The sequence below is a fragment of the Juglans regia genome, chromosome 1 (genome assembly GCF_001411555.2).
Source record: "Juglans regia cultivar Chandler chromosome 1, Walnut 2.0, whole genome shotgun sequence".
NCBI lineage: Eukaryota > Viridiplantae > Streptophyta > Magnoliopsida > Fagales > Juglandaceae > Juglans > Juglans regia.
Window position 1 is genome coordinate 33254221 of NC_049901.1, and position 142709 is coordinate 33396929.

The window sequence follows — 142709 nt, forward strand, 5'->3', positions numbered from 1 at the left end:
ATCTTTTGTGACCAACAAGGCTGCTTACCAAATTTGTGACAAAAATTGACACCAAGCCTTAGATTATTTTCATAGAATGGATTTTGCTTATCAAGGACATCACCCTCCTTCACAATTTTTTGCTATGACTGCCAATACTAACATCAAACCAAAAGAACAAACATGACTCATTGACAGTAGAGCTAATCAACACATCATAGATGATATGGAAAATCTCATGATCAGTTAACTTTATGAAGGTGGAGAATAAAATCACAATTGGGAATGGGTCTAGTCTGTCCATTACTACAGTAGTTCTTCCTTTCTAACACCATGTGGGAAACCCTTAATTGGAAAGAGACTTAGGATTGAACATAAGACAGGCCGTAAGGACGTGCAGACCATGTCTTGCCACTCTATCTTTGTCATCTTGAAATGGTAGGTTCGAGACTAAAGGACTCCTATTCAATCAAATTCGGAATCAGAATGACACTTGATGGACCTGTGTTGTAAAAGGCTTCAGGCAAAAACCAAAATCTCATTTTTTAGATCGTAACCACCTGAGAGCCCTTGTAGTTAGATTCTTTGAAGAAAGCAAGTGACTTCAAAGGAGACAAAGAAAGGAGCAACGCAACTACGCCATAATTCTAAGGCACTGAGGTAGGTTAGCTTTTAAAATAGTGTCGAGAAATGAGGGGTAAATGTTGTGTGAGGATGTTATGGAATTTTGGAATATGCATACTCCGTAACCTCCTTCTTATGATCATTAAATAATAAATATTTTTGGCATTATATTTACAAACATTTTTACTTCATGTTTTTTAAGGTTTAAATGCATTTATTTTCAGTGCTATCTCTGTGTGAATAATCATATCGTGTGTCGATCATCATGGAATAGGACAGAAAATTCTCCAAGCCATTCTTTTGATACATCGCCACTAGTTTCATATAGGTAGAGAGAGTCCTTGTAAATGATTGGAGTGGGATGGTATCTTGTTGGCCTTACTTGTTAGATGGGATGAAGAATCTCCTAGGCATATCACATGTTGGTGTTTTCAAGATGATTGGCCGGGTAGACGTTCCTTGATACAACATGTATATCTCTGTGTGTGAGAGTCGACCTATGTTGGGGACAGGAGAGTTGACTTGCACCATATTGGTCGGGTGGGAGAGATTCTATGTTGGCCCATCAGGCAACGAATGTCTGTGTGATGAACATCTATGCGATAACTGTGAACTACTATGTGATTGGTGCTACGAATTTTATGTGCTAGAGAAGAGGGTGATTCCTTGACTCGGCGATGTGTACAATTATATTAATATATATATATATATGTATTTAATTTTGTATAGAGGTTAATTCCTCAGAGAGTGATTCCTCGACATGCTTGTATAGACATGTTTTAATCAAAGGGTGATTCTTCGCCATATTTACGAATACATGTGTTTTTGTTTAAGATGGTGATTCTTCGCCATGCACTAATACATGTGTTCACTCATTTTATACATGAAAATCTTCATTGCATATTTACGAGCATTGTTTCTCATTAGCAGTCTTGTCATAGTTGCCTAACTTGCCATTGGTTTCGGTATCGTCACCTATCTATGGTTTTGGTATTTGAACAATAGATCTAGATGCATAAATAAACCCAGGAGTGATACCCGAGGAGGAAGAGCCAACCCAGCCAGAGCAATAGGCGAGTAGGCTTGTTTTCTGTTGTTGGAGTTGTCTATCTATGGAAGTTGTAATTGTAAATAGTAGTCAGGTGACCAAATGTGTTCGATCGACCTTATTTGGGGTGTACGAATAAAAAAGCTGGATATATGTGTAATTATTTGAGGAATGAAGTGGTATGTGGATATTGTAGAAATACATTTATTAGTTTTATTAAAATTTTGGTACTATAATGTTTAGCCTTTAGACTAAACATTTACTTTTTCGCTGTGAACCATAAATTGTTTCCTTACACATGCACTTTCTAGCGAATGATGCACGCCTAACTTGATTCAAACCTTGGGTGTTGTTGTATGGCTGGTACCCTTGGCACCACAGATCTTTTACCGAGGGACGGGGCACCACACAATGCATTTTTGCATAGCACTCTAAAGAAGAAGTCTTTATGGAGCAACAACCTGGATCCACAGATACTTGGTTTCTAGGCTTTGTTTTGTTTGTCACCTCAATGAGGTCATTTACGACCTCAAATTGGCTCCTAGAGCCTAGCTTACCAAGTTTTCTTATTGTCTTCTACATTTTGATTTCACATAATCAAAGGTAGACTACTCTTTATTCACCTTTCATCAAGATGATATTTGCGTCTAGATACTTATCTATATGGATGACATCCTCATCACAGGGACTCATCCTTAATTTATTTCTTGGCTCATTTGGTCTCTGCAAGCCAACTTTGCTCTCAAAGATCTTGGGTTGTCTCTAATTCTTGGGAATCCAAGTAGCACAAAATTCCTCTGGTCTTTATTTGTCTCAATCCAAGTACATCCTTGACCATCTATATTGGTCTAAAATGCTTGGTGCTAAGCGATGCTCCACCCTCATAGAAGTCAAATTGTCTCAAACTCAAGGTGATCCTTGTGATGATCCTACTCTATATAGACAGGTGGTTGCTGTATTACAGTATTGCATGCTTTCATTTGTTGTTAATCAACTATATCAATTTATGCATGCTCCTCTTACCACACATTGGACAGCTACCAAGCGTGTACTATGCTATCTCAATGATAGTTTACAACATGGACTTTTCTTTGGACTTGGGTCTTTGTAGCTTAAATGATTTTTGTGATGTTGACTGGCTGGAAGTATAGATGATCGATGTTCTACTATAGGTTATGCAGTGTTTCTTGGCCCTTGTTTGGTGTCATGGAGTGTCAAGAAGCAATCTGTAGTCTCTCGGACTAGCAATGAATCCGAGTACAGATCGATGGTCATTCTCACTAGTGTTGAGCTATATTGGCTTTGCAAGTTGCTGCGTGACCTCTATGTTCATTGTCTTCTGCTCCTACCCTTTGGAGAGACAATGTACGAGCTCTTTCCCTTGCCCCTAATCCTATTTTTCATGCTCGCACAAGACATACAATGGTGGACTATCATTTCATGAGGAAAAAGGTCACTCGGTATGACATTTTGGATCAATCACAACTCAACTCAATCTCAGCCAGCCGACATCTTCATCAAGTCTCTAACTTATGCGCAATTCTTTCTACTTCGTGACAAGCCCCCAGCATCAGTCAAGATTCCAGCCTCAAGTTCAATACAAACAACAGCCCATAATCCTCGAGATTTGAATGTTGAAGGTCATCAGCGCAATGTCAAAGACACAAATCATGGATCCTGTAAATAACTGTGTAATAGAAACTCTTTATAATCTGTAAATGTTCTGATTATCGAATACAATTATTTCTTTATCAGAGTGCACGTAAATGTAATGATCTGTAATGGATGCTAAACATCGTAGCCACACCATGACCGCATTCCATCTAAGAAGCAAGAGGATGACAAATTTATGGTCCTTCGTATCCGATATAGCTCATAAACATGGTACAATTTCTTCTTGTTGGGAGTCCAGTTCGAATTTGGGTGGCAACATTTGCTGAAATTAGCATCAAATTAGATGGAAAGGTATCAGATTCGTCTGATATGCAGTCTCTCTGGTGGAGTGGGCCCTTGTAGTTGTGATCCCCACAAATTAATTGCTGCAACCCTGCAGAAGTGCACATGTTCTGCTTCAGAGACTTTAAATAATGCATTTGAAATGGAAAGGCCAAGGTCACAAAAAGCCACCACGTAGTCCATCCAATAATTTAAAGCGAAGGGCCCCTTGGGCCTTACTCATTCGCAATGTTCTAACTATTGTAAAGTTTAAATTTTGATTAAAATTTAAAATTTTTAAAAAGAGTAATTTACGTTAGACTAGTTATTTTAAAATTAAAATAATAATATTATATTATATTTTAATATTTTTTATATTTTAAAAATATATTTTATATATTAATTAATAATTTAATTTTTATTTAAAATTATTATTTCTTACGGATTTGTTGGGAATAATTATAGAGTAAAATAATAGTTTGGAGATAAACAATAACTAATCAAATTTAGAGAAAGATGTGGGCAGGTTTGGGGGGTGGGATGAGACACAAAATTTTCATCTCATCTCATCTCATCATTACACATTTTTCAATTCCTTATACAAAATAGAATAAACAATTCAACTTTTAAATCTCAATTCAACTTTTTTAAATCTCAACACAATAATAATACTAAAATATAATATTTTAAACATTAAAATAAAATATAAAATTTTCATCTCACCTTTTAAACTTATCCATAGATTTACTGTAACTCAAAAGTGGGATTTTAAATTTTTGCCTAGTACAATGCAATCTGCTTTTGAGTTACTTATACAAATTTTGACTAACCACTAGGTCAATACCAGTGCTTTTAGTACAGTTTCACTTACTTTTGGAATCTCACATTAATCCAATCAAACTCACCCAGCTAAAGTTAAAAAGTTTAGATATATTGTGTATCATTACAAAAGTAATTCTTTCATTTAAATTTTATATTTATAATTTTTTTAAATAAAAAAATAATAGTACCTTCTGTAACTCCAAAAGCCATTTCTTAAAAAACTAATGGCTAATTATAATGGGAGATGGTCGGGCAACATGCATCTAACCATCGCGGCGAAGAAAGTTAGTTTTACTGTTTACAGAGTTCATATCTTATCTTTGGTAGCAAATTCGAAAATCGAAATACTTCGGCCAAGTCGTGTCATTGAACGCAAAACTAGATGCACAGAAAGTCATCCATTCCGCAAGTCAAAATTTTTAATTTTTTTTATTTGATGGGTCGTTAAACAAATTATTTATAAGATATATAATTTTTTTTTTTTGTGAACAAAAGGGTATATAAAATAGCGTGAATGATTCCATTTGAAGTTTCAAGGGTTAGGTTGAAAACTTATCCAACCAAGATTTGATAGTTTTGTTTTGTAGAGTAGTTGCCATATATGATATATAGGGGCAATCGGGGTGATTAGCTGGTCCCCAGCATTCAATGAATTGCCCTGATCCATATCTTTCTTACTGGTCTCCATGGCTCTACCTATAATATGCGGTGCATTTAGTTGCGGTTTCGATATAGAGTTAAAATTGAGTTGATTTTAGATAAAAATTAAAAATTAAATAAAATATTATTAAATTATTATTATTATTTTAAAATTTAAAAAAAATAAAATAAAATGATTCTTATATCTAAAGGGGACCTTACTCTATTCACTTTGTTACCATAGCTAATTTATTCCCCAAAACCAGTCCACCTAAGAGTAAACTCTTTCAGTTTTTAGAAAAAAAAGACTAAATTCTTTTGTCGAAATGCGGTGATGTTAATTTAAATTGAGAAATGATATTAGAAGTTATAAATGCGTAAGTCCTACGATTGTTTTTTTTAAAAATAAATAAATATAAAATTTATATAATAAATTAATTTTTAATAATAATTTTTTTTTTTTTTTTTTATAAAGAGTATGCATCGCTTACCTCATCTAAATTGATAGATGATGAATAATACTTAACCAAAGTAAGGATCGGGTGGCGGAGGCCCAATAGCGACAGATCTATCTTCATTCATCATAGGATAAAAGCCATAAGAATTTATGACAAATAGCTTAAGAATTTTAAAGAGAGAGAGAGAGAGAGGAGGAATCCCATCCTTTCGTGGATGAATATACTGGATGTGGAATTTTCGGATAGAGGCTTTTTAGGAGAGATTCTGCACAGTACAGTACGTAGAGGCATGCCCATAATGGGTGATTACCTGATTAGATTGATCAACTCAACCATCATGCAATGCAATAAGCTGTCTTTTTTTTTTTTTTTGAGTTTGAAGAGGAAATTTCGAACTTCAAATCTCAATTTTGAAGAGGTAAAAATTATGTGCCACAAACTTTTGACAATAAACTGTATCTTTTAACTCCTATATATATATTTGTATTAAAAAATAGCCACATTAAAAACTAAAATGGTAATCAAGTAATAACCGACAATTATATGACCAAACTTAAAATATTTTTAGTCCCCACTTCATGCACAGACACCCCTATTAAACCAACAACCACCAGCTGCATCCAGTACTCCCACACTCTCACTCCCCTAACATCCCTTTGGCTTTCAGATCTACAGACACTCAAAAAACAGTGTCACACACTCTCACAAATGGGAATGGCTTCCCCATTCTCAATCCTTGGTACTACTCTCCTACTACTCTTCCTCTCCTTCTCCGCCGCCGCAATAAAAGCCCAAGACGATATCGTTCGCTCATCGTGCGTCCACGCCAGCTACCCCAAACTCTGTCTCCAAACGCTCTCTACCTGCTCGGACCACGCCTGCAAGACCCCTCGCGATCTCGCCCAAGCCGCCGTCAAGGTCAGCCTCTCCCGGGCCCGCCGACTCTCCAGCTACCTCGCCCAAGTCCCCACCACCGGCGCCAACAAGAGACAGCAAGCGGCCCTGCGCGACTGCGCGGAGCAGATATCGGACACGGTGGACGACCTGAGCAAGACGCTGAGCGAGCTGAAGCACCTGGGTCGACGCGGCGAGGAGTTCCAGTGGCAGATGAGCAACGCGCAGACTTGGGTGAGTGCGGCCTTGACGAATGAGGATACTTGTCTCGATGGGATTCCGTATGTTGATGACAAAAAGATCAAATCGGACGTGAGGCGTAAGATCAAGAATGTGGCTAAGGTTACGAGTAACGCCCTGTACATGATCAATCGTCTCGACGAGAGTCGTAGTCGTCGGGATCCATGATCACGATGAACAGTACTCCTCATTAATCATGCATGTGATCTGTTCGATCCCATTTATCATATCTGTGCAACTTCCTTAGTTTCAGTTTTTTTTCTTTTTGAGTCTACCTATATAATAGTGTCAGTGTATTATTGTGACGTTACTACCAAAGTAAATGTAATGCTATAGTAATATTTTTCTTCCATAACATGCCAGATTACCTTCATTTTCCTCCAAAAATTAAAGTTAAATCTATGTTTTAGCTGCAAACAGATTTTACAAAATTAAATTTATCAATTTACATGACTTATAATACATTAGATTGTAAAGTCTCTTTTATCGTAAAATAAATCTAACATATTATATGAAATTATGTCAGTTTATAAATTTACTTTTATGCAATTTCTTTGTAATTGTAGTACTTCTCTTAAACAATGAAAAATGTTTAATTAGCTACAAAGATAAACACAAAAATTTGCCATTTATAAATTATCATGATTCATGGAAATCACTGGTTGGCAGGTTTGGGGCACAAAATAAAATATAAAATTCTCATCTCATCTCATCATTATATCTTTTTCAAATCTCTATATAAAATATAATAAACAATTTAATTTTTTCAAATTTCAATACATATTTTTTAAATTTTAAAATGATAATAATAATATTAAAATATAATATTTTAAACTTTAAAATAAAATATATAATTTTCATATCACCCAAAAACTTGGTGGAGTAGGACCATCACAAGTCACAACCTTCGTCATTCCATAATGGTCGGCCAATTCCTGAAACCATAAGGTCTTTTACTTGTTGGGGCCTTCGGAGATGGGCAAATATCAAGACTGCCGACAGTGCTTGCTAAGGCGACAAAATGGCCCCAGTAGTCACCTCTATTCAGGAACTTCATAAGGAGGGGCAATAAATTAATTTTTTTTTTTAATAAAAAGTCCTTTGAGAATTAAATCTTAATTCATTATATATTGAAATTTTGGAGGGTTTTCGAAAAGAGCTTACCTGGCTCGGCCCTTGTGTCCATTGTCACGGAGATTTGTCAATTAATAAATATTTCTATGTAAATTATAAAGAGGAATGCTTTAATTACAAAATATTTTTTAAAAATAAATTTATAAACTAACCTAATTTGATGTTGTATATTAAATTGTAAAATTAATTTTTATTATAAAATAAATCTAATGTACTATCAAATAAATATATATCAATTTATAAATTTATTTTTATAAAATCTCTTTATGACTGTAGTACTTCTCATTTTTAAATATTTTTTTGGGTAGCATCAGCTTAGAATAATTTTGTAATTTGCACTAGGAAAGGGCACATTTGCTGTCGAACGTTTTAAAGGGCGCATTTGTTGCCTCATAAGAGAAAGATGAGTGTTAATTTAAACTTCGCAAGGTATTATAATATTGTTATTTAGAACCAATTTAGATATTGATTTGATTTAAGATTAATTGAGTTATTTAGAAATAGTAATGAGTTAAAATAGTAGATTGAATTTTGTGAGACTTACCTAAGATGAGTTTAAATATGTTTAGATGTTAAAATAAGTTTAGATGTATTTATAAAAAGTTAAAAAAAATTATCGGTCACATATGTAAACATATATTAAGTTGAAAAAAGTTATGAATCTCGCGTATAAAGAGATTTTGAATTAAGGTGAGTTTAGTGATTTGAGAGTTGAGTATCTGTATGTAAAACTCAGATTAAAATTAAACTGAACTAAATTGATCTTAGTTCAATCAAAGTTTCAAGCGGCCTTAGACTTTCAATTTTATTATTTTATTCTCTGAGATTAAGATTTTTAACAATTTTGTTCCCTTAACAAATATAATGAAGGTATTGGCATAGCATGCCACGTGTATAACAAATTAAATATACAAATAATTTTAAAAAAACTAAAAAATAATTGCAAAAGGCCTACAGATTTAAGAAAATATTAAAAAAAAAAACTCAAAATATAAAAATAAAAGTAAAGTTAAAAGTATTTAGAAACAGAAAATGAAAACACATATTAGAAAAAATTAAAGAAATGTATGAAAAAGCCATGACATATACATAATAAAAGCATAAAAAAAATTAACCAAAACACAGAGTATTTTGAAAAACAATAAATTAAAAATTAGAAAAATGAAAAGTTTGTTTTTATTTTCTTTTGTTCTCAATTTGCGGAAATCCTTAGTTTTATAAATATGTATCTCATGAATTTTTTATTTTGTTGTTTTGCTCTTTTTGCCTTATTATATGTTTTTATTAGCACATGCTGTTTTTTATTTCAATTTTTTCTTTTTCTTTTTTTGTCAAATTTATGTTCTTGTTTTCAATATTTAGGTATTTTTGCTGTCTATCAGGAACAATGTTTTTCGTTTTGAATATTTTCCATTTTCAAATTATGTAGGCTTTTAATTTTTAATTTTTTTTATATTTTTTAAACTATTTGATTTCTTATTCGATGTGACAGACTGACAGTCCACGTGGGACATATAACGTGACCACTAAAGTTCTAAACTGAGAGGGACAGTCCAGGAGCACGCATTGGTTGCGTGAAGTTTTATATATCTGTTTTTGATTTTTGATTTTTATCTTATTAAATATATTGTATAGAACTGCTAAATAGAATAACATCGTCTTGCTATATCTTCCTGATCTTCAAAAAGTGCGAGTCGTGCGAGAGCCGAAACGGGAAATTATTGTGAGCTCAATGGAGTTTGAACTTTTTTTTAAATAATATCTCTCGTTTAAAAAGTTCAAGACCACCTCCTATCATTATAGTCAAATTTTAAAATAGTACCTCCATCATAAATTATTAGTTCTTCTCTCGTCACATCTAACAAAAGAAGGACAAGGACATGTATCATATTATCTACCTATAACATTTGACTTTGTTAAAAAGAGTTCTTCTACGGATCAATTTTGAACGTCATTGTTCACAATTGATTCGTAGCACACTTGAGTTGCTTTTTTCTTTTTTTCTTTTTTTTTTCCTTTCTCTAAATGCTCGTTTTACCCAAAGAGCAGTGCTACATCTCCCGAGACTTACAGGATTCCTTTGAAGGTGGGGTTCGTCATGCCCCCTCCTATCGAAGGCGCGGTAGACTCCGAGGGTTACGACACCAAGATTGCGATGTACCCTGCCATGTTTCCCTGTGGCCTCAGGCTGCCCTTCTATCGGCTGGTGCAAGAAGTATTGGCCTTCTTCGAGCTAGCGCCCTATTAGCTCCCTCCCAGTGCGTGGAGGATTTTTGTTTCATGCTGCGTTATTTGGTCTCAGCTTTAAATGAGGTTGGGTCTGACTACCCTAATCTCATAGCGCGCGAGTTCTTCCTCACCCACAACATTTTGAGAAAAGGTTGGCACATCTATGGCTTCCAGCCAGTCCAGGAGTTGGTTCGGCTGGAGGTGCGGCATACCATTGTGAAGGGGTGGAGTTGCCGGTTCTTCTTTCTGTCGAGCGATGGATGGGAGTTTCCTGTCGAGCAGATCATTCAGTGCCCATTCCCCCTTTTTGCCAAATGGGGAGCCGTGGATGGGGACAAGGGTCGTCATCCTAGCCTGACCTCGGAGGAGGCACTCAGGCTCGAGGTTGTTTGAGCTTAGGTGAAGGCGCATCCGGAAGACGTTTCTTCAGAGGCTCTGCTGACTGGGGATAGCCTTCATCAATATTTGACTCCCCCGACCAGTTTGCACTCCGAACTAGGCTTCCAAACAAGGAAGGTCACGTCGCGAGCCCACAATCGCTCCCCCAGTCCGCCGATGGAGGGGAAAGGAAAGAAGCACAGGAGGATTTCCCCCGTTAGATCTGACTCTGACAAAGTTCTCATTCCTCATGGGGGTCCTTATGCAATGGCGCTCATCATCTGGCCCAATCCATCGGCGCCCAAGAAGATGGCGAAGATAGTGGATTTTCCTCACTCTGTGCCGCCAGTTCAAGGAGTTATTGCCGAAACCGTTCCCATGGTCGAGGTCATTTCCTCCGATGATGTCAAAGTGGCGGAGACTGTCGTCTTGGCCGAGGAAGTGATGGTGGGCGCTCCTTTGCCTGGACTAGGGGGAAGGCGAAGACGTTGTCGATGAGGTTCTCGCAAACTTTTGATCAACAGCTTGGCGAGCCACGCCGACCACATCCGCAAGATGGATGGCAGACTCAAGAGGCTATTTACTAGGGTAAGATCTTCACTTACAAACCCACTAGACTCTTTGTTTGTTTCCTTTCTTGATCTTGATTCGAACTTTTGTGGCAGGGCTAGAGCATCTGGCGGCTTTCATTGTGGACTGCCGAGAGGAGGTGGTGAGTGAGAACCAGGCACTTCGTTCACTCGCGTAGTTGGCCTTAGACTGTGCAGCGAATGAGGGGAAGAAGAAAGGAGAAAGAAGAGGCAGAGGAGGCCTTCACTGACTTGTCGAGATCCCAGGGCGAGGTTGGCACTTTTTGCCTCAAGGTCGCGCTTGCTTTCGAAGTGAGGGAGGTGCTACAACAATCTTTTGACAACTGTTAGTGGGAGCTTCAGAGGCTGCAGGCTAAAAACTTGGAACTACGCAAGCGACAAGGCTCTAACGATCGGTGGTACAAGTGGTTGTCAAGGGAGTATGAGAAGGTTTCCCTATCTCTGACGGACAAGAAAAAAGCCCTGGAGGACGAGAGAAAATGGAGGAAGGATTTGGAGGCTGACCAAGCTTTGGCTAGGCTGGTCTTGGAGGCTTGTGATGCTACCATCCATAGTCTGCGGGAGGAGTTGTCATATGTCTGTGGTGTTCGGGATGACGCGTGGAACCTCGGTTATACCAACGACTTAGAGCAGATGAAGACTCACGTTCTTATCAATCCTCGATGCGACCTAAGAGTCCTGTGTGTGGGGGAGCTTCCTCCGCATACGGAGTCCATGGAGCTGGCCGTTCTCCTGGGGAAGGGTCTAATTTCGAGCGCCCTCGGTGGTAGCCCCGTTGGGAACGATCCTGCCCCCTGAAGGTGGACTCTCATTGGCCACAAGCCGCACGGCTTTTCCAAATGGATCTTCTTGCTCTTATCTGGTGTTGGGGCCTCAAACCTCATCTTCAGCCTCTCTTTCTCGCCCTTTAGCTTATTGAGCTCTCATCTTCAGCTTCTCCTTCTGGCCGTTTTGCTTATTGAGCTCGTTTTCGAGGCCATTCCTGCTTGTTTTCTTCACCTCCTCCAGCAGTTCTTCATGCCCATTCTCGAGTGGCGAGTGGTTCCTAGCAGCATTTTGGTGGTTGTTGTCACCGTATGATTCAATTAGTTGCCTCATTACATCCCTATTATTTTTTTAGAGGTAACCTCGGGTGTTATCGGCATGTCATAGTGATGGGATCTCTATCTGCCACTTCTACTGGAATATAATCTGATCAGGCTTGATTGTGATGACCTGCCTTACGTTGTATCTTGCTCCTTGTTGCTCTATGGCTTTATGTTGTAACTTGTTCTTTGTAACTTTGCGACTTTATGTTGTAACTTGTTCTTTCTAACTCTACGACTTTATGTTGTAACTAGTTCTTTTTAACTTTGCGGCTTTATATTGTAACTTATGATGATTAATGATATCACCTTATATTTTGCTATGCACGGCTGTTTGTCTTTGCGCATCTTCCTTCTTTTTTTTTTCTTTTGTCTTCTTCTTTTTTTCTTTTTACCGGCTCAAGGGTACTGTCATAGGAAATTATGGGCTCGGCATTGGGAGGGGGGTGTTGTTGTTGTACAGGCCGATTAGTTGCCCTGCTGGAAATTATGGCCCGACGACCCCGCTGGCCTACAGCTTTTCTGCCCATGTCGCTTTCATCTGACTTTATTAAGTATTTGTTCTCTCGAGATTTTCTGCGGCTTTCTTTGTCGAGGCTGATGTCTCTTTGCCTTTTTCTTATGCCGATTATCTCCTTTCACTGTCCGTATTTTGAACGTGCTTTAACTCGCCTAGTCCTTTCGTTCTTCCATTTTGTGTTGTTGTGCCTTACTTTGACATGTAGTGGGGGAATTCCAGCTGCCTCCTCGAGGGAGAGACTGGGTAGCATTTTTCTAACCTGCCTTTGTGCCCCTCTTGTGTAGCGTCATGGCCGCAAAGTTGGATATGAGTAGGACGGGCTGCTCTTTGCTGCAGTGATGGCGGAGATCTATTCTTCTGGTAATCGTGGGGCTGATCTCGCTCTCCACCACGGGGAGACAAGGCGGCCTTGGACTTGGCTCGTTTCCTCTGTCCGCGGGGAGGTAAGTTGTTCACGCAGTTTGGAATGGGACCTGTCCTTCTTCGTTAACATTTTGTATTTAATCCTTGGTCGGAAAATAAGGATTCTATCATTTTTTATCACTAAGGGCAAGAGTCGATTTTGCAAATGTCATATTGTGCTTGTCCTTTTTTGCCATGTTGCTGATGTCCTCTTTGTCGACATCCTAGTTGCATATATCCGTATTTTTCGATGCAGTAATTAAGCGGTCAATAGACTCGGCCTACACTCCGTCAGGGGGAAGTCGGAATGCCTCGTGCCAAAGCAGCCTCTTTGTTCCCCAGGGAGGTAGTTCGGACAACAGTGTGGCTGGTCCGCTCCTTCACCAAGGTGGGGGTCGGGGTAAGTATTTGAGCAACCTCAGGGCTGGACCCCCTCACCTTTGCAGGAGGGACAAGGCGACCTTTAGCTCAACCCGTCCCTTTTTTCCTCACGAAAGGTAGGTTGTTCTGGTAGTTTGTATCTGGACCCACTCCCGTCTGTTAACATTGCAAGAAAGGGTAAGTTTGGGTCAGGCTGGTGCTGATCCCACACTTCGTCGTAGTGGAGGCTGGGGTAAGTTATTTAGGTAGCTGTGAGGTTGGTCCCGCTCTTCACTATGGGAGGGACCAGGCAACCATTCAACCTACCTTTCCGACTGGTACAACGCAGGGAGGTAACTTGTTCGGGCAGTCTGTACCCGTATGTTGACGTTCACGAGAAAGGTAAATTTTCATCTTCAAGTAGCTGAGGACTACCCGCACTCCATCGGGAAAGGGTTAGAATGTCTCAAGCCAAACCACCCCTTTGCCCCCCCCAAAGAGGTAATTCGGACAACAATGTGACTAGCTCGCTCCTTCACCGCGATGGGGGTTGGGGTAAGCATTCGGGTAGCCATGGGGCTGAACCTGCTCTTCTTTGCGGGAGGGATAGGGCATCTTTTGGCTCGACCCATCCCGTTGACACGGCATGGAAGGGTAATTTCTAGTCAGGTCGGTGTTGCTCCACACTTTGTCATAGCAGAGGCAAGGATAAGTTATTCAGATAGCTGTGGGGCTGGTTTGGCTCTCCGCTACGGGAGGGACAAGGCAACCTTTAAGCCAACATTTCCCTCTGGTATCCCACAAGGAGGTAAGTCTTTCGGGCAATCTACTACTAGACTCACTCCCGCATGTTGACGCTTACGAGGAAGGTAAGTCTTTTTCCTTCGGATAACTGAGGACTGACCCGCACTCTGCTGCTGGAGGGATAAGGCAACCTTTAGGCCAACATTTTCCTCTGGTGCCCCGCAGGGGAGGTAATTCAAATAATAATGTGGCTCGTCCAATCCTTCACCGCGATAGAAGTCGGGGTAAGTTATTTGAGCCGCCGAGGGGGCTGGTCCTGCTCTCCTAGACAAGGAGGTTGAGTCGCCTGCTCACCTATCATTCTTCGTGAGGAAGTAGGTTGTTCATGCGGTTTGGGACTAGACCCGCTCCCGCCTGTTGACATCGCAGGGAATGGTAAGTTTGGGCTAGATTGGTATTGATCTCACACTCCATCATAGAAGAGGTCGGGATAAGTAGTTCGGGTAGCTATGGGGTTGATTTCGCTCTCCACCGCAGGAGGGACAAAGCAACATTTAGGCCTATATTTCCCTATGGTATCCTGTAGGGAGGTAAGTCGTTCAGGCAGTCTATTACTGAACCCACTCTCGTCTGTTGATCTCACGATGAAGGTAAGTTTTTATCTTCAGAAGGCCTCGGGTCGACCCGCACTCCTCCGTGAGAGGGGTAGAGCAACCTTAGGCATTACACTCACCCATTTCACCTTGCAGGGAGGTAAGTTGCTGATGGAGATTTCATTAATTTCGCTGATGGAGACTACGTTCATTTTGTTGATGGAGAGTTCATTGGTGGAGATTACGTTATGTCCTTGAAATTTGCCATTGAAATACAACTCTTCTTTTATTGGGGCATGTAGCGTGCGCATGGAAATATAAATTTTCAATAATTGAGTTAGCTTAGCATTAAAATTTTCGTAGATGTTCGGCATTCCAGAGGTGTGGCAGCTCGTTTCCTTCAGTGTCTCGGAGCCGATAGGAGCCTGTGTGGTTGGTGGCGGTGACCAAGTACGGGCCTTCCCATTCGGGACCTAGCTTTCCCTCATCCCGCGTTGTTGTTCATGTCTCTTTGAGTATGAGATCTCTGACCCTAAATGTCCTCAGGCGCACCCGCCTATTGAAGCATTGCTTGGCCCTTCTTTTACAGGCCGCTGTTCTGATCTCGGCCTCAAATCTGACTTCTTCTAATAAATCAAGCTTTTCCTCTAGCCGCCTATCATTGGATTCTTGCTTGAAGTGCTGAACTTTGTCGGTGGAGATTGCGATCTCTACTAACGGCATCGCCTCGTGGCCGTAAGTGAGAGTAAAAGGGGTTTATCCAGATGGTGTTTTCCTTGTGACCTAGTCGAGTCACAAGACAGCGGGGAGTTCTTCTGCCCATGCCCCATTTTCTATCGTCAAGCTGCTTCTTGAGCATTCCCATCAATGTTTTGTTGGTCGCCTCCTCTTGCCAGTTAGACTGGGGGTGCCTTGTGGGTGAGTACCGAAACTCAATCCCCAAATCCCAAGACCAATTACTACAGTGATCTTAATCAATTGTCTCCTGTTATCGGATATGATAGTATGCAGGATGCCAAATCTGCAAACCACCATCTTCCATAGGAATCGCATGATGTTGTTTGTCATGATGGTTGGTAAGGCCTTGGCCTCGACCTCGACCCACTTGGTGAAGTAATCCACAGCTACTATCACAAATTTTACTCTGCCTTTATCAGGGAAAATGGGCCGACTAGGTTGATTCCCCACTGGGCGAAAGGCCAAGGAGACGTGAATTACGTTAACTCTTTCGATGGGCAATGGGTCACCTTGGCATATTCTTGGCACTTATGGAATTTCCGTGGATATTTCTTGGAATCTCGCAGGGCTCGGGACCAGTAATACCCCACCCTCATTACTTTCCACGCCAGCGCCTTTCCTCCTGAGTGACTGCCACAGGTTCCTTCATATATTTCTGCCAACACGTATTGCGCTTCTTCCGGGGAGATACACCTCAAAAGAGGCACCGAGTGGCTCCTTTGATACAGAATTACCTCGATTAGAGTGTAGTGCATTGTTTCTAATCTTCCTAGCCTCATGTCTGTTTTCGGCCACCTCATTGGTTTCCAAGTACTTGAGTATGTCCTCCACCCAGCCTGGGGCTCCGAGTAGTATTCTCATTACCTTGATCCCTATAGCATGTACTTCCATGGTCCGGATCACTGTTTGGTCCGGCAAGAGGGAATCCTCCTGTCTGGACACCGCAATTGCCAGCTTGTCTGCTTTCTAATTTTCTACCATCGGAAGTTGTTGAATCTGGAAGTATTTGAAATGGGGGTGCTCGACTTCCACTAGTGCTAAGTACTTTTTCAACTTTTCGCTTTTTACAGCAAACTTCCCTAGCACTTGATTAACCTCTACTTTGGTGGCGCCTAGAGACTTGAGCACCACTAGCCCTGAAAACAGCCCTTCATACTCTGCCTCGTTGTTAGTCATTTTGAACGCCAATTTGATGGCATAATTATACTCCTCTCCCTCGAGTGTTTCGATGTGCATTCTCATTCTCCCTTCAGCCCGGCAAGATGAGCTGTCAACAAATACTTGCCAGGACTTCACGGAAGGTGCATCATCATTCTCTGTCAGAAAACTGGTAAACTCAACAATGAAGTCTGCCAGCACACAACCTTGACAATGTTCCATGGTGCATAGTCGATGTCAAATTCACTCAGCTCTACTGCCCAGTAAATGAGCCGGCCTAAGGTGTTCGGACGTTGCAATACCTTTTTCATGGGGGTTTCCATGAGGACCCTTACTGGGTGAGCTTGGAAGTACGGGCACAGCTTGCGTGTGGTTACTACTAGGGCAAAGGTGAACTATTCCATGTAGGGGTATCTAGCTTTGGCCCCTCGATACGCTCAGCTAGTATAGTAGACCGGCCTCTGGACTTCATTCTCTTCATGCACCAATGCTGAGAAGGCAGCCTGGGGGGAGACTGTCAAGTACAAGGTCAACATCTCTCCACACCGAGGTTGGCTGAGGAGCGGTGGGCTCGTGAGGCACTTCTTGAGAGTTTCGAACGCTAGGTTGCACTCGTTGTCACATACTTGCACCTTTCGCAGGACCCAAAAGAAAGGCAGGCACTTGTCGATGAATTTTGATACGAATCTGTTGAGAACTGCCACTCGCTCAGTTGGCCTTTGCACCTCGTTTATGTTTTGGGGTGGGGCCATGTTAAGGATGGCCTCCACTTTCTCGTGGTTGGCTTCAATTCTGCATTCTGATACCATGAATCCTAAGAACTTCCCTGATCCGACACGAAAGGCACATTTTGCCGAGTTTAGCTTCATTTGGTACTACCTTAGTATCACAAAAGTCTCCATCAAGTTGTTCAGGTGCTATTCCGGGCTCCCACTCTTAACTAATAGGTCGTCAACGTAGACCTCCATGTTTCTTTCTATTTGATTTTTGAACATACGATTGACCAGCCGCTGATAGGTGGCACTTGCGTTCTTAAGCCCAAAAGGCATCGTCGTGTTACAGTATAAGTCTCGATCAGTGATGAATGAAGTCTTTTCTTCGTCTTCGGGGTTCAAACGAATCTGGTTATACCCAGAATAGGCATCCATAAAGCTGAGCATACGATGACCCGCCATGGAGTTAACAATCATGGCAATGTGGGGAAGTAGGATGATATCTTACAGACAGGCTTTATTGAGATCAATGAAGACAATCCCACAGAAGGCGCCACTATTAATGTTGTGTTTTGTATTCCTTTGAGCCAAGTTCTGGCAACTCAGGTTTTCAGAACTTGGGCTTGCAAAAGATAGGAAAAAAGGCAACTGGGAGAGGGCGGCTTGAGGTTGGGGATTCTTCGATGCCAAAGTCAGTAAATTCTCTTGGAAGTTTGTAAATAAGTGAGAGAGTCTAGGGATCAGAGAGTCTTTTCTAGTACTTGATACTTATTATTTATACCATGAATCTTGAGGGAACAGAAATTGTTTGTCCCTATGGAGTTCGTGCCCTTCATACTGTTCCTTCTATCAGAGTCTCCTTTAATGAGGTATGGCTCTGCGACGATACCATTAATGTGTGAACTATTCTATGAGGGGGTATCTAGCTCTGGCCCCCCGATATGCTCAGCTTGTATAGCATACCAGCCTCTAAACTTCAATCTATTCGTGCACCAATGCTGAGGAGGCAACCTAGAGGGAGATTGCCAGGTACAGGGTCAATGTCTCCCCACACCGGGGTTGGCTGAGGAGCGGTGGGCTCGTGAGGCACTTCTTCATAGCTACGAACGCTAGGTCACACTCGATGTCCCATACTTGCACCTTTCGCAGGACCCAAAAGAAAGGCAGGCACTTGTCGATGAATTTTGATACGAATCTATTGAGAACTGCCACTCACCCAGCTAGCCTTTGCACCTTGTTTATGTTTTGGGGTGGGGCCATGTTGAGGATGGCCTCCACTTTCTCGGGGTTGGCTTTGATTCCGCATTCGGATACCATAATCCTAAGAACTTCTCTGATCCGACACCAAAGGCACATTTTGCCGAGTTCAACTTCATTTGGTACTGCCTTAGTATCGCGAAAGTCTCCCTCAAGTTGTTCAGGTGTTGTTCTGGGCTCCCACTCTTAACCAATAGGTCATCCACGTTGACCTCCATGTTTCTTCCTATTTGATTTTTGAACATATGATTGACCAGCAGTTGGTAGGTGGCACTTGCGTTCTTAGGCCCAAAAGGCATCATCGTGTTACAGTACAAGCCTCGATCAGTGATGAATGAAGTTTTCTCTTTGTCTTCAGGGTTCATACGAATCTGGTTATACCCAAAATAGACATCCATGAAGCTAAGCATACGATAACCCGCCATGGAGTTGACAATCAAGTCGATGCGGGGAAGTGAGAAGCTATCTTTCGGGCAGGCTTTGTTGAGGTCAGTGAAGTCGACGCACATTCTCCATTTGCCATTCGGCTTTTTTACAAGCACCATGTCGGACAGCTATTTTGGGTAGTGGGCTTCTCGAACGAATCCAGCAGCTAGCAAGCGGTCCACTTACTCAACAATGGCGACGCTCTTTTCTGTACTGACGCTTCGGCGCTTCTACCTCACTCATTTGGCCTTTGGGTCTACACTAAGGTTGTGCTATATGATTTCGGGGGCTATTCCGGGCATGTTCTCATGGCTCCAGGCAAATACATCTTTGTGCTTAATGAGGAGTTGTTGCATGGTGCTCCGTGCCTTAGATGTCATTTCGCTGCCAATCCTTGCCACAGCTTCTGGTTGATCCGAGTTGAGTGGGACAAGCTCCATTGGCTCGTTTGGTTTCGTCTTTCTGAGCCTCTACTCATCTGGGACCTCATTTTCGGCCGGCACACAGTTGGGACATAGTGGCGAGGTGCAATCATCCACCGCTGGGCACACCTCGCCTACCCCACCATTCGTAGGTATTTCTTCACGGATGTGTGCCCATCTTTCTTCTGTGACGTCCTCTTCAATCCTAGGAATTTAGTTCTTTCGATGGTCAACTTCCATGTTCACCGGCACTACTAGTGAGCTTTTGAGTTGTCTAGAATGGGTTGCCGCAGGCATGCAAAGTACACGTAAGATCTAGAATGATCCCACAGAAGGCGCCACTATTAACGCCGTGTTTCGCACTCCTTTGGGCCAAGTTCTGGCAATTCATGTCTTTAGAACTTGGGCCTGCAAAAGATAGGAAAGAAGGCAACTAGAGAGGGCAGCCTTGAGGCCGAAGAGTCTTCGATGCCAAAGTTAGTAAATTCTCTTGGAAGTTTGTAAATAAGTGAGAGAGTCTAGGGATCAGAGAGTCTTTTCTCGTACCAGATACTTACTATTTATACCATGAATCTTGGGGGAACAGAAATTGTTTGTCCCTAAGGAGTCCATGCCCTTCATACTGTCCCTTCTGTCTGAGTCCTTTAATGATGTGTGGCTTTGCGACGACACCATTAATGTGACGTGTAGCTCAAGTAGTGATGTCATTAATGCAACGTGGTTCTCTGGCATTGCTTTTATCATTTGTGATTTGTCGATGTTCCCATATCAAAGGATCGAGGGTTCTCTGTATTTCTCACTATGTTTCGTAAAATTTCTCATGTCCAAAGCGTGGTTGGTGATGTCAGGCAAGTCTGTCCCGTCAGCCACTTTATCCCTTTCCCTTGTAGGCACCTTGCTTTATGGGTGGTCTTGGGACCCTGTGACCAAGCATTGGGCCGAGGCCCATTGGGCTTTGCGAAGTGGGGAAAATCCCCTTACAATCAATTTTTATTATTTTTACTATTCAAATAAGTTTTTGGAAGAAAACTTGTTGGTCTAGGAAGTGAGGCAATGTCGTAAGGGAAGTTAGTTTTCAAAGTCAAATTAGTTTTCAGAAGCACTTTCACTTCATTGTGAAGGAACATCGTTAAAGGGAAAGTGGTCACCCTCAGGGGCGAGCACCATGCGAGGCAAACCAGTCACGCTCAGGGCAAGTACCATTGAGACTAAAAGTGTTCGCTATCCAAACGAGCACAACTAGAGGCAAAGTGCTCACATTCAAGGCGAGCACTATGGAGAGAAAAAGTGATCGCCACTGAAGCAAGTACAATGAGAGGCAAATTGCTTAGCTCCCAAGCGAGCATGAGGGAGAACAAAAGTGCTCACCACCCAAGGAGCACAATAGGAGGCAAAGTGACCACATCCCAGGCAAACACTACAGAGAGCAAAAGTACTTGCACCCCATGCGAGCATCATAGAGAGTAAAAATGTTTGTCACCTTGGCAAGCAAAATAGCTTGTCACCCTAGCGAGCACCCTGGATGTAGCAAAAAGCTCCTCACCTTGGCGAGCACTGTGAAGGTGCATGAAAATAGCAACCTCAACTCGTGGAAAAGGAAAGTGCTCACCCTCGAGGCGAGCATCATGGAGAGTCCCAGGCAAGTTTTGCGGGAGCAAAAGTGCTTACTACCTTGGTGAGCACCAAAGCAGGCAAAGTGCTTATCACCTCGGCTAACACCGTGAAAAAGCATGAAGCTTCATCACCTCAGCGAGCATTATGGAAAGGGAAAGTGCATGCTTCCATTCAGCATCACGCAAAGAAAAAGTGCTTGCCACCAAGACTAGCACCATGGGAACAAAAGTGCTTGCCCATTGGAGGCAAAATTCTCCACACCCCAATGAGCACCCTGGATCAAGCAAAATGTTCCTCACCCTACTGAGCATCATTTTAGGATCGGATCAACTTGGAGCCCTATCCGCAACCTGCAAAAAACCTAATTACCCTCCCATCAACTTTAAATACTTTTTTATGAGACCCGACTGCTATTTCTTTCTTCTCTCTTTCTTCTTCTTCTTTTCTATCTGGTCGTGCGTCCATGGAGCACCAACAATGCGCCAAAAAAAAATGATATTTTCAAAATACAAACTAAAATTAAATTACATAGCGAGTATAGAAAGCTCAATCATGAGTTACATCGATACATACGGACCAACAGTTTTCAAGCTTACCCTAGCATAGTTAATTTATAAGTTACACTAATAATATACATCAATATACATTAATATCACAGACCAATGGCTCTCAAGCTTATATTGTGTTAACATAACATTAGATAGTTTAAAGCTTTTGAAATACACACAGACCCGTGCGGTCAAAACACCCAAAAGCCACCCGGCCAGCCCAGCTCACACACAAACACACAACAGCATGTAACACTGCTTCCTATAGATCACTAAGGATGCCACGTACTTTTGTAATTAAAGACAGGCAAGAAAACATCTCTTTATTTCATGGAAAGTTTTCTTAAATCAACAAAGTCTTAAAATAAATACGTACTCGGAGTTCTTAATGCGGAAGATAAACTCATAAAAATCAAACTAAGGACACATAGATCTAAGTAGTAATAGCTAGGCTGTTCTGTCTAAGCTTAGCCCGCCTACTCATCCTAGTCATCTTCTTCACTAATTATTTGGTTAAAAATATAAAATAAAATAAGTCAAAAACTCAATAAGAAGTATATCATACCTTAATAAACATAACATTCTTCAAAAAATAAGCATGATATTGATATAAAATCATAAACATTCATCCTTATGCTCATGATATGCAAACTTATAAAACGTTATTTCCATTTTCTTATAATCTTAATTGGTAAACACATACTAACTCTCTGTGTTACGTTGTGCATCGATTGGTCCCGCTACCTTTGACCACAAGGAGAACTGCTAAATATGTCATAAATATCTTATGGGCCACCCATAATTTACATTGGTATTATACATCCCTATGACCATCTTATATCTTATCAATCTTAGACTTATCTTATGATTAATAACATATGCGGTATGAGATGCATGATTCACGTACTTAACATATATGGCTAGCATAAAATAATAAAAATATAATATGACCACATGGTATGATGAATATTGGTAGGCTTTACGTAACTAATCAGCATGTTCTACGCATTTAACATCACACTTGGTACATAAAAATGAGCTTTCAAAGAAATGACTTCAACTACTATAATAATTTAATAGACTAGTTTACGATATTTCTAAGTGTATGGTCAAGCTACTTCAACTACTATAACTATAATAGAATTTCATTGTTTAAACATGCACTAAATATTAGTAAAATTTGAGATTTCGTCAAAATCTGTCGTATGTAAAGTATTACAATTTACAACTACGTTAAATTTACTACAGCTACATTAGAAACAAGGACAAATAAGTTATTTAAGTTTAAACAAAAGCAAGGGCACATAGGTAAATCAGCTTTTAAAGCAAGGTCACTAAAGTTGGCCTCCAAACCCTTTTTTTATCTGATTTCTAGTATTGTGTTTAATTACTTGATTAAATCACTTCTACATGCTATTAATTCCTCAAATTAATGTTATGACCTCATTAATCAACCCTTTAAACTTTCAAAATTTTATTAGGTCAAGAAAATTTGAATTTGGGTTTGATAACATTTCAAATCCTAACCAAACTCTCTTTAAACCCCAAATGAAGCCCACTTGTTTAAGGCACATTAAGGCTCACGAATTTTGGCCACCTTAGCAACGCTTCTTGAGGAAGTTTCAACCCACCCTTGGTAGACCAATCTCTGCCCATGACAGTCCCAAATAGTCACTTGATGTGAGAGGAAAATGCCACCTCACCACAACCTTTCTCTTGGAAGTTTCTTTGGCTAAAAACCACTCAATATTTGCACCCCTTTGTGACCTAATCACCATCCACCAAGGTGTCACTCAAGCCCATACTTTTCTCAAAAGTGTATTCGGCGTGCAAGTCATATTTTCACTCACTTCACCCTTTTTCATTTCCGTTCTTGGAGAGAACACTTAGAAGCTCTCTCGGGCAGTTGTCGGAGCTTTTTTGTGTGCCATTTTTGAAACCCTTGTAAGTATTTTCAAATGATGGTTCCTCATGAAAGTTGTTCTCCTTTGATTCTAGTTTTCAAGAGTATCTTGTTTGTTTGATTTCATGGTCATTGGATTGGTCAAAATTTATTTTAACCATAAAAAGGTCAATCTTGGCGATAATTTGGATAGTGTGTTGTATTTTAGGATTTTTTACCAAAGTAATGGACGGATCTTGGTCCAAACCTTTTATAGACTATTTTTAACATGTTTATATAAATGTTTGGAGATTAGTTGTATGATTAATGCTTTTAATAAAGGTTTTCTTAGATCTAGAAACTTAAGAGACTAGAAGAAGAAAAACAATTTATGTTTTAAGACATTTTGGATCTTTTGTGGTTTAATCTTACTCCAATGGTTTTGATATTTTTACTTGATGATCCTAAACCTTTTATCTACATGTTAAGATATTTTTTTGAAGAATTTATGTGTTTATTTGTGAATATATGATTTTTATGCAAGAGAATACTTGGTTAGGTCAAAAGTTTGATGATTTTGGCTAAATCCATGTTTAGGTTTATTTTTAGCCATATGGTTTTAAGTTTAATGCTTGGGTATACTTTAGGACACACTTGTAAACCATATGATGTTTTTAGTTTGTCATTTTTATCATGATATGTCTCAGATCAAGAGATTTGATCAAAACCAAAGTTGAGAAAAATTATGTTTTTGTCTAAGTGTTGGAGCTGAGTACTTCAAGTGAGATTTTGTGATTTTTGATGACTTTTATATGGATTCAAAGCATGTTAGTTCTTAGGGATGTGTTATGAGCATGTTAGAAGAAAGTTTTGAGTTTTTTGAAGTTCTTGAATATGTTTTGAAAAATATCAAAACCTTGAGATTCAAGGGTTTGTATTTTAGTTAAAAAGTTTGGATATTTTTACTAAAAAATTTTGTGATTAGGTGAAGTAGATTTTTGTTGGATATTTTAAGCTTAAGATAGAATAATCTTTCTTGCAATATTTTGGTCTAATCATGAGTTTTGAATTTTGAATAAATTGCGACAAAAATAAGGAGATATGGCTTTTGGAAGTTTCGGTCTTATGATGTTTTTCATTGTCGTATTTAGTTTTAATTTGTTCTAAGTTGATATTTGAGTTTAGAACAAAATTTTCATGAATAATGTAAATTTTGGTGATTTTTGAAGTTAGGATGTGAAATACTTAAGTTAGAGGTAAAATTGTCATGTTTCCACATGTAGAGGTTATGATTGTAATTTTATTCTAAGTTAACATTTTTCATGTTAGTAAGTTATTAGTGATAAAGTTACTAACATTTAGAACTTCTACTTACAGTTTCTCATGTTTCATATGTTTTCTTGTAAAATGCGACGATTACTATAAATTAGCTTCTAACTTATTGTCATATTACTGTGTATGTATGTTGGTAAAGGAACCATGGTTTATGTACTTATGTTATCATATATGCCATGCAATGCCATATCACTATATATTTATCTGTTACACAATATATTCTATCATGCAATATATATCTATTACACGTTATACCATGTCACAAAATTTTTATCTATTTCACGTTATGCCATGTTACTATATGTTTATTTGTTTCATGTTATGTCATGTCACGAAATATTTGTCTGTGATATGTTATGTTATGTCACAAAATATTTGTCTATTTCATGTTATGCCATGTCATGAAATATTTATCTGTTACATGTTATGTCATATCATAAAATATTTGTTTGTTTCATGTTATGTCATGTCATTCATCTCACGTACATGTCACGTTACGTTATATCAGGTCATCTGTCCTTTTGCTTCATATCACATCATGTCTCGAGTACAAAGTGTGTCTCAAAAATAATATTTTCACACTAGTCAATTCAATTTCAAGTTTCAGTTTCATGTCAGTTTCATGCAATGTTATTTTACGTTCAATTCAAGTTCATGTTATTAGTTAATTTATACTACGGTCAAGGAATATACGATCTCTCTAGTACTGCAGTCAAGGCATATGTGTTGCCTGGTACTACGGTGAAGGAGTCTAATCTGCCATAATACAAAAGAATACTCATGGTGAATGTGTAGGAGCTACCTGAGTGCTCCATTTTTTTAATCAGAATGCCTAATTTCAATTACATGAGCTAGCATTTCAAGTTCAGTTCAATTCATGTTCAGTCTAAGTTTAGTTCAAGTTCAATTTCACGTCCAACTTTATTTCATGTTTAGTTCACGTCAGTTTAGTTCTTCTCATGTCAACTCAAGTCATGTCAATATATGTCTTGTTAAATGTCAAGTCACATCAAGTTTATTTATGATCATGTATGCATTCATGCTTTTACTGTCATGCATGCATCTTTAACCTGTATGTTAAGTTATATGTTAACTTGCTGAGATTTGTAATCAAATCTCATGTGGTAGTCTCAACTACTATTCTCCCCGAAATGGCAAATGATGTCTTAGGATCTGGAAAACCCACGCATGAGAGATTGAATGAGATCGAATAGAATATACAGCAGATAAAGAGTTGATGGAGCCTAACCCCCCCCCCAATTTTCTGGACGTTAGTTTGGGTATCATAGTTGAGCTACGTGAACGACTTAACAAATTAGTACAATAGCTTTTATTTCCTTATTGTAGTTATGGAGTGCTATCTCCAATACTCTTTATGTTACAGACCTGTTGGACAAGTATTGTAACCTTTTAGATACTTGTTATCACGTGACTTTTATAAAGCATGTTTATGTTTTGGGATATATTACTTTTGGTACATAGTATTGTTAAAAGAAAAAAAAATTTACCCGCTGCTAATATTGCATATTACTATATGCATGCTAGGTGCATTGCATCCTTAATTGTCATAAACGAGAGCAGGTAACCTTCTGTTACACGTCCCAACGCTTCAAATTCCATCAAATCCCAAGCGAAATTTGGGGGGCATCACAGTACATGTGTAGTTTAGTTGGTTATATTTATTGGACAAATTTGGTATGAGTGATGTATTTATGGAAGAAGGGTAATGAGAATTTTGTAGTTGAGTTGAATGGATGTAAATGTTGTGATAAGCCATGAAGTTGAATGCTATGTGCTCGAAAGATGACCTCAAGGGGTCACAAGTTATGGCTTTTAAATTAAGAAAAGGTTAATAAAGGAATGTATGGAGAATGATATGGTTAATTGGATTGGTTTAAGTGAAGGAGGTTTCAGTAAAGAATCAATTGAATGTTAAGACCATGCAGAAGAGAAGGCGCTAAATGTTGCGAGTATTTTTATTATATATATGCAAGTTTTTTAAGTTTAAGTCGCGTATGTAAATGAAAAGGAAATGATGTAAGGCTATGTATGCTTGTAGGTTGCCATGTGACATGCACATAACTGGACTGCATGAAATGAAAATGACATAGAGTCCAGGTAAGTATCATATTCATACCCTTCTAGAGTTTCCAAAATGATATGAGAATGAGAATGAAATGTTTCTTTTCATGAATGAAATGATGTGCTTTTATGAGAAATATGTTCTTTTTATGCAATGGAAGAAAATGAAATATTTGCTTAGAAAAGAAAATCTTTTAGAAATAAAATTATGTTTTATGAAATAATGTTAAGGTATTAATGCTTTGAGGTATATGTATGTAGTGGTCTTTCTTTGACAACCCATGTTTGTTCATCTCTATGATAAATACATGCATGATGAAATGAATATTATATGTAGTACTTAATGTCTTTATGTTCCATGAAATGAAAATGTCTATGCTCTATATTATGAAATGATGTGTTATAAAATGAAAGGACTGAAAGTGAGGTTGTGCAATTCCTCCATAACTCCAAGTCCGACCGACCACCCGTTTCAATTTTGACTCTGACGAAGTCGGAGAGTTGGAGTTCAGAGTCGGAGTTCATGTTGGAAAAATGGTCGAAGTCGGAGCTTATGTAGGCTTCAAACTTTGAATTATGAACATTTAAAAAAAAATTACAAAACGACATCGTTTTGCTTCGAATAAAAATACAGTGAAATGGAATTACATGAAACGACGTCATTCCATTTAAAGCGAAGTCTTTTAAGCTTGCTATTGGGTCCAAAATGACCCCACCCCTCCCCCCTTCCCTTCTCCATGAATGGCATCTTGCCACCCGCCTAGCCCCACCCTGAAAATCCTTCTCCGTCGTGACTTCCTTCTCTACCAAATGTACTCTTTGCCCTTCTCTATTTTATTTATTCATTTGATTAGATACTAACTACAAAAGCCCTAGGGTTTGAGAGTTTGCTTGATTTTTAATTTTTTTAGTGTTTGAAGATTTGGGGAAAGTTTAGGCTTTTAGTTATTCGTTGCATGGATTGTTGTTTCATTTAACTTATTTGTGTAATGGGTATTCCATATTCAGCTGCTCGGCAGAGTTGTTGGTGGCATGTTGAATTTATTTGATTTTACTTATTTGTGTTTTATATGGTGAATTTATGTTAGCAACTGGGTGCTTTGAAATTTATATGCGTAGTACTAGTATATGCATATATGCTCTGATCTGAACCTCTTTGTTTTGATGGTTGGCTCGAGCAAAACTCATCCCAAGAACTCGCTTGAGTCTTGCTCGATAGGTCGCTCAAGCGATCACCAGATAAAGAATTCGCTCAAGGCGCACTTGACATGTCTCTCAAGCAAATAACCTAAAAAGTTGCCACAATAGGGTTTTCTTACTCCGTGTGTGTGTGTGTGTATATATATATATATATATATATCATTTTTTGGTAACATAATGAAGCAGATTGAATGTGAGAGTGAGAAATAGCATTTTGGAGTGTTCTTGGAAAGGAGAAAACTTCAAAAGTAAGTAGCAGTCATCCTTTTATGTAAACATGTTTTCTATGTAATCATCATTTTTATGTAAACAAGTTTTCCATGTGATCTTCCTTTTATTAGTGATACGCGGCCCTAAAAGTTATTTGCACTTAAAATATTTTACTTTAGCTAACTCTTGGAGAGTAAATAAAGGGATAGTCCAATGAGAGATGTGTGAATACAAGAAACATAGAAAACTTGATGAATGGTTTTTTCCTTATACGCACTTGAAACTATTTTGCACTTAAAATATTTGCATTTATTACAGTGTTACACTTCATTCAATCATTTTTATGCGTCAATTATGTTTATAAATTATATCTCAATGATCTCATTGGCTTGGTAAGTTGTTGTTTTTGTTTTGAAGTGGATATAGATATAGATGCTACATCTACTCCAAAAGAATGTACTAATGTGGATGCTTCAGTGCCTACACTAACGATAGGAACATTGTAACACCCCACTTCTTTACCCCATTAGGTTAACTCTCAGGTTAACCCTAGATTTTAGAAAAATAGCTCACTTACTTAGAAGAATATTGACTTTCGTTAGGGAAACATAGTTCGATTTCTTTCTTCAAGCTTTGATTCGAATTTTCCTTCTTTAATCATCCATTTCTAGCATTCATTAGCCGTACTTGCATTTTTATTGAGCTTTAGTACATGTAATTTTGTTTGGTGACATGTCAAACCCTAAAACCGTTTCATTTGGCAACCATGTGTACTTTGTGTGCAGTGGACCAAAATACCCTTAACTTGATATTTTTCTTCAAATTCTATTTCAATCCCATGATTTATCTGTGAAAATTGCCTTGCGGTTGATTTTGGAAAATTAAAAACCCTAGTCGAAACCTTAAATATTTTTAATACCAATTTTATCCTTGGGAATTTTGGCCAACCTCTTTTATTTTATTTATTTTTATTATTTTCTGTTAATTGTTTTATTTTTGGTCACCTCTCAACTGCCCAATCACCACCATTGCACCACCTTAGATGTATTTGAGTGTGCCTTGCATAGCCACTAGAAACCAAAGGAGTAAGACAAGAGAATAAGACAAAATTGCTAACTCTTATAGAAAACCCTAACCGCCGGTCATTAAGGGCTTAAACCCTAGCATTAATTACACTACATTTTCTCTCTCCACCACTCACACGACAACTCTCTCTCTCTCTCTTCCCCTTTGGTTGATTCTCTTACAACCTAGACATCATCATGCTAACCTACATGGAGGAGCTAAGCTTGAGAGACATCATGAGCCACCACCCAATGAGGAAGCACCCAAGCCCAACGCTACCTTCATCTCCATGGCTATATAAACCTCCCTTCACCTCACTTCTTCCTCACTTCACTTCACTTCACTTCCTCTCTTTGAAAAGTTTCATGGGCTCCAATCTTCGTGAGTATTCCCTCGCTTGATCTTAGTTTCCTTATTAAAGGCATTTTTTGAGTAAATTAGCTATGTCATGATTAATTATGGTACAGTTTGATCATAGGATTATTTATGGAGGTTTAGATTAAGATGAGAAACATGACATAACTAGTTTTAAGTTCTACCTTATTTTGATCATCAAAGCATGCATGGTTTGACTTTTAATCATACTTCATTTGAGGAAATTAGGTTATTTTACTTAGGTTTGAAATGTGAGTATTTAGAAAGCCTTCTGATTGGGATAAGAAGAATGCATGATAATTAGCATGTCATAGGTGATATGATGATATCATGCATCATTAAGGTTCAGTTAGCATTTGAGGATTTCATTAGTCATAAGTGTTGGGATGAACTTACTCAAACTGAGGATTTAAGTATGTCCTTGAGGATTCTAGTGAGCATGTTCCTTGGAGGTTTCGCCTTGCATGCATTCGTAAGGATCATTAATGAGTTCACTTAGGTATCAACTAGAATGCATGTCATGCATTTCATGAGGTAGGTTATGGATTATTAGATAACATGCATCAATTAGACATCTAAGGGCATTTTTATAATTTCCCTTTTCATGTCACTATTTACTTTCCTTAAGTTAGTTAGTTTCTAACATCAATTCCGCTTTGGAGCAGTCATGACTGGTTTTGCCTTTAGATCAGCAGCCAATAAAGTATTGACCCTTCAATAATATACATTGTAACACAATGAAGATGACTACATCAGAAAACCTAAAATACCCTACATCTTTCCTTTTCTTTTGCTACCCTTTACTATCTCCCATCACCGCCTAATCATTCCCACGCTAGGAGCCTGATGCCACAACCACAGCCATTACAAAGATTTTCCCTTCCTCAGTTCTCATTTTATAACTTAGAAGCTACAGGAGGAGAGAGAGAGAGAGAATGGGATCAGAGAGAGAAACTAGAAAACCCATTTGGGCCATTTCCTTTCATTTTCACACATTACACACACACACACACACACACACTCTCTCTCTCTCTCTCTCTCTCTCTAATTCACACGGGGAGACCTCTCCATTGAATGTTTTCTAAGCTCCATTACTAAGAAATGTCTGCTCTCTCTCTTTCTCTAGCTCTCTTTCTCTATGCGAATGCGTTTCATTTCTTGTTTGTAATTTTCATAGCTGAAATGTGATGGTTCTAATTGCATAAGAGTTCCCTGAATTTCCTACTTGTGTTCATTTTTTGTTTCTTTTCTGCAATTCTACCATTTCTTCTCCAAGAGAATACTTGCTGAGAAAACTAGAGGAAATGCAAGAAAGAAACACAAAAACCATCTGGATTTTATATTATATTTTTTTGTAAATGAATGATGAAATTCTCCCATGGCAACTTTGCTAAGAAGTTTTGGTGAAGGAGACCGTTTTTGAAATGTTTCTGTTGCCTATTGTTTGGTTGCGAGAGAGACGACTCGAAACTGAAGGTGAGGAACTGAAGGTGACGAAATAATTTTGATGAGGGTGACAGAGAGAGACCCACCCTGGTGAGGAACTGAAGGAAGTTTGCTTCAGGCGAAAGAGACGAGAGTTTGCTTTACTTCTGTGCGTTGCATCCCATTATAGTGAAATGAGTGGGCTACGTGGTCGGCGCCTATTGGAGGCTGTTTTCATCCCAAAATTAGATGTACTGGTCAAAAGATTTTCCCTTCTAACATAGCATAATTTATTTCACAGCTAGTATTTCGCTTACAGCTCCAGTAGTCTATAAGTTAGCCTCTAACTTACACCTTGATCAATTATTTATGATTTATTGATAAATTTCATTTATATAATTGTCATTTTAGCATGAACTGTCATATCGTTTTTTACATTCAAGTATCATTTTTGTGTTACTCATATGCATTTCATGAAAATCATTCTTTTTCATAAATCTTTACATGAAAGTTATTTTATCACTATCCCAAAGACTAGAATGAGGAAGTATCCTAGTGAAACTTCTCTGTTCACTTTGGAGTGATTAAATATAGTGGTAACCCCTTTATCGACGAAGAACAGTCAACAAATTTCGAATGGGTTCTTTTTAAAGAACGTCGAAGGGAAGTCATACGTTACGACACCTAATGCTGATGAGTGTACATGTTATGATTTTTACGATGTTATGTTATGTTATAATACCAATGCATTGAGAACGAATCTATAGACAATGTAGTTTCAACGTAAGTTGTACAAGAGTTACCAACAGATACTCACAATGCATATAGAAAACTGTGACGATACCATATGTTACGTTAATTCCATGATTTTATAATAAAAGACTAAGTTTTTATGACGAAAGTGAAATTATGTTATCTATAAGAAAATGTGCATCAAAAATATATTTTCTTGATAAATCTGAATGGGAGACAAATACAATTTTTCTGCATTTACATGCATTTCATATTTATCATTCTTCATACATAGTCTACCTTTGTGCACGTTGGTTATCTAACTTACTGAGATTTCAAGTAAATCTTACCATTTGTGGACTCACTATCATTTCACTTGAAATAATAGAAGTTATAGATGCAAACAGACCCAATGGACCAGTGGATCAAGAGGATTGAGGAGGAACCAGACGTCGGCAGGAGACTTGATTTGATTATGATATTTCTAGGTCTAACCCTTTGTGCTATAGAACGCATGAAGCAATTGGTTTAGATCTTTTTAGAGAACTTGATATTTTGTACTAAGATTAAGCTACCTAATGTTTTGAAACTTTTGGTTCAATCAATATTATTGGGATGATTTAGTTATTCTAGCATAAGTTCATTATCACCCTTATTTTCTGCTACAATTATTGCATACTACTAATTACATTTCTAGGATGCATTGCATATTAGCTATTAGATACGGGAGTATGTACCCTTGTGTTGCATGTCTCAATGCTCTAAGTCTCCGTTACATCCTAAGCGAAAGTTGGAGGCATCACAGACGTCCACCCTAGACCCACATCTGCAACTACTTCTTGTGGAAGTAGTCTAGTACCTGAAGGTCACGAACCAATTGAATCAGAAGAAGTGGAGTATGGTGACGGTCGAGCACCATGATCTAATAAGATAAGGTTGTGGACAAAGGACCATTTTATCAAAATTGAGGGTGATCATGACAACCTGCAAGTAAGGTGCCACCATTGTAGGGATTGTTTTGGTTGTCACTCGAAGAAGCAAGGGACGACAGTTTTGATAGCACATTTAAATGGTTGTGGTATAAGATACATGAAAGGTAGGTGGCTAAAGATCAAAGGAAACTAATTATGAAACAATGACCGCCACTGATGGTACGACCAATAAAAAACTATCAATCCCTCATTTTAGTGAAAATAAATCCAAGGAGTTGCTAATAGCCATGATTATAACGGATGAGATGTCTTTTCTCACTATTAAGGGAAAAGGGCTTTGCAAATTTATAGCTAATCTTGAGCCCCAATTTCTCATTCCTTCATAGTATAAGGTGATGAGACATTGTTTGAATATGCATGCAATTGAGAAGGCTTGCATGAAGGATATGTTTATCAGCACTAGGCAAGTAGTTTCTTTTACGATTGATACATGGACGTCAATTCAGAACCTGAGTTTTTATGTGTATCATAGCCCACTTCATTGACAGTGAGTGGATGTTGCATAAGTGAATATTGGGGCTTGAGCGGATTCAAGATCACAAAGGTTCATTTATTAGTAAGGAATTAGATGATTGTATGACCGAGTGAGGAATTAAAAAATTTCTTACCATCACAGTTGACAATGCCAATGCCAATGCCAATGAGAGTGCAATTGAGTGGTTGAAGCAAAATTGTATAGTCTCAGAAAATACAATTCGTTACCACGAGCTTATACATGTTAGATGTTGTGCTCACATTATCAATTTCATAGTCAATGAGGGTATGAAGGAAGTTAATGACTCAGTTATTAGGGTTCACAATATTGTCAAGTACATAAAGTCTTCCCCCAAAGGCTTGACAAGTTTAAATTGTATGTCAAGCAACTAAAAATTCTCTCGTATCTGCTCAAGAGCTCAAGCTGCAGACACCGTGAAGCCCTACCGCCCCACTTCGTTGTAATATCCGGCCCGTTAGAAGCCCAAGACCCACTTAAGGCCCAGCGCATATACCCCTTAAACCCTCACCTCCTCTCCAGCGCCCCCCTTCCTCACCCGCCCGGGACTTCTTTTTCTTCTCTGCAAACAAACAAGCAGCCCCACGGCTCTCTCTTCTGCGATTTCTGTTTCCGTTGGATGCAACACGCCGCCGGCGCTCCTCGTCGGTCGGTTTCTTCTCTCGCTCCTTCGGCGTCTTGCTTTCCCTCGGTCTCTCTCTCCTCTCCCTGTTTCGTATTGCAGTCTTCGTGGCTGCTGACCTCCGTCACTTGCTTCCGTCGCCGTTTGGCACGACGCCACCGTGCACCGCGCCTCGTCTACGCGGCACCCCGTCTCGCTTTCCGTTACTTCACTCTCCCTCACTCCGATTGATTAGTTGGTGCCTTTTCCTCTTTGTTTTACAGGTGTGGACTACCGAATTAAAAGAGAATTTGGTCCCCGAACTCTCATTTTCCAGTGGTCTAAAACCCTTGCTACACGAGCTGTTGAGAGTTAGGGTTTTCTGCAACCTCTACAACAATGGAAGGCATGGACGAAATTGAGGATCCCACGTTTTTCCTTGAAGAAACCAATGACGACTTGTGCTTTTCGATCCTCTCTCGCTTCAGCAACTCCACCAAAGAGGACCATCAGCACATCTGCTCAGTCATAGGCGCCATGTCGCAAGAGCTCAAGGACCAGAACCTTCCTTCCAGCCCAGTAGCGTACTTCGGGGCCGCGTGCTCCTCCCTTGACCGCCTCGCCTTGGAGCTTGATCCACCCGCTTACGTTGTCAACGCCCTCCTCACAATCCTCCACCTGGTTCTTCCTCGGATACCCCCTGCCATTCGTAAAAAGAAGGCTGATTTCTTGTCCGAACTATTGGTGCGGGTTCTTCGGTCTCCGTTGTTGTCTGTCGGAGCCGTGATATCTGGATTGAAATGCACTTCTCATTTGTTGAACAACCGAGATGCTATCAATTGGTCTGACATTTGTCACTTGTATGGCGTTCTTTTGGGTTTCCTCACGGATTCCCGTCCCAAGGTAAGTCATAGTCGTAATGAACCACTTCGTATTAGGATATATTCAATATTGATATTGACATCATCAACCACTCAGTCCGGTGGAAACTTAATTAAGATGTTCATGTGCAATTCGGTGAGTTTCAAATGTTGGCTTTTGAAGGACATAGAAGCTATAATAATTAAAAAGCAGCAATTCGTGGTGTATGATAGAATGTAATTGCTTATATGGCGCCATTATATTCACCAAATAACAAGAAGCAGTACGAATTGCTTTTGATGATGTGTCAAATTTAATTTAAGGTAGAGCCTTTAGGATTACTCACTGTTTTTAAACAAAATATCTAGAAAGACAAGAGCTTCAAACTCTGTATTAGTTTTATCTATTATGTAAGCTATGAGGTTTAACCCATGAAGCTGTGTGTAAATTTTGATTCTTAACCAAAAAAAAAAATTGATTCTGAACAACAGGTGAGAAGGCAATCACACGTGTGTCTTCGAGACACCTTATCAAGATTTCAAGAAACATCAGTGCTAGCACCTGCATGTGAAGGGATTACAAAGATATTTGAAAAATCTCTTCTATTGGCTGGTGGATCAAATGTGAATGCCACTGAAGGACCCAAGGGAGCTCAAGAGGTCCTTTATATTTTGGATGCTTTGAAGGAGTGCCTTCCTCTTATGTCAATTAAGTACACAACAAGCATCCTCAAATACTACAAAAGTTTACTGGAGCTGCACCAACCCCCCGTCACAAGGCGGATAACAGATAGTTTGTATTTACTTTGTCTTGTCCCAGCTTTAGCTGTTTCTCCCGAGGCATTGCTTGATTTGTTAGACTCAATATCTCTATCCGTCTCCACTAATGAGACATCTGCTGATTCAATGACATTTGCTGCACGCTTGCTTGATGTTGGAATGTGTAAAATGTATTCCCTTAATAGGCAACTATGTGTAACAAAGCTACCTGTTGTATTCAACGCACTCAAAGGTCTGCTTTCCTTTTTACATTTAATTCTGTATACACTTCTTAGATTACATTTAATAATTATATCTGTTGAGTTAAGATCTGAACGAAAGTGAAAGTGTTAATATTTCCATCTTTGGCATTGGCAGATATTTTGGCATCTGAACATGAGGAGGCTGTATATGCAGCCACAAATGCAATGAAGAATGTGACGAGTGCTTGCATTGATGAAAGCTTGATCAAGCTGGGTGTGGACCAGATTTTGACGAATGCAAACAATGATGCTAGGCGGTCTGGCCCTACCATCATTGAAAAAGTATGTGCAACTATTGAAAGCTTGCTTGGTTATCACTATGCTGCTGTCTGGGACATGTCATTTCAAGTTGTCTCTACGATGTTTGACAAATTAGGTATTCCCATTGTTATCTGACTTCTTTTGTTGTAGTATTAAATCTGCTATTTGATATCCAGTTGTTTTTAACTGACACATTGCATGTATAGAAAGATCAAGCAATCTGATGCTGTATAGGGATGTATCCCTCATTCTTTCATTAGATTGTTTGAGAAACTTTGTAGTGCTCATTGATCTGCTAGTATGGTCTGTTAATTTCATATATCTGATTCTATATTTATAATATTACCATAATTTTGATCATACAGGGCATCATTCTTCTTATTTTTTGAAGGAGGTCCTTAGCAACTTGGCTGACATGCAGAAGTTGCCTGATGAAGATTTTCCTTTCAGAAAGCAGGTATTTATTTTTCTAATCATAAATATGAATGTACAATTCATTCTAATGATATCATTATATCAAAATATTTGAAATGAAGATTTGTTAGAACTCGTTATAGTATGATTAACAATCCATTCCTTTCTGAAGTTGTGGGTTTCCTCCCTCATTTGGTTTATCTTTGCTTGATCTCTATACTCTTTGGGGAGGACTATGAGAATGTCCTATATCTCCACATCCTTGTGTTAACAGATCTGCAAGTCTTAGGTTTACCGCATCATTCAGAATCATTTTTCCAAGATTGCATAAATTAAAATGGTAATTAAGCAAATGAAAGCTGTTGCTTGTTTTTCAATCATTGGACATTCAAAAACAGGGGTGGTTCAGACATCAGACCCGAACACTATTGGATGAAGGGTGGGCTTTCTGTTGCGTCATCTTAATGTTAATTGCAGCAGTGCTTAGGGGACCTTTTCTAATTGTTTAACAAGTAAAATTTCAAGGAGAAGAGCTCATATAGTGGGAGGCACAACAGGAATACACTCTAGTTTATTGGCTGTATACTTGGGCGGGAGAGAATAGGACATTCTAGAATTTCTTTTGGACTGGCAACACATAGGTAGTGGGGCTGCAATTTTAGTTGGGGGCTGAAAAGGGGCAGTACTAAGTGGGGATTGTGGCTGGGGTGAAATAATAGGGTTTGGTGTTCTTTTGTAAGAAAAATTTAGGATTTTCTTGGGCTACATCAAGGCTGACGAATGTAGGGTTTTTTAGCTCCTCTAAAGACTGGGTTTCTTTAGAAAAGTATTTTGGATAAGCTCTTGGAGCCCGACAATAAGTTTTTAAAAAGAATTCCTATAATTTAGGATTTATTCCTAAAAAAGGGCTGGCAGCAAATGGCATTCGTAGGAATTGATTTTCCCTATGATAAACTTTTAAACAACTTCTAACTCTTCTAGGAATAATCTGGCAGCATAGTTTTCAGAAGAGGATTCCCAAATTTTAGGCTTTGTCACTAGTAAGTTGACATATATTAGGTGGAAATTGAATTGATATTATGCATCTTTTGCAAAGATATTGTGGAATGCACCCAGTTTGTCTAGTAGTTTTGAACTTTGCACCATGGACTAACATTTTGATTCTCCAATTTGCAGCTGCATGAATGCCTTGGAACAGCTCTTGGTGCATTAGGACCTGAAATGTTCTTGGGCCTTGTACCTCTTAATTTGGAAGCTGAAGATCTGTCTAAGGCAAATGTTTGGCTCTTTCCAATTCTGAAGCAGTATACTGTTGGTGCCCGTCTAAGATTCTTTACAGAGTCAGTTTTGGGTATGATTGGACTGATGAAACAGAAATCTCAAAAGGTGTGAAGCCTTTCGTACCAATTAGATCAGTATCTTTCTCTCTTCAATTGGAATTTACTAAGTATTCTCACTTTTGGCAGCTTGAACTTCAAGGACGGGTTTTTTCATCTAGGAGTGCAAATGCACTCATGTACTCTTTGTGGTCCTTACTGCCTTCATTTTGCAACTATCCTTTGGATACTGCTGACAGTTTCAAACATCTAAAGAAAGCTTTATGGGATGCACTTAATGAAGAACCCGATACTCGTGGAATAATATGCACCAGTTTGCAGATACTTATTCAACAGAATAAGAAAATTTCAGAGGAAAAAAGTGAGATGCCTAATACTGAAGAAGGTATGGCCAGACAACGAGCACTGGCCCATTATACCCTACAGATTGCAGCAGATAATTTACATGCGCTTAAGTCATCTGCACGTGAGGCCTTAACCATTTTGTCAAACGTTCTCATGCAATCTACAAAAGATGATGGTGGTTCTTTGCAGGTACTCAAATCATTATCCATTGAAAATGCTGTTTCCATGCACCTTGATTACTTATTTTTAATTTTTCCATTAAAAATTATATATATGCGTATATATTGTAATATCTTAGATTGTGTATGGGAGGTGGTGAATGGGTCAATTTTTTGAAGGAAGAAAATCTTGCCCTTTATAATGATTCAAAAGTGCTCCAATTGTAACTTGTCTATTTTTTTGGAGTCTAAGCCAAGATGTGGCTTGGACTTGGGTCTTTATTGGAGGTCCAACTAAAGTTTATATATCAGCTTTCTGGTGTTAAAAACAAGAAAAAAATGGTTTATTTATCAGCTTTCTTTCCAATCCCAGAAAATGGGAGGCAGTCTTCCTGAAGATCACTAGTTGGATTGTGACACACATCATGCCGACTGAAACCTTTCTTCAAGTAGCGTTCTTCACTTGAGAAAAGTCAATGGCAATGTTGTAGCTTGTAGTATTTTATAGTTTAAGCATTGTATAATAATGTATTTTGTTCCTTGCAGTCCACAATTGGTGAATTTGCTTCCATATCAGATAGGGAAGTAGTGTCAAGATTCTTTTTGAGTACAGTGCAGAAGCTTTTGAAGGTCACTCAAGAGGCTGGCAAACCAGGAAATTCAAGAACTTCTAATTCTATACCTACGAACCCTCTAGCAAACGATAGTTCTCCATCACTTTTGAGGTGTTCTTTTTCCTTCCGTTTTTTTGTTATATTTCTACAAGTTGGTTACACTCATGACAGCTCTTGGTCATATGAATCATTTTTAACGATATTGTTAAGTCGGGCTTTATGCATGATATGATAACTTTTTGGTTTGTTGCAATATTTGACAGAGGAATTATTTTTTCATCTTAAACTGCAGGGCACGGTTTTTTGATTTGGCAGTTTCACTTTTGCCTGGTTTGAATGCTAAAGAGATTGATGTTTTATTTCTTGCAATAAAGCCTGCATTGAAGGTTTGTAAATGGTTCTTTATAGTATTGTGATTTACCTTTGCTATCTATGGAGGAAACTCCTAAAAGTAGAAGCTTGTGTTACCACGTTAACGTTTGAACTGCAGGATGCTGATGGTCTGATACAAAAGAAGGCATACAAAGTTCTTTCAGTTATTCTGAGGGTATGCTTTTGTAATGGCAGAAGCTTTTAAGTTATACATTTCACATCAGTCATTACTTATAAAAAAAAAAAAAAAACAATTCACATCAGTCATTGCATAGTCCAGATAATTTATGGCCATTCTACCTTTAATGTGGCGGTTTAGAGAATGGGAAGAACGCTGGTTAATTGATACAAATTGGTTGGTTTACCTTGCCAAAGTCTTAGTAATGGCAGGATTCATCCTAGACATCAGCATTTAGATTTTGTTTTCTGAATTATTCATCATATCTCTCCTATTCATAGAGTAGCCATAACAATTAGGACATCTTTTAGCCACATCAAAATTGAAGTTGTCTGACCAGTTTCTCTCTTTGCTGTGGATTTGTGTGGCCAGAATTGTGATGGGTTTCTCATATCAAACCTCGAGGAATTGCTTGGGTTAATGATTGATGTGCTGCCTTCATGCCATTTTTCTGCCAAACGCCACAGACTTGATTGCTTGTACTTTCTAACAGTCCACGTTCCCAAGGTAGCTGAAGAGGAAATGGCTCTAATTTGTTTTTTGAACTTAAAATCCCCTCCTCAATTGAGTCTAGGGTCTAACTTGAGTATATAATTTAATTTGCTTAGGTTTCTGTTCGTTGTTTCAAACTTGATTACAGAACTTAATCTTGACCAACAATCCTTCTGCTTACAGGATGATTCAAACCAGAGGCAACACATCATTGGCTCCTTCCTAACAGAAATAATACTTGCGCTTAAAGAGGTATTGTGTTATTTGCTTGAACATTTGCTTAACAATTGGCTGATTGAACTTATAAAAAAAAAAAAACAATTGGCTGATTGATTGATTATTTCTGTTGGTTTATTTTATCTTACCTATCCAAAAAAAGAAGAAATAAGTTCATTTTTTAGTAGTCTTTCTCTGTTGTCTGTCTAGGATATTGGTCGTCACTGCTTATGTAAAAAATTTCATTGATTAAAAGAAAAATTAATATAATCTTCTGCTATTCAAAATATCTTGATTGATGAACTGGTGGACATGTTGCTTGCATTGTTTGCATTCTATGTATTACTTGTGTCAGTTGAGGAGTTGCAGTAGATTAATCGTGGCTCTGGTAATGGTGGTGATGATGGTCCGTTGGTGTTCAGCCGCATCTACAAAAGCATACATTTGTTTGAAAAAAAAAAGGCATAACTTGTGTTGGCCTGACATACTCTCTCTCTCTCTCTCTCTGTCCCACATAACGACTTCTCAACTTGCTGCTTTGTATATACTGATCTGTCTTCTATCATTATTCTTCTTGCAGGCAAATAAGAAAACAAGAAATAGAGCATATGAAATTCTTGTTCAAATTGGCCATGCTTGTGGAGATGAAGAGAAAGGCGGAAATAGAGAAAACTTGTATCAATTTTTTAGCATGGTACTACTTATTATCCAAAACAATTAGCATGATACTAATGGATCTGTGTTCAAGGTTTTTGTTACCAAATTGATCAAAGCGTGGACTCTTTTATGGAAGTTTTGGATACATTTTAGGAACGCAAACAGTTTTCATATGGACCCTTCTTTCTTTTGAATGCTTTTGACTAAACTGTCATTTTATATTAATTTTACATCGTGAATCTTTAAATTTTTATAAATGACCATGTGCTTCTCTTGAAATATGTGAAGTTATTCATGATTTCAGGTGGCGGGAGGACTGGCCAGCGAGACCCCTCACATGGTCAGTGCTGCAGTCAAAGGCTTAGCTCGCTTGGCTTATGAGTTTTCTGATCTAGTTTCTACTGCTTGCGGTTTACTTCCATCCACTTTTCTCCTCCTTCGGAGAAAGAATAAAGAAATAATCAAGGTTCCCACCCACAACACCCAGTTTGAGTTGTTTACTTAAATATATTCTAGTTGTTGGTTCTTGTGAACTACTAAACACGTCATTTCTCTCTCTCCCTCTCTCTCTGACCTTATTTTAACACCTTCTTTACCTCTTAAATGCAGGCTAATTTAGGTTTGTTGAAGGTGTTGGTGACGAAATCACAACCTGAAGGTCTGCAAATGCACTTGGGGAGCATGGTGGAAGGATTGTTCAAGTGGCAAGATAACACCAAAAACCACTTCAAAGCTAAGGTTGGTTAATCAGCATTTTTCTCTCTTGGAACTGCTGTGGTAAGCGGCTGAGTTTATATAATGATTGTTCCAAATTCACTTTGGTCAATTTTGAGTCATATCCAGGTTAAGCATCTCCTTGAAATTCTTGTCAAGAAGTGCGGTCTGGAAGCGGTGAAGGCTGTGATGCCTGAGGAACACATGAAACTCCTTACTAATATACGGAAGGTCTGTTAAAAGTCATCATATGGAAGAATAAAAACTTTAGTGGGTGTCATTTTTACTTGGTTCATCATTGTCAAACACAGATCAATGAACGAAAAGAGAGAAACCTAAGGGCTAAATCAGAAGCAAGATCTCAACTGTCAAAAGCAACTACTTCCAGGTATTAATCTCTTGTAATAAAATATCAAGAAAGGTATATACATATATACAGCTTATACCTAGGATGTACATGCATGTAATTATGTAGCTGCCAGCAGATAGAGATACTGTGCGGTGTGCAGAGCAAAAAGTTCTGTGGGCGAGATGTAAGCAGTGGGGTTTCTGGCTCCATGTTAGTACCACATAGTTTCCAAGTACTGACAAGCTGATCACTACTAAACAATGTGAGCTATCGAAGTAGTTGATGGCCATTGTTGCTGTAAGAGTGTCAATAAAATTCAAAGGCACACATAGGAATGAATCCGTCTGTAGGTAATTATTTCACCTGTACATGGGCATTTTCCTAATTATTTATTTTTATCTTTTCAGGCTAAGCAGATGGAATCACACAAAAATATTTTCTGATTTTGGTGATGATGAAACTGAAGAAAGTGATGCTGAGAATATGGAAGCCATGACAATATCTGGTCAACAGCGCAAGGGTTCCTCACAGCTGAAGTCCAAAGCATCATTACGGTCAGTGTTGCACATTTGAGTCTGCTTATTCTGGTTGTTGGTGTTAGATCAGCCATTACAGAATCATACCATTTTAGGTGATATTGGATGAAAACATTTTGGGAAGTTTTTTATGAATAGTGAAGAAATGAAGTTGAGATGATGTTTTTATGGGTTTTTGTGAAAAAAGAGCTGGTCAAGGTGGCAACAAAGCCACCTAGGGCCACTCAAATCAGCCACCCACGGGGGTCCTGTGGTGGCCATTGTAATCAGAGTTTTTTTTTTTTTTAATTTATGTTTATATTTATAATGTTATTCTTAATTGAATAAGTGGAAAAATGTTAAGATGAGGAGTGAAAACAAAAATTGAGTGAGACGTTTTTTAATTTTGTATGTTTGAGAGGGAAATTGGGAAAAAGAACTGAACTGTAGAGTGAAAATCACTCGAGTGTTTTGTTGCCGAACATGCACTTAATCTTGGGCTCTAGAAATTTGCACGTCTTCCGACAAAGTTTGTTGGATTGTTCTAGGCTGTGAGAAGAATTGTGTTTGTTGGTGATTCTTTAAAGATCTGACAATTGACACACAAGAAATTTGCATATGTGATACTTCCGAAGTGAAGTTTGTTGGATCATTCTAGGCTTGTGAGAAGAATTGCGTTTGTTGGTGATTCTTTTTATATCCATTCTCTCTCTCTCTCTCCCCGCCAAAAAATGCCATCAGGATTTCCTGGCCTGCAAGGCAGTATCCTGTCCTAATATAGTAATTGCTTCATTAAACACTGTCAATGAATTTTATTGATTTTTGCTCCACAAGGAACAAGCCATTACTGATCATTTTTTTTATTCTCTCCAGCTCCAGGAGTAGAGCAGCTATGAACTTGCCTGAGCACCTATTTGATCAATTCGAAGATGAGCCACTTGACTTGCTTGATAGGCGGAAAACAATCTCAGCTCTTCGATCTTCTAAGCATGTCAAGCGGACACTAGATTCAGATGAACCAGAACTGGACTCTGAAGGGCGCTTGATTATTCGTGAGGGAGAAAACTCAAAGGAGACACCCTCTGACCCTGATTTGGATGCAAAGAGTGAAGCAGGTAGTCACATGTCATTGAACTCAAGGAGAAACCAGAAGCGTAGGAAAACATCTGTGTCCGGTTGGGCTTACACGGGTAGTGAGTATACCAGCAAGAAGGCAGGTGGGGATGTGAAGAGAAAAGATAAGCTTGAACCATATGCATATTGGCCGCTTGATCGCAAAATGATGAGCCGTAGACCTGAGCATCGGGCTGCTGCAAGGAAAGGGATGGCAAGTGTGGTGAAGATGACAAAAAAACTTGAAGGCAAGAGTGCCTCGAGTCTACTCTCCAGTAAGGGCCTGAAGTTTAAAAGGAGTCAAAAGAAAAAGGGCAGCAAGAAATAAAACTGGTGAAAACCATACTCATTGTTTAATTACTTCACCTTTGGCACGTGCCCCTCTCAAAATTTTTGAGTTTTTTTTTTTTTTTTTGAATTCTACTTTTAATTTGCGGTAATGCATTTTTGTTCTACATGTAATAACAATGTGAATGGAAATATGCTCGTGATTGAAATGTTACAGTTTTGCTTGCACTTGTTTTGCTGTTAATTAGTCAGTGGTGATGGGTTTCTGTATAATGTTTCTGGTATCAGTTAAACAGTGGGAATACCGAAGTAAACTTAATTGGGCAACACGATCGTGGGCCAAGGGGTTTACTTATTTGTCTTGGGCTTGGCTTTGCGCTAGATCATGAATAAAATCAGGCCCGATAAAAGTGTTTGGGTTTGCGCTTTTGCCATGTGTTTGATTGCCCAAACTGGCTGATTCGGTTGAACCAAATTAGAAAGTTGACGATAAGAGCATTTGCTTTATTAAAAGTCCAGCCAATATAAATTTTGCATATAAATATATATATATATATATATATATATATCTTTTTATTACTTAAAAGCGCCTATATCTATTACTATTTATTACTTTTATCAACAGTAATAAATAGTAAATAAAATTTTTTTTTTCTTCGCATGGTTTTTTCGTATATCTTATTATTGTTGATGTTACTGTTTATAAACATTAATTATGAACAGTAAATAGGTCTTTTTTTTTCACATGTTTGTTTTATTTTTCTGTTTCCTTTTGGGTTTGTCCGTGTGAATGCCAATATGCGACATAATACCACAATCGTGTGTGAGGAATGAGAGGGAGAAAGGAAAAGTAAGGAAAAATATTGATTTTTGGGTTTTAAATTCCAACTATTCATCTTTAATCTTCAAATTTAATCTAACGGTAAAAGTTTAAATATTGATTTAAGCTAACATAAAATAGTTAATTAAAATATAAATATTCTATCATACACTTAAAATTAACTTCAATTTATAAAATACTAATTTTTCATCATTAAATAAATGATAAAATTCTACTATATATTTTTAAGAGAAAAAAACTATCTAATTAATTTGAATTTTTAATATAATTTAAATTTCATAATAAATGATGAACATAAATAAATAATAATTTTATTCTTATACATTAGACTATTTTAATATTCGAAATTACACTTTATTTTTTTCTTCAATTTGACAGATATGGCAAACGTGCTTTTTTTTATCAATTAGAAAATCTTACGCCATACAGGATTTTACACAAGTACCACTAATTTCAAAGTAACCAAGCACATTCTAGAGATCAGCGCATTCGCTGAATCAAATAAATAGCACAAACAGAAAAATAATAATAAAATATGAACAAATTAATTACTGTCGTCTAGCCGATCTGACGCTTCTGTCCTTGCCGACCTTACTATACTAGAATGCTAACTAACCTTTTAGCCGATCTGACGCTTCTGTCCTTATATTTAAAAGTGTGTATCGTCTGATGAATAGTAAGATGAACAGTAATGAATAATGATAAACAATATTCTTTTTTTATGCTTCCCTTCTTCGTCAATCTCTACATCCTCACAGCAATCCTCTTCACAAAATCACCACAAAATATCACAAAAGTTATTAAAAAATACCACAACAGATCACAAAATCACCTCATACAATATCTTAATTGAATTATATGTAATGATCAATAAACTGATAGACCCATTTCGGGAGAGGGAGTTGCGAGGAGACGAGGGCTGCCATGAGGGCTTCGACGGTAGCTTGGGTCCATGGGGGTGGTCGTCGAAGGAAGAGGAGCTCGATGGTGGTGGTGCAGTGGCGCAACCGTTGAGACTCATTTCGAGTTGCTCGCGTGCGGCGAAGGGAGGAGCTGCCAAGGGGCTTCGACGGTGGGATTTGCTCGCCGGCGTGAGGGGAAGCCGGTGACGAGGTCGGTGACACCCACGGTGGCGCACGGCTGCTTGAGGGAGGAGATCGGGTGAGAGAGAGAAGTCGTGGCTGAGCGGAATGAGAGAGAGGGAGAAAGAGAAAATGAGGGAAAAAGAAATTTTTTGGGATTTAAATCTAACCCTTCATCATAACTTTCCAAATTTGATTAATGGTGAAAATTTAAATACTGATTTAAATTAATTTAAAATAGATAATTAACATATAAATATCAAATCAAAAATAAATTATCAAATTTAATTTATAAAATACTAATCTTCCATCATTAAATAAATAAAGAAATTTTGTTAAATATTTTTAAAAAAGTAAAACCATATAAATAATTAAAGCTTTAACATAATTTAAATATGATAATATTCTTAATTAACTAAAGAGAACTACTACAGCTACCAAAAAAGTAGTCCGAAAATGTGTATTTCACTTTTTTATTTTTATTTTTATTTTTTTCATGTATTTTTTTAATCATCATAAACATTTTAAAAAATAATAAAAAATTCACAACATCATTAAAAAACACTTCCTTAATCACTAGGTAAAAAAAAAAAGGGGGGGGTGAGAAAAGGAGAAAGAGAAAGCGAGATGAAAATGAAACTTTTTAGGATTTAAATCTAACCCTTAATCATAACTCTCTAAATTTGATCAAATGGTAAAAATTTAAATACTAATTTAAATTAATTTAAAATAGATAATTAACATATAAATATCATATCATAAATAAATTATCAAATTTAATTTATAAAATACTAATATTTCATCATTAAATAAATGATGAAATTTTGTTAAATATTTTTAAAAAAGTATAACTATATAAATAATTAGAGTTTTAACATAATTTAAATATGATAATATTCTTAATTAACTAAAGAGAATTGCTACAACTAACGAAAAAGTAACCCGAAAATATGTCCTAAATGTGTATTTCACTTTTTTATTTTTCTTTTCTTTTTTTTCATGTATTTTTTTAATCATCATAAACATTTTTAAAATAAATAAATAATTCACAAAATCATTAAAAAAACATTTCTTCAATCACTAGATAAAAAAAAATTAAGCAAACATCCCTTAGGCGTTACCTATTGCTAGTAATATATATCGATAAAAGCGTCTGCATTGGAGTGCTATAACTCCTCAGCTCAAGATTTGACTGCATGATTGTAGCTTGCACACATTGTTTCGAAGAATTGTTGACTACGTGATAGTAGTCTTCACCGTGGATGAGCTTGAAGATAAAAATTATTAATTAACATATTATTAGTGTAATTGTAAAATATTTTTTTTATAAATTATTATATTATATTATTATTTTGATGAATTTAATGACTAATCTAATGTGGGATTATGGCTCCAAAGGGAACTTATGGAAAACATGTATTTTTATCAAATTTTGGAGATGGCTTTGATGAAGCCAATACCAATACTCTAAGAAATAGAAGCGATACAGTTACAAAAAGAGTTCATAAAAATAAATCTACAAATTGATATGATTTCATATGATACATTATATTTATTTTTTAATAAAAATAACTTTACAATCTATCAAACTACATCAAACTATGTCTATTTGTGAATTTCCTAATGTGAAATTTATTTGTGGTTAAAATATTTCTTTTGAAAAAAGCATGTTGTGGGTGTACTTCTTTGATGAGTGCACGCGCAATGGTAAACAAAAACTAATACATTTTGTGGGTAAACAAAAAAACTCAAACATTTTCATTTAATCATTATCCTAACACAAAAATTAATACATCTCTTGTAAACTTCAAAACAAAACACAAAAATCAATGCAACCTTTACAAACTTCAAAACAAAAATAGTATAAAAAAAATCATATTCAAACAATTTTTTTAATTTTATAATATTTTTATTCAATTTTTTCTCTGATTTTCCAAAATCTAATAAAATATTTCTACTCAAACCATTACTATTTACAAAATCCTAAGATACTCCAAGTGTTTAAACATGCCCCAACAAAATTTAAATAAGAAAACGTATAATTTTTGTCTATATCTTTTATTCCTTGTAATTTAACCTTACTCTTCTCCTTGACCTTAATTCTGAATGAAATAGTGTTTTCCATTGAAGAGAGAAGGAAAACTATAATTTTTTACAACCTTAAAAGAGCTTTAAACACACCTTCAAGTTGATGAAGATATTTGTATTTTTCTTTCTTGAATTATGTTTTATAGTGTTTCTTGTTATACCCCCAACAAAAAAATTAATTCCTATCTCCGCCATTATACACCACCAAGTTTAAACTTGTATAATAATATATATAGTTAAATGACTAATCTTATGCAAAATATTTGTAGATTTATATCCATGACATATAATGTATGAACTTTGCACATATACTTAACATATATTTAGAAATTTGTAACATATATAATTTTCGGAGTAGGAGCAATCTTTCATTAAATTATCATGAATTTGATTATGTAAATTTATAATGATTTGAAATGTCATATCATAAAGAGTAATGTTGGGTTCCCGCCCAGCAGTAACTGCTGGGCGTGCCGTCTAAGCAAAATTTATCTATTTTATTTTTTTCATTTTTCCTTGTCACATTTTTTTAACATTTTAAATATTTGAAATTTATATATATATATATATATATATATATCTATACACTAATAGTCGCTTTCTTAATTAGTAAGTAAAAAAATTTTAAACAAAAATTTAAAAAAAAATTAAATATATGAACGGTCAAAATAAGATGACAAAATGAGATGACATACTAACATTATTCTATTATAAATATTAAGACAATTTGAAATTTTAGAAGTACACAAATCTTCGTTCTCTTACATATACAATATTGTCTTCTTTTCTCTATAATCTAAGGTAACAATCTTTCTGTGAATCATTCAAGTACACAACTAGTTATGAATATAATCATTAATTTATGTATAATAGACTACATAAAGATATTAACAAAAATCTTAATTTTATTTGTTGGAATTTGTAAATAATGCTAAGATAGAATATAAATCATTTATGTTTTTTAAATCAAGTAATTTGTGAACGAATTTAAACTAGTTTGAGAAATAAATGAAAGAAAATATATTTGCAACTATGATTTGTGCAACGCCACGTAATCGCTTTGAAAAAAGTGAATAAAATATGAGATCCATATGAAAAAAAAATAATAATTTTTTTAATAATAGACCCCACTTTTTTTTAAAGTGATTAGGCGACATTTACGTACTTTACAATTGTATATAGAATTACTATAAATGAAATGGCCGTGAACATGAAAATGTAGACCCGGTCACAAGTTTGAAATGCGAAGGCTTGAACACCCACAACTTGCTTGACCTCGAATTATTTTATTTCTTACGGTTCAAGGACTAAAAGAAAAAAAAGGATAGAAATTTGAGAATTTGGAAGGAAATGAACTACAGCATTGCATGACTAGAATGGAATATTTTGCATTCGCTTGTGTAGAACAGACGAGGTTAATCAACTGCCAACTCAAAAATTCATTACAAATGACCATAAAAATAAATTAGGTGAGCCATTTGCTTGTACATACAAAAGGATTAAAAAAAAAAAAAACCTTTTAGCAAGGCTAGTATTGCGCAGTGTAACGGTGGTTCAATGCCGGTTATCTTATCAAGTATGTCAAGCCCTACTTTGGCTAGTTTTACCATGAAAGAAAAACAGAACTTATAAGAAAAACGAAAGCAAGAGTATTGCATGATACTCTTACCAGATCGGCCATCCCGAAGCTCTCTCCATCTCCATCTCCATCCAAAGGGCCATCTTACCAGATGTCCAACCAATTTGATTGCATGAGGCCATGCGAGCAACCAAATAGAAGATCAGATACAAGGTAGACTTCCTGAGGTACTCACCCAACTGCACAACGTAGCCAACCCATCAATACTTCCAATAAATCTGACTAACTACAGTTTCCATACCTTTGTTTCAGTTCCTAGCAGATCAAGGAAACACATGTAAAAGCTGCACAATACTTTTCTACGTCCTGATAATTTAACAAAACATTTTTCTTTTTTAAGTTATCATCCATACAAGTGTGTACTCAAACTAAATGTCAGCGGTGAGTGGCCTCTCCATTGTTATCATGTAGCAAAAAGAACAGGAAACTGTTTTGTATAATTTGAATCTGGCTTTATCTCTCTCACACGCATCCAAATTTCCACGGCATACAGATACGACATATACCTTGGAACCTACATACCTTCAGCATCATACAGCAAGGTGGGAGTAGCCCACCAGATCGTCACTTGTACGGGGCAAAAATGATAGATGAATTGTGACCACCAAACCCAAAGGAATTAGACAACACTGCTTTGATGTCCAGTCTCTCTTTCTGTGAGCCCACCAACATATTTGTGTTCTGAATTGAGATGTTTGCAACGTTAGATAATCTGATGTTTAAAGTTAAACCATTTTTTTATAGGTAAGTGTTTGAAGTTAAATCATCATGGTTAAGGAACCAACAACTTTATGGGAACATCTTGACATTAACAAAAATTGACAAAGGATGAAAAGGAACAAACCACGCCTTGGTCTGGGTTTTCCAGGTTGACATTTGGATGAACCCACCCTGTCCGTATCGCCTTATATGAAAAAACAGTAACATGTCAGCAACCACAGAACTGCAAATTGTTATGTATGCTTTTCATGAATTGAGACTATGCCTACCAATGGAAAAAGAAAAATAATTCAAATAGCCCTTTTCTGAATACTATCTGACACTCCATTACAAGATAAACTAGTTGTCGACCTGCACAATGGAATAATTTCTTGACCATTATACATTAGTCTCGTTTGGATACAAGAACCGTTTCATCTCATCTCATCTCATCTCATCATTACAACTTTTCCAAATTCTTATATAAAATATAATAAACAATTCAACTTTTTCAAATTTCAAAACAATAATAATATTAAAAAATAATATTCTAACAATATTTTATTCAACTTTCATCTCAACTCACTATCAAAACCACATCTAATTGTCTAAAATTTCAGTCGCAGAATCTAAACTACAAGAATATTCTAATAATCTTGATTAAGGGAAATTTTTATATCTCAATAAACATCAAAATTTATGTATCTCAAGAAATATCAAAATTAAACTTGTAAGCATACAAAGAGTTCAAAGTAGAATAGTTAAGTGGTGAGGAAGCCAAAGTGGTAAATAATGAAGAGTCAAGCCTGGTTTGGATAGCAAAGTCTTCATCTCATCTCATCTCATCTCATTCCATCTCAATATCCAAACACCACAAACACACCAACGCTTTTCAATTTCAAATCTTCAACTTTTTCATCTAATCATTACCTAATCATTACAATTTTTCCAAACTTCTAAACAAAATACAAAAAACAATTCAACTTTTTTAAATCCCAAAACAAAAATTATATTTAAAATTATATTTTAATAAAATTTTAACTTTCTAATATTTTTATTTAGCTTTTTCTCTCTCATTTCCCAAAACTCCATAAAACATATTAACTCAAACCATTTCACTACTATTGACAAACCATTTTACTACTATTCACAATTCGAACGAGGCCAATATCTATAATAAAATGAATAGAATTTTTTTACTTTTACTAGAAAAGTTTTTGTTTATAAGTAAAAATATTATATATATAAATCAATAGGAGTAACCAAGTACGCTAGACATATAGAAGAAAACACCTAGCCCATACAAGAGAGCCCCAATGACCTAAAAATCCCATGAAACCTACCCAAAATACACCAAGCCTGAATTGGATACACCTCCCCAACCCCAACCCCTTGTTTCCATAAAACTAATCCTCTACCCGAACATTCCACAACGAGATCGTCTTCACAATGCCCTCCCTTTATTCTTCCCTCGACTTGAGCTACCTCCCTTAGCATCGTAGTTGATTGAACATAGAAGACGCTTTAACTCCCTGCTTTTCTTAAAATGTGATTTGGTTTCAAGCGCGTGACTCGCCTCAATCGCAATGAGTAGAGCTTTAAATTGATCTTCATATTCTCCTTGTTCTCCATATGAAAGCCCCAGGATTTGTTGAAGTCTGTTAACTTTATTCAGAACCCAATCTGATGGTGAACCCGCTATACCGTTTAAAGGAGGGATAGAAACCAAAGGAACAACATTATCTCCAGCCACCGTACCCAACTGCACTCCCGATTCCAAACCTTCCCCCACATGAGGCACCAACAAGTCCATTGTTTTTGCCACCATTACAAGTTCCTCCCCTCCACCAACATTGCTTGACTTTGCACCACCCCCCAATGATCCTTGTCGTGTCACTTTGTCTGGCCCTATTGTTCCCTCCGTAACACAGGAAGGGAAAGCACTACCTTTTGTAACCCTGTTTGCATCTTCCAAAAGAGGTTTGACTGTTTCTTCCAAAATATTCGAGACCCTGGAGGGTCCCCCATCTTCAACTAAGGATGAACCCTGGACAGAAGTACCAACCCCATTTGCATATGGTAATTGAGGTCTTACAGCTCCCTCAGGAGGCATAGTGACACTGGCATGGACAAAGATGCCAGCGTCCAACGACCTTATCTATGACGGCGATGAAACGCCCTTTGCCGACACACTTGTGGCCTTCAAACCGAAGGATCTACCCCCCGCCCTCCCTCATCCATGCTCAGCCCACCGCCAAAACTCACGACTAAGTCCAGCCCCTTATCCACTTTCATCATCAGATCTCTTGCATACTCCATAACTCCCTTCAATTGAGCTTTGACATCCCACAAGACCCCCTCCACCTCTCCCAATGTCACCTGACGGCCTTTGTCTCCTACAAGTGCCTTTACTCTTTCCTTCTGCCGCTGAGCTGTTCTCGACCGGACTACCCGCCAATGACCTCAACACCACAGCCTACGAAGCACCTTTGACTGAGGAGGGCCTTCCCACTATTTTTCCAAACTCCCCAGTAACACTTCGAATGGACTGCAGAAAGCCTTTCCATCCAATGCCATTAGCGCCCTCCGGATTCACCAACAATCATTTCCTCCTTCCATTCCAAAATTCTGAGAGTTGTAGAAAGCTGCCCCTTGCATTAGCATGATGTTGAATGATAAAAATTCTATTACCCATCCTTAACTTTGTGAAGAAACCTTCATGACATATAAGTTCTAAACAATCCTCAATCCCCTTAGCCACCCACGAAGTTGTCATCCTCTCTAGACACATGAACTTAGCTATCATTTTGTTACGTTTAGAAATACGAAAATTATTTCTTCCCTCTTTAGTAAAAACAAAATTTTTTTATTCCACTTTCAACCACCTCTCGCCTTCCAACTGAGACGAGTCCACATCACGCGTCGTCATTGTCAAATCCCTTTGTGTCCACTGCTCCCTACTGCCCCAACTTCATCTTCTTAAAGTAAAAGAGCAGAGCTTCATCCAGGTCGGTTTTTGCGAAAAAACCCGGTCGCCGAAAAGGGGGTTAACGCCGGAAGGCCCTCGGCGGAGTCGTCGAGGCCCGTCGACCTTATCTATGCCGGCGGTGAGGGGTCACACGCCGTTCTAGAGTGGGAGAGGGTGGCAGCGTTTATGTAGGGAAACAGAGACAGACCTGGTTTTAGCGACAAAGGCAAATGACGAAGAGACAGAGACAGGGACAAGGATAGACGACGGCAACAGACGACACAGAAGGACTACACAGATGACAGAAACCAAGACAGAAGCTACGAAATCCAGTAGCCGGAGGGAGGACCGACACCGGCCGGCCCTCAGCAGCAGCGCCAAGGCCCGTCGACCAAGTCTGTTAAGGTGGTGAGATGCCACACACCGACTAGGGTGGGGGAGGGGTGGCGGCGGGTCTTGGGTGTTTAGGGTTCTCTCTCTCGCTTTAACTGTTGCGGGTATTTGGTGAAAACCTTGCTTTATTTTAATCTTTTACTAGAAAAGTAACAACAAAAATGATAGAAAAGTTAAGTGGTGGGAAAGCCATAAAGACAAGTACTGCAAAATCTGTAACCACTATAAAATAAAAAGTCTTTTTTCCCTACCTATTGAATTAGCAATCAGAAATGGTAGGAAAATTTTCATCTTCGAATCTTTTTTAAATCTTGATGTAAGAAATTGACTGGGTTTATTTTGGTAATAAAGGCAATACAACAAAAAGCCTTTTTAGCATGTGAAGAGTTGTGATAGATTAATAAAATAAAATGAAATGATGATGTGGCTCAATGGAATACAAAGAAGATGCTTCAGAAATTATATAGGTCTTTTTGTAAGAAAGAGCAATGCACTTGTAGGAGACAAAAGATCTCAGGTGACATTGGGTGAGTTGGAGGGAGTCTTGTGAGATGTCAAATCCCAATTGAAGGGAGTTATGGATTATGTAAGAGATCTAATGATTAAAGTGGATAAGGGGTTGGACCTAGTTGTGGGTACAAGTGTGCTACCAAGTGTGCCGGAAAGTGTGCAGACAAAGGGTGTGTCGACGATAGGGTCGTTGGACGCTGGCATCTTTGTTCATACCAATGTCACTATGCCTTCTGAGGGAGCTGTAGGGTCTCAGGCACCAGTTGCAGATGAAGTTGGTCCTTTTGTCCAGGGTTCATTTGTAGTTGAAGACGAGAATCCCTCCAAGATCTCGAGTATTTTGGAAGATACAGTCAAGCCTCTTTTAGAAGATGCAAACGGGGCAACAGAAGGTAGTGCTTCCCCTCTTGAGGAAGCAATACAGCAAGGATCGTCGAGGTGTGGAGCTAATACACACAATGTTGATAGAGGGGAGGAATTTGCAATGGTAACAAATGGAGGGGACAACAACCATATAGATGTTGAGCAACCATTGGGCGGGAAGGATTTGTCATTGGTGCCTCGTGTGGGGGAAGGTTCAGAATTGGCGTTGGTGCCCCATGTGGAGGAAGGTTTAGAGTCGGGAGCGCATTCGAGTACTGTGGCTGGGGATAATGTCGTTCCCCTAATTTATCTTCCTCCAATCAACGATATAGCGGGTTCAACATCCGATTGGATTCTAAATGAAGATAACGGGTTTCTACAAACCCTGGGACTTTCATATGGAGAACAGGGAGAATATGAAGACCAATTTAAAACACTACTCACTGCAATCAAGACTAGCCACGCGCTTGAAATCAAATCTAAGTTTAAGAAAAGCAGGGAGTTGAAGAATCTTTCATGGGCAATCAACTACGATACTAAGGAAGGTAGCTCAAGTCGAGGGAAGGGTAAAGGGAGGGCTTTGTGATGTTCGGGTTGATGATTAGTTTTAAGGAATCTAGGGGATGGGATCGGGGAGGTGTAATGATAGTTTTCCAATTCGGGTTTGGTGTTTTTTGGGTAGGTTTTCATGGGCTTTTGGGTCATTATGGGCTTTCTTGTATGGGCTAGGTGTTTTTTTTGTATACGTCTAGTGAACTTGGTTACTCCTATTGATAAATATACATAATATTATTACTTATCAAAAAAAAAAAAAAAAAATTCGCTACTCATTATCCCACACACCACACTTTTTTTTTCTTTTTTTTTTATTATTTTTTTAATTTTTGTTGGTTTTATTCTTTCTAAATTAATTGAGTTCTTCTACTTATCATCCATACACCACACATTTGGTAAGAGAAAAAAATTAAAAAATTATGTGTCGTGTGTGGTGTGGGGATGATGAGTAGAATTTTTCATAAAAAAAAAAGTTCCATGAATTAAATCCCAGCATCAAAGACATTGTTTACCTGTACTGCCGCAACAGCTTCCACAGCACCAGCTGCTCCTAATAGGTGACCGGTCATAGATTTCGTAGAATTCACTTTCAACTGTCAAAAGGAGAGAATTTTTTTTTTTATAAGTAACTGTCAAAAAGAGAGATATTAAGTATGATGATACACTAATCTTGTCAAGAATTGCAATATGGTATATTAGAGCCCATTGTCATAAAGGACAAACTTTATACATCCAAGTTACCTGAGGATTCTGGCCAAAACAAGCAATAAGAGCTTGATATTCTTTTAGGTCTCCAGCCGGTGTGGAAGTAGCATGTGCATTTATGTAATTCACATCTTCCCTAGACACCCCAGACTGAGCTAATGCCTTTTCTATGCAGAGGATAACACCAGCCCCTGTTTCGAAGAAATTGTATTGTCAGGTCATTTTCACTGTTTCTTGTTGAGTTGGTATGAGACAACATTATTTACAATTTACGCCATAAAATTAAGGAAGAATACAAGGTAGCAAAGTGCTAAGAAGTCATGGTTTGGGTACAGTTCCTAGCATTAAATTCTTAGCATGGTAACCAATTGGGAAGGCATTCTAAGCAGTTAGCAATAAAATATCTCTGTTAACTTGAGTGAGAAGGAAATGAAAATGCATGCTCAAAAGAAGTGTTTCTAGCATTTATGGATGTAATAAGTCAAGAATTTCACACACTTTGGATTAGAACTTTTCGAATATTTGAAAAATGCTAATAACAAATCTGGCAACATAAGGTCAAAAGTAAAGTTCCAATACTAGGAATTGAACCTTTTGTCATCTATTCAGAGAATTTAGTGATGATAAACATGAACACAAGTGTCAGGATCGAAATCAGTACAAGTGTTAGACATGAAAAAGCAGGGACAACTGAAAGCTCAGCTGCAAATCTCCATACAGAGCATGCCTCAACTTCTGATGCAACATGACCAAATTAGAACAATTAATATAGGACTGCATACAGAAATGTTTACAGAAGATACTTTTGCATTACCTATTTTATAATTACATCTACTCCAATTTGACCCATCATCTTGGCACCTTGGCTGTTACAACCCAACTAAGTTGGCAACCATGTTGGTTTTCTAACAAAGATCACTTCATTAAAGGTAACGGTTCCAGATAGTTTAATTCATTCAATTTTTTGCAATTATGACTAATTTTCAGGTTTTATGCCTCTTCCTGTGCCATAACCTTTTGCTATCAGTACTGTGGGTACTAAATAGCAATGTACATGATTATAATTGATTCACTGCAACCGATAAAAAAAAAAATTTGATGCACTGCAACTCAATTTACTTAAGTGTTTATATATTTCCTGTGTACATGGGCTTCGCCTATTTCATTTGATGAATAAAAGTGTCTTTCTTACTTATCAAAAAAAAATTACAGGAGTTGAGATAAGACAAAAAAAACAATATCATATAGGAGAAGCATCATATAAATAAGATTGAAAAATATTATGAAACCAAAGAACTAAAGAAGAGTGGGTGAAGGATATGTCCATTACAAGAGAATTATGAAAGCAACACAACAGTTTTACGGGCTTCATAATAAGAACCAAAGAGAAGGTGCATTACCATCAGGGTGTGGCTCAGTCATGTGATAAGCATCACAAGTGAAGCTTCCACCTAGAAATTCGGCATAGATATTTGCACCTCTTCTCTGTAAAATTAGAAATTAGCCAATAGGATTATTACCCAGAGGAAAAACCTGATCACATGTTATACTAGGAAAGGATTGGGCTTTATTAGTCTTAAGTGAGTGAGAAAATATAGAATTAGCAAGTTCAGCTCAGCTCATTTGCATTTATCCACTTGGTATTCATGTCAAGAGAGTGAATCATGAGATGACTTTTTTTTAATTATCAAAAAACAAAAAGATCACAGGCAGTACTAGTTGAGGATGGTGCAATGAAAAGTTATCTCATGATTCACTCTCGTGACATGAATACCAATTGGATAAATGCAAATGAATGACTGATTTTTTAAACTAGAAGGAACTTGAGAGACAAAAGAAATGCCACCGAAAGGGGATCAAGGGAGATAATGGCCGATAATCTGAAAGAGAATGAGGCCCTAAGAAAAGCTCACTGGCTAAAAGGAACTGCCTACATGCATGTTGGACATGGCCTTTTTGAGTTTGAATGAGAATACCTTAGCATGCTCTAATTCTTCAAGGAGCAAAACCCCAGCTCCTTCCCCCATAACAAATCCATCACGATTCTGTTTGATGACACAAAAATCAGTGTTAAGTAATACACAAGAATACCAAGTAAAACAGACAAGAATTGCCATCTCTAGTATCTTTCCTCAAACATCAATCACAGAAATCATCACAATATATAATACAATATGGTAGTTTGAAGGAATCGCTTGAAATTTAGTCACTTTTAAAATAAGGGAGAGTTCCGCATGTATTCTTATAATCATTAATTATTTCACGCTTCAAACAATATTTTATAAAATTCCACAGAAGTAAGCAATGAAAAAAAGGAGAAAATGAAGACACGGAACCAATAGGATTGCTGGTAACATACAATATCCCAAGGGCGTGAAGCTTTTGTAGGATCAGTGTTCCTCTGGGAAAGTGCTCTGCAAGCCACAAAACCTCCCAAGCCTGCAGTAACGAGTAGAAGACATGTTATGTAAACTTCATGATATTAAAAGTTGGCATATTCTGAGATAAATTTAAAATAGGGAAAGTACACAGGAGATACCAATAGGTATGATTGCCGCATCTGAGCCACCACAAAGCATCACATCCTGCATTACAATGTTGGATTGCAGCTTATATTTAGATTTATTTGATTATTAGTTTTTCTTTTCAAGGTTGGACCTTACAAACAAATCATTTGACAGAAAAATACAAACAAGAGACTAAATAATATGAGAGACTTGCACACTTCTGTGGCAGAGGGAGTGTTGAATGCAAGACACTTACAGCTTCACCTCTAGTTATATGGTTTGCTGCATTCAATATACAAAAGTTGCTTGTAGCACAAGCAGTAGAGATAGAATAGTTTGGGCCCATCCATCCCTGCAATTTTTTAAGTAATGAGCTGTTAGAAGGTCAACTCCATAACTGCAGCTCTCATCAGGGCATATCACAAATTTGAAAAAATATTAAGTTGACCAGATCCATTGCAAGCATGGCAGAACCCATATTTGTAGTTGCAAAAGGTACGCAGAAAGGATTCATCTTCTTGTATGAAACTCTTAAAGCTTCAATTGCATCATTAAAAACCTGTTCAAAATACAAAGGACACCTAAAAGGAGTAAGCAATCAATATGCCAGACTACAGAATTAATAAGCTAAATTGCAGAATCAATCTGCTTTCCCTGTCATGGTTTCAGATAAATTAAAAGTTCCACTTTAGTAGGAAACCATATAGGTAGCAGATGTAGTGTTCGTGAAATCGCTAGCGCTGGCACACTTGAGTGCCAAATGTTGTCTAGAGCCTAGGCGATAAGCACAAGGGCCGCCTGAAATGCTCACATTTTTAAAAATGATAAATAATAACAAAAAATCCATAAAATGGAAAAAAAAAAAAAAACTTTAAAAAGCAAAATGGTATTATATTTAGCCTAATAACTCAATTTATTAGAGTATTATGCAATATAAAAATCAAGTAATAAACTAATTACAAAATTTAAACATAACGTTTTATATAATTCTCTTATGCTCTGCTAAATATACACATCTAAGAATTTGATAGCCATAATAAAATAAATTACATGGTTCAATCAAAATATATCCAAAAGTCCAAGACTAAAACAGTTCAAGAATTATGTAGCTATTGACTTCTATGCTAACATAAGCAATCAAACATCAACCCATCCAGAAAGCCAACTTGGACTTAATATATTGGGTTCAAAGCATATACATCACTTGAGCCAATGTGGCGCCATGGTACGTAAATATACCAGCTTAATATTTAAGAATATTTTATTACATCATTTTCTGGGTCTTGAACTGATTTTTATAAATTTTTCTAAAAAAAACAAACTTAACAAAATTGTGCTTTTCTGCACTTTAAGCTCACACAAAAAGTGCCAAAAAGCGTGCTTTTGTAAGTGCACTTTGCTTTTGGTATGTGAAGTGCTTTGCCCTTGACTCTTGTGCTGTGCGCTTAAGCGTGCTATACCAACACTAAGCAGATGTGACTACAACTTACAGTTCTCAGAATGCACTTCCTATCAAATTGAATATTAGCAACTGAAAGTTCTTACCAATTTTAATATGTTCAACCTTGTTAATTCTAATGATATCTTGTGCTGAGGAATGATGTTACCTTCATTCCACCCATTGCCGAGCCAATCAAAACTCCACATTTTGCTTTATCTAAATCATTCATTACATCTTCTGTAATTCCACCATCTGCCAAGGCTTTTTTGCCAGCAGTAAGCAAGTAAAGCATGAATTTGTCCATCCTCTTGGAAAGTTTGGGCACAACCCATCCATCAGTAGAAAAAGACTTGATCTCTCCAGCAATTCTCTAGGGAAAGAAATAATATTAAGCACAAGGTGAAAAGTGAGCACCAGATGAAGAGATAGCTGAAATATGGTTTACCGTTGGAAATTGGGCACAATCAAAAGCCTCGATCTCACTTATACCACTGACACCCTCAAGCAAATTATTGTAGAAGACATCTGGTTCATGACCAAGTGGGGTCACCACACCCATCCCTGTCACAACCACTCGCCTTTGCTTTGTGAGAGGTTTCTTTCTTGTTGCGACTTCCATTGCAGGTTGCACAGCTACAGCCATGGCTTCCCCTAGAGTATTAATAAATTCAGCAGAGGTGGCACGTGAATGTAGTTATTACATCATCACAACTTTATAAATTTAAAGCTTTATCAAATAAGACTTGTGCATCAAAACAACACAATTTTAACAACTGATTAAGTGAAGCCTATGATTATGACTACCAAGATTGGTTTGAATATGGAACTTAGTCCATAATCAAAGAACAAATATCAGCATTAGGGTTTGAATTGACAGGACTGCTGCAAGCCTGCAACATTCATCTCACTGACCAGAGAAAGTGGGAATTTGCCAGTAAGGCTGATGACTATATAACAATCAGGACTAGTGCACCTAAGTCAAGTAACCAAGGCATTCACCAGAGAGAGGGAGAAGCATTATACTATCAATTGAAGAATGAAGAGTCACAATGTTTTGTACTTCGCAGCTAGAACTTCCATTTCGTGAATGTGTTATGACAAGAAACCACCTGAGTTTAATTTTCTTCAGACTATTAGATGAAAAAACTGAGGGATTACTTCACAACATGCAAATCCTTGAAAGTCTCTCATGATACACCTCCGGAAAGTGAGCCTCCCACGAAGGTGATACCAGGAATCTATCCAATCGGGACCAAACCCGATTGTTAGGTTTCTTCACTGCCAATAAGATATCTTGGTCTCCCTTTGGGGGCTGTGTTTAAGGCAAGAGCAATTTGGGATTGGGTGATTGAGAAGGTAGAGAGAAGGCTGGCAACATAGAAGAGGTTGTACTTGTCAAAAGGGGAAAGAATCACCTTAGTTAAAAGCACTCTTTCTAATCTCCCTACATATTTTCTCTCATTATTTCCTCTACCAGTTGGCGTGGCTAATAGGAATGTAAAGATGTTTTGAGATTTCTTATAGGGAGGTATTGGGGAGGAAGCCATGTTCCATCTGGATTTAGTTGGGATAAGATTTTTTCTCCACTGTCGTGTGGAGTTGAGGACCTTCAATAAATTCCTTTTAGGGTAGTGGTTATGGAGGTATCATCAAGAAAGTGAGACTTCATGGAGGGTTGTGATTGATTCCAAATATGGGAGTGCTTGGGGGTGTTGGTGCTCTAATGAGGTTAGAGGTAAACATGGTGTGGGAGTGTGGGAAAATATTAGATGGTTTGGATTCATACCATAAATAAGAAGTTCACAGTTCGCTCTATGTACAAGCCGCTGTCTAGTCCGAATGTAGTGCACTCTTTTCCTTGGAAGTGTATATGGAGAAGTAAGGTTGCTTTCTTTAGTTGGACAGCTTCTCTTGGGAAAATTCTGACCTTGTACAATCTTAGGAAGCGTGGACTAACTGTCATGGATTAGTGCTACATGTAAAAAAATGTGTCAAATCAGTGGATCATTTGTTACTTCATTGTGAGATGGCAAGGGTGTTATGGTGTGAGGTCTTTAATAGGATTGGAGTGGCGTAGGCGATGCCTAGGAGGGTAGTGGATCTTTTCGCTTGTTGGAGAGGTCTTAGGGGTAACTCTCAAATTGCCACTGTTTGGAACATGATCCCTTTATGGTCTTGTGTGGTGTATATGGTTTGAGAGGAAAGAGCGATGTTTTGAAGATAAGGAACGCTCAGTGGACGAACTTAGATGTTTCTTTTTCAACACCTTATTTCTTTGGGCTTCAGCCATTGTATTCAATGGAACTAGTGTCCATGATTTCCTCTTTTTTTTTTGTAGTTCCTAACATGTAACTAGGTTTCCGCATCTGTATACTTCATGTGTACTTGGGCTATACCTATTTACTTGTCTCAATAAAACTTTTCTTATATGTCAAAAAAAAGATAGTTACACTGTGCAACTAGAAACAACCAATGTTGTACTTGGATTGTGCCTTTGATTGAAGTCTAATTACTTATCAAAAAAGAAACAACCTAAGTTGTGCTGGATTACCAATAATAACTCCAAATATATCCATTCAACTGTTACAAAACTGGTAAATGAACCTCGTTTAGGGTAGTGAGTTCTCACGAGAGAGAGAGAGAAGTCCTGCGGTACTAATATTGAAGAACCTATTTTCCAATAGCCAAACAGCTCCATAACCGAAACTGAAGTGAACTTCCCAGCCAACACAACGTAATATTAGACCCAATTATTAAAATCCTTCATCATTTCTAGTCTTTTCACAGTGTGCAACCAGAGGAAACGGGAACAAAACCAAATTTCCACACTACACAAAGCAAATGGAAAAACTACTTATAAAAAAAGTAAATGGAAAAATAAAAATGTTCTAAGAAAATCCAGAACAAATCACAAGAAGATCAAACGGGAAATGAATCAAATGTTAACAAAATCCCAGGTTTTCAATTTACTGAATAAATATAAAGAGAGTAATCGAAGTTAATTTTAATACATAAATAAATAAAAAAGTCAACAATAAAGGCTCAAACTTGAAGGGTATCGCAGAAAGAATATACCGGAATGGGGTGGTCGATTCAAACTCCTCTGTCTACGATTCAGATGAACATTCTTGGATCCGAACAGAGAGTAAAATCCCAAAGAAGAAAGGCCCTTGGAGCTATAGTACTCATGACAGGGTTCGAAAGCGAGGCAGGAGCTCATAAGGCCCTGAATGCTCGATCCACACAGGGAGGAAATCGAGCCCGTCCGAGGTTCGGAGCTGCATTTGGACAAGACCCTCCTCCTGCCGCGAGCCCATTTGCTCTGTCTCTTGCTGGAACCGAACATGGACGGGCACGCGGAGTGGTCTGCGCCGCACGTGACCGACATGCAAGTAGCGACCAACCACGTGCAAAGCGGAGATGTCACACACGACGCATCCATGACAGACGTACAAGAAGAAGAAGACGACGACAAAAAAAAACGAAGAAGACCCCAGAAGATGAAATCGAAAATCCAGATGGAAAGAAATGAACTTGGGTTTGATTATGTTAATCTAGGCGAGGAAGAAGATGAAGGTGTTCATGGATGGTTGAGATGTAAATGAGGAAGGCATAGAGATAGAAGTGGTAGCACTGGTGAACAAAGGGTGAGAAAGAAAGAAGGGAAAAGTTGCATTCGGTTTTTTGTCGGGTGTTTGGATTGGGAAAAGCTTTGAGGCGCCAAGTTTTGGGCAATCTGAGTCCTCCGCAGTCCGCAGTCCGCAGTCCTCACTCCTCAGAAGAGGCTGCCAATCTCTCTCTCTCTCTCTCTCTCTCTCGGTCTTTCTACAATATGAAGGAAAGGCTATATTCAAAATTAAATAAACAAAAACAAAAATAAATTCTGAAAATTTCCTAGTGGCTGGTTTGAATATAGAAATGAGATAAAATGAAATAAGTTAAATAAAATATTATTAAAATATTATTTTTTAAATTTATTATTATTTAAAAATTTTAAAAAATTAAATTATTTATTATATTTTATATAAAAAATTATAATGATGAGATATATATTCTTATGTGCTGTTATAAAGCATGTCTTGCTTGGATCATTTTAAGCAAATACCCTTCAAGTGATCAAAAAGACATCACTACCCCAAGATCATGCTCTCTTTATATAAATCAGTATCTAAAATCTTCCATCATCATTATTGATTAATAATACTACTTACCCCTATTGACCAGAATAAAGTTTTGATTTGAAGTGTAGGTTTTGGTTCTTGGCCACATGAATTGGCCTTTCTGAGTTCTGTGGTCCATTAGTGTTTTTTTTATTTTTTTTGCTCAGGAGCAAGTATATATGGTGGGGCATGGGGAAGAGTAGTTGTAGTTTTTTTTGTATATTCTTGGTGGTTAACCAGTCATGAGATGCTATTCTCTTTTGTATATAATTTGAGGAAAAAACAACTAAATTCACCAAGCATATGTCGTCATGTATTTAATGCTATGGATCCTACACAACTGATGTTTATGCATGCTCGCTCCTCTTACAATAAACCAGACATTTACACTTTGTTAGCATGCTTTTTAACTTTGGTTGAGAATGTCTGAGTTGATGCATCCTTCCATGGAAATGAATAAATAAATTAATGGAAAAATGAGAACATAGAGGTAATGAAAGTGGAATTCTCTTACCAAATGCATCAAAAAACATTAAGATACATGAGATATCAAAATAATGGGGCAAATAGAATTTCTACTTATTTTACCTTTGCATAAGGGTGAGCACCAACTGACCCGAGTAGTGTTTAGGACTGACCCGACCCGACCCAACCCAAGTTTGATGAGTAATAAAACTTTTATTCTCAAGAGATCGAGATACAAACGAAATTAATGTGAGATCGAGTTTGAAAGAGGTGCAAGGACACAAACGCAGAGAGAAAGCGAGAGTGAGAGGAACTAACAGGGGAAGTCGAAATGAAACCTTAACGTCAACCGTAATAGAGTGGGAAAGCTCGTCATGGTTGCAGCTGCGTTCGATGACATCGATGTGTAGATCCTACTGGCTCTAGCTGTGGCCCTCGTGAGTGACTTTGGTTTTCATCGAACCCGCGATGAAATGGGCATTTTTTGCAAAGCATCCGATATGGGTTTTATGGGGATTCTTGGATGATGCTTGGACCGAGCTCCTCACAGTTGATGCAAGCAAGCTCTGATTTTCTTCTTCAATTTAATTTCGTTCGTTCGTGTAGTTTATAAGGTTTGGTTTTTTTCCGCGATGAAATGTATTGTTTTGTTTTTCCAAATTGGCATAAAACTGAGAATTTACCTTGTGGTTGAACAATGGATCAACAATCCGTATAACATGTTCCAACTCATGCTTTAAATTGACTGCAAGTGGTTATGATGACAGAGAGAAATGGGGAGGGATGGCAATTAGGGTTTGAGATCAATTGTGAAAACGTGTAGTCGGTTTCAACGGATTCGACCCGCAAGCTATTTCAAATCACTTTTTCGAATCTGGTTAGATCGGATCTTACGGACAGACCATATTACATATTTTTTTGCAATGCCCTACCTTTGCATTGCTCCAAATAACAATAAAAATAAATGAATAGTATAGATTCTGCCATTGAGGGGAGCTATTTTTCTGGAATTGATTATTCAGCCAGCACGTGAGTATTGTCGAGTATAGGAAAGTTAGGACAATTGGCTGAGGATGATACATCACCAAGAAGTACATACTTTGGCTAAAGTCAAAACTTTTAAAGAGGTTAATCTACATTGGACTAATCATTCTAAAGTCAAAATAATAATATAATATTATATATTTTAATAATTTTTTTTATTTTTATATTTTACAAATACACTCCATATATTAATTAATAATTTAATTTTTATTGTCCAAATAAATTATTTAACATGAAAAATAAAGGAAAAGAAAGAGAAGGAAGGGAGAGAGGAGACGTGGGAGTGAGTGAGAAAAGTGAGAATATTTTTTAATAAAATATTATTTTGGTTGATAAACAGTAAATCATCAAATATAGTTTTGACTAGTTCAATACAATTAATTTTAAAAAACCTTAGTCAAAATTTAGACTTGTCTGGCATTTGGTTAAGCCAATATCAATATTCTAATAATTAGATGAAAAAATTAAAAATTAAAAATTTTTATGTTTGAGTAATATTCAAAAAGAAAATAAAGTGAAAAATTTTAAGATTGAAAGAAATGAGAGAAACCATCTATGTTGTCAGACAACCCCTAACTTTTCTTTGGAAAATGATAGAGCCACCGGCTCTCGCTGGGAGTCATCGCTGGCTCTATCATGTGTTTTTTAATATGTTTTTTTTATAATTATTTTTATATAAAAATTTTTAACAATTTTAAATATTTAAAAAAAATAAAAAATAATAATATTATTAAAAAATACTTCATTAATCATGAAGTAAAAAAAAAATTATTTTTTTATTTCACTTCGTGATTAAGGAAGTATTTTTTAATAATTTTTTTTACTTCATGATTAAGGAAGTATTTTTTAATAATATTATAAATTTATTTTATTTTTTAAAATATTAAAAAATATTAAAAAAATTTATATAAAAAATAATTATAAAAAAAACACATAAAAAAATACATACTAAAACCAACGGAAGCCACCAACAATACCTCTAGCATTACTCCTTTCTTTTGCATGTGAGTAGTTTCATCGGAAAGAATGGACAGTTTAAACAAAAATAAAAAATAAAAAATAAAAAAAGGTTAGAGACTATAATAGCTTTATTTTCTTGTACTTATATCGTGTGATGTGTGTACTGCATCAGGACTGAGATGTCATATGATAAACAAAAAGACATTTTCACTTTTCGTTTGTTTTTCTCACTTTCCTAGTAATTGTAATGTGAAGAATTATAAAGAACCTTGTTAACTAGTCAAGACTGAAATTAGGTTTGTATCCTTGACTGCATTCAACTTATCTTAATATCTAAATATTGAATTCATTCACAAATATACATAACTCAGCTGGTTTTAACACTGTTTCTTGATATAACACGTCACTGACATTATCTAGGGGTTCCTGACTTTCTCTCTCTTTTTGTTGTGTTTTTTCTTCCGTCATGATAAGTCTGCCTCTCTCTCTCTCTCTCCCTCTCTCTTTCCCGTCCTTCTTCTTCCCCAAACCGTCTGTAACGAAGGCAACCTTCCCGTGCCATGACTTTGCTATCTGGAATGGTGGGTGACTTTCTTTATTTCTACCGCGCAATTATTTTTGTAGTAGTTATTAAATAATATATACACAAATATTGAAATAAAATGTGAGCAAGATACTGTTATCTTTTAACTGATAATTATTTAAATTTTTTTATAAATTTCGAGTAAGAAAAAGTTTGCACAAAAAATATTTTGCATGTATTGAGGAAATTTATGTTTGATTTTTGTTATTTATTACTTAAAGATTTAAATAAATTAATATTCAATCATTACAACAACTCTTCAATCATTAATGTGATTCATACATTTTTCAATTTCTCATAAGTACATCTAAATTCATCTTAACATCCAAATATATCAAACTCATCTTAGGTGAGACTCACAAAAATCACTATATCATCTCCACTCATTACTATTCATAAAGAATTCAGTTTATTTCAATTCATCTCAATATCCAAACGCAACCTTGTAGACCGTTAAAACCAAAAAAAATTGAAAAAAGAATGATACAAGTGGGAGGCTAATAGTTGCAGGACCAATCCTCAGAGTTACCAAACTTAGGATAAAACCTTTGGGGGTGGCTTTGGTAGCAAGGGCTTTGGTTTTAGTAATATGCTCTCTCCATTTAAGGTTTGAATTTTTTTAGGTGTAAATAATTTTTAGAGTTTATCAAAATCTTTGTCGAGAGTCTGTATACCCTTCAAATTATTCAAAATTTTACTTTCTTGCATCTGATGTCAATAAAAAAAAAAAAACAAAGTGAGAATAGAAAAATAGAATCAAAAGTGAGCAAATCATTCTTCTATATCTTAGTGTATGAATGCCTTACAAGAGAAAAAGAAAGGAAAGAAAAATGTAGGTTAGAATTTGCAATAGCAACTTAAGGAACAGTTATTCCAATACAAAGTGCAAAAAACCTATTCTGAACCAGACTTCCATCAACACATGTTTGCACCTTCACAAACAAACCCTGAAGAAAGACAAAAAAAAAAAAACTTGAGGTCAGTCCAATCTATTAATTATTCACTTGCTAAAATGTTTGGCACCATCCGTCAATTTCAAATCTCACCACCACATATCTTAGGGCTAAGATAATCATTCCCTTTTTGTTTTTGCGAAGAAAGTTAATGGATTACTTCAACTTTACTCATGTGTTGGATACCGTGACATTCGGTGGTCCACTTCCGTAGGTTGTTTGATTCAGGATCGCGAAAGCTGACCGGATTGAAGGTCCGGATCTTTAATATTCATTAAGCATGTATAAAATGTTAAAGAGACAATTTAATTTTAATTTTACTAATTTAATTAATTTTTTGTATTAATTAAAAAGAGAGAAAGAGAGAGAGGAATGTTCATGGATTGAATTGGACTGAATGAACCGATAGCTAACGGTTTGGTCCATAAAAAATGATTGACCAAAATTTTCGATCCAAAACCCCTCAGACTGAACCGATTACACCTCTAATATCTATTAGGGATGGTGCTAAAAAAAAAAAAAAATCACAAAAATGCACATCGGTGCACTTCATTAGTCTCTTCAGCATTTTCCATCTATCAAACAACATGCTGCAATATGTCAATTCCAAATGTTAGGAAAAGTTGTAACATGGATTGGCTGGAGAGGTTGGACTGTAGGTGTTTTGTTAAAGGAAAATGTTTAGGATAGCGATGCATCGGTTAGATGCACTTGTACCTGTCGCTCCTCACTTTGAAACCTGAGAATATTCATCTAGAAGATCCATAACCAAAGAAGCCATTGGAGTGTTTAGCATGTGGAGACATGGAGATAGGATGGTGCGTGAGGCTCATGTGCATTTCTAAAATCAAGTTAATCAACATTGTCGCTCTCACCCTGTAGATCGGTGGCCTCGAAGTTCATTGGGATGGCACATGTTGCTATGAAGAGGTTGAAACCTAGTAGATTGGTCTATTCCACTTTAGAATGAAAAAAGAACAAAAAATTTTCAAAAAAAAAAAAAAAACCATACAAGCCTTGGAGGAAAGGTGAGGAAGGAAGAAGGGTAGGGAAGAATATACTGTGTCAAAACTCCCCGCTTCTCCAATAAGGTAAATATGGGCTGATATTTTTAAATAGAAGTTAGAGAGTAAGGAAGATAGATGAGAGATGTCTCTTGAACTTTGATGGGATTCTGGTTTGAGCAAAGCAACGAGGAAGAAAATAATATACTTTGCAATATATTTGAAGGTAAGGCAATCAAATAAGCAACATTTCACATGGGAGTTATGAAAGTTTAGTAGGCTTGTTTGGCGTCAAGACATGTTTCATAAACACCACGGGCATATAATCATATTATTAAGAAATAATCTTCGGATCAGCCACTGTTTCGCAACAATCAGACCATACTTGATATGCAGGATTTTATTTTATTTCCTTTAACAAAACTTGAGGAGAGATAGGTTGGAAGAGAGGTCGAGAAGAACTTGAAGAGAGAGAAGTCGAAAAGAAAGAGCTTGAGGAGAGAGAGAGGGGGGCTGAGGAGAGCTTGAGGAAGGGGAAAGAAAGGAAGGAGGAGAGAGAGACAGAGGGATGAGAGAGATTGAAAGTAATGGCTGAATGTGACATAAAGTTGAAAAAATGTGTGGAGTGTATGATAAAATAGTGACTGATGTATAGCAAGATTCTATTATTAAGGGTTAACTACTAAAATAGTCGTTGTAGTTTTTTCTTTAGATAGATTACTTTCCAAATCTTAAAAATGAACTTTTTCATCTTTATGTTTTTAATTTTGAACATTTTAATCATTTTGTTAAGATCTGTTAGGCTGGTTAATGAAGTCCTTACTACGTGGCTTAGAAGCCACAGCATTGCCATAAGATTATGCCATGTGTCACAATAGTTAAAAAGACAAAATTTGATTTTTTTAAAATAAAAGAAAAAAATGAAAAAATTCTAAATAAAAAAAAAAAACAAAAAATGTCAAAAATAAGAGAAAAAAGGTGTAAGTTTTTTAAAAAAAATTAGAAAATAAGATTAAAAGGAGAAAATGATCAAGCCAGCCAATGAGATTATTTTTTTTTTAATTTTTTTCTTTGTAAGTTTTTAGTTTTTTTTTTAATTTTTATTTAATATGACAAACAGCAAAATTTTATTGGTGATGACATGGCTTATAAACTATGTGGCATGGACTCCATTAGTCAGTCTTAACGAATATGTAATAAAAGGATTAAAACGAGAAAAGTCAAGGAGTAATCATCTAAAACCAATAAGCTTCTGTATTTATAATATAATAAGGCCATTTCAAAGATGCTAATAGACTCGAGGTGATCCTCCCTTAACTTAAGCCTTTTGTTTTCAAGATTAAAATTTAAAATTTTAAAAATTTCACATTTTATCGTTACAAAATTTTTATATAATATAAAATAAATAATTTAATTTTTTTAAATCTTAAAATAAAAATAATATTAAAAAAATATATTTTAATAATATTTTATTTAATTTTTTAATTTTAATATCAATTTATCTCATCTCATCTCAAAATAAGTCTTCAAAAAGAGTCTAAAGACTCGGAGAGTAACAAAAAGCAGTGCTCACATTACTAATTTTTTATGTATTAGTAGCTAAGCGAAGTATTTAGAACTCCCGATCTATATTGGTTATCTAAAAAATGAGTTTTCGGGGAAGGTCGTTGAAAAAGTGCAAGCAAAATACTTTAAATATTTTTTTATGAAGTTATATATATTATATGGTTCATCTCCACTATGCAAGATTTCTGGTTGTCTTGGCCTACTCTTTTGCTCAACGTGCACGGCATTAATTCTTATTATTATTTTTGCACCAATTGCTATGGAGTATGGACATGACGTGATTAGAGAGTAATCTAATTTGGAAAATACATACCCATAAAAAAAATCAAACAAAAGTAATCCCACAAAATAATATGTTTTGATGTGGTTTATCAAATTATAAAGTTACTTTTTTTGTAAAATAGATCTAACGGATCATATAAAATTACATCAGTTTGTGAGATTACTTTTGTATAATCTCTTTGTGGCTATAGCACTACTATGAAAGTTTTTTAAAATCTTCAAAAATGTCAATTTCATCATGCACAATCTTGTTAGCATAGCCCCTTTCATATCACCGATATGAAATCATCAATTATCCTAAATGTTTAAATTGATGCGAAGATATAGACTTTATATTTATTTTATATATCAACACTCTCCCTCACGTGTAGGTCAAACTATCCCTCAATAAGTGGGCTCAACACGTAGAATATTTAATTAAATGAGATAGAGTGTAGAGTCATGATTTGAATTCAAGACCTCTACTCTTATACCACGTGAAATCATCCCTTATTTAAAAAACTTAATTGATGAAAAACGATAAATTTTATTATTTATTTTAACCAGAATCAACATTAAACCGAGCATGCAATGCCAAATCAAAGGTTGTTTGGTGTTAAAGAAGTCCAAAACTCGTGTCTTAAGGGGGGAAAAAAAAAAGAAAAGGTACTTGTAATATTGTTCTAGGAATCAATGTGCTTACCTAATCAAGTTTGACCAACCACAATCATACATCACTTACATGTTATTATTTATTTAGAATTTTAGAGGGATGAAATATTCCAATACCCTTTTAGTTTTACGTTATTCGTCTTCATTTTCATCCCGTTTATGTCAATATTTTTGTGATGAGAAAAATTCCAAATTTTCAACAAAAATGAAATTGCCTCCGTAATGATCTATGTAGGGTAATAAATAACAAGGTTACTGCACAAATTGCCAGAGATCGACTCCTTTAAATTTGAGTTAGGCTTGATGAATTCGTTTATTTACAAATACAAAACTATGATAAATTATTAAACGATACAAATCTTTATGAAGATGAAGTTATAAACTATGGACAATCATTAAAATCTGAAGATAATATTATAAGTTATAATATAAATAATTTCTGTGACAAAATTGATTAGCTTCTGAACAAACTCAGATAATAAATGAGATTTTTGTGATATATAAAAATTGTTTTGAGTAAAAAATTATCTACACAGATCTTGAACACTCGTTACTCAAATGAGATTCAAGTGCTTTTATTGATTTCAATAAAGGGTTCTGCTATTCATCAATTACTATTTAGTATTTACTCTTAAACTCCATAGTGATAACTTTTTCTTTATTTTTTCGTAGGATGTGGTGTGTGTATAGTGAATAATAATTGATAAGAAGAATTATTCTCTAATAAATCACTCCTGAATCATATCATTACAGACATAAATTGATAAAATTACTTATAGAAAAAACACTAACTGTATTTAAAAAAATCTTACTATTCCATGTGTCAATTTTTAATATGATAAAAATTAGGAAATTTTAATTCAAAATTTGAATTTAAAAAAAAAATTAAAATATGTAATTTACGTATATATGCAAAATTATAAATACATGTAGGAGTACTCTATATACCCATAAACAATCTCCGAGATATCTTAGTAATAATTGACTTCATATATATTTTCCAAACCAACTATTCTTTTAGGTAGATGTACTTCGAAAGAAAGAAAGGAAAAAAAAAACTTAAAAAACTTAAAGCTTCCACTGGTCGCTAAGAAGATGGTAAAGAGTAGGGGAAAAATAATCCTGGTACAACCATTTATAACGTGGACTAGGATGTCTCCAGTCCTAACGACAACCAAGTAGATAGGTAATTACTCAATTCCAACATTAAACTACCCAATAATGAACATAAATACAACAAAATAAAGTGAGATGGTGAAAGAAAAGGAAACATGAGCAGAATTAATCAATTTGGGAAGTGAAGATTGGTGAGCCAAACTCGTATTTTCTCAACCAAATTTCTGAATTTTTCTCAGCAACCAATCAACACATTTGCTCTTATCTCATGCTGCTAATAATAATAATAATAATAATGGGAAAAAGAAAATTAAAGAGAAGGACATTCAACTACCTTTCCTTTTTCGACCTCAGTCTAAAAGTCTCAACCATATATCCTTAAAACTCTACTTCTTAATTAAGACTACTCTTTTTTTTTTTCTGTCTTTTTTTCACTATGTTTTTTAATTTTTCTGAATTTGCCCACAAAGAAAATATTTAAGAAAACACACGTGAGGGGTTCTCATGAGATGCTCTCCAACTATAGAAAGAAACATTGAGAAATTTTCAGTGCAATCTGATCTGCTGCCCATTTCTATTCCTCGTCACCAAACAAGTGGGTTGCCAACCAATGGGATATGTATGTAGACGTTAGGTTTACTACAATAGTGTAGATAACATGGCTTGTCTATATAAATTATACTATAAATATCTTGATATTGCATTTGGATAGATAGGCATGCATGAGATTGCGGTGGAAAATATAGTTTATACTTTTAGGACTTATAACTTATAACTTCAGTAATAACGTTTACTATTAAAACGTTATTGATTGTTTGGTAACCATATGTTTAAAGTACTTTCAAATATGTTACATTTGTTCAGAAACAAATTAAAAAAGTATTTTTTTCAGATAGAAATGATGATTATTTAAATTTTTAAAAATCATGAGCATATTCTTGAAAGTTTGAAAGTTGTAATTATCTAAAAGTTATATGAGCATTTTTGTCCATTGACAGTATTTTTAAAATTTGAATTACGTTCCGCATTATCCGGAAAAACACGTTTGAGAAAAATCATCATTTTGATGTTTTTTCTCAATCATACTTTTTAGCTTATTTGATATTAAAAGTGATTTAATATGTAACACTCAAACAATTTAATTGTTCAATTAAAAAGTTTTTAAGACTATTTAAACACTTTTTAATCCTAATTCCCCAACCCTAAGACCAAGGATTTGGATTTCGACCTTTAAATTAATTGAGATCTCTTTTTGGATCCTACGTTAAAATTTGGATTTGTATCATGGTCGAAAAAGCTTTTAAGCCTTTCAAAATCTTAAAAAGCATGGTTAATTTGAAATTCAAGTTTAAATTCAAATTCAAATCCAAATTCTTCTATCTATATACAACCTAGGTGATTTCACAACTGAAGAGAATTTGACAAGGTGGCAAGATCTCATCAATGCTAAGGTGGCAAGATCTCATCAATTGAATTAAAAAGAAAAAGAAATAATTAAAGAAATTTACTTGATAGAATACCTTAAGGTTGAGTTTGGGTAGAATGATTTGGACTTGGGATTGCAAATCAATGCCATGATTTCAAATTCATTTCATGTAGTGTAATTTGAAATTCAAGATTTTGAAATTTTGTCCAAATCTAAATCTAAGTTTTAATATGATCGAAGCAAATAATTTAGATTTCAAAGACTCAAATTTTAAACCCTTTTCCAAATCCAGCCATCTAAACACAACATAAGAGTTATACATGATCAAGAAAATTATACTTGTATTTGTTCTAATATATTATAAATGATAATTGAGTATTTAATTCTCTTTGAGTCTTTGGTAAGATAATTTGGAGAAAGATCCTCTCAATTTCTTACTCAAACTTGAGAGTCTCAGTTGAAAGAGATAAACACATAAAATAAGTCCTATAATATTTATTGCCACCCGTATACATTTTTATTTTATTTTCTGGCAGTATTAAATGAGTACAAATATGGTATAGTTTATCTTATGTGTTTTTATTTCTCTCACTTGAAACCTTAAGTTCAAACAAAAATTTGAAAAACCTTGATTGAGATAGTTAAATAATAAATATAGATAGAAGCTACTATTGAGAGTATCCATTTTGCACACATGATGTGGCATCATCTAGATCACATATCTCTCCAAGTGAGTGTTGAGAACAATCAACTAGAAATAACCATACAGTGAATGCAAAATATACACTGCTATAGTAAATTCTCTCTAATATTACTCATAATTAAATAAGATAAATTAGGGATGATACCTCAAAAATCCCTCAGAACAACAGCTTACACATAGAAAGGCCCAACGGCCAAGTTTCAAGTGAAAAAGGTTTTCCGGAGGAGCTCAAAAAAGCGAACGACACCTTGACAACCATCAACGATCATAGGGGAAGAAAACAGCCCAGTGGGCTAAAATGCGTATCAATGCATGTTAGGTGTGTTGACTATTTTGACCTTTAGTGGCTAATGACTATCACATTGCAAATTGGCAATGTAGATTAAGTTGGGTTGGCCAAATTGATGCTTCGATATTGACGTGCTTGTTTTGATCTAATCATTTTTATGATTTTGTATGGCGTGTGATGTAAAGGTCTTCAAATAAAACTATTTTTTTGTATAATAGAGTTGGATGCAAGAAAATAGTAATAGTAAATCTTCACAAGAATTGTTGAAATTCAATTATTTTCGTCTTCAGTCTTAACTAGTAGAGTTGGCTGAATTATTTAGAAAAGAAAGATATACTTTAGTTTGACTTGGTAGAGTGTTCAATTCAGGATCAAAGACATGTACAAACATTTTAACGAAAGATTAGGGCTTGGAGACTTACAAATTGCTTGCTGATCAAAGGCACCTACAACCATTGATGTAGATCACATTGTCATCAAATGCATAGAGGAGCTTAGACGACAATAAGGACTTGACAATGGTATTTAATATTTATTAGTTATTGGGTGATGTATTCTATATGTAATGTTCGTTGGTTTTGATCTTTTTTCTGTTTTGGTAAAATGCATATTGAAAATCAATGGCAAAATACTTCTTCAATGTCTTCTAATTAATTCCTTTACATTTAATTCTTTGACAACCACACAAAAGAAATCAAGTACATCAAACAAGGGAAGTCAAGCATATCCCTCCCACGTGCCCTTCACCCTAGTCATTATAAGAAACAATATTCATAGGAAAGGAAAAAGTTGTCAAAGACACAAAGAAATCATATTCGCATCAAAATTCTCAACATTACAAGGCCGAGTGTATCAACATTCACATACCCTATTTCCACCTATGACCAACTTCTATCTCCAAGCTCGACAGGCCATTATCTAATGGAGGAAAGATAATCATCCAATTGAAGGAAGCCACCTAGAGCACTGCAATATCAGAGATTAGTTATTTTTATTTAATACCCATCAAAGAAAAAGAACAGTTACTTGGGCATGGAAATGAGGACAGAATTCCATAAGTTCACCCACAAAACCAATTATTTGTTATGTTCATATATTGTACAAGGCTGTTGATATTAGATCCTGAGTTCTTTTTAAGCCAACAAGGATGATGATGATATATATGTACATCCACGTGACAATACCATAGAAAAGGGATGCACTGCCTAGGAGTGAAAACAGATTCTCTCCCCAAATTGGTTTGTATTGCGAGCCCATTAGGGATCTCTAGGGAAGAGGGAGAGAGCTCGATTAGGCCCAACAACCCTCCTCTAAAGGGAGTCAATGGGCCTCTACAAAGTACTCAACCCACGAGCAAAACACACCCAGGAAGCAACCATCGTGTAGGAAAAGCGGATGGTAGGGGTAGATGAGACTCGCCGTCTTTACACCCCCCAATGACACCCAACCCTTGAGAACCTGAGCAGGAAGGTGGGCGAGAGATACGAGGAACACTCGATCTCTTGACAATAGGGATGAAGAGGCTTAACAATGAACATTTGCGGGATAAAGTAAGTCAGGGAGCCATGCCGCATTAAAGACGCCACTCCTCGGACTCTACGCCGCATTAATGGAGCCACCCCATGAGTCACGCCGCATTATAGGATTCTGACTAGATGAACAGTTGAAGTGACATGAACTCCTTGAGGCAAGGTATGGGCTGTCCCTGCCCAAAAACCTAGTATAAAACCTACCCCTCAGGTACAAAGAACTCTCTCTAATTCCTGAAAGCTCTTGTACAAACTACTAGGGAGATATACTGACTTAAGCATCAGTGACTCCCCGGCCAAGCCCCCCACTCTCTGTGTTTTCTTAAGTGTGCAGGTGAAAGGCCCAAGATCCGAGTTGCTGGAACCCAGCCTAAAGTGTACGAAACACGACATTAACAATCCGGTCATTTGCTTTCTATCCATATAATGCATACAACTCTAGTTTTTGGTAGGGCTGGTTCGATGGCTCTATACGAATTAGCGGTTTTTGACAAAATTACAGCTGCCACATTCAGCATTGCTCTTAGTGGGATTGAAAGCATCAAAGTATAGAACATAAGTTGGACACAACACAATCTACAAGGATTTTAGAAGGTAGCTGAGATTTAAAAGAATAAATAATAATAAAAGTGCATAAAAACATTCAGAGACCTCTCAATGGATGATTTAAGATATATGGAAAAGGTAACATTTCGGCCTGTCAATGATAACATAAAACCTAATGATCATCTAGTTGGTAAGACTAGTCCAGCCCTTCCCATAAACATACACATGGAAACAAATGCAACTCAATTGAAATCAAACAACTATTGTAGGGTCTAAGATATCACTCCTCTAATGGTAGCTCAGAGGAGCAAATACAAAAATGTGTTCCCAGTTTAAAAGACCCGATACGATATTACGTGTCACTTTGAATCCTGCATTGCAGATCAAGATCTAGGTCAACACGGACATCAATAATCTCTCTTGTTTCCCATTTTGGAATTATAACCGGTATGCCAACACAACGAAAAAAAAAAAAAAAAGAGGAGCAAAAAGCACAAAGCAAACCAATTATAATAGTATTCAAGAAACCACATAAATAATCTCAACCTCTGTGTAAGCAAAGGTAGAGTGGGGTACAAGGTAGTACAAGTCCTGCTAGTTTAAACTTTTGTCAAGTTCATGTCTATTTTGAAGTTGTCAGTAGCTAAATGAATCCGCTGAAGTTTGTCCATACACAACAAGCTTCTTCAACATGAGAATTCTCTCAAGTGCATTTACAATCTGAATTCCATTTTACAAAGCATGGGGAGGTCCCAATCAGCCAATAGACAATAACCGGATAAGTTAAATCCTACTTGAATAAAAATTGTTACAATAATGATGCAAAAATTAAAATGTTGAATTCTTGGGATTCTTGAAACTGTGCCATAGATGAATAACCAATCCAGGAGGTTGCCCATTCAATGGAAGGCCCAAACTCATTTGAAAGATAAGTGAGTGCGGATGAAAAGGATTAGCCAGATAGTGATGCATTTAGAAATTTGTCATGATTTATTTTTTGGTAGACTTGAAGTTGGTGATACATGCATGTCAATGAGTTTATTATTCAAAAGATTCAGCTTCTGCATAAAGAAATGTCTAACAAAGCATGGTACAATACAAGAAAAATAGTCATTCTAATATGCATTATGAGCCCACTTACCTCAATCTATTGGTTCTGATGTTTGAGACTGCTGGTCCTCAATTAAGGTTTGAATTCTCTGTGATAGAATACATATGATAAGAATAGGGAGCATTCCAAACTTATAGAAAATAGGATTTTGTTCTGGTTTTCTACCTTCACTGAATTTCCAACCTCCTCCAGTTTTTGTAGTAGTACTTGCTCCCCAAAATGAGGAAAAGAATCGTGCCTTAAAGATTTTGATGGGGACCCCTGCAGTCCACGCAAAGAGACATATATTAAAAAAATGGAGAGAGAGAAAGAGATGAAGTGTTGAAAAATACAAACATAATTTAAATTATTATCAGACCAAAAATTGAGCTTGTAATTGTATCCAGCAGTATCTAAGCATATGATGAATGACCTACCCTTAGATTGGGAGTGTCTTCAACTGTGGAAACCGGTCTAGAGAAAACCTCACTTCTCATATTCGCGAGATGAATAAGAACAGCCTGAAAAGGGCACCAAGGGAGACAGAGGAATTTTTATCCATCAACCTGAAGTCACCAGACAAAGGTGATATGTAACAAGAAATACCTTTCTGAAAGCGCTTGGATCTGCAACTCCCTGGATTTGAACATCATCACTTGGAGGCCGTCTTACACCAGCATTTTCAATTCTAAGAGAGTAGACACCAAAGAGGGATTGCAAATATCCTGATAATAAAAATAAAGATTTCCAAAATGTTACCAGCAAAAATGTACTCGGAGAACCTAGGTTGTAAATCTAAATTCCCAGATATATGTATTATGTATGCACCTAGATCTGAAGGGTAAAAGCTGCAAGAACAGTTGAAGGTCTGTCCATTCATGAGCAGCCAGGTTCTACCAACTCAATTTGTAACAACCGGTAGGCCAGAGTCAACCAAATTTAAATTTTCTAACAATATAAACTGCTATCGTCTTGTAATTCTAACTATTCCAGTATACTGTGAGCTGGGAAGTCACTCCTCATTAGTCAATATTTGATCTTTTTTCTCTCTATCTTTTCAATACATAGCAATTAGCAATTACTTTCTCTTTTTGGAATGGCACCGGGTGTCTAGGAACAGTATCCTGACTAATGCTGATGGTGCACAGGCCCTCGGCAAAAAGTTTCCCGCAAGTGCACCTTGGGTAATTCAAGGAAAAAATCCTCCAGTCCAATGGCCCCTAGAGATTGTTTGCGCTCAAGGAGATTTGAACCTTAGACTTGGGGGTAGCATACCCCCAAGCCTTGGCCTTTACCACTTGAGTCAACCCCTCGGGCAATTAGCAATTACTTAATCCTACTTAAAGTCCTAGTTTGTAAAATCAATCAACCGCTGTATTTTGATAAAATTTGTCGCGAATTTGAGATAATGTAGAAGTATAGTGTCAACACATTACCTTGTTCAATGACAAGGTCGGCAACTGAAGGTAACAAGACATGCTTCTCTTTCTTCAACTCTCCAAAGCATGGAAATGGTACTGGCTTTGTGACCTGAAAAAAAGAAACAGTATTGCTCAATGGCATCCAAACTCCATCAGCTGGGATTGAACAATTATCACAAGTCAGTAATAATCCCTTTACGTGAAAAACGATGAAACAAAGGTCCACAGATTAGACAACATGTTGCTGACTACTAAAAAGAACTCTACGAAGAAATTCGACCACCATAACTGATATAAGTAAATACATTTCATCGAATTGAATTCTTGTGTATTAATTTGCATGTGATCTTAAAAAAGTATAAAACAATGAAATAAATTGGAAGAGGATTTGCTGATTTACTTTATATACTATGGAGTTTTGAGTTAGATAGAGCTTTCTGGAGCCGATATCTTTGCGGAGTATATATCTCCGCACAGGTAGATAAAGAAGCATGAAAAAGCCGATTCCCCAGGCCAGTATCAGAAGCAAGGAGTAGAGAACCCACTGAGCAGTTTGATACTTGACATAATTCTCTTCCATCTCCTGGAACGACGCCGTATACAGGACCGTTTCTTCTTCTGCCTCCGTTACCAGCTCCTCCTGAGAACCAGCACGGGACAATAGACCTCTCTCCAAGCTGTCAATTTCTTCAACTTCATTATCAGTTGCCATCAACTGGGCTTTAAATCAACCGAAACAAGAAAACGAAAACCACTGTGCAATTTGTTTTCACAAATCCACAATTCTGCAAAACCCTAAATCACCGGAAAAAGGAGTAGCGCCAAGATCCAAAAATCAGAGTTCCATAATTAATGGAATCTCAAGTACAAGGAAAGTGGGGAGAGCTATGAAAAGCTTTACCCGATCAATGCTCTAATTTCAAACGGGCAGTCTTCACAGCTTCATAACGATTACCGGGCTTATCTGGGCCTGTTCATAGACCCGGATCCGGTTGGTTGGTTACTGGTTAGTCAAAGACCCTGACCCGGAACCTGACCCGGACTCGGAACCTAACCCGGAACCGGACCCGGAATTAAGTATAAGAACGACGTCGTATGTAATTCAGGATTGTAATTAAAAGCCTCCGGTCGCCCTAAAGTTTTACAGAAAAAAGAAGGTTTTAGTAATGGCGACGAAGAAGAGCGAAAAACCCAGCAAAGAATCAAAGACGAAGAGCAAGGAAGAACACAAGGAAAGTGAGATATTCGCGTCATGCTCTTTCTCCAGCCTCGGCCTCCACCCCACCTTATGCGACGAGCTCCGAGGTCTCTCTCTCTCTCTCTCTCTCTCTCTCTCTCCCTGCGAGATATCTGTGAAATTTAGGAAGAAAAAACTTTTTTATGCTGGATTTTCTGGGTTAAATTAGCTTAATTGTCGCAAACACACGGCTTTTCTGTGAGCAGAAAGGATGGACTTCGAAGCTCCGACGCTGGTACAGGCCCAAGCGATTCCAGTTATTCTCTCTGGCCGTCATGTGTATCCTTATTCTTGCACTTTTCTGTTTCCTTTGTTGTGACGTTTGTGTTTGTGTTCTTTAATCAAGCATTTTTTTAGACTTGTTAATGCTGCTACTGGAACGGGCAAAACTGTTGCGTATTTGGCTCCTATTATTCACCAATTGCAGGAGCACGAACCTCGTATTCAGCGGTCTGATGGGACTTTTGGTACGTTTTTTCATTAATGGAGGGTTACCCAGTCTCATGCCCTGTAATTGTGCATGTTATTTTATTATTATTATTATTATTATTATTGTTATTGTTACTGTTACTGTTGTTGTTGTTGTTGTTATTGTTATTGTTGAGCTTTCTTTGTTATGTTTTTCAAGGGACACGCAAATCAGCTGCGTGGGATTCAAACCCAGGCACTGTGCGGAGAAAACTAGCTTATCAGTAGTTCTATTTTTGGTTATGAAAATCGCTATCGCCCAGTCAGCTTTGCTGAATCGCCGAATAAGCCATATCAATGGGAAAAACTTTACAATGAGTTTGGAATTTTATTTTTCTTGGTTCAAAGGTTTTGTAATCTAACATATTGGGGATTCATGTCGAGGCCCCATCCCTTGGAAGCTTATTTGGAGAAATAAGGCTTCCCCTGCTTGGACAGCATGAGGAAGCGGGGTATAATTGTGGTTAATTGCTGTTGATGTGCAAGAAAAGTGGAGAATCAGTGGATCATATTATTTTCATTGCGAGGTTGCTAACATCCTATGGAACATGATCTTTGGCCTCTTTGGGATGGGTTGGGTGATGTCTTCTTGGGTTTTGGAATTTTTAACATAATGTAAGGGCAGTTTGACAACCATAAATATGCAATTCTGCAAAAGATGATCCGATAGTGTCTATTATGGTATCTATGGAGAGAGAAAAGATGTGGTCTTGAAGATTGTTGGATAATGGTCCCAGATGTTTCTCTTTCTATCTTTACTTTTCAAGAATTTCTTGCTCTTTTTCCCTTTGCATGTTAGGTGGATCTCGTATATACTTCTTGTGTACTGTGGAAACACACTATGTGTCATTAATGGAATATTTATCTGAAACGTAAAAAAAGTCCCATGCATCAGTTTTTAACAAGTGTTTAGCAGTAAGGAATTTTGTTAGAAGCAATACATGCTACTACTACTTACCTGTCACCACCATTATAGGTTTTTTAATATCTTTTTTGGGTACCTCACCTTTAATTATCTTCTGGTAACAGCGTTGGTCCTCGTTCCAACGCGGGAGCTGTGCATGCAGGTTTATGAAGTATTGCAAAAGTTATTGCACCGTTTTCATTGGATTGTTCCAGGCTATATAATGGGTGGTGAGAACAGGTCAAAGGAGAAAGCCAGGCTGCGCAAAGGTAGGAAATCGTGTCTAGTTATGATTTAAGAAATCGTTTTTACTCCTATTATAGAATATTTGAACACAGCCTATAGTAATATGTTGGATTCTTCATGTGGTCCGTTGCAGGCATATCTGTACTTGTTGCAACTCCCGGGCGCCTTTTGGACCATTTAAGGCATACATCATCATTCTTGCACACTAACTTGCGTTGGATAATCTTCGATGAAGCAGATAGGTATAGTTTACACTAAAAAATCTGTAGTTAGTATTTTATTTTTCAACCAAACTTTTACGGTATTGTTCCAAATCTTTGATGTTTTTGACACTTTTCATGCCTTCATTAGCTTTATCTGGTCTTGACAGGATTTTGGAATTAGGATTTGGGAAAGAAATAGAGGAAATATTAGATATCTTAGGTTCAAGGCATGATGCGTCCGCTGACAAGGAGATTGCTGAGTCATATATTTCTGATCATCCTAGGCAGAATGTTCTATTGTCAGCTACCTTAAATGAAAAAGTAAATCATCTTGCCAAAATAAGTTTAGAGAATCCTGTTATGATCGGCCTTGATTACAAGAAAATGCAGCCAGTGTTATCATTTAAAGATTTTGGTTCATTGGGATCTGATGCAAATTATGAATTAGAACATCCCGTGAAAATGATGAGCCCTTCAAATGGAGATTTTAGAGTTCCAGCTCAATTAGTTCAGAGATATGTGAAAGGTACATACATGTACAAAGTTGGGTTCCACAACATTGTTATGGAAAGGCTCTGATTGAATTTTTATGCAGTGTCCTGTGGCTTGCGGCTTGCTGTACTTCTTTCCATTCTAAAGGATCTTCTTGAGAGAGGAACTTCCCAAAAGGTAAGAGTACAGTTGGACTTTTAAACATTTCACCAGTTTATGCATTATGTGAGGTTTTAGATTTTGTATCTCCTAAACGGCTTTACACTGGATTTGGTGGGTATGAAAGTTCAATAACGTGTTAACTTACTGGTGTATATACTTATTACAAAAAATAAAAAATAAAAATAAAAAACTTACTGGTGTATATCCTTCTTTGTCACTAGTGTGGTGGAGAATTATGGAGAGTAGTAGTTGGGTTGTCAAGTTTATTTCCATTGATGCTGCAATGATGGATTGGTTGGCTTCAGTGGTGGGGGCGTGTGGAGGGAGTTCTTTTGAGTTTTTCAGAACTCACAGGAAAGAGAATCAAGTCTTGGTAGTGCAGAGGAATCAAAACAGTTTTGGTCCTTTTTTTATCATGTCTGAGTTTGAGCATAATAAGAGGCGTGGGTCGATTGTTGTGCCAGAATGTTCGAAGGGAGAGGGCTGGAGGAAGTTTGGAGTAATTTCGTCTTCCTCTGCTTCGGGCGACAGAAATAGAGCTCATGAAAAACCTAGTTCCTCTACTATGGTGTCTGTTGGGCGGAAGGAATCGCATATGGAGGCTCTGAAGAAACCACCGCAACAAAGATTGGAGAAGATACGGGAGGCAAGTGGAAGGGATGGAAGATCGCAGTCGCATTCTATCTTGGAAAAGAAAACTGTTCATCTCCTCAAAGGAGATGAATAGTCTCATAGCACAATGTCGCTTAGGGAAGATGAAGAGTTGTTGTTGGTGGGCTTGATGGATTATCTGGTGGATATAAAAAATAAGGTGGAGAGTATTTTGGAGTGGGTCGAGCTGGGAGAGCTATGCCCATTTTATTTTAAGTTTGATAAGGGGAAAAAAGTGGTTAATGAGAAGGGGAGTGGGTTGGGCTACGTAGTGGGTGGTTTGGGAAGTGAAGAGCTGAAGGGAAAGAATAAAGAGACTAGGTCAGGCCCAAGTGGAAGCCAGGTAATGGTCTGGAAGGAGAAACGAAAGGTTTTCGATATTTCGAAAATTTCGGATAAGGTTACCGCATCTGTATCGGTGCCGATACTCGAGTCGACGGTCCTAGTTCTGGCACAGAAAAGTTCAACGGGTACATTCAAAGTTTCTGGTGGTGTAGTGGTGGTGCCTCAGGTGCCGGAAAATGAGGAGGGGGAAATTGTGGAGAAATTTGAAGGTAGTGCAGAGGGTTTGGATTCTGTAGGTAACGAGATAAATCTGGTGGACGCTGGCACTAGTCTGTTGAAGCAGTTCTTGGCTATCGAGGGGAGTTGACAGTGGGAGTTGGATGCAGATTTTGAGGAAGAAACTGAGACTGGTTTGAATGATGCAGATGAGACTTTACAGTGGGGCCGTTTATCTAAGAATGAGAGGTTGGATTCTAATATATAGATGGATGAAGTTGAAGTAGTCAGTGTTGAGGAGGAACTGGGTAGTCCGACGCCTTTATGAATGCTTCCCCCTCGGATTGCTTCGAAGGAAATCTCAGATTGGGTGGTAAACAAAGTGGAGGAGATACAGGTTTGTGTGGGATTATCATGTGAAGGGTATGAAAAACAATTTAAGGCTCTCCAAGTAGCCATAAAAGCTGGTTGATCCACGTCTATGAAGTCAGCTATGAGGAAGGAGAGAGAGTTAAAATGCTTGCATTGCTCAATTAACTATGATAATAAGGAGGGAATTATGGGGAGGGATAGATTAAAAGGGAGAGATTCCTCTTCAGTTAATGAAGTCTAAAACCTTGTCTTGGAATGTAAGGGGGAATCAATGCAATGGAATGTCATTCGCCTCAATTGACTTCTGTATTTGAAGAGAATATGGCTCTCTCGTTGGAGTTGAAGGAAAATGGTGATAGGACCCGCTAATATGGATTTGGCGTTGGTGTAGGTGGATACTGTGTCTGGGGATATTGTGGCTCCCCTGGTCTCTCTTCCTCCAATAGCAGATTGGATTTTGCTTAAAGTTAACGAGATTCAACAGTTCGTGGGAATTTCACATGGAGGATGTGAAGACTAGTTTAAAGAACTAATCACTGCGATCGAGGCAAGCCACGCGCTTGAAACCAAATCAAGTTTCAAGAAAAGCAGAGAGTTACAGTGCCTTTTTTTGGGAATCAACTATGACGTTAAGGGTGATAGCTCATCTAGAGGGAAGTCTAAAGGTAGGGCATTGTGAAGATGGGAAAACAAGGGGTTAGAGTGGGGTTTTTGGATAGAGTTTTTAGTTCTACGGGAAGCAAGGGGTTGGGGTCGGGGTTGGTGTATTTTGGGTTGTTTTTCACGGGCTTTTTGGGTTATTAGTGGTTTTCTATTATGGGCAAGGTGTTCTCTTATATACATTTAGTGTACTTGGTTACTCCTTTGGATATATATATATATATAATATGTTTACTTATAAAAAAAAAATAAACGTCTTCACATTAGACCTCTCATTCGTAGTTGGAAGGTTGATGTTGTTTGCCTCCAAGAAACCAAATTGAATTTTGTGGATAGAAGTATCATTTGTAGCTTGTGGAGATGTTCATATGTTGGTTGGACCTACTTAGCTTCTTTGGGTGCCTTAGCTGGTGTATTGGTGATGTGGGATAAGAGAATTGTTGAGGTGGTGGAGGATTGTGTTGGAGTTTTCTCGGTGGCTTGTGTTTTAAAAAATATAGAAAATCGGTGGAAATGGGCATTGGCAAGCGTTTATGGGCCAAATAGGGATCGAGATAGATATTTGTTGTGGGATGAATTGTCTGGATTCTTCTATTTGTGGGATTGCATATGTGGGGATTTTAATATAATTCGTTATCCAAGTGAGAGGTCGGGTAATTCTTCTATGTCTTCAGCCATGGAGGATTTTTCTCAGCTGATATTTGATTTGGAATTACTGGATCTACCTTTGGTGGGGGGAGAATATACGTGGTCTAATTAATAGAGGAGGTTCAAGGCTGGATAGATTCTTAGGCTGTGTTAGGATGTTGAGCTGAGCTCAAGTTCTTTATGAATAGTAGTGAGTTGAGTAGTGGAGGGAGTTATGTGTGGCTCATCTAAACTGAGTTTAAAGTGTGTTTGAATTTTAAGATGAGTTTAATACTTTTTATGTGAAGTTGAAAAAGGTTGTGGGTCCCATATATAAAAACGTATTAAGTTGAAAAAGGTTGTGGGTCTCACATGTAAGGAGGTTTTGAGTTGAGATGAGTTTAGTAATTTGAGAGTAAGGTGTTTGAATGTTAGACTTAGCTTAAAATTAGACTGAGTTCAGCTGAGCTTTGCAACCAAACACAGCCTTAGTCTCTTCTTCTTGGGAGACTCATTATCTGGAGTTATGTCAGAAAAGATTGCCAAGGGTATGTTTTGATCACTTATTTTACTTGATTGTGGGGGTATTCATGAGGGTAGACATTATTTTAAGTGTGAGAATATGTGGCTTGAAGTTGAGGGTTTTGTAGACAAGGTGAGAAGCCGGTGGCAGTCTTATCAATTTGTGGGGACTCCTAGCTTTGTTTTGGTAAGTAAACTCAGAGTTTTGAAGGCTGATTTGAATAAGTGGAACAAGGAAGTTTTTTGGAATGTAGAGCTTTAGAAAAAATCTCTTTGGGAGGAGCTACAGGCCTTGGAGGTTGAGGGGGAAAGTGAGGAGTCTTTGTTAAGAAAGAAAGAAGTGGTGTTAGAACTTGAGAGGGTACTTTTGATGGAAGAAATATCTTGGAAGTTACTTATAAAAAAAAAAGAAATATCTTGGAAGCATAAATTGAGAGTTCTATGGCTTAAAGAGGGGGATAAGTGCACTAGTTTCTTTCACAAAATGACTAACTCTCATAGGCGTAACAATGCTATTGAGATGATTAAAGCTGATAATAATGTGCTCTCTACACTTGATGATATTCAAGATGATGTTGTGCAGTTTTATGGTACCCTCCTAACTGAGATGGTAGATTGGAGACCTAAAATTGATGGCTTGAATTTTGAGGCTGTGGATTCTTTTACAACAAGCTTGTTAGAAAGGCCGTTTGAAGAGCTTGAGGTGCATCGGGTGGTATGTGGGATGAGAAGAGACAAAGCTCCTCGCCCGGATGGGTTTTCTATGGCTTTTTTTAAAGATTATTGGGAGATTGTGTGAGAGGAGGTTTACTTATAAAAAAAAATTGCGCGAGAGGAGGTGATGCAGATTCTACAAGAATTTTAATGTTATCAAAAGTTTGAGAAGTCAATGAATGCCACATTTATCGCTCTCGTCCCTAAAAGAGTGGGTGCTTCGGAGTTGAAGGATTTCCGTCCCGTTAGTTTGGTAAGTGGAATTTATAAGATAAGTTCGAAGGTTTTGGCGAATCGAATGAGCAAGGTGATGGATAAGATTATTTCTAAACACCAAAATACATTTGTTAGAGGCTGGCAAATCATTGATTTTGTGCTTGATTGCGAATGGGTATTTAGATAGTCGGATGTGGGAGGGTGTTCTGGGGGTTCTTTGTAAGCTGGACATGGAAAAGGCGTACGATCACGTAAACTAGGATTTTCTCTTCTACATGCTTAGAAGATGTGGTTTTGGTGACAAGTGGTGTGGTTGGATCAGACATTGTATTTCGACTGCTCGGTTTTCAGTTTTAGTTAATGGGCAGCCTTGTGGTTATTTTCAAAGTTCTAGAGGATTGAGACAGGGGATCCGTTATCTCCATTTTTATTTGTTCTTGTTATGGAGGTTTTGAGCCCTATGGTGGAGGCCGTGGTAGGAGGAGGTTTTATATCAAGTTTCTCGGTGGGAACTAATAATAACGGCTTCATTTCTATATCACATTTGCTTTTTACTGATGATACTCTTATTTTTTGTGATGCTGTTGGGGAACAGATTCAAGCTTTGAGGGCTGTCTTGTTATGTTTTCAAGCCGTATCCGGGCTAAAGGTGAACTTGGGTCAATCAGAGTTGGTCCTGGTGGGAGATGTGCATAATATTAACTATTTGGTGGAATTATTGGGGTGTAGAGTTGCTTATTTGCCTATGAAATATTTGGGTCTCTTGCTGGGGGGCGTCGTTCAAGGCAAACTATATTTGGGATCAGGTGGTTGAGAAGATTGAGAAAAGGTTGGCAGTGTAGAAAATGTTGTATTTCTCAAAAGGGGGTAGAATCACCCTTATAAAGAGTACTCTTTCTAATATCCCAACTTACTTCCTTTCATTATTTCCTTTACTAGTTGGAGTGGCTAATCGTATTGAAAAGTTGTATAGAGCTGTTTTGTGGGGTGGTTTGGGAGAGGAGAATAAGATTCCTTTAGTAAGCTGGAAAAAAGTATGATGTCCGATTGTTGATGGAGGATTGGGGGTTCGTAATTTGTGTAGTTTTAATAAGGCGTTGTTGGGGAAGTGGTTGTGGAGATTTCATAGGGAAGAGGAAGCGTTGTGGAGGGGGGTGATCGATCGGAAGTGTGGGAGTGATTGGGGGGGATGTGCACTAAGGAGAGTAGGGGGTCTTATGATGTGAGTTTATGGAAGTTTATTAGGAAAGGATGGGATTATTTTGTGAAACAAGTCAAATTTGCGGTTGGTGATGGTTCAAGAGTTCGGTTCTGGCTTGATGTTTGGTGTAGTGAGAATGAATTGTTTTGAGCTTTTCTGGCTGTTTTCAGATTGACTGTTAATCAACAGGCATCAATTTCGGAGTTGATGAGTTACTCTAATGAAGAGGTGCATTGGGATGTTAGATTTTTCAGATCTGTTCAGGATTGGGAAATTGAGGAGGTTACTGATTTTTTTAGATTGTTGTATTCAGTGGATATTAGAAGACATGACAGGGATCAAATGTTCTGGAGATATACAACGTTTAAAAATTTTTCTGTTAGATCATATTATAAGATGTTGTCCGATCAGAATTACATTTCTTTTCCTTGGAAGAGTATTTGGAAAGCTCATGGTCCGTCAAAGGTTGCTTTTTTTGTATAGACAACAGCAATTGGGAATATTCAGACTATTGACAATTTGAGAAAGCGTGGAATGCTTGTTATGGAGTCGTGCTTCATGTGCAAGAAAGCTACGGAATCACTTAATCATTTATTTTTACATTTTGATGTGACTAAAGTGTTATGGGATGGTGTGTTTAGAAGATCCAGACTGATCTGGGTTATGTGAAAATCAGTGGTAGATTTTCTCGCATGTTGGACTAGACTTCATATTTGCTCTCAAGTGGCAGCTGCGTGGAAGATGATTCCTTTGTGCATTATGTAGTGCATTTGGTTGGAAAAGAATGAGAGGTGTTTTAATAATAGGGAACGCAATGTAGAAGAACTCTGGAATTTTTTTATGTGTTCCTTGTTTAGTTGGTTTTCAGCTATTGTGCTTAATGGGTGGGCTGTCAATGAGTTTTTGTCCTCGTTTTTCTAGTATTAGAATGTAATTAGGTGTTTCTTTTGTATACTACCTGTGTACATGGGCTTCGCTTATTGCATTTGATGAATATAATTTTTTTACTTATTAAAAAAAAAAAATTGTATGGCTAGTGTTATTTGATTTGATGTCTTGCTTGGTGTCAAATCATAGTTTTCGTTTGCAGAAATGGGATTGATTTTGATTCTAAAACTGTACAGCTCTTTTTTTCTATTTTTCTTTTTTGGTGTGTATATTGTCAATATCTCAATTTTTTTTTCAACTTCTCTTCTGAGATACCGTTTTGATAACAATATTTTTTTAGATGGGACAAGAGGAGATAAGTGCCAGTGGGACATCCTATTTAAATAGGACTGAGGCTGCTAACGTGGAAAAGATTGTAACTACTTTCTTAAGGAGCGGTGTGGTTCCTAGTCAGGTAATTCTATGGATCTTCGTTTCTTATTAATTTCCCCATAGGTTTACTTCTGCTTGTTCAGTGATTAATTATGTCACATTTTCACAGATTGGGGTGATAACACCGTATGAGGGACAAAGAGCATATATTGTAAACTATATGTCAAGAAATGGTGCTCTCAGACAGCAACTTTACAAGGAGATAGAAGTAATATTTTGATTCTGACTCACCAATGCAAGGTCCTAAGATTTTTCTTGCAGTTTCTTAAAATATGTTTGTTACAGGTCGCAAGCGTGGATTCGTTTCAGGGAAGGGAAAAAGACTACATTATCTTGTCGTGTGTGAGGAGTAATGAACATCAGGTTAGTTAATTTAGCATATACACTCATTAATTTTAGTGTGTAGCATATGCATGCTGAGTATAAATTTTGTCATGAAGACTCATGATTGTTCCTGCTTGCCTTTTGATTAATTAGGCGGTGGAAATGTGCATTTGTTTTTAATTATTGTTGTCATCATCGTTATCATTGTTATTGTTATTGTTATTGTTAAGAGGTTATTTAAGTTTTTAAGATGAAGGTTATTGGCAAATGCTTATATTCTTCAGATTTTGATGTGGTTCACAGTTTTATGATTCTTGTATTGAAATGAACAATAATTATTCTCAGAATACCAAGATGGAAATTGGATCCTTTAGGGTTAAAAAGGATTAATTGTAAAACCCGTCCCTTGGCAAGGTAACCTCCATGGTCGCCCATTTGAGGTCGAGGTCATGGGTACAAACTCACCAAGTGCTGTCTCCTCTTGTAAGCGTTGTGGAGGAGAAGTTCATGGGTCCAAACCCACTAAACACATGTATAGCTTACCATAAAAGACAACTACTTGAGAAGTTTATAATTTATATAAAAACCTTCCTCTTGATTACGTTTACATTTGTGTTTTTAGGTGATTGGTAGATTCTGCCTGCTGGAAACGCATATCTTAGTGCTTCCACTTTTTATTACTGCTAAAAAAAATTCTTTGATCGGTGCTTTTATTACTACTTTAATATTTTCCTAAAGGTAATCTCCTGAGTTGATGCTTGACTGCTGGACCTCTTTTCAGGGAATTGGATTCCTTAATGATCCTCGTAGGCTCAATGTTGCTTTAACACGTGCTCGATATGGTATTGTCATTCTGGGGAATCCTAAAGTCCTGAGCAAACAGCCACTTTGGAATGGCTTATTGACCCACTACAAGGTATTTCTCTGTTGTTTTATGCTATTGTGGGTTATCTAATGCTGTATTTTATTGTACTTTCCTCTGGAGTCAGTGTTATGGCCCACTAACATATTGCACAGCCTGTAGTGTACATTCTACTCTAATATCATCTACTTATATTGGAATTACTCATTATTTCTTTTGGTCAATCTTTTCCTAAATTTTTTACCTTGTTACAGTGAAGTGATATAGGTTTCTAGGTAGATATGCAATTACTGCAGGTCTTGACTTGCAATTATTAATCTCTGATTTCGTCATAGTATACTTGGGCTCTTGGGTACTATTTTGATCAATTAAAATTTGTTTACCGATAAAAAAAAAAAAATCTCTGATTTCATCCTAAATAATAATTTGTTTTCTGTTTTTATCTTCTCGTTCTTTTGTGAATGTTTCATCAGGAGCATGAATGCTTGGTTGAAGGGCCTTTGAATAACTTGAAGCAGAGTATGGTTCAATTTCAGAAGCCCAAAAAGGTAGGCATTGAATGGAAAATAAAAATGCTAAAGTGCATCTTACGGGTTTTTTTTTTTTGTTTGGGGGGGAGGGTTTGCTGTTTGTAGTCAGTGATCAATTATGAAGCTTGTATTTGGACGAGACCTGACGTTATGGTTATTGCTGTTTTGACACAGATCTATAATGATCGGAGACTTTTCTTTAGTGGTGGACCTGGAGTTGTGCCTAACGATACTTTTGGTTCTGTTGCATCACCTGGACAGAATGCTGATAGAAGAAGCAGTCGTGGTAGGGGTATGCTATTGCTATCGCATTGTATCTTTAAATGGTTTGCCACAGAGTTCTCTCAAGTGCTTAGGATATGTTTGTGTCTTGGAGCCTTACACTAGACTTAAAATCCAGGAGAGGATATTGCTCCAGTCTGCTCATTTTTCACTATTAAGATGCTATTTTGATCCAATTGCAGGTACTTTCATATCTCCTGGACCTCCTAATGGTACCCATAAGCCCGGGGTGCATCCTGCTGGGTATCCAATGCCTCGGGTTCCCCTTCCACCATTTCATGGTGGTCTGCCTTCTCAGCCATATGCTATTCCAACTCGTGGTGCCGCCCATGGGCCTGTGGGAGCAGTTCCTCACGTCCCTCCACCTGGAAGTCGGGGCTTTGGAGCGGGCCGTGGAAATGCTGGTGCTGCTATTGGCAGTCATCTCCCACACCACCAAGGGACCCAGCAAGCTATCGGAAATATCGGCTCTACTTTCAACTTTCCGGCTCTGGAGAACCCAAACAGCCAGCCATCTGTTGGCGGTCCATTATCTCAACCTGGGTTTGTTAATAATGTCTGTCCTCGTTCTTTCTTTTTTCAGTTTTTAAAATATGTCTCTAATTTTTCCCATATTTGCATTGCTATGCTCTGACAATATTTTGTTTTATGTGTCAGATGCCAGTTCAAGGGTCGAGCCAAACATTTCGTGATGGATTTTCCATGGCGGGGTTGTCTCAGGTATTTATTATAGAACACTATATGTTCTATTGTTTGTTTATTTAGTTTTTCTTGATTCTGAATTTGTCTTTTAAATCATCAGGATTTTTTGGGTGATGATTTCAAAAGCCAGGGATCACATGTTCCTTATAATGTTACTGACTTCTCCACTCAGGTACACATTAAGGAAATCTTGGAATTATTGTGGACTTGAACATATGTTTTTATACATCGACGATGGGTGTGTTGGGATGTATTTGATGTTGGAAACGGATTTAAAACTCCAGGGTTCTCATCTTATTTTCTGTCAATGTAAATTGAGGTCTCATATCTTGGATTTTCCCTTCCATCAAACCAGTGTCTATAATCGGGTTAGATGGAGAGAAGCTAACAGGCAGTGGATGTATAATGTAGTACAATATGTTGCTTTATACGTGAGATGTGTTTCAGCTCTTAGAAGGTGTATTGAAGAGGATGTCTTGTGGATTTTATATCTCTACAGCTAATTGTTTTGTATTTTCTTTCAATACAACTTGAACGTTTATCTGTTTGGGGTGACTTCAAAATACATCATGCCACCTTATTGTTTATAATGTTGACTGTTGCTGGCATGCTGCAGGCTTCTCAAGGTGGATATGCCGTTGATTATGTAACCCAGGGAGCACAAGGTGGGTTTCCTGGTAACTTTCTGAACCAGAATTCTCAAGCTGGATATTCTCGCTTTGGTACAGGGAATGATTTCATGTCTCAGGTTTGCTCTAGTCACCATTCTCCCCCGGAACTTCTGCTTTTAATATTTGCTCTAATGCAGGACTACATGTCTCATGGATCCCAAGGTCTATTTACTCAGGTTGGCTTCAGTGACCCCTCACAAGATGATGCATCGCAGAGCCACTTCAGTGTGGCAAATACCAACCCACTTCAGTCTCAGGTTTCTTTTAATACCAATGCTGTCTTATAGGGTAATCTCGTAGGTAGAATCATCAAAAAGCTAAGATGCAAGATATCATGGAGACCTTGCCACCTGTTCTGCATAGTCTGTCAAATGCTCTCTGCTTCTGGCTAAATGTTTTCTGCTTCATACCTTGACTTTGGTGACTGATGCTTCTCTTATGAGAGAAAATTTATAAGATGTCCGATTTATTTGCAGGGCTTAATGAATTCTCTCTACTCTCAGCCTTTTGGCCACTACAACACGCAACCACCTCTGAACTTGCAGGCTCCACAACAACAGCCTCAGTCAGGTCAGAGTTCCTCTCAAACTCAGAAAATCCATTATAATGGTTGAGACTCTGGGATTTGTGGCCGTGATGGGTTATGATCTTTACAGTCAGCAACTTGGTTTGTGCTCTCATGTGTGCCCAAGTGTGTCTGCTGCTCTAGGAAGCAGAGGAGTTTTGGCTTTTGGGGGGGTCAGTTTGATTATCTCCACAACCCGTAAATTATTATTTTGGGGGTTTGGAATAAGATGGGGTGGGGTAAAGATGGATGGGGCTTTGAGAGACACTGGGCAGCACATCCAGGGCTGAGAGAGAAAAGGATAACCCCAATTACCTGCTTGAAGTTTTGTGTTGTTTTTTGAGAGAAGGTAAAATTGTTCTGAAGGGAGAGCATTACATGACACATGGTATGATCGAAAGGGTTTGGATATTTGAAGAAGCCTGAAGAATCAAGGCCATTCATAGTGGGAAAAACCACCATTTTTATACAGCAGCAGTAACCACCGAAAAATTCTTATAACGGCCAGCCGAGAATAGTCTTAGCCTCTAACCCTTTCAGCTCGTCCTGACGTGTAATTATACTCTCCCACATTATTATTGAATGGGATGATGAAGATAGCTAGCTTAGGAGTCTTTCCGGGCGCAAAGTAGTGCCACCAGATGGAACCGTGGTGGCATATATGAAATTTGTGATAGTGGTTTTCATGTGTAATTCGGTTTACTTTTTTGCGTGGGTTGACATAATGTGTAATTTCGTTTGTCTTTGATGCTTTTGATTGGGTTGGCACTAAACTCTTTTCGTTCGAGGTGTTATGGGAAACAAATTCCAACCTATCACTTGAGAAAGAAGAGGTAATCGGAGGACTGTGTTGACTCAGAAAACTAAAAAATGACTCCCAAATTTTAACTTGTTTGCTTCCCATCCAAATAAGTTCAACAACGTGCCCTTGTTTGGATTCCCACTTTTCCAATTTTTTTGGAAACATATTTAAAAGGTGCTAAGTTTATAAAGAAAGAATCCGATAACAAGGAGAGAAAAAGTGCTAAGTTTATTAGGAGAATTATAAAATGATAGTTTATAAATTAAAGTGGTTTTAAATTAATGTGTTTTTTTTTTTGTTAACAAGAAATAAAGAAGCTATTACAAATGCTGGAAATACTAGGTTTACTAAAGGCGTGGTTTGATATAATGATTTAAATTGAGTGGGGCTACTCTGTCGCCTTACTCTTACTGCTAGGTGTATCATCTAGTGATTTTTTTTTAAATTTTTTTAATACATTTAAATATTTTTAAAAAATAAAAAATATATATATCAATAAACTTAAAATCACTTTTTTAATTATTAAATAAAAATAATTTTTTTTTTTTTTTACAAACAATCAAATAGAGTGGTCAAAGTAGAGAGACAAAGTAGTTTTATTCTTTTAAATTTTAAAGTTCTTTCTTATTATAAGATAGATATGGTATTTCACATTAAATAGGGTTAATTTATAAATTAGTTTTTTGTTATTATTAAAATTATTTATCAAAGCTGACAACTTGGTTCTTCTTCCCTTCGATTTCACCCTTACAAGGAAAATCTAAACCAAACTAGCAACAAAAGATGCAATGACAAAGGGAGGCCAGGGGATCCAACAACTTTGCTACTGACACTTTCTTCTCCAATTGAAATTTGAAAGTCGAACTCTTGTCATTCTTTAGTATATTGTGGTGTTGTGTTTGTTTGTTTGGTTTTTTTTTTTTTGTTTTTTTGTTTTGTTTTTTGTCTTGAAGGAAATGCTGTATTTATTAATGTGGTAGGTTTTTCTTGTTTAATAAAATAATAAAAATTTTATTTAAAAGCATACACGAAAAAAAAAAAAGAATAATGTTACTATGCATTCTCAATTTATCTTTCACTTTGATCGTTTATACATTTAATTTTTAAAAAAAAAAAAATTTAATGGTCAATGAAGGGACTATTAATATATTTTTATTTATTATTTATTTATTAAAAAATGTTTAAAATAAAAAGTACAACAAAAATATAATTTGCATGGACGGCGCAATGAGCAGTCACTTACAAGCGGCATAGTAGCACCACTCAAGAAAGAAATGAGAAATAAAATAAAAGGCGTTGCTACATTCATAGAGGGTAGAAATCCTCAACAAATCAATTAAAATATTTTTTTTTTATCTTTTTACTTTTACTTTCATCATTTTTTAAAACTATTTAGATCTTTTTTTTTAAATCACATATACATTTAAAAATACTTACTTAATCTCTAATTAAAAAAAAGTTAAAAACAATTTCAGTGGCCATCGGTGACCACTTGGGAAAAACATTTCCTTAAAATAAAACAGGAAAAAGGGAGGAGAGAGAGAGAGAGTACAGGGAGACTGACTGGTGGCAGTATTTAGTTTTCTTGGATTTGATTCAGCAAAAACGAAAAAGAGCAGGTTTGCTTGGATTTGTTTTGCAGCCTTAGAAAACCAGACCCAAAGAGCTCAGAAGCTACCGCAAAGCCATCAACCATGTTCCGGCAAGCGTCACGCCTCTTGGCTCAAACTCTGAGGGCTGGACTGAGACCCTTCTCCTCGGATCTTCCGGCCGCCCCCACCTCCGACTCGGCCTTCATCGAGTCGTGGAAGAAGGTCATACCCAACATTGAACCTCCCAAGACTCCCTCCAACTTCTTACGGCCCCGTCCGGCCACTCCCACTTCCATTCCTTCCAAGATCACCGTCAATTTCGTGCTTCCCTACGCCTCCGAGCTCTCTGCCAAGGAGGTACCTTGCTGATTTTCTCTGATCAGTCTATTTCTCATTTTAATTCGTTGGTTTTCTGGGTTTTTTCGTCTAAGACTAGCTCGGATTTGTTGGTTTTGGTGATTGATTTTGGTTATAAGGTGTGTCGGGCCCGTCACTTTGGCTTGGATTTGTTATTTTATCTTGCATCTTTTCATCCGGGTTGCATACCATTGGCTGGGAATTCGTAACATGAAAAACTCAGGAGTTTTGAATATCTAGTTGAACATTTTCGCACAGATTCTTTGGTATCTGTGTTTTGTTTTCTCTTTTGCATCTGTCTCGTTTTTTGGTGATTAACCTGATTAATTTGGGATATTATATTGAATTATTTAATGTTTTGGGTTTTCTTTTTAATCCGGGTTTAGTAAATGATTGTGATTGATTTGGGAATATTGTGTATCTTATTGATCATTTTAGCTTTTGGATTTTTTGGTGCATGTCTATGCCTTTCTTGATCTTGTCTTTGTTTGGATGTGTTGGATAAGGGGCATATTGCGGAAGGCTTGGTTAGCTTTACCTTTCTGTTTGGGTTAATGGATCTAATTATGTGATGATATATTGTATTTGAGGACACCAAATTTTTCTGATGAAATGAATAAATCGTTATGATATTTTTTTTCTCTGCTCCCATAACATTGTGTTGGCCATGGTAGTCAGCTTGAGATCGGCAGAAATTTTGCTAGCCTATGCAAGTCTTTGTCGCATTAAGGTATAGCTAAATTTGGCATCCATGATACTCGGTTATTCTGGGAACAATACTGTGTTACTAACTTAGTGAAGGGTGAACGGCTTTGGACGTTTATTGTTTAAAATCCCTGTTTTCCATTCCCTTTTTTTTCCCTTTCCAAATGCTTGTTTTGCCAAAAAATTTCCTCAGAATATCTTTTCAGTACCTTCATTTTTGCACCACCTTTTTCACAAACACCAAAAAAACCTTCTGAGGGTTATAATTGTCAAATTTAGGAGAATAGTGACTTATCAAAACACATTTAGGAGAATAGTGTGTCTGGAGGTTGAGGATAGAGAGAGCACTCATACAAGGAATTTCTATTTATGACCTTGCTAAATTGATTAATGTTTTTATATTCCATTGTATGTGGAAAGCAGATAAATATTCAATCCAAAAATATAAGGGGCGGAGAGAGAACAAAACATACAGTAGGAGCCAAACCCTTCTAATTTTCTGAGTCTCTTTTCAGACATATAATAGGAGACATTGCTCATCATATTAGAAGAGGTGTTTTGGAAAGAGGAACTAGTTTTCCTACCGTTAGTCTTCTGTCTTATACTTGTACAATAAAAAGTAGGAATTGCTCCTAAACTCTATCAACGCTTGATAGCACAAGGAATCTTGCCTTAATTCTTTTTTTTTTTATAAGTAAAAAACACCTTTTATTAACAAAAGAATGGGCAAAATGCCAATTACAAAAAACTCCTATGCCCTAGCTAAGTAGGCGCATTAGAAGCAAGGAAATCATGTTGGTCCATGCCATTTAAGTCCACAGCAATAGCCCAAGTACAAATAGTTCTAAAAAATAAAACTTTTAGCTCATCCACTGATCTCTCCTTGTCCTCAAACGTCCGCTCGTTACGCTCCTGCCACAAACACCACATGATGCATATAGGGATCATCTTCCAGACTGCTTTGATCTGCTGCATCCCTCTGATGTTAGTCCAACACGCCATCGCTGCCACCACGGTCTTCGGCATAACCCACGCTCGATCTAGTCTACCAAATACCTCGTTCCAGAGTTCCCTTGCTAACTCACAATGTAAAAGAAGATGATTCACAGACTAACCCCCTCTTCTACACATGCAGCACCAATCTGCGATGATTACCCTCATTTTCCTTAGGTTGTCAGTAGTGAGGATCCTTTCCCAATGAAGCTGTCCACACAAAAAAAGAGGCTTTTAAGGGTGCCTTGTGCCTCCAGAGCCTTTTCCATGGAAACTGAGTATCAAGCTCTTGAGTTAGAGCCTTATAAAAGGAGCGGACAGAAAAGACGCCTTTCCTGGTAGGTAACCACCACATACCATCTTCATGCTGTATGTTCGGTCGTATGGAGTATAATAGGCTATAAAAATCTACAAAACTACTCATTTCCCAATCATGTGCCGCCCTACTAAAGTTTATATTCCAATGAATCCGCCCTCCTGAGCTCCCCATCACTTCCACCACTGTGATGTCTTTGGAACTTGCAATCTGGAAAAGTGAACTCTTGTAGAGCACTACTACCACACCACACATCTCTCCAGAATCTAATCTTGTTTCCTACACCCACCTGACGTCTAGAGTGTCGATTAAAGACCTCCCACCCTTTTCTTATATGTTTCCATAGGCCTACTCCATTAGCCCCCCTTACTTCTCTAGTACACTATCCCCCCCATAAACCACCATATTTATGTTCAATCACCATTTTCCACAAGGCCTCAAGTTCCTTGCTAAATCTGCACAACCATTTGCCAAGTAACGCCCGATTAAACATCCTCAAATTTCTTATACCTAATCCACCATTAGAAATAGGACGACACACCGTCTCTCACTTAACTAGATGGAATTGAACTCCTCCCCCATTCCTCCCCACAAGAAATCTCTTTATAACTTCTCAATACGGGCCGCCACTCCTGCCAGTATAGGGAAAAGAGACAAAAAATAGGTTGGTAGATTAGAGTGTACTCTTGATCAAAGTAATCCTACCTCCTTTCGACAAATACATTCTCTTCCACCCTGCCAATCTCCTCTCCTCTCAATTCTTTCAATCACCGTATCCCAAATGGAGGACGCCCTCGATGCAATCCCCAATGGAAGTCCCAGATAAGTCATGGGCAACGTAGCAATCTTGCAACCCAGTGTTCTAGCCAGTTGGCACAAGTTAGGAACCTCCCCAATTGGCACCATCTCTGATTTGTCAAAGTTTTACTTTCAAGCCAGAAACTTTCAAAACATAATAACAAGGCTTTCAAAGCTCGCACCTGATTCTGATCGGCTTCACACAAAATGAGCGTATCATCTACAAACAACAAATGAGAAATAGTAATAATACACCTATCCGGGATTCCAATCGAGAAGCTATTTACAAAACCATCATCTACCAAAGTCGACATCATCCTGTTTAGCGCCTCCATAACAATAACAAATAGTAAAGGTGATAATGGGTCTCTTTGTCTCAAGCCCCGTGAACTCTGGAAGAAACCCTCTAGACTGCCATTTATCAAAATAGAAAATCTCACTGTAGAAATACACCAACAGATCCATGTCTTCCACCTTTCTCCAAAACCACACCTCCCAGTAGATAGAGAATGAAATCCCAATTAACATGATCATACGCCTTCTCCATATCTAATTGGCATAATATCTCTGTGGTTCCATCCTTCATTCTACTATCAAGACATTCATTAGCAATAAGGACCGCATCAAGAATCTGCCTACCTTTTACAAAGGCATTTTGAGGTTTAGTGATAATCTTCCCTATTACCTCGCTAAGACAGTTTGCAAGCACTTTTGAGATAATCTTGTAGACCCCATTCACTAGGCTAATAGGCCGGAACTCCATAATCACCGTAGCCCCCACCTTTTTAGGTATTAATGCTAAAAAGGTGGTATTGAGACTTTTCTCAAATTTTCCCTCCAAGAAGCAAGTTCTTACTGTGCTAAAATTCCTCGCAGCAAGTTCTTTTGTCATGAATTTCATTTGTGTGGCAGATTAGGAATGATGGATGGTCAACAAGTTCTATACTACTGTTAAAGTGGAAGTTTTTAAGCACAACCCAAGGAAGGAGAGGGAGGGGGAGAATTAATTTTATGCCTCTCCTATTCTCATCTTAAGATCTTTTTCCCTTTGAATACAACCCCATCTACATGTTGTATGTCATTCCACTTGTAACTAAAAAGTTCACTTTTTTCATTGAAATGATACCATCCTCGACACTTTTTTGGTCCATGGTGTGGTGGAAATGCTGACACTAGTCCTATGTGGCACTTACATTTCTGTTACAATTATTATCGTAGAAAACCAATTGGATCCTTTTTTTTTTAAGCATGCACTCGTGTGTTTCAGGTTGACATGGTCATAATTCCTGCAACAACTGGACAAATGGGTGTTTTGCCCGGACATGTACCTACAATCGCAGAGCTGAAGCCTGGGGTCCTCTCAGTGCATGAAGGAAATGACGTGACAAAGTATTTCCTTAGTAGTGGGTTTGCTTTTATCCATGCTAACTCTGTTGCAGATATAATTGCTGTAGAGGCTGTGCGAATTGACCATATTGACCCAAGCTTGGTCCAGAAGGGCCTAGCAGAATTTACCCAGAAGCTTAGTTCAGCAACAACTGAGTTGGAGAAAGCTGAGGCCCAGATTGGTGTTGAGCTTCACAGTGCTCTCAACTCTGCTCTCTCAGGCTAATGGTACCTCCAGTATTTTCTTCTCCAAACCAGTTTTGCTTCAGTGACTATTCGTTCTTCCCTTTATAATACTGGTCAAGATATCATTGTTTTGATTTCCAGGAGTGAAATAAATATCTTTCAGAGAAAACCCCATGCTTCTCTATGGTCAAGATACCTCTCTACTTGGCATATTACTACTTTCCCCTTCGAAAGATCCTGTCATTATAGGATATTTGGTTTCTGTAACATACCGAAGGAAGAAAATGTATTTTGTTTTCCAGATTTCGAAGTCTTGAACTGCGGATTGAATGTTTTCTCGCACCTATTTCTTGGATTTAAGCAAAATTAAAAGAGGGTGGTGTTCATAGTTTGGGGGTGCATGGTGCAACATTTTTATTTGCTTTCACCATTGCTTAGACAAAAGATCAAATAGCAACCATACGTAGACAAGAAAATGCGATGTTTTGCAGTAGCAAGGCATGTATTTCATTTTCCTCTTTATTTGATAAGATGCCAAGGATGAGAGTAGTGACTTAAAATACGCCTGGTATATGCAATGACTCCCGTCTTGCATTGCCTTGGAAGTGTTGTGAAGAATACAACAGAACAATCTCCTAATCTGTAAGCAAAAGGAGAGGCCACACTCCCTGTGGCTGTATCCCGCTCCCTGAGCCCCCTGCCAGTGTGCACCTCCTACTTCCTCCTCCATCTTCTCTCACACTTCCCCCATTAAACCTTAGCTCCTGCTGTGTGCCTTCATCTCTCCTCTCCATTCCCCAGACATCAATAAATCTCATCCTCAAAAGTAACTAACTCCCTCAACTGGGTCCCAGAATCCTCTCCACATTCAGCCAGAGCTACCCACTTCCATCGGCAAAACCATACCTCTGTAGGCAATATCACATCTCACAACCCCCTAGCAAATATGTGGTGCGCACCACCCTATCAACTCCAGAAACTCTCCGAGTTCACTCGAGGCCGTTGACAACCACCTTTGTATTCTCAGCGCCTGAAACATTAGGAACTACTCCTTGTTCTTCAGAGAATGCCCCAGCGCTGTTGTGCGTTTCCTGGCCTCCTTTCAGACCCATTCTCCAAAGCGATCGCCGCCTTTCTGGGAGGAAACTAGGGAATGTGGTCGACGTTGACTTCGAGGCTGTGTCTGGTACATGCACCATGGGGCCTACCTTCAAGTCAGAGTCAGAGTTAAACATTGACAATTTGACAAGCCTCTCTCCCTGGGCTTCAACCCAATGCTCACCACCAACACCTCCACCTGGATTGGGTCTCGGATTTGTGCTTCAAATGCGGAAGACTAGGCACTCGGAAGAGAGCTGTCCCCCTGTCAGTTCAAATAGCCTCTTCAACCACCATTTCGGCCCCAAAAATGAAAATCCCCTCACTGAAGGAACATGATCCACCAGATAAGCCGCAGAGACTCGTTAAAAACCAAAAAAAAAAAGATAAGCCTCACAGAGTCAGAGAGGGTTTCTAGGCTAGCTGAAGTGGAAAGTTCTGGATGGTTCACGGATATCCAGTTTCTTTAGAGGATACTTTAAGAATGAAGAGAGAAAAAATGTAAACAGAGGAATCGGATAGAAATTACTCCCTTAAATAAATTATATTTATACACAGTAAGGAATCAATTTATGATTACAGCAGGGAAAAGAGAGTGAAGAAGCAAAAAAAGAAAAAGAAAAAGGAAAGCAGCTGCTCACCCTCAACAATTCAGACGAATTGGGAGAGGCAGAGAGAGAGAGAGTAATACATTGGAACAATTCCATCCAAAGCCCCCTGAAGGGAACAAGGATCATTGAGTCCCAACACATCAAGTTAGAACTCTATTCTGCGAGACCATGACCAATTGGAGTCAATTTTCCGGGTCTCCAATTGCCAAAGGATAAGAGGGGAATCTTGTATTTAAAGATGGGATAAGAGCACAGACGTTTCATCACCAGATACTTTTTCCCATAACATGCCTAGAGGATCCTGTCATAACTTTGAGTGTTGTCTCCAAGGGCACCCACCTTCAAAAGCCTGCTCCAATACGTCTTCCATTCGCTTAGCGAGTAGTATCTGTTAAAATTGAGGGTATGAACGTTATTTATTCATACAGAAAAAACAAAGACCCAATCGAACACTACATACAATGAATAATCTATGCATGCAAGTCTTGGGAGCCCAATTAATGCCTTCCAAAAACTTCATATAAATGAGAAGAGTTATTCTAGTCTCAAGCCGGCGTGTAAATGGTAAGATTTGATTTGTAAGATTCAAATTTTAAAATTTTCCTTTCAAATCAAATTATGCCCTATAAGCACTTTACTAGGTATGTTATCCACACTGGCTTATAAATAGATTTTTTCTCAAATGGGAATATCCTTCCTATGTGCATTCATGTCCAATTTCTCAAGTGCTTCATGTATGGTTTTCTTAAGTAACAGACCAAAGAATTAAAACTGGAAAGTGCATTCCATTTCCCACAATGACAACTAGGCCACGGCCAAAATGAAAACAAGATTACCTCCAGATCGGCAAGAACAGCTGCTGGCACTTCAACCAAGTCTTTCAAATTTCTCTGGGGCAGGATAACTCTCTTGATACCACAACGGTGTGCTGCCAAAATCTGCAGTTTATATTCAAACAAACAGTTCAACAACATGACTTCGATTTCTATTTACTGAGTGAAAAGGAAGTGGTGTTGTAAGTTATTTCAGATTCGCTTAAGCAACATCTAAGCTCACTGCAAGAGGATTATTGCAAGCATACCAAAACCTACTACATTCCAATTCTAGCTAATATGAACTTGATTGGAGCACTCAAATGTTTCAACTCATTGATTATAGACACAAGAACTCAAAACATTTATATATTTGTATCCACGTACACACACACACAAGCAATTTGACTCAAAAGACTATTACAGCGTCGCTTGGATTCTGTGGATTATATAAAAGCTAGGTCTGACAAGAAGTAACAATGAGATAATGACCCAAATAGCATATCCAAAAAGCATTCAGCCCAAGGTATTTAACAGGGTGATTAGAAAGGGAAAATGGTTGATAAATTGATAATGAAATCCCAATTCCATAATTTGTATCATATATCCAAAGAGGCATGCATTAAATGTGAGTAAATTTCCCCTTTGGAAATGAGAATAAAGAGACATGACGTTATGCCTACCTTATCTTTGACACCACCAACAGGTAGCACAAGACCCCTTAAAGTCATCTCTCCAGTCATTGCCGTATCTGCTCTCACTCTTTTCTGACTGAATAGTGAAACCAGTGCTGTTACCAGAGTCACACCTGCTGAGGGTCCATCCTTGGGCACAGCCCCGGCAGGAAAATGTATATGAATGTCCCGGCCCTCCAGGAGATTAATTCCCTCAGAAGCTGCTAATTTAAGATCCATTGCCCTGGTTCTTACCTAAAGCATTTGAACGAGTCAGAAACAAGTTGCTTATCACTGGAATGTCTTTTGTAAGTACAGACTCTAGGGTGTACATTGACATGTGAAACAATATAACGCTATGTTTGGTCCCCAACTAGAGAAAGGGGGTTAACCAGGGATATTTTTATTTTCTGAAGTAGTGGATGGGGAAGTGCGAAATGCTAAGTAATAAATAAGGGTACGAAAAGCACTTAATGGTGAGAAAGGGAATAATGAAGGGTGACAATATGTATAAGCTGTCACCAAGTTTAGTGAAATGGCCATACGTGTGGAACTCTGAAGCTTCAGGAAACAAGAAGTTAAGTGGAAGCTACCAATGGTACATTAAACACAAACTACAGGGCCTCTCTAAAGAAGATGATGATAATAATCTGAAAACATAATATTCAATATTCTTCTGGTTGAAAGGCAAGGAAGACTTCTGTGAAATCAATGAGAAAAGTTATTTCTGAAAGTCATGGTGTATGCAATTGATATTGAAGAGATTCTTCAACACATTATACAAAAAATCACCATCTTATGGTGATAAATATAGTTTGGTAAAATCAGTTTGACAATTTCATATGTATAAATAATCAATCAAAACAATTCAAGAGCACACTTAAGGAGGCACTGACAAAACTGGTTAATTCAGGGCTGGTTGGGAACTAAATGTTACAATAAACCTCAGAATTAGATTACCCATGTTAATGCTATTTGTGCTGATTCCTTTATAACATCACCAAGTTGCCCTGTGAGATGCATGTCGCCCTTTCCCACCATAGCTGTTGCCTCTACAAACTGGACCTCTCCACCAAAAGCAGTCCAAACAAGCCCAACAGACACCCCAGGAGTTGCAACCCGTTCAGCTGCTTCTCTATCATCGAACCTTGGAGGCTACATTACAGTATAAATAAACCCAAATGCGGGTCAGTAACTGAAAAAAAAAAAAAAAATCGAAATATTTTCTACTGTTCTGAAAGTTTGCTCTAGCTTCTGGGCCACATCATATGCATAATGAGCTCAAGCCTATCTCAACGAAGCTGCACAGCAGGACATGACCCAAAACAGCAGGGAATAATAATGTTATACGTGTACTTTTTATTGGTATTATAACATATAATAGTTTTTAGAAAGCCAAACACACTATCAAGGGGACCGATAAATAACATTAAACGCCCAAAATAAACTTCTAGTCCATCAATAAATGTTTTCTTCCAAACATAAACCTTCTTATAACTTCTTAAGGTAAAACTTTAAAAGTTCTATCACCAAAATAAGTCACCTAAACAGACATCTAAGTATTATGATCTTCATATAGATCCCTGCTGCTGAGACCTCATTATCAAGAACAACTTCACAGTGAAATTGCAGCAATATGAACTTAAAAACCCATCCACACAGCTGACTGGTCTAGCAAAATGCATAATCAGTTTGACTGTGATGCAAACTGACAAAATATAATTTCCGTAGAAATCTAAATTATCCCCAAACATGAAGTATCCTGATAATAGAAAAAATGCACCAAGAAGAAAAAAAATGACGTTAAGAAGATCATTACCCCCAGTACTTTTTCCAACATAGTCTCATCCACAACCAAGGGTGACGCAATCCTAAATTCATTTGATATCTCATGATTATTTACAGCCATTGGAATGATCTCCATTTCCACTTCACCTCCTTCAGCAAGTCTGTTTTCAAGCAGTGGTGAAGCAAGCTGGTGCACGTCTTTGCTTAATGGGACAGCTTGTTCCTGCTCCGCAACTCTCACTGCTGCTGCACGAGCCAAGGCAGCCAAATTCCTTTCCAGATTTCTAACACCAGCCTCTCTGGTATATCGCTGAATGACAAGTTTCACCATAGCCTACAACAATAAAAGCTAATCATGTATCCTATATAGTATGATGGTAAATTGTTGCAAAGCAAAGTGACTGAATAAGATGATATTGGTACACAATATTATCTTACAAAACATAAAAGCTAATCATGCATCCTGTATGGTATGATGTAAATTGTTGCAAAGCAAAGTGACTGAATAAGATGATACTGGTACACAATATTGTCTTACAAAACATGAAAGCATGGTGCCTTTCCCAGTTTAAAATAAGAGGTGATAATCACATGATTTAATTTTATATACATTCTTACTCAATAAAAACCTTGTACATAGAGTTAACTACCTCTGGAATTTGAAGGAACTCAGAACTCAACCCATGCTGATCCAGAACTCTTGGAATTAAATGTCTCATGGCTATTTTAAGCTTTTCTTCAGGTGTATACCCAGGCAACTCAATGACTTCCATCCTGTCTAAGAGTGGTGGAGGTATAGGCTGCAGCCTATTTGCGGTTGCCACAAAAACCACCTTTGAAAGGTCAAATGGAACATTTAAATAGCTATAGGCATTCTGTTAAGGAATCATTGTGAATACCATACACTGATAGGAATTTTATGGTGTGGCAATGCTTCCAGCACATGTACGGACTCCATATGATGCATCACTGTGGAATTTGTGTTTAATCTAGTCGGACATTATAAGTAACTTGGTCAATCATCTCATTAGTGCAAAACCGTTTTGTAATTCATAACATTATCTTAGTAACTGGGCAATATTAAGCTTAACAAAATTGTCAAAAACCATAATGGCATACGAAAACCACTAAAAAATTCCAGCAAAAAGGGTTGGAAAGCAATATAACATTTTTCTTCAGCGAGTACCTAATAAATTGGATGAGTGCAACAAAAATATACCCAGTTATCCATAACTAGGTGTCACTAAAAACATCCTGAAGAAAATAGGATACTGATCATTGAATGTTTTGTTTTGTTCTGGATCAAGAACCTCCAGTAGAGCTGAAGCCGGATCCCCACGCACATCAGACCCTGTTTTGTCAACCTCATCCAGTAGCATGACTGGATTACAAACAGCTACTCTCTAAAACACAACATGAACAAGAAACATTTCAGTTTACCTCAACTTTAAGGTTCCACTTACAAAATACAAGAACCAAAAAACAAGACCAAAATCATTACCCTGCACAGCATACATGATCCAAAGACATGTCTACTTAGCCACATTAAACTATCAGGACCCAGATAACTCGTCTCACATAAAAGTAAACCATTGTGAAACTCAACCAGATAATTTCAACTATGGACAAACTAAACAAACTATCTGCAGATGGTAGAAAACTGAACAGTCAATGTCACTCTTTAGCAGTTTAGATAGAAAATAATCACATTAATCGACTAAAATTCATAGCTAAAAAAAAAAACTAAAATGCCATAGTTTGAACTTTGAGGCCAAGGCAAGAAGGTCGAGAGAGTCATGAGAAAAAAAAGGGTAGCAGGATTAACAGAAACAGTCAAAGGAGGTACATTATATTTGTCAGGAATCTTTTTTACATAGGCTCTCCAAATGCATGAGCCTTGACTGCTTCCCAATGTGTTTTGGTACACAATTCATTATTTTACTTCTATTGTTCATAGCATTATTTCCAAATTTAAGATTAAAAAAAAAAATGCACGCCCTTTTTATTATTTTGCATTCAAGGGTCCTACTACAGGTGCCAATCTTATTATACTTGGTGGTAAGCTATTCTGTGGGGCCCAGTAATCCCATGGCAAGTAAATAAGGATGCAACAACCGTCTTCCATGATAGCGCAAAAGAAATAGAGCAGTCAGGATGCTTACATGGCTACACACATAATTTTGCCCGTATGACTAGGCATATGATATTGACGGTATGCATCAAGAACCTTTAAACTGAGAGGATAAAATTTAAGGCTTAAAAGTCAATATATAAATTAGAGCTAACAATGGTTACAAATTTACAACGAATGAAGAAGGTTGAGTATGAGGATCAATAATTGGAGAGGACAGAGGTCCTTTACGCATATTGCAGCTCTAGAATTGATGCACTCAAATGCACAGAGGATGAAAATTTTTAAACCAAAAATGAATATTTGCGGGCACAGTCTCTTACGAATGTACTTCACATTTATCTGTACTTCCAAATTAATAAGAAAAACTATATGTATACTTTGCAAAATCCTGCTTTCACTAAGAACCATGATGATAAATATAATCTTGGCCTTCCTCAATCTAAACCATCTGCATTATATCTCTGGAAAGGCAGGGAAGGGAGGATGAATCTCTGCAAATATTGGTTCACTACTCTCTCTTTTTCTTTGTTCTTGTCATTTTTATTTTTTGTTGGGTAGGGATTTCTTCTTTTTTTTTTTTTTTTTTTTGAAAAAGTTTCCAAGTGCCATAGATTCAATTTCCTCAAACCATTGGGAGCATATGATACAGCATATATATCAAAGGTAGTGAGAAGTATGGGATACTGCTATATTAAAATACACACATTAGCAACATACATGTATATTACCTTTAAACCCTCAATAAGACGCCCTGGCATGCTACCAATGTATGTTCTCCTGTGCCCTCTAATATCAGCCTCATCCTTAACACCACCAAGGGATATGCGTACAAATTTTCTGCCCAAAGCAGCAGCAATAGATGAAGCCAAAGATGTTTTGCCAACTCCTGGTGGGCCAACGAAGCACAACACTGGACCTCTTGCATCTGGTTTGAGCTGTAATGCAAAAAGAATTCGCTCCAAATAAACATCAAATTCAACTTAATTTAAAACCAACACTAATGGCTAGAAGACTCGGATTATTATTGACCTTGCGAACAGCTAGATATTCAATAATCCGTTGCTTGACCTTGACTAAACCATAGTGGTCACTATCAAGATGTTGTTTTGCAGCTTTCAGATCCAACTCATGTTCTTCACTGGTCTTCTGCCAGGGCAGATCAGCGAGAAGCTCCAAGTAAACCCGTGAACTATTATATCCAGGTTGCAGAGGTTGCATCTTTTTAAGCATTCTGAATTTATAAAAAATAAAAATAAATAAATAAATTAAAGAAAACCTGACACTTATGTTCTATAAATTGAAATATGAGAACTGTGCCACTTGATCAAAGTGGAGATGGTAAGTAAATATAGAGAAAAAATTGGCAAACATCAAGAATTGAGCAAACACCAGCATCGCAATTCATATTTTCTCAGAGGCTGTAATGTAAGATAATTCTAATTTGTTACAGGCAATGAAAACATGTCCACATAAGCTAGTCTTGAACTATTTTTCTATCATACATGTCTGCTACACAATAGAGGGCAGCCTACCCATCCCAATTGTTGCCTCTCCCATAGATTATAAAAAAACAGGGAGAAGTTTTCCTTGGGTTTTTCTCTTCTTTTTTTGACAAGTTAGAATTTAAAAAAAAAACTGATAATGCTTGAGATTTAATGCACATTATTCAAATCTCTACTAATCTCCATGGTCTAAAAAGAATCAACTACTTTTATTGCCACACTGTAACATTATTTGGCTCCCTGTGACCGTGACCCTATCCAATACTGTAGTCCTCTTTATAAACATTTCTCAGCACATCATACCTTAACTCCCTCTGTGCATGCTTCCAGATATTTGAAGGCAATCCTGCACTTTGCATCTTCCTCTCCAAGGCAGCCACGTCATCCTCATCATCATCATTGTCACCCAGCTCCTCTTTTATAGCTCTCATCTGGAATATGTTTCAAATAAAGTAGCCATGGTAGAGGAATAATTAGCACAGCTCAAGATAAGATAAGATAAGATAATATTAATATAAATATTTTTTTAATCCAAAACTACAAAAGAAATACAAAAAATAATAATATAATGATATAAGCTAAACTAAAATAAATTAAGAATGTGAAGTTGCAACATACCGAAGGGAATAAGTTTAACACATTATTTACTGGTGTGTCTGTAGAATCCAAATGAAAAGAAAATTGTTGATAAATAGAAAAGAGAAACCAAAGTTCATAGTAAAATCACCACCAACTCTTTGAGCAGTTACGTTTAATCCTTTGGTCGCAGAGGAAGCCATTGGACAAGACATAAATGTTCAGAGAATGAATGATAATTGAGGCAAAAAAAAAAAAGGTTTCTCTTTCTTGTATGCCTGCACCTGAACCCTTTCCTCTTTTTCCTGATCCAATCCCTCGGTTTATTTTCAAAAGAGTTGTCCCATCAGTATCAGTCATCTCTATGGCAATCTTTATTCAAGCAGAAAGTGTAGTCAAGCACTCTGATTAAGGTACTAGGGGTTCACTAAACCATAAAAAATGGCTTACGTTCTAATTTCTTGAAATCGTCTTGCTTTCCTTTTAACTAAGCCTTGGTGCTCTACTTGAAACTATCAGCAAGTCTCATAATCAATTAGGTTTTTTTCACTTGATCGTTTGAAGAAGGCAGAGGTAATCAATTATCTGATGCATGTGCATCACACCGCCATGAAAAAATGGAACAGAAATTGACTTGAAAGGTTCAGTTTTCCAAATCCATTTCTCTTTTTCTTATTATACGAGGCAAATGGTTAAAGTAACTGTGATATGCATGCATCTGATCATTGGAGTTGTGCACTTCAAGAAATACAGAAACTCTTTAAGACTATCATTTTTCCTAAAAAATCCTTGACAGAAAAGGCCCTTCACACAACCAAATAAGTTGACATGAAAACGTTGTCCTTATGGAGATGAGCATTGGGAGCAAACCCCCATTAAAAATTGAGGGCACAAAATAAGGGAGAGAAGAGAGGGAGGGTCGGGGGCACAACCTCATAAATTTTTTTATCTAATCTTTCCACACCAGTTATGCATAAAAAAAATAACTATAGTTTCTAAACAACGCTAACCTGCTGACGCAAAAGGAATTCTTTCTGTGATTTCGATAGCTGTCCCTCAACCTTCTGTGTTATCTTCTCTGCCACGCGTATTGACTGTCACAAGTAAACATGAACATGACTAAATAAAAGCTGAAGGAAACATCAAAGCAACCAGGAAGCAAATGCATGAGATATAAACCACATATGAACTAAGAGTTACCTGTAAATGCCTATCAACTAATTCAGTAGCTTTTGAAAGCCGTACTTTCAGGTCAACTGAATCCAACATAGATAGTTGTTCTTCAAAACTTATCTCAAAGCTGGCAACAAAGATATCTGCCAATTTGTGAACAGGTACTGTCTCCAAAAGAACTTTTGTCTTTCCTCCTGTTTTTTGTTTCTATGTGCATATAAACATGAGTTTTTGACTGATGGAATAACAACATAAATAGGCATATGGGTAAGAAGAAGATGATACTTTTTCAAGTTAGAGAGAAAAAAGGAATCTTATTGCATAAATGCAAGTAACCAAATCAATCAAGAAAGATCTGGCTCTACTAGCATCTATCCCAAAACTAGACAGCCAATATTTACTTCCTTTTTTTATAAATAATATAAGTTTTATTAAAAAGATAAAAATGCATTCGTCAAATACACAGGTTGTATACAAGAGATATATACCTATCTAGAAAGACGAAAAGATACAAGAAAATCTTGTAAGTTCAGCCTCTTAAAGTCTATAATCAATATACAAATATATCATGTATGCGCATGTTTATATATATAAATGTATATGTATATAGATATATGTAAATAGGATCTTCCATTGCCAATGTTTTCTCCTTTTTCTGTCAACATCCAAATTTTCAGAATTTGCATCAATCATAAGAGAAAATAGCAAACCTCTACATTAATAGGAGAGCCCCAAAGACAGTAATGTCTGCCCTTCCCATGGGTAGTCACATAAAATCAATATCAAGAGAAAAAAAATCTGGGAAAACCAAAAGATAAATTACTCTAGCAAACAATAAATCAAGCAATGATGATGAAGTTTTGAATCAATCATCATTCCATGAAAATAATGACACCATAAGTGAAACTCAAAACAAACAAAGGGAGTCTCACCAAAACGTGATGCCATATATAAGATTCCAATCAAAAAGTTTTGTGCAAAAGAACATCTTAAATATTCTCAAAAGAAGCAGGAGAATTGTTATAAAAAGAAAAAAAAAAGTGCCATATCTGTAGAAAACTGTTTGCAGAAGAGAACTCACAAGAATTTTAAATCTCACTCTCAAATCAATTTCCGGAGAAGTTGAATAAAAAGTTTTACCTGCTCAAGAACAGAAATTAACTCCGTGGCAGCTGCTTTGAATTGACGAGACAATGTCATGAAATCTGGATCTTGCTCCACTTGCTCCATCTCTAGTTCAGATTTCAGAATTCAAAATTAATTCAGCATTTTTGCAGACAACGTAACAGTAGTAATCTCATCAGAAGCTTAAAGAAGTTTGTGACTGGGAACAACAGCATAAACCACATGTTAGAATCTAAAACAAGACATTAAATAGCAATGACTAAATATGCATAGCAAGCATCCTAGACAGTAATTCCAATTTTTTGGTTCTAATACTATTGATACATACTCTTTTACACTATGCCATTTGCTTCATGTAAAACCACTGAAGAACCCCCTTTTCTAATATATATTTCATGTAAGGACCTCTGACAATAGATTCAGAAACAGGTTAGGGTTGGCCAACGCATTATTGGCTCGGACTCACAAGGGAGCAGACCGTGACAATATCTGCTAGTATGTCACTTGATATACGTTGTTAGCCTACTTCCTTTTTTAACAAGTACAATATTGAAAAAAAAAGGAATTAAACAGCTGAAAATACAAAAACCAGGAAAATAAGATTTTAAAAAGAAACAAACAATAAACCATAATATATCTACTTTACCTCAGCATACTTACAAAGCGGAACATAAACAACTTACCAGCTTTTGTCATTTCAAGAGGTGATATCCGTGCAGTATAATAAGTTCCTCTGGTGCTAAGCTCTTGGACACTGAATCTGCACAAACCTTCAAGGACGACTATGTATGTGACTCTCCCACTTGGCTTCTCCACTCCTCTTGACAAATGTAAAGCCCGAGCTGCAACTCCCCTGAGAAATAAGATATCAAATCATTCTGAGTTCACATTCTGGCTCGTTCAAACACCCAAAATTATCTAATTCGGGCAAAACAATTTCCAGTACAGCACATTATAGATGCCGCTGTGAAGCAAACCTGTTATGCCAATGAATATTTTCCTGCTGATTTTTGGCATCAAGCCTGTGAGAATCAGATGCACCAACGTGAACTCTTGAGCTTCTCTCACCAGAATCACTTCCTATACCTATTTAAAAAAGGAACATAATTTTCTCTGCCATCAAGCAAGCAATAAATACATAGGTGCCCAAGAGTCAATGGGTCAAAAGATCACCTTGAGATACCACAGGGCCTATTGCTGTTGTCGTCTCAGCAGTATCACGAACTGGAAGAATGCCAATTAATCCCTTCTCTTCCCGCTGCCACAGCTCTTGCTCCACCAATTTCACACTACATTTATTAAGACCATATTTTAATTCACATTACACTGAACAGTAAGAATATATCTGTTCCTCCACTACGATCGCAGAGAGGATGTGAGAAATCTAAGAAAAATTTGTCAATTATAAAATTCTTCATTAAATTATAAATTTCTAGTAAAAGTATCACGTTTTCTTTTCTCCTCCAACAATTTCCTAGCAAGGAAACGCATAATTACCACCGAAAAACAAAAGGAAGGAAAACTATAAGCTCCGTTTGGTTTCCAAGGAAAACCAAACAAAAAAAGAACGAACCAAAAAACATTAAAAGAAATTGAATTCCAAGCCGACAAGTCGTGTTTGACTCAGCTTACAGTAGCTGGAGGCTCCTCAAGTTCCCAATTAAAAAAGGAAAAGCTTGAACAATCAAGAATCCGATTTTCCAACAATTTTCTCAGCATCCAGACGGAAAATAAAATCACAAACTCTCGATTTCAAGCACAAAAGGAATTCGGCGGAGAAATTCGAAAAAGGAAATTAATGAGAGAGAGAGAGAGAGAGAGAGAGAGAGAGAGAGAGAGAACCTGCTGGGTGAAGTACATCGAATTCGAATGATGGCGCCAGGTAAGAGGACCTTGTTACGGAAGGGAAGGATGCCGAGACGACTCGGGAGCTCCACAGACTCAGCCATGTTCGCAACTCAGGACAGACTCGGACAATTATTTACTCCTAAATATTCAGAAGAGCGAGAAGAGGAGGAGGAAGTGGAAAACCAGAGACTGGAAGGTGCGGCGGTGGTGGTGGTGGTGGTGGTTGGTCGGTTGGCAACTTGGCAACTTGGTACACAAGTTCAGACTGAAATCACAAAAGTTGCAAGTGCCGGTCTTAGATACCAACGTATAAATAAATAAATAAAATCTAAATGTAATTAAGAAAAATTTATTAAAAATTTATTTTTTTTACGTGTCATTATTAATATATTAAAAATTATAAAATTTGATTAAAAGGAGATTAACAAAACGAATCTTATAAATAAATATATAAATAAAATTATAAGTATATATAGTACTACTCGTATATAAATAAATGGCTTAGAGCAACTATTATTCAATTTTTATATCCTTTTATTACAAAATAAAAATAAAAATAAAATATTAGTTTGTAATTTAAGATTATATTTAGATGTTGAATTGAGTTGAGATGATAAAATATTGTTAGAATATTATTTTTTAATATTATTATTATTTTAAAATTTGAAAAAAAATTAAATTATTTATTATATTTTATATTAAAATTTAAAAAAATTATAATTATAAATTGAAATGAATTGAAGTATAAAGGAAGCTTAATGTCGAAATCAAATAAATTTCAGATAAATTCAAAAAGATGCCAAACAGAATAGAGAGATGAAAATGACAGATAAACTACTAAGATTTTTTTATTATAAAAAAAAATGTGTGAACAGAATTAGAATTCGGGTCTAGAAAGTATTCCAAACAAAAAAAAAATGAGCAATAATAGATATATAATTTTTTCACAATTATATTTTAAATGGGAAGTAATTTTGTAATATGATGGCTTACCATTACCAGTTTGCAAGTAGATATTTTTAATTTTTTTAAAAAAAATATTTATCCGTTTTCTAAATGTATTTTTGTGATATTTTATTTTATTTTTATCATTTTTCATATTTTATAAAGCTTTATTATAAGCAGTATGACCCAACATGATGAATGTTATGTGACTTCGTATTTACTCTATCTAATTTAGAAGAGATTTTATAAGAAAAATGATATTTATAGTTTTATAATGTGTAAGTCATATTAATATGTACTTCATCTAAAAAAATTAAGTAAATTTGAGATCTCTATAGAAAATGTTTTTTAATGACACTCTATTTTTTTCATATAGAATGTATAAGATTTATATGTTTTAAGACTGTATCTAATATTATTATTTTATAATGACGTGTAGTACATAAATACAAAATAATTCGCATAAAAAAATAACTTGTTTTTCAAATTAAAAAAATATATATATACACCCTAATCGTCATTCAATTTTCATCATGTGATATTATTTATAATTTTTAGACTTAAAAAATGAGAAATGATATAAAAAAGTATTATATTTATAAAATAAAATAATAGTATAATAAATAACATTATTTAATAAAGGGTAAGAAAAATAGTGAAATAATTGAAAATGATTAAATGATTAGTATCCATAGTGAAGTAATGTGATATGATTTTATATAAAAATTAAAAATTAAATAAAATATTATTTTTTAATATTATTATTATTTTATACGGTAGTTAGATGGTTTGCCTTCGAAAAAAACAAAAATTGGATTTGGTTCGGACCCTCCGATGAGGATGTGGGTGATACGCGTCGACATACAGTAACGCTACTTTATCAAACGGCAGACATCAGAGGGGGCGTGAAATTGTCGGGCACGGGTCCCACTAAAATTAACGCCACGTGGTAGATAAGAATTAGAAAATGAGAAGGAAGGTTCCGAATGGGGATTTGGATCGGTTTTGTAATGGAATGTGATTGTGAAGTGTATTTTGGGTAAGAAACATAAATGGAAAATGCCACTTCGATAATATTGATTAATTATGACTTTTATTATTTTATTTAATGATTAATAAAGTAATTATTAATACATTTTTATTTTTTAAAAATATTTAAAAAATAGTTAAAAATAAAAAAATATATATTTACACTTATCAGTATAATGCAGAAGCACCATTCTCAATCTCCTAATATTGTCTACTATAAATAAGATGGTGGGCGGGATATTTAATGATGTGTTTGCACGATATAATTTAATTTTAAATATAACTTTTAAATTTTACTATATAAATTATATGAATTGTAAGTTTTATATATCGATTTGAGAATAAAATAATTTTTTAAATAATAATATTTATTGATGAAAATAAAATAATATTAAAAAAATAAAAAAACAAGAGAAGATATTTTTATTTTTAACATATCCGAAACGTTTTCCATACATCTCTAATTATTGATTCCCTCACTTCCCCACTCGCCAAGTTGTTAGCTAAAGTGCGTTTTATTTTTACAAATAAAATATCTTCTTGTCTGTCGAGAAATAAGATAAAAAAAATTTAACAATATATAATTATCTTTAAAAAAATATATAAGACTTAGTTTTTTAAGTTTTAAAAAAATACTTTTTTATTGTATATCTTGTTTTTTTTTTAAGGATATGCACGAAACTTGTAGTCTTATAATTTTTTTTTTTTTTTTGAGCTGTAGTTTTATAATCTTACTTGCATATAGAATTATTCTCGGAGGCATTGTGGACCAGTTTTTTAGGCCTCGTTTGTTTTCAGAGATGAGATGAGATTAAAGTTAAAAAGTTGAATAAAATATTGTTAGAGTATATTTTTTAATATTATTTTTGTTTTGAGATTTGAAAAAGTTAAATTGTTTATTTTATTTTGTATTGGAAGTTGGAAAAGTTGTAATGATTAGATGAGATGAGATGAGATGTTTTTCCAAAACAAACGATGTTTTTTTTTATTTTTTTTTTCATTTTTTATTAAAGATAAATTATATTTGCAGTCATTAAATGTATAGGCACCGCATAATATTTTTAAAAAAATTGAATAAATACGGAACCCACATGAAAAAAACTAATTTTGTAATAATGAACCTACTCATTTTCAAAATAATTACGCAATACTTACATACTATATAATTATATATAACATTATTTTTTATTGAATAGGTTATCTTGTTTTGAGAATTCTAACCTAATATTTTAACATTTTTTAAGGAGAAGAAAAAAAGGACCGAGAATTTTTTTGGATAACTTGAGAGTGATTAATGAAATTGATAACTGAGGCAGTGATTGGAGGTTTTTTTTTTTTTTTTTAATTCTAGTGGATTATTTGAAAATTTCTCAAAAAGGTTAGATATATTTTCAATTAGTTGACCAAACAATAAAAAAACGAATGAGTGGATCTAAAATCTTTGTACTTGGCCACGTTTGTTGGGAAGGGTCAGAAAATCAACTTGGTTTCATTAAAAAAAAACATATATATATATTATTATATTATATTATATCGTCGATTTCCGCGTTGGCTGGTGGGATAGAAGCCGTACTATTGGTCATAGAGGGCCCTCCGACCATTACAGAGTTGACATTGTTCACGTGCGTTTTATCAATGGACGGTGCTACTCCCTCCACCGAAACCACCACCGAATAAGCATTTTTTTTTTTTTGTCTTTCTTTTTTTCAAACATTTTTTTAAATTTATTAAATATTTATTTTTAAAAAATAAAAAATATATATTCATTTTAAAATAATTACTTAACAATTAAGTAAAAAAATAAAAATAAAAAAATGCATTTGGTGGCCACCATCGATGACCACCACCTTCTCTTGGAGAAGCAATTTCCTTTATCAATATTAAGGGTGTAATCGGTCCGGTCCGGTTCGGTTTTGGATAAAATCTAGGACCGAATCGGTATTTATCGATTTTTCATTTTTCAAAACCGATTACGCTCCAGTTACCCTTCTAAACTAGTATATCCGATTTTATCGATTTCTAGTCCGATCTGATCCGATTTTTCGACTTTTCTAAAATGTAAAAAATATATAATAAAATTTTACTTCTTATGAGAAAATATTATTAATAATTTAATATATATATTATGTTTAAAGCATATGATCAATTAAATTTTCATTTTTAAGATTAAACTTTTATTTTATAAATTATAATAACATTATCTTATATATAATTATATTAATAACATATGATCAAACAAATTACAAATATTCATATTTAAGATTGACATTTTACATTATAATTTATAAATTATAATATGAAATTATTTCATATATGATATATAATGATATATTATATATAAAAATTTAATATATTATTATATATTATATATAAAACATATAAATATTTTGTATAATATATAAAATTAATTTGTATATATATATTTTTTTTTCCAACTGGTCCAGTTCCGAAAACTACGGAACCGAAACCAGACCGGTTCCGGCCGGTTTTTATAATATAGAAACCGGTTCCAGATTAGACCGGTTCAAAACCGGACCAACCGGTCCGGTCCAGTTTTTTGATTTTCTGATATAAATTTACACCTCTAATCAATATGGACTGTTTTTTTATTTTTATATATAATTAAAACATAGATCAATAGTGGAAAGTGGAAACGTAATTTGATATAGTAGATTGTAAAATTATTTTATTACAAAATATATCTAACGTATAACATAAAAGCATCTTATATTAAAGGTTTATTTTTATAGAATATTTTTATATCTATAACACTTCGATAGATATATGGAAATTAATGTTAACAATTTCATCAACCTAGAACCACTATTGGCTATTATATTACATCTCAAATCTTCAAACCCATTACCTATTTAATTTATTTTTTAAAAAAGCCAAGGTTTTGCACAATGATTATAGGGTAGTGACATAGTTTGATATAACACGTTAAATTGTAAAGTTACGTTTACTGTAAAGTAAATCTAACGTATCATATAAAGTCATGTCAGTTTGTAAATTTATTTTTATATAATTTTTTTGTGACTATATCAATTCTTTTGTGTGATTAAAGACGACAAAATTAATAATAAAAAATAGCATTTTTTTTCATTATTCAAATAAAAGAGATTTGAAGAAATCTAATGCTCAAAACACTACAAATTTCATATTTGGCCACCACTCACAATGATTCAAATAGGGACAATGAAAGCATCCAATATGTATAATATAAAAACATCAATGAATGATAAACCCATCTTATCAACTAAAAGACTCGGCTTTCTTTTGAATCTTTGTGGATTCTTATCATCTCAAAAAGTATGCTTTCTTTTGGGTCTTTGTGGATTGATCCTTTAAATATATATTTAGAGATGTGTTTTAAACTATTAATAACGTAGTCACTAAGAAAACCAAACACATTCAAGTCAACTATTCTATGTATCTCTTCATGGGTTTTATTAGGAGTATTGTCCAAGGATAATTATAGGTTTACTATTTTCTACCATCTGTTTACTATTATTTATTTTAATAGTTAAAGAAGTGACTATTAGTAAAGTTGAATATTTTTTTAATTTGTTCTTAATGAATAAAGATATTAAAAAAATACTTAAAAGAAAATAATAAAAAAATAAAAATTTTAAATACATTATAAAATAATAAATGAATAGTAGGAGATAATAAACCTATCATTATCTATTGTCCAATGTATGTGATCAATTGTCATTTTTTATTTGGTATACTCTATCTCTTTCTACGGTGCTTATAATCGTAAAGGAAAATTTATAAATTAATATAATTTGATGTGGTATATAAAATTTTCTTAATATAAAATTCTTTTAAAAATTAATTTATAAAATTAAAATTATAAAATAAAATAATTTAATATTATACATTAAATAGTTTTAATAATAAAAATAAGTTTATATGATTTAAAACATCTATATTCTAAAATAATGTGTCGAGAAAAGGAAGGCCACGAAAAAATATTTTGATTGGAGTTTTCACAACTAGTCCTAGAAATAATGCAATGCAAGTAATAAAATAGTGTTTCATGTGCTGAATATGGGCTGCTACCTATTGACCCGGGTGACATAAATGCCATTAAATATGCATCATTGCTCCGATTATTCTTATGAGAGACGCTCCCAGTCGTTCCTTTTTCACCCGTGAATAAGACACTATCACGTATGGGTTGCATCAAAGTAGACAACAAACCACATGCAAATGATTACATTATTTTGTTTTTTATTTCCCACTTTCTTCCCTTCCCTCTTTTCCTTTTTCTCTCTTTTCACCAGTCGTCCTGCTCAAATTTCTACTGAATAACGCAAATAAAGAAGCATAAAAAGCATATAATACATTTAAAACAAATTTATAGAACGTGATATTCAAAATAAAATTTATATTTTTCATCATATTCAGGATGTTATATTGGTTCTTATGGATAACTGTAACAATAAGATTTCATTCAAAAATACATTTTTTGAATTGTTTCATGAATTTTGAAACCATAATAGAGTTATGCACCACGATTTTTTAGGCTGTGTTTGGATGTTAAGTTAAGCTCAGTTGAATTGCGTTATTTATAAATAGTAATGAGTTGAGTAATAGAGAGAGTTATGTGTGGCCAATCTAAACTGAGTTTAAAGTGTGTAAAATGTTAAGATGAATTTAGTATTTTTATGATAAATTAAAAAATGTTGTAAGTCTAACGTATAAATATGTTTTAAGTTGAAAAATATTGTGAGTTTCACATGTATGAAGGTTTTAAGTTGGGATGAGTTTAGTAATCTAAGAGTTAGATGTTTGGATGTTAGTTCGGTTTAAAGTTAAACTAAACTCTGCTGAACTCAATTAAGTTTGGAAACCAAACGCAGTCTTAGTCTCCAAAATCCTTTAAGAGAGGTATGCACCATGATTTTTTAGCCCGAAGATGAAAACAACTCTTAAAACTATGGAAGAAACGTCGCATCGCACATATAAAAACTGCACACTAGATCAACAGTCCTAAATACTTAAAGAGTGGTGCTATCGCTAGTTGCAAAAATAATTTTTTTTTTCATTTTTCTATTTATATTTTTTAATGTATTTAAATATTTTTAAAAAAATAAAAAAAATACATCAATACATTTAAAATCACTTTCTTCATCATTTAGTAAAAAATAAATAAATAAAAATCACTGAGCGGTCAAACCAAGCAATATGTTTGGGGCGGCATAGTAGACTTTCTCAAATTCTTAATATGCAGAAAAAACAAAAAACTTCAATTAATGGCTAAAATCCATTGGGTTCTAGATTGGAGATGGGTTCCCAACAAGACAAAGAGGATAAAGAAGAGAGGAGAGAAGAGAAAAGGGGAAAAGGAAGAGAGGAGACTGGGCAAATAAGAAAAAAGAAAAGATGGGAGAAAGAATACAACTGATTTAATAAAATAGAGCACACTATAAGATACATAAATCTTATATATGTTAAAATTTTATTGGCCGGTGTAAATTAGAGAAGGTCACCCGACCGTTCAAAAATTTTCTCTATTTTTGTTATTAGTGGTGATTTATTTTTTTTTATTTTTTCCCATTATTTTATATATTGTTAATGGCGATTTATTTTGTATTTTTTTCCATTATTTTATTGGAGAAATGGATAGAGAACATTACAAGATAACCAATTTTGCTAATCTATTGCAATTTTGTCGCTATCCTGAAGACATCTCCTAATTTTTTTAATTAATTAATTCCGAAAGCCATAGATCAAAGTAGGAGTCCTAACTTATTAGTCAACTCTTAAAATTATTAATGATCAGTTGGCATAATTGTACGTATAGAAAAATATAAGGATACTTGAAAAATAAGACGAGAAAAAAAATTTATAAATAATAGTTAAATTATTTGTAAATGATAGTAAAATAATTTAAGTTATGATATTTTATTTAGTTTTGAAAAATGAGATAGAAATAGTTGAATCAAAATATTATAAAATTAAAATATTATTACCCAACGAATCAACTCATTTGATTTAAAAAAACAAAAAATAAAATCAGTCGGTACTTATAACATTATTAAATTCTATCCATTAGTTATTATTTATTCTCATATCTTATATTTATAATTTTTTTTATAAAATATAAAATGTGAGATAAAAAATAATGACTGACAGGATAGAAGCCGTGCTATTGGTCATAGAGGTGCCTCCGACCATTACTAAGTCATGACATTGTTCATGTGCGTTTTATCAATATGGACTGTTTTTTATTTTTATATATAATTAAAACATAGATCAATGGTGGAAAGTGGAAACTACGTTTTTTAAGGAAAAAAAATATTTTTATTTAATATGAAAAATACTTTAGTTATAAAAAAAATTATATAAAAACAAACTCACAAACTGATGTGATTTGATATAATAGATTGTAAAACTATTTTTATTATAAAATATATCTAACGTATAACATAAAATCATCTTATATTGAAGATTTATTTTTATAGAACATTTTTATATCTGAAACACTTCTCTACAATAGATATATGGAAATTAATGTTAACAATTTCATCAACCTAAAACCACTATTGGCTATTATTACATCTCAAATCTTCAAACCCATTACCTATTTAATTTATTTTTAAAAAAAACCAAGGTTTTGCATAATGATTATAGGGTAGTGACATAGTTTGATATAACACGTTAAATTGTAAAGTTACGTTTATTGTAAAGTAGATTTAACGCATCATATAAAGTCATGTCAGTTTGTAAATTTATTTTTATATAATTTTTTTGTGACTATATCAATTCTCTTGTGTGATTAAAGATGACAAAATTAATAATAAAAAATAGCATTTTTTTCATTATCAAATAAAAGAGATTTGAAGAAACCTAATGCTCAAAACACTACAAATTTCATATTTGGCCACCACTCACGATGATTCAAATAGAGACAATGAAAGCATCTAATATGTATAATATAAAAACATCAATGAATGATAAACCCATCTTATCAACTCAAAGACTCGGCTTTCTTTTGAATCTTTGTGGATTCTTATCATCTCAAAAAGTATGCTTTCTTTTGGGTCTTTGTGGATTGATCCTTTAAATATATATTTAGAGATGTGTTTTAAACTATTAATAACGTAGTCACTAAGAAAACCAAACACAAGTCAACTATTCTGTCTTTATCTCTTCATGGGTTTTATTAGGAGTATTGTCTAAGGATAATGATAGGTTTATTATCTTCTACCACACGTTTATTATTATTATTTTTATTTAATGGTTAAGGAAGTGACTATCAATAAAATTGTATATTTTTTTAATTTGTTCTTAATGAATAAGGATGTTAAAAAATATAATTAAAAAAATAATAAAAAAATAAAAATTTTAAATACATTATAGAATAGTAAATGAATAGTAAGAGGTAATAAACCTATAATTATCTATTGTCCAATGTATATGATCAATTGACATTTTTTATTTGGTATACTCTATCTCTTTCTCTCTCCGGTGCTTGTAATCGTAAAGGAAAATTTATAAAATATTATAATTTGACGTGGTATATAAAATTTTCTTAATACAAAATTATTTTAAAAGTTAATTTATAAAATTAAAATTATAAAATAATATAATTTAATATTATACATTAAATATTTTTAATAATAAAAATAAGTTTATATGATTTAAAACATCTATATTCTAAAATAATGTGTCGAGAAAAGGAAGGCCACGACAAAATATTTTGATTGGAGTTTTCACAACCAGTCCTATAAATAATGCAATGCCAGTAATAAAATAGTGTTTCATGTGCATTGTGCTGAACCTATTGACCCGGGTGACATAAATGCCACTAAATGCATGCACCTTTGCTCCGATTATTTTTATGAGAGTCGCTCCCAGTCGGTCGGGTGGCAAAAATCCCTTTTCACCCGTGAATAAGACACTATCACGTATGGGTTGCATCAAAGTAGATAATAAACCACGTGCAAATGATTACATTAGAGTGATGCTACGCCTACCGCTCCCAGCTCCCGCTGGGAGCTACCGTTAGGCTATTTTTTTTTTTTTTTAACTTTTTTTATATGTATTTTTTAACATTTTTAAATATTTTTTTAAAAAAATAAAAAAATCACAATATTATTAAAAAATACTTCCTTAATCACTAAGTAAAAAAAAAATTAAAAAAAAAAAATTAAAAAATCACAACAGTAGAATAGAGCGGTAGAAATAAACGGTAAGAATAGTATTTTCCATTACATCATTTTGTTTTTGATTTTCCTCTTTCTTATCTCCCCTCTTTTCCTTTTTCTCTCTTTTCACCCGTCGTCCTGCTCAAATTTCTACTAAATAACTCAAATAAAGAAGCATAAAAAGCATATAATACATTTAAAACAAATTTATAGAACGTGATATTCAAAATAAAATTTATATTTTTCATCATATTCAGAATGTTATATTGGTTCTTATGGATAACTGTAACAATAAGATTTCATTTAAAAATACATTTTTTGAGTTGTTTCATGGATTTTGAAACTATAATAGAGTTATGCACCACTATTTTTTAGGTTGGATTTGGATGTTGAGCTGAGCTCAATTGAATTGCGTTATTTATGAATAGTAATGAGTTGAGTAATGAAGAGAGTTATGTGAAGTCAATCTAAACTGAATTTAAAGTGTGTAGAATGTTAAGATAAATTTAGTAATTTTATGAGAAATTAAAAAATATTGTAGGTCTCACGTATAAATATATTTTAAGTTAAAAAATATTATGGGTTTCACATGTAAAAAAATTTTAAGTTTAGATGAGTTTAATAATCTGAGAGTTTGATGTTTAGATGTTGGCTCGGTTTAAAGTTAGACTAAAATCTGCTGAACTCAACTGAGTTTGAAAACCAAACGCAGTCTTAGTCTCCAAAATCCTTTAAGAGAGGTATGCACCATGATTTTTTAGCCTGAAGACGAAAACAACTCTTAAAACTATGGAAGAAACGTCGCATCGTACATGTAAAAACTGCACACCAGATCAACAGCCCTAAATACTTAAAAGTGGTGCTACCGCTAGTTGCAAAAATAACTTTTTTTTTTCATTTTTCTATTTACATTTTTTAATGTATTTAAATATTAAAAAAAAATACATCAATACATTTAAAATTACTTTCTTCATTATTTAGTAAAAAATAAATAAATAAAAATCACTGAGTGGTCAAACCGAGAAATATGTTTGGGACGGCATAGTAGACTTTCTCAAATACTTAATATGCAGAAAAAACAAAAAACTTTAATTAATGGCTAAAATCCATTGGGTTCTAGATTGGAGATGGGTTCCCAACAAGACAAAGAGGATAAAGAAGAGGGGAGAGAAGAGATAAGGGAAAAAGGGAGAGAGGAGAAAGAGCATAGTTCACTGGGCAAATAAGAAAAAAGAAAAGATGGGAGAAAGAATGCACCTGATTCAGTAAAATAGAGCACACTATAAGATACATAAATCTTATATATGTTAAAATTTTATTGGTCGGTGTAAATTAGGGAAGGTCACCCGACCGTTCAGAACTTTTTTCTATTTTTGTTATTAGTGGTGATTTATTTTTTTATTTTTTTTCATTATTTTATATATGATTAATGGCGATTTATTTTGTATTTTTTTTCCATTATTTTATTGGAGAAATGGATAGAGAACATTACAAGACAACCAATTTTGCTAATCTATTGCAATTTTGTCGCTATCCTGAAGACATCTCCTAATTTTTTTAATTAATTAATTCCGAAAGCCATAGACCAAAGTAGGAGTCCTAACTTATTAGTCAACTCTTAAAATTATTAATGATCAGTTGGCATAATTGTACGTATAGAAAAATATAAAGATACTTGAAAAATAAGATGAGATAAAAAATTTATAAATAATAGTTAAATTATTTGTGAATGATAGTAAAATAATTTAAATTATGATATTTTATTTAGTTTTGGAAAATGAGATAGAAATAATTGAATTAAAATATTATAAAATTAAAATATTATTACCCAACGAATCAACTCATTTGATTTAAAAAAACAAAAAATAAAATCAGTCGGTACCCATAACATTATTAAATTCTATCTATTAGTTACTATTTATTCTCATATCTTATATTTATAAATTTTTTTTTATAAAATATAAAGTGTGAGATACAAAATAATGACCGACGGGATAGAAGCCGTGCTATTGGTCATAGAGGTGCCTCCGACCATTACTATTTACTAAGTCATGACATTGTTCATGTGTGTTTTATCAATATGGACTGTTTTTTATTTTTATATATAATTAAAACATAGATCAATGGTGGAAAGTGGAAACTACGTTTTTTAAGGAAAAAAAATATTTTTATTAAATATGACACTAAATGCATGCATCTTTGCTCCGATTATTCTTATGAGAGACGCTCCCAGTCGGTCGGGTGGCAAACACCCTTTTTCACACATGAATAAGACACTATCACGTATGGGTTGCACCAAATTAGATAATAAATCACATGCAGGTGATCATATTATTTTGTTTTCTCTTTCTCTCTCTCTCCTCTCCCCTCTTTTCTATTTTATTTCTCTTCACCCGTCGTCCTGCTCAAATTTCTATTGAGGAGCTCAAATAAAGAAGCATATAATACATTCAAAATAAATTTACAGAAGAACGTGATATTCAAAATAAAATTTATCATTTTCATTATATCCAAGATGTAATATTGGTTCTTATGGATAACTGTAATAATAAGATTTCATTTAAAAATACATTTTTTGAGTTGTTTCTTGGATTTTGAAACCATAATAGAGTTATGCACTATGATTTTTTAGGCTACGTTTGGATGTTGAGTTGAATTCAGTTGAATTGAGTTATTTATGAATAATAATAAGTTAAGTAGTGAAGGGAGTTATGTGGAGCACATCTAAATTGAGTTTAAAATGTGTTTAGATGTTAAGATAAATTTATTACTTTTATGGAAAATTAAAAAATGTTGTAAGTCCCACGTGTAATAAGGTTTTGAGTTATGATGAGTTTAGTAATTTGAGAGTTGTGTATTTGAATATTAGGCTTAGCCTAAAGTTAAACTGAACTCAATTGAACTGAATTTGAAAACTAAACGCAACTCAAGCCTCCAAAATCTATGAACAGAGGTATGCACCATAATTTTTTTAATCTGAAGATGAAAACAACTCTTAAAACTATGGAAGAATCATCGCATCCACATATAAAAACTGCACACCAGATCAACAGTCCTAAATGCTTAATATGCAGAAGAAACAAAAAAACTTCCAGTAATGGCTAAAATCCAATAGGTTCTAGATTGGAGACGGGTTCCCAACAAGACAAGGAGTATAAAGATGAGAGGGGAGAGAAGAGAGGAAGGGACAATGGGGAGAGGAGAAAGAACATAATTCATTGGGAAAATAAGAAAAATGAGGGGGAGAAAGAAGAGAGTTGATTCAATAAAGTAGAGGACACTATAAGACACATAAATCTTATATATGTTAAAATTCTATTGGTCGGTCTAAATTGGGAAAGGTCACCAGACCGTTCCAGAACTTTTTTCTATTTTTTTTAAAAATTTTTTCCATTATTTTGTATATTATCAATAGCGATTTATTTTGTATTTTTCCCCATTATTTTATTGGAGAAGTGGATAGAGAACATTACAATACAACCAATTTTGCTAATCTATTGCAATTTTGTCGCTATCCCGAAGACATCTCCTAATTTTTTTAATTAATTAATTCCGAAAGCCATAGATCAAAGTAGGAGTCCTAACTTATTAGTCAACTCTTTTAAAATTATTAGTGATCAGTTGGCCTAATTGTACGTATAGAAAAATATAAGGATATTTGAAAAATAAGATGGGATAAAAAATTTATAAATAATAGTTAAATTATTTGTGAATGATAGTAAAATAATTTAAGTTATGATATTTTATTTAGTTTTAAAAAATGAGAGAGAAATAGTTGAATCAAAATATTAAAATATTATTAGAATATATTTTTTTAATATTGTATTTGTTTTAAGATTTGAAAATGAATTATTTTTTGTATTTTATTTAGAAGTTAGGAAAAATTATAATGATTAAGTAATAATTAGATAAAAAAGTTTAATATTTAAAATTAAAAAATGTTTATATTTAAATGATATTTAAGAATGAAATGAGACGAGAAGAGACAATATGAAAACTCTTCCAAACAAGCCTTAGTTCAATTAGAACCTGAAAAAACGATTTCATCGAAGATCAGTTTCATTGATAATATCAATAAAATTGATTCGTAAAATAACTTAAATAAAAAAAAAAAAAAAAGTAGGTAGTAAAAGAGGAGAAAGTGTGAAAGGTTTTCAAATTCATAAAATATTATTATTTATCTTAAATGGTATCATTCTTAATCATATTTACTGATGTGACACATTTTAAGTGATTAATAAATTAAGTCACTCACTCTGTCAACAAGAGTGACTGGGTAACAAAGTTTTTTTAAAAAGAGTATAATCTATAATCGTATTAGAGCATTTATATTGGCTTATGTATATGTATATGCAAAGTAATATTTGTATAATATGATCTTAAAATTTTCTATATTGGTTTATACATATCCAAATATTTAGTTAGTTATGAACAATGCTTATCTAAATTTGGATAATTACTATTCATTCTATAAAACATATTTTAATCATTATTTCTCTCCCCTCGCACTCTCTCTCTCACAATCTTTTCATTTTCTTCCTCTTTCAACAACACAACAAATCTTCACATGCACATTCATTTTATTATTATAATATATTATATATATTTTTTTCATTTTATTATATTTTGAATATAATATATAAAAAAATTATTTTTTTATTATTAATGTCAAATGTATATAGTAGATGCTAATTGCAATATATATATATAAAAATTGATTTTAACAAAATAATAATAATAATAAAATAATAATAATATTTTACTATTATTTTACCTCAAATATGCATAAGTCAATATGAAAATTTTGTTTAAATGACAAAATAATTATGTAAAAGAGGTAATTTTATATATGTATACACATAAATCAATGCTAATGCTCTTAATTGGAGACAAGCATTAAGTTCTTATGATAGATGGGGCACTATTCTCAAATACCATAGATGTAGTCGGCGCCACTAAAAATTATGGTCTTGTACCCGTTTTATTACCCAACGAATGAACTCATTTGATTTAAAAAAACAAAAAACAAAAAACAAAATCAGTTGGTACTCATAACATTATTAAATTATACTCATCAGTCACTATTCATTCCCATATCCTATATTTATAATTTTTTTCATAACATATAAAGTTTGAGGTAGAAAATAATTGCTGATGAGAATAATTATTTATATAAAAATTATGCAATATCACGGATGCTCAACATTATTAATATAAGAAAAATTCACTTTTTCTTGATGGGTCATTTATATATATATATATATATAAAAGTTGTATATTTAAAGCTTGTCCCTAGCATCGCTCTTTATCAATTTAATTGTAGTTCAATTAATATGTCCTCCTTCTATAGTAACAAAGAAGATAGTGAAATCGATGGTTCTAATCTTCGCGAAAATATTATCTTTACAGGAGTAATTTTCAAGGACGAGTGATGATGCATTCCTTGACGACAAATACTACATATCACACTATTACCATATTTTACATCGATGATACTTTTCATCATTCTTGTGGACGATGATTTGTTTTTTAAAATAAAAAAATTAAAAGTTGATTGACAATATCACCTTATCATAATGAAATAAGAGTGAGATATGCAATTCATCCCTTCACTCGGATAATGACTATTTAAGCACTCTTAGAAGCAGATAGAAAAAGATGATAGACTCAGCATCTGTGGATTCAGATTCCGAATGGGAGAGGAGGGGATACGTTATGCAAGCTAATAGTTTCTCAAGAAAAGACATACCATGGAATTTTTTTCCTTCCTCAATATGTTATCATTGATTTGTAAACACCATTTGATCAATTTGCTTTTTAAATATAATTTTATTTTTTGGCTGACATTTGGTATTAAAAAGTTTAAAAAAATATGCACCGACCCGGCCCATTTAAATAAACCGTATATGTATAGCCATTGGCCCATTAGCCCGCAATGAAAGAATCCCCATTGCCGCGGGTGCCTTGCTTCCGATCCCTTATTATTATTAGTATTATTATTATTATTATTAATATTCCATTGTATCGGTGCCTGAAGTTAAGTTAGAACTCCCCTACGAAATTTCTCAGGCGCCAAAACAAACGAACACAAATAAAGCTCCAACGCTGGCTTCCTAGAAGCTTACCTCGGAAAGCTCCAACGTTCATCGATGGCGGCCTCGTCGCCAGCTGCGTCCCACAATACCACCGCCCCCACCGCATCCCACAACTCCTCGCACCGTACGGACACGCCGCCGAAGACCCTCCGCGGGCTCAACAAGCCTAAGTGTCAGATATGCGGCAATGTTGCTCGCTCCAGGTATTCTCTTGCTTATTTTGGTTTGCGCTTGTATAGGTTTCGAAACCCTAGAATTTTTTGGTATCTGTGCCTGTATGTTTTTGTATTACCTTTTGGGTTTTTGGAGGGTTTAATTACTTTCTTGATGCAGTTCTTCCTTGGTAGAGATATTTATTTTTTCATTTTTCGATTTGGAAAGCAAGAAAGAAAATCAAGTCAAATTGCAATAGAAGTCGCGGTTTTGGGATATTGACTAGTGGTGTGCAGCGGATAAACTACAAAAATGGTCGATAGAAAATGTGAACCGAGAGGAAGGTCTTTCTTAGGCACATGAATTGAACATTATACTATACGACATTGTAAGAAGGCGGGATAATTGATTAAAATGCGTTGCTTTGCCTCAAACCTCTTGAACTCTTAAGAAACAAATAACAAGGATGGGCTAGTTAGAATATGAGCTGCATAAATCTAACTTTCTATGTCGAACATGGAAGATTTTACATTCCCGAGTCATCAAACGGTGGCTCCTAGGTCTTTCAAGAATAAAGAAAAAAGGCATGTTAAGCAGTATGATTACCCATTCGAGCATGTCTATTGCCCATCTAATAGAACCCCTTTAACCCCTTTTAAATGAAATGTATTTTTACGGATGGTTAAGGTTGAAAAGTAATTTTATGGGTTTTTTTTTTTCAGAAGTTTTTCAGAAGGGTGTTTTGATTTCTCCTTTATTTTTACACATTGAGATTATATCTTTCGTAAACAAAACTGACAATGTAGGTGTCCATTCAAGTCATGCAAGAGTTGCTGTTCAAGAGATCAAAATCCTTGTCCCATTCACGGTATGCTAATTTGAAATATATATGTAGTGTTGAACACTGGTCCTTTTGTCTCGTGGTCATTGTTTGACGACAGCATTGTTCAATAATGTGAAGTTTAACTGTCATATAATAGTAAAATATACCCAACTTGCTCACCATTGATGTTATATTCACCATTGTTCAATAAGTGCCTATTCTGAACCTATGAATGCTCCTTCGCTATTAATTCATCTCTTCAGTCTGCAACTCTAACATAAAGACTGTTAGAAGTTTGTTCCTATGTTTCTTCTTTTTGGCTAGTCAGGGACATGCACAAGTTTTCCTCCGAAGGATCAATAAAAAAAATGCTTTGAATGTGGACTTGTTTAAGCTTAGGCTCAAGACACTGTAATGCATATATAATTGGGCTGGCGATTCCTTTATTTTTGTTTGCTTAGAGTTTGAGATTTTGTAATCTTAACTTGTTGAGTTGTTGGATTTTTCATGACTTTAATGCAGTATATAAAGACTGTACATTCATACATACATACATGCAAAGTTTCCTTTCTCTATTGACTTGTGTGAGACTATGTAACCCTAAGCGTTGCACAATGCCATTGGGACAATGGCATTGCTTGCTATGGATGCTGGTTTGGAACCCAGGCCTGGGCTCTACTGCTGCCTAGAGGAGCAATATCAATCAATATATAGAGGTTTAAATGTTAATTTTGTTAGTCACATGAAGTGTATGTACTATGAAGGAGTGAATCTTGTAAATCTAAGCTCTACTCCTGTAGTGAGGCTGAGAAGGAGATTTTATGTCTTTGTTTCAGATTTTTTTTTGGTGAGAATGACCCTATTCCCTCTTTTCCTATCTTATTTATTATGAATGCAGTTTTGAAAGCAAGTGCAACTGTTCCAGACAAGACATCGAGCTCAAGCACTCCCATGTTCGACCAACAAGCATCTGAGGCATCTCCCTCTGGGTAAGTAATGAGCATCAAGAACCCATGCAATTAATAACCCCTAGGGGTTGGCTCAAGTGGTAAAGGCCTTGGTTAGTTGGTCTTGATGGTATGCTCCCTCTAGGTCTAAGGTTTGAATCCTCTTGGGTGCAAACAATTACCAGTGGCCATTAGACTAAGGGATTTTTCCCTTGAATTACCCAAGGTTCACTTGCAGGACACTCCTAGTCCTTGCCGAGGGTCTTTGCACCTCTGGGATTAGTCGGGACACTGTTTCCAGACACCTGGTGCCAATAAAAAAACCCCATGCAATTAATTCCATCTCAAATTATTTCTACTCATGTTTCTAGTGTTTAGGACAACAACAACAACAACAACCTAGAATATAATTTTTGTAAAGAATTGCATTGCACTCTTTCATGCCTGTTTCTCTGGCCATTGGCTGTTGGGAAACATGCTCAACATCATTCAATTGAATAGTTCACTCAACTACTCATTTAAAGAAACCCCATCTTTAATGATTCATGTCTTCTTTGGGGATGTGATTGGCTCAAGAAGTCTCTCTCAAACACAAATATGTATTGTATGTATTCTTCGTCCTTTTCTACCACGGGATTATATTGAGCCTTATGTATCATAACGGTTTTATTTATCTTTTCTTTTCTTTTTGCTCAGCCTTTTCAGTCCTGCCTCCAATTCTTATTATCTTCACAGCTGTGTAGCAATACATAAACTTTATACCAAAAAAAGTCTGCTGTCTCACTTCTTTGTTTTACATAGTTAAGTTACATATGCGAAGTTCATATTTTTTTCAAATTAGTCCAGCAATTTTATCAAGGCGTAGAATACAAACAGGAATACAACCGATAAAAAAAAAGAATACAAACAGGAGAAAGTGCCCAATTAGGGAGGAGAAGTAAAAGTAATGCATAAATTCTAGATAATTGGAAAAGCTAGAACTATAGGCAGCTGACAGATATTGTGTTTTTAGCATAATGGCTCCTGGCCTACTACTGTAATCTCACAATCTTCAAAGTTCCAAGCGTTGCATTCCTTGCAAAGAAACATTAAGCACACAAGAACCACCCGCCAAATTTCTGTGCTGCACTGACCAATATTCTGACATCTCCAACAAGCCAACAGCCCTACCTGGTTGTGGCATTACCTATGCTACACACAAAAAATGTAAAGCTAAGGCCAATAAATTTCTAGCCACCTTGTAGTGCACTGGTTTTGTCGCTCTTCTTGCATGAACAGCACCAATTCATCACTGTGATGCGCTTTTTTATCAGCTTATCGATAGTTTATATCTTGCCTAATGCTGCTGTCCACACATAGAAAGTCACCTCCGATGGAGCCTTGTTTTTCCAAATATCTTTTCAAGGAAATGGAGGATTCGAGGGGGCATAGGAAATGATAAAAGGTTTTAACATCAAAATTCCTTTTCTTGGAAGGGGTCCGCAAGATCCTCTCCACACCCGACCTCTAATCCTGAAGTAGCAGAAGAGCTGAAAGAATGAAGAAATCAACTCCATTACTGCACCGAGTTTTTAATGGTGATATTCCATTGTCTAGTACCATGAGAAAGTTGCCAGTAATTTGCTACTGAGATCTTCTTACAACGAGAAATCCTAAACATTTTGGGTAAAGTTGCATTTAGGCGCCTATAGCCCTACCACACATCATACCAAAATCTAATCTTTGAACCTAAAATAGGATAAAATTAGAGAGTTCCCAACCCCTTCCCAATATTTTTCCACACCTGAACTCCCGTAAGACCCACAGCATCCCTAAAGTGACGTTCCCACATGCTACTATAAGTAGGCAAATTGGATATGTATTTCTGTTCAAAGTTATCCAGCAGCCTTTAGAGAGAGAGTCTCTTCCACCCAGCCAATCAACATTCCATCTTCTCGGCGATGCCATCTCTAATTATCTGAGTTTGCAGAGGATATCTTGAAATATTTAGTTTCAATGGCCACCAGCTTTGAATATCCCTTTCGACACATTTTGCATGGAAATTAAGTGTTGTTTTGTCAAATTTGATTTCCACAATTGAAGTCGCTAAGTATGCTTTCTTTTATGAGGCTCCGCTGTAACCCTTTTTGGCATAGTTCTTACAAATATATGTACCACTGCTGTTTCAAGTTATTTTGCCTTGAACATTTTGTTTTGTTTGGGCTTTATCTCAGGGCTTCGCTTAGAGTTGTATCACTTCGGCAGCTTTCCAACAATTTTGCCCAGTTCAATAATGTGCAAATCCCACTCCGTTCGAGAAAGCCACTGACTAAAAAGGTAAAAGGAATGAATCAATATATTTTCATTCATATTTGAGATATTGTGGCGGTAAGAATTACTTGTCCTGATATAGGATGTTTTCTCAGGATGCTGCAGCAATTAATGAATGGAGATTTTCCAAGTTAAAGGAATACAGGGACAGAAACGTTGAAGTGGAGGATGAAGCTTTTGACCGATACATGCATAATATTAGTCTACTTGAAGAAGTTTTTTCTGTGAAATCTATTCTTGAAGGGTCCATTGAAGACGAGTCATCTGTTTCAAACCCTAAACCTACTTCTATGGAGGCCAACACTGAGACAATGGTCTCGAGACTGAAGTTGCAGCTAAGATCAAACTCAATAAGAAAAGATAACTTCAGGAGGAGGATTAAACAAATTGTTGATGAGGGATTAAAAGAGCTTCAGAAGCCCGATTTGGATGATGCCATTAATGAACCAAATGACCAAGATGAACAAAATGAAGGAACAAAAAAGGCCAAAATTTCGAAGACTGAGAAGGCATCGACTATAAGTGATCTTATTGATAAGTTGAACAAAGCCCGAAATGAAGAGGATCTTAAATCTTGCTTGGAGATGAAACTACAGCTATTTAATCAGGACACAGTATCTAATCAAACAGGAATTAAAGATGCATCCCTGGAGGATCAGACTCCTATAATTGATTCAGAACCCAGAAAAAAGTTTCATTATTCTTTGAAAAAATTGATTAGCACGACAGATATTGATCAAGAAACTCTCAGCAGGATCGATTCGCATTTCTCATCCCTTGAGCAGATAGAAAATTTATGATTTGTTGGAAGGGGTTTTCAATTGGAGAAAAGAGTTAAGGTTAGCTTGTTCAGAAGATCAAATCTCTTAAAGTAACTGTGAAATACTGTACACTGATGTAACATAGTGGATGCAAATATCTTCATGTTGATTGCGGATTCTTATGCAATGTGGCTATAGAATCAAATGCTTAGATATTGATCTGTCTTTATGGGTTTTCTGTTGTGCAAAATGGATTTTCATTTTGTTCCTTCTTTTAAGTTGCAAACCTACACCTCTCGAATACACTACTGGCTTGCACTAACTGGGAGAAAAACTGAATTAGTATTACCAACACTGGGATTGGTTATTCGGAAGTTAAAATGTCCTAATGATGATGTTCAGTGTTCCAAATAACCAAACCCAATGTTGATAATACTAATTCAGTTTTACACAGCCTATCTAATTATATTCAGATTTTAATATCTTTTGAGAATTTATTGGATTTGGATTTGGATTTGGAAATGTGTACAGGTTTTAAATTTGGATGTTGAAATCAAGTCATAGCTATCTACTCCAGTCCAAAGTCTAAACCTTGTATTATTCCAAGTCCCAACATAACAAACAACCAATTCTGATTTGTGCAGGCTGGATGATAGGATACTCTTTGATGTGAATTTCTGCAATTTTATAAAGGAAGATGCCACCGACATGATGGTCTAGAGAAGCAGGTTCCCATTGCTTTTATATTTACATATTTGTTTGTTTTCCTGAGATTTCCACAAGGTTCTGTTAGTTTTGACTTTTCTAAATTTGACTTTCAAGGTTAAATAAAAGGGGTACCATTGCCGTCTAATCTTCAAAACAAAAAGGAAATATATATATATATATATACATATATATTCAGGAAAATGAAAAAAATTTGGTGGCAGCCTCTTTGGGCTATAAGAAAAGTGGGTCAGTAGCAGAAAGAGACTTCAAATTCTCAATCTTGCAAGAAACACCAAAATAATTTGGAATATGTGGTTTTCAAGTGATGTCATATCTCTGATCTATCTGAAAGCTTTCCTCCATTATACATTGCTCTTTAACTCGGTCATGATTGACGGACGGTTTGTTTATAAGCCAATGGAAATGGTGCTCAGCAATTGTCAAGTTAATACTTCTTTTCTATCTATATATTTGGTTCTTTCAATTGGAATTAAAAAAAAAAAAAAACCAAAAACAAGTAGTTCTTCTTTTGAGGTCAAAAGGGACCAAAGAATTTCTAATGGCATTATTTGTGTTTGAAAGGCCCAAGATGCACACCATTCATTGGGAGGCCGAAACCTAATAAAATAGATCATATAAACCCAAACGGCAGTGGGATTAATGCGCATGGATTGTTAAAAAAAGGAAGTCTACAACACAAAAATAAGAAAAAATTCTCAATGGGTTCTAACTAAAAGCAGCTCATCATGATAAAGAAATTCCATCCTTATGAGAGTGTCTCTTTGCCAAGCTTTTTTTCTGAACCATTAATCTTTGTGGGTTTCTTTTAATGGGGTTTGCTTTTCTTGCTTTATTCTCCTACATTCCCTCTCAACGCACAACTAACTACTTTGTTGATGATATTCAGAGGGAAAAAAATAAAAAATAAAATCTACTTTAATTTCTTGGTGGATGATATCAATCTTTCTAGGCCATTTTCCTTCGAAACAAGGCTATCATACTTATCTCAACATCAACTTTTCTAGGGCTTTTTTCAAATTAATCAATCCCATCATCATGGCGAGTGCTCCCAACCTGTTATTAATCTTAATCATGATTATTTCTAATTATTAATCTTAATTCATTTGGACTAAATTATTATATCCCACCAAAAAGACACAAAGACATGAATATTACCCAAAAGACCCCAATGTTTGTGATCATATTGCCAGGTGAATATAATGCGCACAAGGGTATTTCAAAGTTCCATATTTATATATATATATATATATATATATAAACACCACAAGTGATGGCTCAATGGTTATTTTATATATATAAAAACACCACAAAATTGTGTGGTTTTTTGTTTTCGTGGCCTTTGACCGCCGCTAAAACCCTGTAAAAATACCATTTTTTTTACAATATATGTTGTGAAATATATTGTGTAGGTATCATTACTCTTTTAAAATAGAAAAATGATAAACACGCATCATTACTTAAATGTAGTGAAAGAAAAGGTAAGAATATCACATGGTAACGGTGCTGCCAAGTCCCTTCAGTTAAAAAGAAAGATATACACAATATGCCCCCTGTAATGGCTATCAAGAAACCTCAAAATTGACAAGGGAGAATCAGTTTTATGTGATGATGTTTGGTTTACATGATATTCCTCTTTTTCTAAAAGAAAGTCTTCCCCCATGTGTATGTGCAGCCAAGAATCATGGCCTCTCTATAATTGTGAACTGTTACTATCAGAGCCTGCAATTTCAGCCAGTCCAATGCCACTAGTTTATGCCTTAAACTGTTCTGGTAAAAAGAAGAAGAAGAAGAAGGATTTCAATAAGATCATGTTTGTCTGCCAAGTCCCACAGGGCCATGTGGTTTTGCACACTATTCTAGAACCCCTAACATGTCTCCCCAAAAGTTTGTACATGCATGCAATTAGCTTTGATGTTTTTTTTTTTTGCCTAATTCAAGGTATTGTGTTGCTCTATTGCATGTAGGGGTAAGAGGTAGTAGATCAAGTAGGGAATTTAAAACATGGAAAAATGAATCAACACTTCAAATGGCTAGCTCTAATCTAACCTGGATTGAAGAAACAAGGTGGTTCATAGGATTAACTTAGGCTGCGTTTGGTTACAAGACTCAGATAAGTTCAGTCTAATTTTAAACTGAGTTTAACATTCAAACACCCAACTCTCAAATTATTAAACTCATCTCAACTCAAAACCTCTTTATACGTGGGACCCACAACCTTTATCAACTTCTCATAAAAAGTACTAAACTCATCTTAATATCCAAACACACTTTAAACTTAGTTTAGATGTGCCTCACATAACTCTCTCCACTACTCAACTCATTACTATTCATAAAGAACTGAAGTCAGCTCAACATCCAAATGCAGCTTTAGGGTATTTGCTATTAATTTGGCCTAAAATAATAATAAAAAAAGGAGATAGTGTATTAACTGTTCAAGTGACATCTAATTTGAGACCGTCTGAATAAAGTAATATACTTCAAACTTGTCGCATCACTATCTGTGACTGAAAATGATAAAATTTAGGACAAAAAATAACATAGATAGACAAACCCGAAGAGATATTAAAAACTCAAGATTGAGATCTTTCATGGTCCTACGTACAGAAACTTTGATCTAAATCCCTCAACAGCTGCGATTGTGTCCATCCTCAAACCACTAAAACCTAAAAGATAATGCCCCAAACAACAAGATTATTGGTGTGGTGGCTTATCCTTATGGTCAAGAAATGTTAATTATCTGATTAATTAATGCTTGATTTAGGAACACGGCACAGTTTGGGATTTTTGTATCGATCGGGTCAAAGGCAAGAAGGTGGAAAACTGATCCATCATCTCCCATAATTATGTTACATAGTATAAAGTATTCCAAGAGACAAAAAATCCAAAGAAGAAATGCCAAATATCCCAAACTTAATTTTCTTGAAATGTTACGTAAATCCTAACTTAAATTATGTGGGTGCGTGGTTCAAATATCTCATCAGATTATTTATATGATTTTATATGATACGTTAGATCTACTCTATAGTAAAATTAGCAGATTTACAATCTAATATATCATATCAAGTCAAGTCAGTTTATAAATTTACTTTTATGAAATTTCTTTGTGATTAAAGTATTTATGATATAATTAAATTGAGACTATAACAACAACAACAACAATAATAATATGGTTGATTGTTCGAAGTTTTGTCGCTTGCTTATCCTCATACATGCTAACTTTTCCCCTCTATAAAGGCTCCTTTTTTTTTTTCCATGATCAGCAAGTAGGACCCGTTCATGGTTGTGTAAGACAAAATATAATAGATAATGATCATAATATTTAGCAATACCTTTCTATTTAAAAAAAAAAAAAAAAATTGTGATGCACCCCACCTAATACATATAGATCATAACCATGGATTAAAAAAAAAAAGGATCCATTTTTTTTGGGGAAAAAACATTGTGACGTTTTGCTCAATTCTTGCATGAAATATATAAAGACAACCAATTCTTGCCAAATTCATCCTTAATATGGTTTTTTTTAGAGAATTGTTACATACATAAAGTCAATTATATAAAGTAAATTTACAAATTGATCATGTGGTTTCATGGGATTCGTTAGATCTACTTTATAATAAAAATAATTTAACATCAAACCACATCAATTTATAGATTTTTTTTTTTTTTTTTGTGTAATCTCTTATGTCTAAAGTTATATATATATATATATATATATATATATATATGTATATATATTTTGATGCAACTCAATGAACTCGATCATGCTTGAGAGATTGTTAGATCTACTATTATTGTAGTACGTACAAGACTTGACGATTTCAAAGCAAGATTATTGGTGTGTGTTTGGACAAGGCAGTAAGATTGGATGAGATTGAAAATATATAGGGTTAAAGGGATGGGATCATCCATTTTCTTTGGACAAGAGTGCAATAAGTGTAGGTTGTCGGCATTTTCAAAACGCCAAAAATTAATTAATGAGATTACTAAAGACTTGGTGTACTCTTGTACCCTATTATATATATATATATATATATGGCTCATTGCACTACAAGAAAAATGACTTTTTGTAGTGCTTAAATTCGTCGCAAATAATCTCATAAATAGTTGCATATGATCATTTGCAGCGATTTATGCTGCGTCAGAGCTTCGTCGCAATTGTTGACTCATTTAAAGTGTTAGCTAGCGAAACTAAAATATCGTCACGAATAATTTTTTTTTGCAGCAATTTTTTTTGCAGCAATTATTCTAAAAATACACCGTAAATGTGTTTAAAATCGTTGCAAAAGGTAAATCTAAAATGTGCCCATTCGAAGTAGCATCGACCCAAAAATCGCTGTGAATAATTGCTTATTGGGCGATATTATTTGCATCAGACAAAAAATCGTCACAATAGACCGTTTTTCTTGTAGTGTTGGCATGCATTGTGCTCGTGTATATATATATATATATATATATATATATATAATATGATGTATTCAACTTGTACGTTTTTAAGCACTTTTTTGTGTGTGAGAGGTAATAATTATTTAGCCCATTTCTTAATTCCAACATGTTTAGGTTAGTTGTTAGGTAATGTTTGTAAACATCTTTTAATTATTTGGCCTGCAAATTAATTGATCATCATGATCATCATTTTGAATGAATGGCATATCTAGCATGCATTTGTCTCTGGGAAAAAAGTTCCTCTTGAAAAATTGAAATTTTCTTTCTTTGATGGGGCACCAAAGAATCTTTGAGAACAAAAGCTAGAAAGAAGGTGTTAAAATTTCCTTCTTTTTCTTTTTTGTTTACTTCTGTATATATATATATATATATATATATATATATATATTATATGAGCCAAAATAGTTGTCATAAATAGACGTAGCAGGAGCAGTACCACCACCACCAGAAGTTCTACACATGACTGAATAATGATAATACCACATGGAAGACTTATAACTAGGGTTTTCATTTTCACATTAATGCTTGAAAAATAATAATGGGCATGCAACGACAATAATATAACAATGTTTCTGTCGTCTCAGCTTACATCTGCATAATAGAACAAACAAACTTTGGTTTTGGTCTTGTCTACATGCATATATATCTTATCATCATGTGTCTCATGTTCTGTTTAATTTGTGTTTAACGTGTTATATATGCTAGCATATGAATATATATATATATATATATACTCCACATGACTGAGAGGTACTTACCAATGAGACTAAGGGATAAGATGATCAACAGATTTGAAAGGAATGTCCATTCAATTTAGAATCATCTAAATTTTCCTTGAAGAACATAAGAAAATTTGTGAACATCGATCATTTTTAAAAGAAAAAAAAATATCGATTATGAAATCATGATGTCATTAATTATTATTATTATTTATATTGTTCGAAGAGAAACTCTATTTATAAGTACTATTTTTTTATATACTCAACATATTACTGATGTGGAAGCTTTCGAGTCTCAGTATAAATGATGTATTATTAACACGCATGCTTAACTTATGTAAATGGGTTGTTAAAATGATCAGAGGTGGCAATAAGGGAAAAAAAAAAAACTTACAAAAAACACAATTACACAATCAATCTTAATTAAGAGAAATTAGGTAACAATAAAAGTTGCCAATACCAAAAAAAAGTGGGTAATAATTTTGGATCGAAATAAAATGCACTAGAAATTGGTACAAGTGCTTTGAATTTCATGTCTCCCAAAGACATATGTAGATCACATGATGTGCCTGATTTCAAATTCCTACCAATTCCATAATTGCTGACAGCCAAAGCAAAGAGAAATAGGGGAAAAAAATAATTGGGTCCCTTAGGGGTAAAGAGTACAAAGAAGTATACCCCATTGTTTTTATTCTAGTAAATGGCTTACTAATTGCCAACAATAAAAAAAAAAAAAAAAAAAAAAAAAGGAGGATTAATAGGGGTCTGTCTGTGAAACAGTGAATGGATTGGGTACAAGAGAAGAAGCGTTCCTTTACTTTCCTTTGGTCCTATTAATTTAGCCCAATTATAGTGTGCATGTGGACCCAAAAGCTGTTTTGTCATATGTCAATTTCGGTTTTTTGTGTACTGCAATGTGTACATCTCGACGGTGGAATAAAAAAAGAAGGCCGGAGAAAATACATGGTACCGAGTGCTAAAGCTACGTACCTACCTACCTTGCTTTCCATTTGATTCTTAGCTGGTTATCCCAAAAACATTTGGTCCCTCCATAGTTGGTTCTTGGTAAAAATATACAACCCCTTTAATTATTATCTAATTTATAATAATTTAATAAAATATTTATACTATATAATTTAATTTAAAAAAAATTCTTACTATTTAAGTGATCTGAATAGTGTGCTCTACAGAATAAATTAAGACTAGAATAACTCATTTGTAATTGCTCTTGAACTGATCTAATTCTTACTGTTTTTCTA

General features: G+C 35.7%; 9 protein-coding genes across 14 annotated transcripts; 6 read left to right on the forward strand and 3 right to left on the reverse strand.

Moving 5' to 3' along the window:
* The first annotated feature begins 6095 nt into the window (after nucleotides 1-6095).
* On the forward strand, nucleotides 6096-7012 carry LOC108981929 (pectinesterase inhibitor 3). The gene has a single exon (XM_018953181.2). The coding sequence runs from the start codon at nucleotides 6214-6216 to the stop codon at nucleotides 6805-6807; it is 594 nt and encodes a 197-aa protein (XP_018808726.2). The 5' UTR covers nucleotides 6096-6213; the 3' UTR covers nucleotides 6808-7012.
* Nucleotides 7013-33861: 26849 nt separating this feature from the next.
* On the forward strand, nucleotides 33862-44091 carry LOC108980434 (RRP12-like protein). The gene is made up of 18 exons (XM_018951359.2): nucleotides 33862-34845; nucleotides 35295-35814; nucleotides 35940-36200; nucleotides 36451-36542; nucleotides 37676-37885; nucleotides 37966-38370; nucleotides 38886-39064; nucleotides 39246-39339; nucleotides 39444-39500; nucleotides 39876-40010; nucleotides 40179-40247; nucleotides 40792-40905; nucleotides 41173-41334; nucleotides 41478-41606; nucleotides 41712-41813; nucleotides 41894-41970; nucleotides 42339-42485; nucleotides 43320-44091. The coding sequence occupies exons 1-18, from the start codon at nucleotides 34342-34344 to the stop codon at nucleotides 43885-43887; spliced, it is 3825 nt and encodes a 1274-aa protein (XP_018806904.1). The 5' UTR covers nucleotides 33862-34341; the 3' UTR covers nucleotides 43888-44091.
* A 5135-nt stretch (nucleotides 44092-49226) lies between these two features.
* Nucleotides 49227-63459, reverse strand: LOC108980435 (3-oxoacyl-[acyl-carrier-protein] synthase II, chloroplastic-like). The gene is made up of 14 exons (XM_018951361.2): nucleotides 62714-63459; nucleotides 60084-60289; nucleotides 59805-60008; nucleotides 58646-58756; nucleotides 58454-58549; nucleotides 58230-58275; nucleotides 58050-58129; nucleotides 57667-57735; nucleotides 57091-57175; nucleotides 55727-55881; nucleotides 55498-55578; nucleotides 50342-50401; nucleotides 50020-50178; nucleotides 49227-49676 (listed from the first exon to the last, which is right to left on the reverse strand). The coding sequence occupies exons 1-13, from the start codon at nucleotides 63078-63080 to the stop codon at nucleotides 50062-50064; spliced, it is 1677 nt and encodes a 558-aa protein (XP_018806906.2). The 5' UTR covers nucleotides 63081-63459; the 3' UTR covers nucleotides 49227-49676; nucleotides 50020-50061.
* Nucleotides 63460-75472: 12013 nt separating this feature from the next.
* On the reverse strand, nucleotides 75473-80348 carry LOC109011761. 3 transcript variants are annotated; one of them, XM_035687772.1, is made up of 7 exons: nucleotides 79827-80348; nucleotides 79442-79535; nucleotides 78612-78730; nucleotides 78443-78526; nucleotides 78192-78287; nucleotides 78057-78114; nucleotides 75473-75806 (listed from the first exon to the last, which is right to left on the reverse strand). In XM_035687772.1, the coding sequence occupies exons 1-6, from the start codon at nucleotides 80136-80138 to the stop codon at nucleotides 78058-78060; spliced, it is 762 nt and encodes a 253-aa protein (XP_035543665.1). In that variant the 5' UTR covers nucleotides 80139-80348; the 3' UTR covers nucleotides 75473-75806; nucleotide 78057. The 3 variants fall into 3 exon arrangements, with proteins under 3 accessions (XP_035543665.1, XP_035543675.1, XP_035543669.1); XM_035687782.1 differs by lacking the exon at nucleotides 75473-75806 and adding an exon at nucleotides 76972-77286; XM_035687776.1 differs by lacking the exon at nucleotides 75473-75806 and adding an exon at nucleotides 77332-77635.
* Nucleotides 80349-80582: 234 nt separating this feature from the next.
* LOC118347714 (DEAD-box ATP-dependent RNA helicase 17-like) lies at nucleotides 80583-88294 on the forward strand. Its single transcript, XM_035687787.1, has 8 exons — nucleotides 80583-80731; nucleotides 80870-80942; nucleotides 81021-81130; nucleotides 82161-82304; nucleotides 82415-82523; nucleotides 82652-83010; nucleotides 83080-83153; nucleotides 87997-88294. Exons 1-8 carry the CDS (start codon nucleotides 80593-80595, stop codon nucleotides 88213-88215), a joined length of 1227 nt encoding a protein of 408 aa, XP_035543680.1. The 5' UTR covers nucleotides 80583-80592; the 3' UTR covers nucleotides 88216-88294.
* A 399-nt stretch (nucleotides 88295-88693) lies between these two features.
* Nucleotides 88694-94613, forward strand: LOC118348720 (regulator of nonsense transcripts 1 homolog). The gene is made up of 14 exons (XM_035690912.1): nucleotides 88694-88722; nucleotides 88773-88884; nucleotides 89831-89944; nucleotides 90032-90130; nucleotides 90208-90285; nucleotides 91028-91162; nucleotides 91582-91656; nucleotides 91813-91930; nucleotides 92103-92476; nucleotides 92578-92640; nucleotides 92723-92794; nucleotides 93239-93370; nucleotides 93431-93550; nucleotides 93770-94613. The coding sequence occupies exons 1-14, from the start codon at nucleotides 88694-88696 to the stop codon at nucleotides 93905-93907; spliced, it is 1659 nt and encodes a 552-aa protein (XP_035546805.1). The 3' UTR covers nucleotides 93908-94613.
* Nucleotides 94614-96140: 1527 nt separating this feature from the next.
* LOC109011451 (ATP synthase subunit delta', mitochondrial-like) lies at nucleotides 96141-101384 on the forward strand. 2 transcript variants are annotated; one of them, XM_018992665.2, is made up of 3 exons: nucleotides 96198-96609; nucleotides 100689-101035; nucleotides 101135-101384. In XM_018992665.2, the coding sequence occupies exons 1-2, from the start codon at nucleotides 96355-96357 to the stop codon at nucleotides 101031-101033; spliced, it is 600 nt and encodes a 199-aa protein (XP_018848210.1). In that variant the 5' UTR covers nucleotides 96198-96354; the 3' UTR covers nucleotides 101034-101035; nucleotides 101135-101384. The 2 variants fall into 2 exon arrangements, with proteins under 2 accessions (XP_018848209.1, XP_018848210.1); XM_018992664.2 differs by having other exon boundaries at nucleotides 96141-96609; nucleotides 100689-101384.
* A 1220-nt stretch (nucleotides 101385-102604) lies between these two features.
* Nucleotides 102605-114620, reverse strand: LOC109011450 (lon protease homolog 2, peroxisomal). Its single transcript, XM_035687790.1, has 17 exons — nucleotides 114329-114620; nucleotides 113660-113775; nucleotides 113464-113572; nucleotides 113170-113339; nucleotides 112502-112593; nucleotides 111389-111568; nucleotides 111199-111282; nucleotides 109916-110043; nucleotides 109140-109341; nucleotides 108839-109045; nucleotides 107249-107379; nucleotides 106627-106840; nucleotides 106008-106310; nucleotides 105149-105343; nucleotides 104198-104443; nucleotides 103539-103640; nucleotides 102605-103090 (listed from the first exon to the last, which is right to left on the reverse strand). The coding sequence occupies exons 1-17, from the start codon at nucleotides 114433-114435 to the stop codon at nucleotides 103007-103009; spliced, it is 2670 nt and encodes an 889-aa protein (XP_035543683.1). The 5' UTR covers nucleotides 114436-114620; the 3' UTR covers nucleotides 102605-103006.
* Nucleotides 114621-130477: 15857 nt separating this feature from the next.
* LOC109011449 lies at nucleotides 130478-138000 on the forward strand. Of its 3 annotated transcripts, XR_004800873.1 has the most exons (7): nucleotides 130502-130768; nucleotides 131525-131586; nucleotides 132440-132530; nucleotides 134702-134804; nucleotides 134894-135637; nucleotides 136204-136287; nucleotides 137961-138000. XR_004800873.1 is itself a non-coding variant. In XM_018992661.2 (6 exons), exons 1-5 carry the CDS (start codon nucleotides 130620-130622, stop codon nucleotides 135596-135598), a joined length of 1110 nt encoding a protein of 369 aa, XP_018848206.1. In that variant the 5' UTR covers nucleotides 130478-130619; the 3' UTR covers nucleotides 135599-135637; nucleotides 136204-136427. The 3 variants fall into 3 exon arrangements, 2 of the variants coding, with proteins under 2 accessions (XP_018848206.1, XP_018848205.1); XM_018992661.2 differs by lacking the exon at nucleotides 137961-138000 and having other exon boundaries at nucleotides 130478-130768; nucleotides 136204-136427; XM_018992660.2 differs by lacking the exons at nucleotides 136204-136287; nucleotides 137961-138000 and having other exon boundaries at nucleotides 130494-130768; nucleotides 134894-135783.
* Nucleotides 138001-142709: the final 4709 nt, after the last annotated feature.

Excerpts from the sequence above, each read along its gene's own strand:
- LOC109011450 (XM_035687790.1), bottom strand. The coding sequence starts at position 114,435 with ATGGCTGAGTCTGTGGAGCTCCCGAGTCGTCTCGGCATCCTTCCCTTC. Across the intron at positions 113,573-113,659 it reads AGGCCCTGTGGTATCTCAAG|GTATAGGAAGTGATTCTGGT; the intron begins GTGATCTTTTGA and ends TTTTTTAAATAG. Across the intron at positions 109,342-109,915 it reads CATGCACAGAGGGAGTTAAG|AATGCTTAAAAAGATGCAAC; the intron begins GTATGATGTGCT and ends TTATAAATTCAG.
- LOC118347714 (XM_035687787.1), top strand. The coding sequence starts at position 80,593 with ATGGCGACGAAGAAGAGCGAAAAACCCAGCAAAGAATCAAAGACGAAG. Across the intron at positions 80,943-81,020 it reads ATTCTCTCTGGCCGTCATGT|ACTTGTTAATGCTGCTACTG; the intron begins GTATCCTTATTC and ends GCATTTTTTTAG. Across the intron at positions 83,154-87,996 it reads AGAGAGGAACTTCCCAAAAG|ATTCAAGCTTTGAGGGCTGT; the intron begins GTAAGAGTACAG and ends GTTGGGGAACAG.
- LOC109011449 (XM_018992661.2), top strand. The coding sequence starts at position 130,620 with ATGGCGGCCTCGTCGCCAGCTGCGTCCCACAATACCACCGCCCCCACC. Across the intron at positions 132,531-134,701 it reads TCTGAGGCATCTCCCTCTGG|GGCTTCGCTTAGAGTTGTAT; the intron begins GTAAGTAATGAG and ends GCTTTATCTCAG. Across the intron at positions 134,805-134,893 it reads GAAAGCCACTGACTAAAAAG|GATGCTGCAGCAATTAATGA; the intron begins GTAAAAGGAATG and ends ATGTTTTCTCAG.
- LOC108980434 (XM_018951359.2), top strand. The coding sequence starts at position 34,342 with ATGGAAGGCATGGACGAAATTGAGGATCCCACGTTTTTCCTTGAAGAA. Across the intron at positions 41,814-41,893 it reads TCCTTACTAATATACGGAAG|ATCAATGAACGAAAAGAGAG; the intron begins GTCTGTTAAAAG and ends TGTCAAACACAG. Across the intron at positions 41,971-42,338 it reads TCAAAAGCAACTACTTCCAG|GCTAAGCAGATGGAATCACA; the intron begins GTATTAATCTCT and ends TTATCTTTTCAG.
- LOC108981929 (XM_018953181.2), top strand. The coding sequence starts at position 6,214 with ATGGGAATGGCTTCCCCATTCTCAATCCTTGGTACTACTCTCCTACTA.
- LOC109011761 (XM_035687772.1), bottom strand. The coding sequence starts at position 80,138 with ATGGCAACTGATAATGAAGTTGAAGAAATTGACAGCTTGGAGAGAGGT. Across the intron at positions 78,288-78,442 it reads AAGACACTCCCAATCTAAGG|GGGTCCCCATCAAAATCTTT; the intron begins GTAGGTCATTCA and ends CGTGGACTGCAG. Across the intron at positions 78,115-78,191 it reads AGGTTGGAAATTCAGTGAAG|AGAATTCAAACCTTAATTGA; the intron begins GTAGAAAACCAG and ends ATTCTATCACAG.
- LOC118348720 (XM_035690912.1), top strand. The coding sequence starts at position 88,694 with ATGGTTCAAGAGTTCGGTTCTGGCTTGAT. Across the intron at positions 91,163-91,581 it reads GCTTATTGACCCACTACAAG|GAGCATGAATGCTTGGTTGA; the intron begins GTATTTCTCTGT and ends ATGTTTCATCAG. Across the intron at positions 92,477-92,577 it reads AACCTGGGTTTGTTAATAAT|ATGCCAGTTCAAGGGTCGAG; the intron begins GTCTGTCCTCGT and ends TTTATGTGTCAG.
- LOC108980435 (XM_018951361.2), bottom strand. The coding sequence starts at position 63,080 with ATGGATGCGTCGTGTGTGACATCTCCGCTTTGCACGTGGTTGGTCGCT. Across the intron at positions 57,736-58,049 it reads CTTCACGCCCTTGGGATATT|AATCGTGATGGATTTGTTAT; the intron begins GTATGTTACCAG and ends GTCATCAAACAG. Across the intron at positions 55,882-57,090 it reads GACTGAGCCACACCCTGATG|GGGCTGGTGTTATCCTCTGC; the intron begins GTAATGCACCTT and ends TCTTCGAAACAG.
- LOC109011451 (XM_018992664.2), top strand. The coding sequence starts at position 96,355 with ATGTTCCGGCAAGCGTCACGCCTCTTGGCTCAAACTCTGAGGGCTGGA. Across the intron at positions 96,610-100,688 it reads CCGAGCTCTCTGCCAAGGAG|GTTGACATGGTCATAATTCC; the intron begins GTACCTTGCTGA and ends CGTGTGTTTCAG.